Source organism: Hyperoodon ampullatus (genome assembly GCF_949752795.1).
Source record: "Hyperoodon ampullatus genome assembly, chromosome: 4".
Classification (NCBI taxonomy): Eukaryota; Metazoa; Chordata; class Mammalia; order Artiodactyla; family Ziphiidae; genus Hyperoodon; species Hyperoodon ampullatus.
In genome coordinates, this window is record NC_136917.1 from 25,489,285 (window position 1) to 25,624,423 (window position 135,139).

The 135,139-nt window shown below is 59.8% G+C and overlaps 12 protein-coding genes across 13 annotated transcripts in view; 7 read left to right on the top strand and 5 right to left on the bottom strand.

Annotated features, from left to right (window-relative positions):
- The window catches only part of PWWP3A (PWWP domain containing 3A, DNA repair factor), a gene marked incomplete at its 5' end in the record, with an annotated part of 16,806 nt that extends 13,612 nt beyond the window's left edge, over positions 1-3,194 (top strand). The window contains one exon of the mRNA XM_079702932.1: positions 2,881-3,194. Coding sequence (XP_079559058.1) covers positions 2,881-2,935 — 55 coding nt within the window. The 3' untranslated portion in view covers positions 2,936-3,194. The remainder of the gene's footprint in view (positions 1-2,880) is intronic.
- A 4,116-nt stretch (positions 3,195-7,310) lies between these two features.
- NDUFS7 (NADH:ubiquinone oxidoreductase core subunit S7) lies at positions 7,311-13,945 on the top strand. Its single transcript, XM_079703478.1, has 8 exons — positions 7,311-7,332; positions 9,036-9,069; positions 9,755-9,823; positions 10,344-10,461; positions 12,000-12,179; positions 12,284-12,330; positions 13,133-13,221; positions 13,777-13,945. The coding sequence occupies exons 1-8, from the start codon at positions 7,317-7,319 to the stop codon at positions 13,872-13,874; spliced, it is 651 nt and encodes a 216-aa protein (XP_079559604.1). The 5' UTR covers positions 7,311-7,316; the 3' UTR covers positions 13,875-13,945.
- Positions 13,946-14,565: 620 nt separating this feature from the next.
- On the bottom strand, positions 14,566-17,792 carry GAMT (guanidinoacetate N-methyltransferase; the record flags this gene model as incomplete). The annotated part of the gene is made up of 6 exons (XM_079703368.1): positions 14,566-14,958; positions 15,515-15,625; positions 15,814-15,881; positions 16,169-16,232; positions 16,443-16,588; positions 17,612-17,792. The coding sequence occupies 6 exons, from the start codon at positions 17,790-17,792 to the stop codon at positions 14,818-14,820; spliced, it is 711 nt and encodes a 236-aa protein (XP_079559494.1). The 3' UTR covers positions 14,566-14,817.
- Positions 17,793-24,135: 6,343 nt separating this feature from the next.
- On the top strand, positions 24,136-44,551 carry DAZAP1 (DAZ associated protein 1). 2 transcript variants are annotated; one of them, XM_079703598.1, is made up of 13 exons: positions 24,136-24,250; positions 31,181-31,221; positions 31,699-31,865; positions 32,136-32,201; positions 33,650-33,757; positions 34,583-34,631; positions 37,571-37,653; positions 39,942-40,095; positions 41,029-41,058; positions 41,169-41,309; positions 42,106-42,282; positions 42,872-42,960; positions 43,658-43,786. In XM_079703598.1, exons 1-12 carry the CDS (start codon positions 24,222-24,224, stop codon positions 42,958-42,960), a joined length of 1,134 nt encoding a protein of 377 aa, XP_079559724.1. In that variant the 5' UTR covers positions 24,136-24,221; the 3' UTR covers positions 43,658-43,786. The 2 variants fall into 2 exon arrangements, with proteins under 2 accessions (XP_079559724.1, XP_079559723.1); XM_079703597.1 differs by lacking the exon at positions 42,872-42,960 and having other exon boundaries at positions 43,658-44,551.
- A 3,387-nt stretch (positions 44,552-47,938) lies between these two features.
- RPS15 (ribosomal protein S15) lies at positions 47,939-49,369 on the top strand. The gene is made up of 3 exons (XM_079703980.1): positions 47,939-48,105; positions 48,903-49,137; positions 49,221-49,369. Exons 1-3 carry the CDS (start codon positions 47,957-47,959, stop codon positions 49,332-49,334), a joined length of 498 nt encoding a protein of 165 aa, XP_079560106.1. The 5' UTR covers positions 47,939-47,956; the 3' UTR covers positions 49,335-49,369.
- A 4,310-nt stretch (positions 49,370-53,679) lies between these two features.
- Positions 53,680-77,324, top strand: APC2 (APC regulator of WNT signaling pathway 2; the record flags this gene model as incomplete). Its single annotated transcript, XM_079701436.1, has 15 exons — positions 53,680-53,733; positions 59,976-60,134; positions 60,281-60,371; positions 60,500-60,680; positions 61,556-61,664; positions 61,800-61,916; positions 62,563-62,640; positions 62,793-62,891; positions 63,366-63,756; positions 64,268-64,363; positions 68,364-68,503; positions 68,869-68,946; positions 69,091-69,207; positions 69,742-69,956; positions 72,425-77,324. 15 exons carry the CDS (start codon positions 53,680-53,682, stop codon positions 77,322-77,324), a joined length of 6,825 nt encoding a protein of 2,274 aa, XP_079557562.1.
- Positions 77,325-79,659: 2,335 nt separating this feature from the next.
- Positions 79,660-85,703, bottom strand: LOC307052628 (UPF0449 protein C19orf25 homolog). Its single transcript, XM_079703659.1, has 3 exons — positions 85,673-85,703; positions 85,338-85,469; positions 79,660-81,350 (listed from the first exon to the last, which is right to left on the bottom strand). The coding sequence occupies exons 2-3, from the start codon at positions 85,465-85,467 to the stop codon at positions 81,121-81,123; spliced, it is 360 nt and encodes a 119-aa protein (XP_079559785.1). The 5' UTR covers positions 85,468-85,469; positions 85,673-85,703; the 3' UTR covers positions 79,660-81,120.
- Positions 85,704-88,291: 2,588 nt separating this feature from the next.
- Positions 88,292-94,401, bottom strand: PCSK4 (proprotein convertase subtilisin/kexin type 4; the record flags this gene model as incomplete). The annotated part of the gene is given in 18 exon segments (XM_079701842.1): positions 88,292-89,038; positions 89,182-89,304; positions 89,651-89,775; positions 89,966-90,139; positions 90,397-90,514; positions 90,582-90,685; positions 90,764-90,864; positions 91,167-91,379; positions 91,467-91,639; positions 91,814-91,902; positions 91,999-92,021; positions 92,025-92,075; positions 92,153-92,281; positions 92,355-92,360; positions 92,364-92,447; positions 93,821-93,871; positions 93,875-93,925; positions 94,207-94,401. Coding segments are annotated over 18 exon segments (2,283 nt in total). The 3' UTR covers positions 88,292-88,565.
- A 982-nt stretch (positions 94,402-95,383) lies between these two features.
- On the top strand, positions 95,384-99,562 carry REEP6 (receptor accessory protein 6; the record flags this gene model as incomplete). Its single annotated transcript, XM_079703133.1, has 5 exons — positions 95,384-95,498; positions 98,285-98,378; positions 98,461-98,599; positions 98,805-98,973; positions 99,525-99,562. 5 exons carry the CDS (start codon positions 95,384-95,386, stop codon positions 99,560-99,562), a joined length of 555 nt encoding a protein of 184 aa, XP_079559259.1.
- Positions 99,563-106,648: 7,086 nt separating this feature from the next.
- ADAMTSL5 (ADAMTS like 5) lies at positions 106,649-111,524 on the bottom strand (the record flags this gene model as incomplete). The annotated part of the gene is given in 13 exon segments (XM_079703969.1): positions 106,649-107,013; positions 107,298-107,369; positions 107,444-107,642; positions 107,812-108,029; positions 108,032-108,092; positions 108,094-108,188; positions 108,516-108,627; positions 108,938-109,065; positions 110,240-110,348; positions 110,501-110,561; positions 110,804-110,895; positions 111,005-111,077; positions 111,469-111,524. Coding segments are annotated over 13 exon segments (1,641 nt in total).
- Positions 111,525-123,519: 11,995 nt separating this feature from the next.
- PLK5 (polo like kinase 5 (inactive)) lies at positions 123,520-130,975 on the top strand (the record flags this gene model as incomplete). Its single annotated transcript, XM_079704116.1, has 15 exons — positions 123,520-123,636; positions 124,295-124,408; positions 124,562-124,678; positions 125,368-125,497; positions 125,619-125,706; positions 125,798-125,893; positions 126,535-126,733; positions 126,864-126,990; positions 127,141-127,217; positions 127,351-127,435; positions 127,685-127,762; positions 128,682-128,871; positions 129,815-129,944; positions 130,027-130,137; positions 130,790-130,975. The coding sequence occupies 15 exons, from the start codon at positions 123,520-123,522 to the stop codon at positions 130,973-130,975; spliced, it is 1,845 nt and encodes a 614-aa protein (XP_079560242.1).
- Positions 130,976-134,880: 3,905 nt separating this feature from the next.
- Positions 134,881-135,139, bottom strand: part of MEX3D (mex-3 RNA binding family member D) — a gene marked incomplete at its 5' end in the record, with an annotated part of 8,293 nt that continues 8,034 nt past the window's right edge. Inside the window, one exon of the mRNA XM_079703500.1 lies at positions 134,881-135,139. This exon is cut by the window's right edge and continues 1,594 nt beyond it.

Consider the following 135,139-nt stretch of genomic DNA (forward strand, 5'->3'; position numbering starts at 1 on the left):
TGGTTAGCGCCCTGGACTGGCGGTCTGGAGCCTCTAATCCCGTCTCCGGGCGGGCTGCCAGGCCTTGCTGGGAGCAGGCGGGGCCGCGTGGCGGTGACAGGCTGAAGACTCAACTAGGGTCTCATGGTACAGACTGTCCCCAGACTCAGCGGCTGCCCTGCACACCCGGTAAAGAGACGGTGCTCCTGGGAGAGTGAGGTCTGAGCGGCCCATCTCCAGCTGGCACCACCCTCCTGCTCAGGCTGCCGGTCGGAGGGCGTCCTGAGTTGCCCGCAGCCTCAACTGGCTGCAGGCACCCCGGATGCCTGTGGAGGGCCGTGGGCGGTGCCCCGGCCGCGCCCTGCCGCCTCAGGGACGCGGTCTGAGCGCCGAACCTGGGCAGCCAGGGGTCCCTTGGGCCGGGTGCCAGTCGGGCAGTGGGTCTGTCCCGGTGTGTCCCTCCTGCTTCTTTTCACACCACAGTTGCGTTTAGGTTCTTGTGCACAAACCATCGAGCCTCGGCACCATGACAGGGTTTGGGTCTCCTCGTGGGGTTCTTAGGCTGCTGTGTTCCATTTACCTTTGGGTCGTCCCCCTCAGGATCATATTCCTTGTTGATCCTGAGAGGGGCAGCCAGTCAACTAACTGATCATGTGATTTTTTGTTAACAGATAGCCATTTTAAAGGACAATTTGCTATTTCATCATTTTTTTCTTTGTAGTTTATTTTTCTTCACTGTGGTGAAATACCCATAACGTAAAATTCAGCATCTTAATTAATCCTTTTAAGTGCACAGCTCAGCGGCATTAAGCACATTCACACTGTCGGGCAACCGTCCCCACCATCATCTCCAGAACTTTCTCATCTTCCCAAACTGAAACTTGGTCCCCATGAAACACTCACTTCTCTGTTTATGGTTTTTTTTTTTTGTTTTTAATTGAAGTATAATTGATTTACAATATTATGTTACTTTCAGGTGTACAGCAAAGCGACTCAGTTATACGTATACATGTGTGTGTGTGTCTGTGTTCTTTTTTTTAGATTTTTTTTCACTACAGTTTGTTACAAGATACGGAGTATAGCTCCCTGTGCTTATATAGTAAATCCTTGATGTTCATCTATTTTATATATACCAGTGTGCATCTATCTGTTAATCTCAAACTCCCACTTTATCCCTTCCCACCCTTCCCCTTTGGCAACCATAAGTTTGTTTATGTTTGTGAGTCTGTGTCTGTTTTGTAAATGAGTTCATTTGTGTCATATTTTAGATTCCACATATAAGTAACATCATATGGTATTTGTCTTTTTCTGCCTGATTTACTTCACTTAGTATGGGGACTTCCCTGGCGATCCAGTGGTTAGGAGTTGGTACTTTCACTGCAGCAGCCAGGTTCCATCCCTGGTTGGGGAACTAAGATCCCGCAAGCCGTGTGGCATGGCCAAAAAAACCTACAAATAATTCACTTAGTATGATAATCTCTAGGTCCATCTGTGTTGATGCAAATGGCATTATTTCGTTCTTTTTTATGGTTAAGTAATATTCTATTGTATATGTGTATCACATCTTTATCTATTCATCGATGGACATTTAGGTTGTTTCCATGTCTTGGCTGTTGTGAAGAGTGCTGCAGTGCACGTTGGGGTGCATGTATCTGTTCTTTTTTTTAAGATTTTTTTTTTTAAGATTTTTTTGATGTGGACCATTTTTAAAGTCTTCGTTAAATTTATTACAATATTTCTTCTGTTTTGTGTTTTCGTTTTTTGGCCATGATGCATGTGCGATCTTAGCTCCCTGTCCAGGGACGGAACCCACACCCCTGCATTGGAAGGTGAAGTCCTAACCACTGGACCGCCAGGGAAGTCCCTGTCTTTTCGAATTAGAGTTTTGTCTGGGTATATGCCAGGAGTGGGATTGCTGGATCATATGGTAATTCTGTTTTTACTTTTTTGAGGCATCTCTGTACTGTTTTCCATACTGGCTGCACCAACTTAACATTCCCACCAACAGTGTAGGAGGAGGGTGGAGGGTTCCCTCTTCTCCACATCCTCTCCACCATTTGTTATTTGTAGACTTTTTTTTTTTTTTTTTTAGTATTTATTTATTTGGTTGTACCGGGTCTTAGTTGTGGCATGCATGTGGGATCTAGTTCCCTGACCAGGGATCAGGTGATACCCCCTGCATTGGGAGTACGGAATTTTTATTTATTTATTTATTTTTTTTGCGGTACGCGGGCCTCTCACTGTTGTGGCCTCTCTCATTGCGTTGCGGAGCACAGGCTCCGGATGCGCAGGCTCAGCGGCCATGGCTCACGGGCCCAGCCGCTCCGCGGCATGTGGGATCCTCCCAGACCGGGGCACAAACCTGTGTCCCCTGCATCGGCAGGCGGACTCTCAACCACTGCGCCACCAGGGAAGCCCGGGAGCACGGAATCTTAACCACTGCGCTACCAGGGAAATCCCCTGTTACTTGTAGACTTCATAACGATGGCCATTCCGACCAGTGTGAGGTGATACCTCATTGTACTTTTGGTTTTCATTTCTCTAATAATTAGTGATGTTGAGTATCTTTTCATGTGCCTGTTGGCCATCTGTATGTCTTTGGAGAAATTTGGATTTAGATCTTCCCGTTTTTCGATTGGGTTGTTTTTTTTTGTTGTTGTTACTGAGTTGTATGAGCTGTTTGTATGTTCTGGAAATCAAGCCCTCTTCAGTCACATCATTTGTAAATATTTGCTCCCAGTCCATAGGTTGATGGTTTCCTTTGCTGTGCAAGAGCTTATAAGTTTGGTTAGGATCCCATCTGTTTATTTTTCTTTGATTTCTCTTGCCTTGGGAGAGGGTTTATGTTTATTAAAACACAATTACTGACTAAAACAAAGTGATCTCCTTTTGGTTTTGCAGGGAAAAAGAAATATTTGATACGCAGCTCCTGGAAGAGAGGAGCCGGCGAAGCTGAGGCTGGTGGAGGCAAGGCCCTGCGCTCTGGAGCACAGGCGGGCCATTGGCCTCCCTGACGGCTGCCGCCTCTGTTTTCCTGGTTCTTGTGGAAGGTACAGCTCCTGAAAGGGTTTGAAAGGACAGAGGCTTTTTTTTTTTTTTTTTTAGCTTTACATCATTACCTGTGACTGTACCGTGTAGGTTCACAGAAGGTGCACGTTTGTGTTTTATGTTGAAAAGCACTGTACCCAACATTAAACAGGAGCTTTAAAGACTGATATGAACGTACGGCTCCCGCAACATCAGTGTATTTTTCCGTTTGTTTCCCTCCGGTGTGTGGCTCCTCTTAGGACGGCTCCTGAGTTTGCTGTGCCTCTGTTATGTGTTTTTGAGGCAAACCCATGTTTGTAAGAGGCAGGACCCAAGACCCGCTGCTTTCCCATGCTCTAGCCTCTGCTGGGACTCGTGCAGGAGAGGAGACGGACCGGCAGTCTTTCCAGCCTCTTTCTGCACTGCCCCCATGTGGGCTTCCCCGCCCGGCCTTGTCACCGCACAGCCAACTGCCCAGATAGCTGTGTCGATCCCACCGGGCTGCTGCACCCGCCCGGCCCGGCCAGGGTCATTGTGTGCACGGCCTGGGCCTGGGCTGTGGGGTCGCGGCCCAGCGCCCATGGAAACCAGTCCTTTGTCTGGAAGCCCGAAGCACAGATGGGTCCCCCGATGCCTGAGGGTCCCAGGCTCAGGGCCCCCCCCAACCTTTGGAGAGAGTTGTGTGAAGGCCCGGTCCTTGACGTGGTCACAGAAATTCTCTGTTTTGGTTTAAAGCCACACACGGTGGATTATTTATTCTAAGCTGACACGAGGCTGCCTGTGGAAGGAAACAGCCAAGTCCCCACCGTGATGGCTGTGCTGCGGCGTCTGAGCACAGCCAGTCCTCCCCGAAGCCGGCACCGGCCAGCGAGCGGCCGCTACAGAGGACAGCTGGGGAGAGGTTCTCGCAGGCGCCAGGGACACGGGCCCTGATCCTGACGGGAGGCTGGGTCCCCGTGGGAAGGAGGTGCAGAGATCACTGCGGGGACCTCCGTGTGGTGTCTCTGCTGGTTTTGCTGAAACCTAAGCAGAGGTGCAGACACGGCCCTGGAGGTCCCGCTGAGCTGCACCCCCAGGGCAGTCGGAGGGGCATCCCGTGTGGGCCAGGCTTGGGAGGATGGCCCTGCCAGCATCTCCACTGTGGCCTCGCTCCCTTCTAGAAAGGTCTAGACAGCAAGCCTCCTTGAAGTGGGTCAGGATGGCGAACAGGGTGCTCTTGTGGGTGAGGCATCCACGTGGAATATTCCGTTATCGTGAAGTATTTTTATATATCTGTGTTCTGAGCTCTGGTTGTGGAATTGAACTTTTCAGACTGGAATTAAATGCCGTTTTGCAGTCCTGCCTGTTCTTTCCTGGGCCCCACGCACAGCCCACCTCGGGCACTCGGGCCGGCCACGCTGTCCCTGACGGCTGCTTCTGGAGGCTCCTTCCCCAGCCTGGCTGGGGAGGCAGGTTCCACATCAGCCCAGCAGAGCCGGTGTCTGTCAGGTGTGCCGGGTGCTGACCAGAAGTGCTGGAGGCTTCCACTGCTCGGCGCCCAGCCCCATCCCAGTCCTGCGCTCCAGCAGGTGTCTTCAACTCCTGACTCCCACTGTATTATGTTTTTGTTCGTCTTGAAACTTTGTCCCAGGGCCACTGGGGCAGGCAGTGCTGGGTGGGCGTCTGTTGATGCCCCAAATTGGCGCTGGGTAGTGGTTAGGAAGGCAGAACCTGCCGACCAAGTGAGGAATGTTCCAGGAGGGGCAGTGAGATGGCCCTGGCCCCCGGGAAGCCGGCGCACGGGGCTGCTTCTGCATCAAGAAGAGAGACCCAGCACAACACAGGGTGCAGCCGGGGCCCCCACTGGCCGGCCCGTGGCCTCCTGCACCCCCGTCCACCACAGCCCCAGCTTCCCTACACCCACCCTCACCTGGCGTCCCCCCTCAGCTATCTGGGCTCCGTCCAGCTGGCATCTCAGCAGTCTGCACCTCTGCACGGCCACACTGCTCCCCACCTGTGTCCCATCCCCTCCCTGGGCGTCCACCCATGCCCCAGTCACCTCCCACCACTCACAGCCACCCTTCCTGAACCTTTTTCAACCAGACCCCTGACCCCAGACCCTGCGATGCTTGTCCTACAGTTGCTGTACCTTTCTTGCTCCAGCCCAGATGGCATGAGGGGACGATCAGACCCCCCAGTGCAAGGAGCAGTGTATCGACAAAACCACTTCCTGGCAGGGGGAGTTTTCCTTGTGTTCACTTGAGTACCTCTTTTAAGTCTGTCATTTATCTAGGAAGTTGATTAAGATGAGGTATGCACACACACACAATCTCAAATCAGGCACGTCTATGCAGTGCGGTCAGTGGCCTTCCCCCCCAATGCATGCAGCCAGGCTTTCCTGTCCCGGCTCCCCTCTCAGCCCCTGCTCCCCCCATCCTCCTGCCCCTGCTCCACCCCTTCCAGGTCCTGCTCCCCACCTCCTCCAGCCCTGGCTCCCCCTCCTCTCCCCACCACCTCCTACCCACCTACCCATCTGCCCCTCACCCCCTCACTGACCCTCAGTGTTCCTGGAATTACGGTGAACCCTCTGTTAACTCCCTGCCCTATCAGACCTGCTTCTCCGTTTCAGGGCTCTCCCTTGACGTCCCAGTTTCCTGATGCAGGCTCTTACCTCCCCTATCCACCCCCCTTCCCCATCCAATCCATCACCCTGACAGCTGATTGCCCCTCCTGTATTAGTTATCCATCCCCGCCTTAGCAGTGAACTGGCCCCTGGTGTCTGGAAGCAACATTCTCTCTTGACTGCTGTTCTGTCGTCTCAGGAGGTCGCAGTCAGATGTCTGAAGGCTCGAGTGAGGCTGGGGGCTCGGCTCCCAGGTGCCTGGCTCACAGGACAAGGAACGTTAGGAGAAGACAGGAGCCTGAATAATGCCTGGACATGAGTTGGCGATGTATACACATTGGGTCATGAATTGTTAACGTCAGTGTAAAATGTTAGCAGTAGGAGAGACTGGATGATGAGTACAGCGAACTCTGTACTAGGTTTGCAACTTTTCTCTGAATCAAACTATTTGGAATTACAAGGTTTATTTTAATTAAAAAATTCCAGCTCCACAGCCTGGCCAGCTGTGGGAACTGAGGGCAAGGAGGTGTAGGATTCCCAACAGACCCGGCCTTCGGCCAAGCCCCGCTCTTTTCTCCTGTGTGTCACCACCAGGATGGTGACACCAACCGGCGCCCCGCCTCCCCTTCCCGGGACCGCGCATTCGGGCTCCAGGACACACCTGGGGTGGTCCTCCCTCGCCAGGAGCCAGCCCTGCTCCTCACCTGTGTCCCCCCATTGGGCACGGGGGAACCTCAGTTTCCCCATATGTATTGTAAAATGGGCAGAAGAGGTACCCAGCAGGACTGTCACAGTTAAACGACATCCAAGCAGGTGTCTCTGCAAACTCCCTTTTGGCGCTTTTGGTATTCAGTAGTGTTCCTTTTGACAATTACATTCGTTCTAATCCTGCCACTTGAAAAATATTGTAAATGGGAGTGGGGAAGGGGGTCATTTGGGCTGGGATCGTAGTTTTGGGGGTGGACCGGGGTGGGTGGGGATGAGGCCTTGTTCTAAGCCCTCCCGCCGCGTTGGCATGAGCCAGCAGCCCAGCTCCTCATCTGAAGAATGGAGAGTATTCTGGGGAGGAAAGGTCAAAATCGACACATTCTGGGTAAAAGTGCTGGGAAAAGCTGGATCAACTTGGAGCAAAACAGAACGCTGTTTGCTGGGGGCGCAAAAATGTCTGCCGAAACCCGGGATCGAACCAGGGACCTTTAGATCTTCAGTCTAACGCTCTCCCAACTGAGCTATTTCGGCTACGCAGCAGGGGGTTGCCCCCGCCCCCGACTCCGCCCCACGCTGAGCCGCTCGCGTGCAGGCGCAGCTCGGGCCGCCCCTGCGGGCCGCGCATGCCTCGTAGGGTCGCGCCTGGAAGCAGGCTTCAGCACCGTCTCTGTGGCGCAATCGGTTAGCGCGTTCGGCTGTTAACCGAAAGGTTGGTGGTTCGAGCCCACCCAGGGACGGCCTTGTGCTTTTCCTTCCCCGGGTAAGAAGAGAGGGGACGGCTCGCCTTCTTTTCTTACGACCCTCCCCGCGCACTTCCGTATCCTTCTATCCCGCGTGGGGCGTCCGGCGGCGCGCGGTGGGGGGGATTCCACAGAGGCGGAACGTTCCCGCCCGAGTTCCGTTTTCCGAGCACGAGCCGAGGCACTTTGGCCGACGGCCCCGGGGACCCGGAGCTCTGAAGAGGACGGACCATAGAGGTTGTCCGAAGGCCGAGGCCAAGATGGCGGCGCTGGCGGGTGAGCAGGTCGGGGCGGCGGGGTCGGGGCGGCGGGGTCGGGGCTTGGGTCGCTCCGGGCGCCTTTCCGCCCGGCCGCTTGCAAGCGGAGGCCGAGGGCGACGCAGGCTCCCAGCCTCGGGAGGGGGCCGGGGCGGGAGCCGGAGGGACCCAGGCTCGGCCCGGTATGCTGCCCTTGAAGTTTCCGGGAGGAGGCGGAGAGGGGGCAGCAGCCCCGACATCCGAGGAAACAGAGGCCCAGAGAGCGGCTGGAACCGCTGGTGGTCACGCGGCCTGGCCGGGCAGGGACGCGACCCCGGGGCACCCTGCCACCCCGGGAAGGGGACGGTCACCCCCAGAGAAGGCGTCCAAACCCTGGCTGCTCTGGGGACCTTCCCTCCGATTAGCGATTAAACGCATAGGATGAATTCACAGGGTTGCAAAGGAAAGCGGTTATACTGACAGTTGCCAGGATACTGTTTGGGAACCGGGGCTCAGTTCGCAGTCCGGGTGCTTCATTATTCATGCCTGGAAAGCCAAGGTTTAGTGGCGGATCTGCCTACTGCTGTGACTTTGAAGGAGTGAGAAGTGGACACGTTCCTTTACACACAGTTGGCTGCAGCCTCTATGTCGGGGTTAGGAAACCACTGTCATTTCTGTTGGTGAAAAGCCTCGGTCTCGCTAATACTGCTGTGGTTTTGGCTACACTCAGGTTTTAAGGAAAGGCCAATTTTCAGTAAGACGTTGGTGACAATAAAGAGGGTATTTTTCTTTCCCGTGCAAGCTCACCAGTCTGCTGAATCCTCACCAGCGGCCCCTTGCTAAGAATGTCTGGTCCAGAGGCTGGAATCCCCTCACCTTGGAGGTGAAGGGCATTTACTGTGCTGTGAGATTACCCAAAGCCCTACATTTTCAGTTGGGGGAGCTGAGGCTCAGAGAGGGGCAGCTTGCACAAGAGTCCGGGGCTGGGCTATTAACCTGGACTCCTTGCCCAGCCTCTGAAACCCCGGAACTCCCAGCCCAGGGCTTGGAGCCTCGCTGATGTCTATGGGTTTCTTGACTTGACTCATGCCTGTCAGGCTGAGCCAAGGCCGAGACAGACACTGGGGAACCCAGGGAAGCCCTAGCATCAGGGGGAGGCAGGCGCCACAGGAGGACATGTGGCTAGAGATAGAACAGGGTGACAGGATCTAGAGGGCCTGGGGAGCTAGTGTAGACCCAGGCATTTGAGCTGAAAGCTGCCCCATGAGAGGGGTGCTCCAGGCAGAGGGGACAGCAAGTGCAAAGGCTCTGAGACAGGAGGGACACTGACATTCCTGAGGAAAGGGAAGGTGGCTCTGACGTGGAGTGTGGGGTTGGAAGCAGGGGAATGACACTGTCTGGTTCACATTCTGAAAGATCACTGTTGTGGGTTTTGTTTTTGTTTTTTTTTTTGGCTACACCTTGCGGTTTGCGGGATCTTAGCTCCCCGACCAGGGATCGAACCCAGGCTCTCTGCAGTGGAAGCGTGCAGCCCTAACCACTGGACCACCAGGGAATTCCCCTGAAAGATTGCTCTTTATCAATTGTTTGTTAAATGGAATGTAGATAGACTGAGGGTGAGAGGGTGGGCGCACCACGTGGGCGGCCTGACGGGCAAACACCTGGAGGCTGGACCCTCTGGGCCGTTTGTGGCCTCTGGTGCTGCCACAACTCACTGCCCCCACCCTGTGGTTCTTTCTGCAGCTCCCGGCCTGCTCCGTGGGATCCTTGCTCTTCGGTGAGTGCCTGCCTGCCTGCCTGCCCTCCTGCCTGCGTGTCTGCATCTCTGATCCTGACACCCCGCAGTGAGGCCCTGGCAGGGAGGGGCTCAGAGGGGACTTTCAGGGGGCCTCAGGTCCGGGCGGGCCCTCCATCAGCACCAGGCCAGGGGCCGTCTGGCATCCAGCCCCACGTCTGCCTGCCCTAGTACCCTCAGAGCCCAGTCGCTATGTGGCGCACGAAAGGCATTCAGCATGTTTGCTCTGATGGCAGCCCCGTGTAGGCCTCCTTGGGACAGGAAGGCAGGTGGCTGCCAGGCCCTCGGATTTGGGCTGAGTTTGTTTTGATAAAGCCTTTTTCCTACGAATAAAGTACACACTCACTGCAAAGCAAAGGGAAGACGGGGAAAATGAGGGAAGTATCAAATGAAAACCAGGCACTCTCTAGACCAGGGATCAGCAGATTTTTTTTCCGTAAAGGGCCAAATGGTAAACGTTTTTGGCTCTGCCTCTGTAAAAACAGTCCCAGACACCAAGGAGGTGAATAGGTGTGGTTATGTGTCAATAAAACTTTATTTACGAAAACCGGCGGTGGGCTGGGTTAGACCCCCTGGTCAGTTTCCCCATCCTGGCCCCGGGGTAACCCTGTCACAGCGTGTTGGGGCGCCCTGGGCTCCTAGTCATGGGCGGTCTGTCTCCCCGCAGCTCCGGCGTGGGCGCAGCTCTGCAGGTGCGCGGGGTCCATCCGACCTCGGCTGCTGACAGCCCGAGCAGGTGAGGTCGTCCTTCCCGGGAGCCCACACACCCTGAAGTCCCCCCATCCCCCCACCCCAGCACAGCAGCAGCCCGTGGCAACTCCGGGGCACTCCCACCACCCAGCGGGGTATGTGAGGGGGTCCCTGCCCTCAGAGTCCTGTCCAGCCTGGCCCTGTGCGCCCAGGCCAATGGCTGCACAACTCCAGACCAGGAGGGCCCTTGCTAAAGAGTATGTCAGCTGAGCCTGTTTTCCAGACGGGGAAACAGTTCCCGAGAGGACAGGGTCCTGCTGAGCCTCAGTGAGGCGGTAGAGGCCTGTCCACACCATCTTTCACTCTGGTGTTGGGCAGACATGTCCTGCCCCAGGCCAGGGCACAGGGCTACTGCAGACCTGGCCTCACGGCTACTCCCAGTGCTGCTCTGGGGACCCACTGTGACCACGGCTTTGTCCTGCCCTCTGAGAGGCTGCTCTGGGCTAGGCCAGGCCGGGGATACCTGCCTGGCTGACACCTCCCCTTGCTTTGTGTCCCATGCCCAGCACCCACCCCGCTGTGTCCCAGGCCGGAGCCGTGGTCCCCAAACCCGCCGCCCTTCCCAGCAGCCGGGGCGAGTATGTGGTGGCCAAGCTGGACGACCTCATTAACTGGGCCCGCCGGGTGAGCCCCTCCCCTTCTGCATCTGTGGGGCCCCCTCTGGCTGCTCAGCCACACTCCCATGGCTATGGAGTGGGCCGGACTCCCCCAGGGCCCCTCCGTGTGGGGACCTGTGGCTTTGATTCTGTCTCAGGACCCCTGCCCTGCCCCCAGCAGTTCCTGGCCTGACTTCCCTCGGTGCTCCCTGCCCCCCGCATTGGCCCCCAGAGAAGATGAGCCACCTCCCTCCTGTTCTTCTTCCATCTTCTGTTCATTCCTCTCTTTTCTCTCTTAACACAAAACCCACGTTTTTAACTGGAAATACATGATGGAAATAATAGCTCCTTCCCAGCAAATATCCTAATCCCCCACCCCACCCCCACATAGGCCGTGGGACAGTCTGCGTGCTCACGTGCTTGTCCGTGTCTCCCCCCGGACATGTGTCCTTTGTCCCAGGACAGTGGTTCCTTTCAGTGCTCTCGGGGCGCCCGGCTGGGTAACAGTCCCCCATTGACGGGCGGGCTGGTGCTGTCTTGGTGTCTGTGTGCGACCAGCGAGTCCACAGCGAGTGTCCCTCCAGGCCCACAGCTCCAGGGCGGCGATGGTCGCTGTGGCCGTGCGCTGTGGAGTCATGGCCCTGCTGTGTTGGGCAGCCCTTGCCTGCTGTGTGACCCGAGCCCTGTCACCTGAATTGGGACATCCACAGGGCAGCAGGGACCTTGGCCAGATCCCAGACTGGACACAGACAAGCAGAGAAAGCTCTGGTGGAGAACAGCTTTGGGGTGGGGGTGGGGGCAGGGGCGATATTGGGCACCAAAGGATGGAGGGAAGTCAGAGGGCATCCAGGAGGGCTTCCTGAAGGAATTGGCACTTTGAGTCCAGGCGGTGTTGGGAACAAGACCCTCCAGGGTGCTGAGCCCCAGGGTCTAGATCTGTGCTGTGTATGGCCACTGGGCACTCAGAGCAGCAAGTGCCCATGTTGGAGGCTGGGATTTAGGATATGCTGGGTTATATGGACTATATTATTAAAGCTAATCACACTTGGTTTTATTTATTTATTTATTTATTTTTTTGCGGTACGCGGGCCTCTCACTGCTGCTGTGGCCTCCCCTTGCGGAGCACAGGCTCCGGACGCACAGGCTTAGCGGCCATGGCTCACGGGCCTAGCCACTCCGCAGCCTGTGGGATCTTCCCAGACCGGACCGGGGCACGAACCCATGTTCCCTGCATCGGCAGGCGGACTCTCAACCACTGCGCCACCAGGGAAGCCCACACTTAGTTTTATTTTTGTCTGTTTTTCTTTTTGGTAATGTGGCTGCTGGAAGTGCAGACCCACGGGCCTAACTCAATTGGCCCTCCTGTCACACAGTCCTGGGCTGGGGCATCAGGCTCAGGCCGATGACCAGTGTCCAGGGCGGCCTTCAGGGTCTGGAGGTCACATGGTTTGCTGTGGGCAGGGCCCAGAAAAGGCTAGAAACAGATTTTTCTATGTGAAATCGTCCAATTTCTTTAAACACGGTGGGCCACTTGTCCACTCACGGGCCGACTGCCCCGCCCTGCAGAGCTCCCTGTGGCCCATGACCTTTGGCCTGGCCTGCTGCGCCGTGGAGATGATGCATATGGCAGCGCCCCGCTACGACATGGACCGCTTTGGTGTGGTCTTCCGCGCCAGCCCCCGCCAGTCCGACGTGATGATCGTGGCTGGGACGCTCACCAACAAGATGGCCCCCGCGCTCCGCAAGGTGGGCCCCACCGTCAACCCCACCCTCCCCTCCCCCTCCCCTCTCCCTCCTCCCAGCCCCCCCCCACCAGGCTCGAGCTGCACGCAGACCCCCGTCTCTTCCAGGTCTATGACCAGATGCCAGAACCTCGCTATGTCGTGTCTATGGGGAGGTGAGTGCCCAGCGGGGCGGGGACTCCAGCAACAGACACGCCGGTGACATGCTGGCTTGTCTCTTCCAGTCTCGCTTCTGTGCTGCTTTCTGATCGGGGTTGTCCAGAACGTCCCCTTCTGTCCTGTTATAGTCACTCCCCCACCCCAACAGCCTGTCCAGTTTCGTTCTGTCTCTCTGTGTTATGACCACAGGAAGGACGTCCTGCTCGGGGGGGCGTTGCAGCCTCCTCACCGTCTAGCCAGCACCTCATTTCTCCATATCATTAAAAGCCATTTAGTCACCTGACTTTTTTGGTTGAGGTAGAATTCACATACTACAAAGTTTACCCTTTCAAAACGTACAATTTTGTGGATTTTAATGCATTCTTAGTGTTGTGTAATCATCATCTCTATCTAATTCCAGAGCATTCCATCACCCCAATAGAAGCCCTGTCCCCATCAGCAGTCACTCCCCACCCCCTCCCCCAGCCCCTGACAACCAGGAACCCACTCTCTGTCTGTGGACTGGCCTGTTCTGGACGTTTCCCATCAATGGAATCACACGCTGTGTCCTTTCACGTCTGGCTTCTCTCACTGAGCGTCTGTTCACAGTCCCACTGTTTGTTTCTGTCCTGCCCGGTCCCACAGAAGGTCTCAGGTGGCCGCTGTCTTTCTTGTGACTTGTGTCCCAGTTTTGCCCTTTCCTGACCGCCTGGCACCTGCTTGAGGTTGGAAGGGGGTGCGGGTTGGGGGGCTGCGAGGAGGGACGGAGGCCGGGGTCGCTGGAGAGGCTCTCACGACTGGCGCTCCCCTCCCCACCAGCTGCGCCAACGGAGGCGGCTACTACCACTACTCCTATTCTGTGGTGCGGGGCTGCGACCGTATTGTGCCCGTGGACATCTACGTCCCAGGTGAGCCCCCAGGTGGTGCCCACGCGGCCCTCACCCGATTCACAGAATCCCCACAGCCCTGAGACAGCTCGCCCCCTTTTAAGAATAAGCAGATTTGGGTCCAAGAATAAGAGTGACACCGCAGCCTTTCTCCCCCACTGTCTCTGGAGGGTCTCCTAGTCTGAAGAGTCTGCCCCCATTCCTTTCCAAGGGTCCTCACCAGACGCTGGCGTGGCCTGGGGTTTGGCAGGCAGCCCACATTGTCCTCCCGGGTCCTGAGCCGGGTCATGTGGCGGGAGGGCCAGGGCAGCTCGGCCTGGGAGGGGTAGCCCAGGCCTCCCTCATCCTGGCTGGGAGGTCAGCCCTGGGGTCAGCAGCTGCCCACCCTGCCCCCCTCTGGCTCCTTTCCCGTGATGGGCCAAGCCCCCCAGCTCTCTTGGTGCAGACCTAACGGGCTGCTGGGGCAGAGCCCTGTCTTGAGCCTCTCCACCCTGGGAAGTGGCCTGGTTGCCTCCACCTGGAGCAGAGCGGAGGGGAGGGGGAAGGGCAGGAAGACTGAGGAGTCACCGCCCCCAGGCTGCCCGCCCACGGCCGAGGCCCTGCTCTATGGCATCCTGCAGCTGCAGAAGAAGATCAAGCGTGAGAAGAGGCTCCAGATCTGGTACCGCAGGTAGTGCCGCCACCTGGCCGCCCTGCGGCGTCTGCGCCGTTACCCCAGAGGTGGTCAATAAACCCGATAAACCTGCCTGACTGCCCCTGCTCCATGTGGTGTGGGGGCCGGGGTGGGGGCCTGGGAGGTGGGCGGAGCGAGTGCTGCTTGGCGGGGTCAGGCCTGTCTCTTGTGCATGGAGATGCCGAGACCCCTGGAGTGGACAGCCGGGCCCAGCGTGGCCCAGTGGGAGGCCCCACCCATGAAGGAGGGGAGTGGACGCATCCAAGAGCGGGTCAGAGTGAAGCAGACGACACCACGGCGACCAGCTGGGCACCAGGGTCCAGGGCGGACGGAGCCAGGGTGTCCCTGTGCTGGGGCTGGAGGGGCGTCGACTCAGAGCGAGGCATCGTGGTGCAGCCTGACGGGGTGGGACCAGAGGGTCTGGGCCTTGGGGCTGCCACCTGCTATGAGGTCCTGACCTAGTTCCACCTCCTCTGGGGACCCCAGCTGCCCACCAGGGGGAGAGCGGGAGGGGCCATGGGTGACAAATTGGCAGTGTCTTCAGTGGGCACGGCAGGGGGGTCAGAGGCAGGATCAGAAACTTCGGTATAGCCACTGTCTCAGTGGTCAATTTAACAGGTTTCTTTCCTTTCACTTTTTTTTGGAGGGGCAGGAAGAGTAAAGCAAGCACACGTTTGTGTCCTCAGGCTGATTGGCTAAACCCAGTGTTAGTGTTTATTTCATTCTCAGGACCATGGTAGGAAAGTAGTGGTCGTCCCCTTGCAGAGAAGGTTAGGGAAGCTTGCTGATGTCATGTGGCTGGTGTGGGTCTGGACCAGGGCCGAGGGGCCAGAGCCTGCACTCCTGGCCACGAAGGCGCTCAGTAGGGGTCTGGGGGTTAGGGGTTCCTGAAGCCCAGAGCCCTCAGTGTGGCGTGGGCAGCTGAGCCGGTGGGCCCAGTGGGCTCAGTGCTTGGTGACCAGAGGCGTGATCATCTGCGGGAAGGCGTAATAGCGGCAGTCGGCTGGTGGGACCAGCTCCATGACCCGTGTGTGGATGTTCTCTGGCCGGAAGCCCACTTCCAGCAGGGCTGGCACCTGTGTCTCCTGGCCAGAGGGAGGTGCCGAGTCACCTCCAGGGCCCTGGGGCCTCAGGAGACACCCTGCCAGCCACCCCTACAAGTGCCAAGGCCCTTGGGGCTGGGCGGGGCTGCTAAGAAAATGCTGAAGCCCAGGTCTGGGTGGGAATCGCCGGGTGTCCATACACAGCTTCCTGGCTGTCATGGGGTATCACCAGGCTGCTCACCCGCACGTCCTCGCAGGCAGAGGGAACCGAGTGGGCAAAGGCCCAAGACAAGGGGTGGCTAGACCCATAAAGATGCACCCTGGGTGGACGAGGGCAGAGTGAAGGGATGCTGCTGGGGACCTTGGGCTGAATCCCTGTATCCTGAGGGCACTGGGGAGCCATCTAAGGTCCTTGAGCTAGGGAGAAACCTCTCCTAATTTACAAGTGGAGGCTCAGAGTCCACCCAAGAGATGAGCCCCCAGGGCCAGAGGCAAGGGACCCTCCCCAGGTCTCAGGTGACCCCAGCTGCCTCCCCACCCAAAGTCGCTGCCGGGGGTGGGGCGTGGGGCGGGGCAGGGAGCGCCCAGGCTGCGGCACCTCGAACATGGTGGTGATGTCCGAGTACTTGGACTTCATCAGCTCCCCCCAGGAGGTGAGGTTGCAGTAAGTAAGGACGCCCCCCGGCTTCAGCAGGCGGAAGGCATGGTCCTGGCCGGGGTTGGGGGGACAGTGGTCAGGAGGGGGTGGGGATGGGCAGAGGCGTTCCCAGCGGGCCTCCCACCAGGTCAGGGGAATGGCAGAAGGAGAGGTGCCTCCTGTGTGGACGGCAGGTGCGCCCACTGGGCTGACCCCCACCTTAGGGCTGGCAGACCCCGTCCCACCACAAGCGATCCTACCCGAATGAAGTTGAACTGGTGCGTGTGCCAGGTCTCCTCAGACAGCGGGTATGTGTCATACAGGATCCCTGCTCGGGAGGACAGAAGCCACGTGGTCAGGATGCTAGCTGCAAGTTGAGGCGGCCGGGAACCCAGAGTTCGCTATGCTGCAGCTGCCCCTACGAGTTGTGTCCCATCCGGTCGTTCTTGAGGTGTCCACACACCTGAGTGCCAGGCTCCTGTATGTGTGTCCATGCCTGCCCCCCGGGCTCTGCCACCCCAGTGACACATCAAGGCATGTGTGCTTCAGAAGTGGGCAAAGGAGGGGCTGGCAATCCAGGCAGAGGCCCCCCGCCCAGTGCCCAGAGCCCCTCACCATCGAAGTGACTGTCTGGCAGGGTGGGCGCCACCTCCTCCCACAGGCCTTTCAAGGGAACCACCTTGGCACAGGGGAGAAAGAAAGAGAAGGCTGGGGGTCAAAGGGGGCCCAGGACTTCTCCACCTGTTGCAAGGGAGGGGGCAGAGGAACTCCCAAGAGAGAAGACCACCTCCCCCATGTCTGCGGCCACCCCAGGTCCCCAACCCACTCCGAGGGCAGGGCCTTCCCCCTAAGGAGCGTGAGGAGCGGGACCTCGGGCAGAGGCGGGCACCTTGTGCGGCTGCCGCGGGGCCCAGTCTTGGAGCCGCTGGAAGACGCCCTCATTGCACTCGATGATCCAGTGCTCGTCGATGGGGGCCTCCTGCACCTTCGTAGCTGCGATGGCCATGCCAAAGCCCACCTCCAACACCCGGCCCCCTGGGCAGACAGAGAGCCCACGCCTTACACACTGGGTGGGGCTGGGGAGGCTGCTTGGAGGAGGGGGTGCGGGGGCAGGGCCTTGGCAGAGAGAAACGACTGCCACTAGGAGCGACCGGTTGGCAGAGCAAAGGTGGGGGGTGGGACAGAACACAGCAGCCCTGAGAGGGAACAGCGTGGGCCCGGGGCCAGTAGCCAGAGAGGGTGGCCTGCCGGGGAGGCCATGGACGGCGGCTTCTGGGCTGGACTACGGGGCAGGGCAGACCCTGCACTTTGAGCCCTGGCCCATGCTGTTTGCACTGAGGGCGCTTATCTCCTGATTTGGGTAGCGTCCCCTGCCCCCCCAACAAACAAGTCTACACAGTAAGGGCAAGGAAGGACCAGGATTCAAGGCCCAGGCCTGGAACAGTGAGGGGCGGGGGTCGAGCCCCTTTGGGTCAAAGAGGAGGGGAGAAACGCCCTAACCGTGCAGGGACACTGGCTGTGCCCATTTGCCAGGTGGGAACACAGAGGCCCAGAGGTGGGCGCCCGGCCTCTGGGGGTCGTGGGGGGAGCCCTCGGCACCCCGCGGGCTCTGACACCAGGTGCAGGGCCACCCCCGACAGCTGTCTCCAGGCCTCAGCTTTACCAGAGCTATTCTTAGCCAGGGCAGGGCCTCCCGCGACTCCTGGGCAGGAACATTACCCACGTGGGCCTGGGCAGCACCTCGCCAGGCCGCCCCTCCCCTGTCTTCGACCTCGGGCGGGGTCCGGGCGGCTGAGTTCCGCGTCTGAGAACCCATCCCCCGACCCAGCCCGACCCCTTCCCGGGGTCGGGGCCTCGGTGTCCCCCGAAGAGAGGGCTCCCGGTACTCAGGGCGCCCGCAGCGCCCCAGGACTATCCCGCTGCCCTCGCGAGCGGCCCCGTTTTCCAGGCGAGGAAAGAGAGGAGCGCCGAGGTTCCGCCACGTCGCTGGAGAGCGGGCGGGCGCCGGGTCCCAACGGCCCCAGCCTCGGTCGACACCGCGTGCTCGGCGGGGGCTACCTCTGGAGGCGGCGGCGGCCGCCAGCGCGTGCATGTAGGGGGTCTCCCAGCGCTCCATCACCGGCTTGCCCAGGATCTGCAGGTGCGTGTCCGACGCGTCGTAAGCCGCGGGCGCCGCCTGCCACGCGGGGCTGCAGTTCTCTCCGGGTGCGAAGATAGGGGTCGCAGCGGAGGCGCTCATGCTGCGGCTGGACGGCGCGCCCCGGGAGCTGGGGAGGGAACGGCCGCGTCCCTGCAGGGCCTTCTGGGCAGGGGGCGGACGGGAGGCGGGGCGGGGGCGGGGCGCGAGCGCACTGCCCGGCGGCCCGCGCGGCCCCTAGCGGCCGCGGCGGGGAAGGCGGCCCCCCACTGTCTCCCGGACCCCCACGACGCCCCCGCCTCCCGGGCCGCCAGCGCCTGGCGGGCGGACTCGGCACCAGAGCAGCGAGCCCTCGGAGTCCTCAGCCAGTCGCTTTCCTGCCTCGGTTTCCTCGTCTGTCACCACCGCGTCAATAGCCCCCTCCTTGCCGGGGTGTGAGGGTCTAAGGATTTTCCAGACACGGTTGGAAGTGCCTTAAGTATATAAAATCACTTAGGGAATTCCCTGGCGGTCCAGTGGTTAGGACGCTGCGCTTTCACCGCCCAGGGCGCGGGTCCGGCATCTAAGATGCCACAAGCTGCATGGCGCGGCCAAAATAAATAGAATAAATAAATACAATCACTTAATCTTCAGAAGCGCTGCAGTGGTTTCTTCTATCGTCCTCATTTTACAGGTGGGGAAACTGAGGCTCCAGAGGCAAAGCGGGTAATCTCATGGCCGGGAGGGCGGGGTGTGGGAACCCCTGATAAACCCCACTCCGACTCCTGTGTGGGGCTGCCTCTCTCCTTTCCTGAGCTCACCTCACCCCCCAGGTCACCTCAGACCCCAGGGGCCTGATGAGGGGCTCAGCGCACAGGGGCCTCCAGTGCTGGGACTGAAATACCCACCCCAGTGGTCTCCGGGCCCTCCAGCCCAGGACGGCAGGCGGGGCAGCCCTGCAGCGCCCACCCCTAAAGCCTTGCCCCACAGCAGCCCTGGGGGTCACTGTGTCCTCTGCTGGCCACGCTGAGACCAGCCCCCAAGGCGAGCTGGGGTTTCCTCCAGGTTCTGAAACATGACTTCCCCTTCCCATCTATCTGCACACAGGGGGCCACCGGCTGTGAGACTGGAACACCCCATCTGGGCCAAGTGTTTTTCACATCCCAGTGAACACGTGGGGAAACTGAGGCCCCGAGAGGCTGAGGTCACAGAGTTTGAACCCAGGCAGCCCCGCCCTTCTGTTTCCACCTCTGGATGGCTGCTCACAGCCTTAACGTGGCTCCAGAGTCCTCCCCGTGGCCCTTCCCACACCCTGCAGAGCTCCAGTGTCCCTCCTGCCCCTGGGCCTTTGCACACGCTCTCCCCTCTGCCTGGACAGCTTCTCCTCTCTCCTGGCCTGGTCTCCTTCTTTTTCTGGTTCATGCCCGAGCCCACACCTCCTCTGGGAGGCCCCCCGGGTCCCCCCAGGCTGGGTATGGCCCATTTGAAGCTGTTTCATCTCTCAGTACCTCTCTTTGGTATTTCACTCACCGAAGGTATTTCTTCATGGTTATATTGTCTGTCCGACCCGCCTGGCACACAAAATGCTTGATGACTCCTGAGGGCACATTGGGTCTAATGTGGTCTGGATGGGACAGCACGGATTCCATGAGACCCTCAGGTGGAGGCAGGATGAGTAGATGTCACCAGGCACCAGGGCTGGGCTCACGCTGAATTCGTGAGCCCATGTGAATTCGTGTTGTCTAGTTTCCTTACAGCTGTCCTGGTTACTGTGGCGGGGGCTTTGCAGGCATCCTTATGCCAGCATCCTTGGGCCACCCACGTAAACAGGTGGCACTCACTACTGTCACCCAACTCAAGCAATGCCCTGGAATGCCCGGCCCGAGACAGAAGGCAGGCTGTATTCATTAGCTACTGCTATGTAACAAATTGCCCCAAATGCAGCCACTTAAAGCAGCACATGTTTATCATTTTTCGGTGGGTCAGGAATCCAGGTGCAGCTTAGCCTAGCCAGGTCCTGTGTTTCACAACCTCTGGCAAGGCGGCTGTCAAGGTGTCACCCAGAGGTGGGGAAGGCGTCCGCTTCCAGGCTTGTTCACTGGCTGTTGACTCCATTCAGTCCCTGGCCATGCGGGCCTCCCTGAAGTGACAACTTGCTTCTAGCAAGACGGAAGTCAGAACCATTTGTCATCTGATCACAGAAGGACATCCCCTCACCCTGGCCGTATCCTACAGGTTAGAAGCCAGGTACACAAGGGTAGGGAATCCCAGGAGGCTATGAATATCAAGAAGTAGGGGTCAGTCTCAGAGGCTACTGCCCATACAGACGCTAAGAGGAAGCTGAGGCGGTGGTCAACTGGGATCCTTTCCTGCAGCTTTGGTGCCCAGGAGATAAGGAACCGCCCGTGTCTGGCCAAGCTGCCACCTCCCAGTGGTTGCCTACATGCAGCCTGGACTCTATCCCCAAGAGTTGCTGAGGGCATGGCGCAATCTGGATGGCGACTCAGCCAAGGGGTCTCTGTTCCAGCCTTGGCTGGGGTCCTCTTCTCTCAATGGAGTGACCACTCTTGCCCAGCTGATGTCTTCAAATGAGTTACCGACACGTGGTTATTCATTGTGTCCATTTTTCTCAAGAGAGTCTAGCGCGCGTGTGCTGCTGCTATCTGCAGTTTGCAGACCCGGACTCAGAGAGGGAAGGTGGCTTTCTCAAGGACACACAGCAAATCAGTGGCAGAGGGGATGGGAACAGGGGTGTGCCTGACTCCAGACCATAGTCTTAAAAGATGTTTTAAAAGAAGGAAAATATTTATTTTCTGATTAGAAAAGGGACACAGTTGATCAAAACATTCTAACATTATAGAGTTGGCAAACTCTGGCCTGCAGGTCACATTCCCCTTCTGTGGTTTTGATACAGCCTGTGAGCTAAGAATGTTTTTTACATTTTAATTAATTTATTTATTTTTTGGCCATGCTGCGAGGCTTGTGGGATCTTAGTTCCCTGACCAGGGATTGAACCCATGTCTCCTGCAGGGGAAGCAGGAAGTCTTAACCACTGGGCCACCAGGGAAGTCCTGCTTTTTACATTTTTAAATGGTTGAAAAAAATCAAAAGACTATTTCGAGACATGTGAAAATTATACAACAGTCATACTGGCATGTCTGTAAATAAAGTTTATAGTCAGGACCACTTGTTTACATATGGACTCTGGCACTTTCCAATTACAACAGCACAGACTCATTGCCACAGAGACCTGAAGGCTGGCAAAGCCAAACATATTTACTGTGTGGCCCTGAGCAGAAAGCTTGCCAGCCCCCCTTACAGAGCAGCCCACAGCTCTTTCCTGGGAAGTGAAACTCACCCATTTATTCAGCACATACTGAATTCCTCACCTCAGGGGGCCCAGCCCTGAGTCCTCTGGAGCTCATAGCCTACTGAGGGGATGGACAAGAATAAGTAATAAGTACATGACATAATTACAAGTCACATGGCAGCTATGACAGAACAAGGTCCCCATGATGCCTACCCTCTGCCCAGGTCTCTCCTCTGCCAGGCAATGTCCATGTGGCTGTATGTTTTCTGCATATACAGTGTTACATGTAGTTATGTTTTAAAGTAAAAGGGACCAAATGGGCATTTATTTGTACATCCATGTTCTTAGCAGTATTATGCACAATAGCCAAAGGGTAGAAACAACCAAAGTGTCTATCAACGGATGATGAATAAACGCTATGTGGTCCCTCCACGCACGGGAGCATCACTCAGCCATGAAAAGTGGTGAAGCACTGACACTCGCTACAACGTGGATGGACCTTGAAAACACGATGCTCAGTGAAATAAGCTAGATGAAAAAGGACAAATACTGTCTGATTCCGCTCACAGGGGCTCCCTGGAGGAGTCACATCCACAGAGGCAGGAAGTAGATGGTGGGGGCCAGGGGCTGGGGGAGGGGCTGGGGAGTCAAACATCGCAAGTTTCAGTTTGGGAAGATGAGAAAGTTCTGGAGATGATGGTGGGGATGGTTGCACAGCAATGTGAATGTGCTTAATGCCACCAAGCTGTGCATTTTAAAAGGGTACAACGATAACTTGTATGTTACGTGTATTTTACCACAATGAAAAAAAGAGTCAAAACTATATTCTGGGGCTTCCCTGGTGGCGCAGTGGTTGAGAGTCCGCCTGCCAATGCAGGGGACACGGGTTCGTGCCCCGGTCTGGGAAGATCCCACATGCCGCGGAGCGGCTAGGCCCGTGAGCCATGGCCGCTGGGCCTGCGCGTCCGGAGCCTGTGCTCCGCAACGGGAGAGGCCACAACAGTGAGAGGCCCGCATACTGAAAAACAAAAAACAAAAAACAAAAAAAAACTATATTCTGTGTATTGAGTATGCCTGAACCCACGTTAGGAGTAAATTCAGAAAAGTGTGCACATACCCGTTTTTGTCCCACTGTTTGCCCTGGGGTGGGAGGAAGGAAGTGAACGGGGAGGAGGGAAAAGCAAACCGCCAAGTTCATTTTTTTAAAAAGATCTGAAGCAAATGTGACAAAAACGCTAACATGCGTTCGTTTCAGTGGCAGGTACATAGCTGCTTGTTGTTTTATCCCTGGTATGTGTCTGTATTTTTTAAAGTATTTTCTTTTTTTTTTTTTTTTTTTGCGGTACGCAGGCCTCTCACTGTTGTGGCCTCTCCCGTTGCAGAGCACAGGATCCGGATGTGCAGGCTCAGCGGCCATGGCTCACGGGCCTAGCCGCTCCGCAGCATGTGGGATCTTCCCGGACCAGGGCACGAACCCACGTACCCTGCATCGGCAGGTGGACTCTCAACCACTGCACCACCAGGGAAGCCCTAAAAGTATTTTCTTTTTAACAGTTTGTGTCTGCCTTCCTTCATTTGACCACATCCTGTGCATGTCATTCACGCCCTTCGTGGTTATTTATCCTGTCACCAGTGGATGGACATGGGGGTTGCTTCCAATTTTCTGCTCTTCTAATAGTGCACTGTGAGCAGCCTAGGGCGTGTCTGTCTGAGCACTTGGGCCGTGCTCCCCCGCCCCTCCCCCAGTGGGGAGCCAGCCTCCCCCGCCCCCCTCAAGTGTTACTGGTTTCTTCTGACCAGAAAAACTTCACAGAGCCCCCAGGGGGAAGACAGAACACCTGCCCAATGCCACCTGAGGCCACTCCTTTCCCCTCTGCTGAGTCTCTGCTTCTCACCTGCGAATGGGGACTAATGAGTTACTCTCCTCTGGTGGGACTGATGATGCCAATGTGCTTTGCAAACTGTAAAGTGGCCAAAGTGAGGTGTATTTTAAATGTTTTATGTTACACTGTTTGCCTGTGACCTGGTTCCTTGATTCCTCACATTTGTTTCATTTTATGGTGAATCAGTTATATTGTCAGGCTACCAAGAGGCTGAGAAAGTGAGTGGAAAGTCACCACGCAGCACAAAGCGCCATCTGACAACACCATTCAGGTCAGCTTTTATTATGGTCCGTGTAGACCTGGGTTTCTCCACCTTCCGTGTTGACGTGTTGGGCAGATTATTCTTTGCTGGAGGGACTGTCCTGCCCATTGTAGGATATTTAGCAGCATCCCCAGCCTCCACCCACTAGATGCCAGTAGCACCCACCTCCAGTGGTGACAACCAAAACCGTATCTCCAGACATGGCTCATTGTCCCCCGAGGGGAGAAGGAGGCTGAATCACCGTGGGTGAAAACCACCGGTGTGGACAAATGCGGGCAGGACAATCCTTGGCACATGGCAGGGACTCAATGTGTTTTCATAATCATTGCATCTACAGCCAACTGTTGGATTTGATTCCAGTTCTTTCCTTGAGTAAGTGACCTTGGGCAGGTGAATGAGCCTCTCTGACCGTCGGTATCGTCTTCTGGGGGCAGCGGGAGCAGTCTAGGCTCAGGAGCCGAACGTGGCGCCGAAGCCTCCCGCGGCCCGGTGGGATGAGGGCGTGGCCTCTTCCCACGGCTGACCCCACGCGCGCCCCCGCCCCGCACTCGAGACTGAACAAGGAAGCCGCAGCCGCGCCTGCGCCCCGCGGTGCCTAGCCCCGAGCGCCCGGCCGCGCACGCGCCCCGTGCCGCCGCGCACGCACGCACGCACGCTCGCAGCACGCGCACGCACAGGGCTCGATCCGCGCGCTCCCCTCCTCGGGCGGGGCCGGCGCCGGCGCGCGGGACTCCACTTCCCAACGTGCCCCGCGGCGACGCTTGCAGTCGCCGAGGAGTTAGGCCGACGCGCGGCGGCCAAGCGGCGGCGGCGCGGGCCCCGCCGCACGCACGCACGCACGCACACGGGCGCACCCCTGGCTCCGCCCCCGGAGGCCCCGTGCGGGAGCGCGCCCGGGCGTGCGCAGGGCGGCGGCGCGGGCGCGGGCGCGGGGGCGCGCGGTGACCGTTGGCGCTGAGGGGAGGAGGCAGCGCGGCCGCCGCCGTTGCGCAGATCCGGGCCGCGGCTGTGGGGAGGGCGCCGGGGCCAGTGACCTTCCGGAGGCGGGAGCGAGCCAGGGGGCCCGGACGCCGAGCGCCTTCGCCGCCGCCGCCGCCATGAACAACTCGGGCGCCGACGAGATCGGGTGAGGACGCGCCGGCCCGCGCCGCCGCCTCGGCCGGCCCCCGCCCAGACCCGCCCGGCCCGTCAAGGTCACGCCGCGGGGCCGTGCCGAGCCGGCGGCCGGGAGCCTGGGGGCGCGACGGGCCGGGGGCCCCTGGGGGGACCTGGGGGTCCGGACGCCCCGCCGCCTCGTGGCCGGGGACCCCGAGCGGGAACCGGGGGTCCGGGGAGTTCTGTGGGTCCGGGCGCCTCGCCGCCTCGTGGCCAGGGACCCCGACCTCAACCGGGGGATCCGGGTGTCCCACCGCCTCGTGGTCGGGGACCCCGAACCTCCATCGGGGGTTCCGGGGAGTCCTGGAGGTCCGGGCGCCCCGCCGCTTCCTGGCCAGGAACCCCGAGCCTCAACTGGGGGTTCCTGGGGTTCCTGTTGTTTCCTGCCTGGGGGAGACCCCGCCGCCGAACCGGAGTTTACCGCAGGGAGACTCTCGATCGGGAACCCGGGGTGTGTGGGGGGGTCCGGGGCACCCTGTCTGCCCCCACGCCTGGATTTCTCGCTGGGCGGGGGGGATGCGGAACCGTCCCTGTGCTCGTGCTTTTCCTCGGGGATCTCGAACAGGAACCTGTGGGGTCCAGGGAGCCCCCAGCCCGTGCACGAACTTGGCGGGTCAGCGCACGTGGCGGCCCGGTCGTGGGGGGGGGGCTTCCAGTTCTGCCGCCGCCCAGCTTCTCCCACCCGGGACTCAGCGAGTGCCCACTCCACCATCTACTCTCTTCCCAAGTGTAGTTTCGCAAACCGAAGGCCCGAGGGCCAAGGTCATGGGGGGCCGTCCCCGGTCTGCAAGCAGCGCACCCCGCAGTGTCCACCATCTCAGCGCCTCCGCGCCACCTGATGGGGTGTCTGCAACTGTTGTTTTTATGTTGCTGGAGCCCCTTCCTGCTCAGCCCCCACCTAACCCCCATGGGCGGGTTTAAGATAAAGAGAAAGAGAAACTTGGGCGGTGGACAGACAGGCTTGCTCCTGAGGTCTTTCTCCTTGGTGCAACTATTGGTGAGAGAAGGTTTGTTATAGCTAAGTTTCCCTTTTAATTATAGTCTTGCCTAATGCTAAACGAGCTGGAGAGGAGAGTGATCCCAGAGGAGCTAGGAAATCCCATTCTGCCCTAGTCTAGGGGTTTGGTCTAGTTTTCTTTGCAGAGACTGGTTTCTACAGCATCAGCGTAATTTTACAGTTAAGTTCTTTTTGCGGAGATGGCAAAACGGCCTGGGCTGGGTTTCCGTGGCCTTGTGTACATTTCTCCGTACGCTTAGCTTTGAACAGATGTGGTGTTTACAAAACGCTTGATTTGGTGAGTAAGTCATTGTTGGCTGGTGGGTGGCTGGCCTCACTGAGCCCCCGCCAGGTTCCAGCAGCACGTTACACCATAGGACATAAAGTGTGTTTTGTGGGCTCCCCCTTCCAGAACCCCACAGCGTTTAGAGGACCAGAAAGAAGGCGTGTAGCTCCTAGCCTGCTTTGTTTAGGAAAGACATACAGGCACTGGAAGCCTGAGCTGTGTGTCGGGTAAGTGAAAAGTTGCAGCGCTTCCGCTGGGAAACTAGGATGTGGGTAGAAAGAAAGTTGCGGCGAAAGGGGCAGGACCTGAGGGAGCGGCAGCAGGTCTTCCACAGCCACATGGGCCTCTTTTCCTGACAGCCAAGCCTTCCGCGGCCAAGAGGCTGACTTCTTTAGGCCTGGGCTGCCTTTCCTCTCGCCTGGGAAGGCAGGGAGCTTCCAGATCCAAGAGGCCTGCCCCTCGGTGTGCCCTCGAGGAGAGGGCCAGACAGGGGTCCCTGGTGGTTCACCCCTACAGCTTGTACCAACCCCTGGGAGAGGGTGGAGCCAGGATCCAAGGCTGGGTCTGGAGGGTCCCACCCTCTGCACCGCAGACCCATGCCAGACCCATAGGCAGCTTGGGGAGGCCGCAGAGCAAGTAGCAGAACCAGGATCGGGATCAGGGACCTGCCTGGCCGCGTTCCCCTTGCCACCCTGGTGAATGCACCCAGGTTACCTGAGTTCTAAAGTTGTAGATGTCAGGTGTCCCAGAAACTTTATTGCTTTGCCCCAAAACATTGGTCAGTTTCTGTTTTCTGTGGGAGCCTTGTTTCCGTTTGCTGTGGGAAGTCCGGGTCCACCTTGACTTCCTTAATCTGTGTGGCTGTTCTAGTTCAGTGCTTGTGACCCCATCTGGCTCCCTGGTGATGGGCCCTCTTGGAGTTTCCCGTGGGCGGGACCACCGTTGTCCACTTGGGGTGGTCACCGTGTGGGAGCTCGCGTCATGCTCAGACGAAGTGGTAGCCATGTTATGGGGATGTGACAGTCTCACTGATCGCTGACGACACCCACCCTCCCCTCAGACCTCCTTCGCTTTGATGTCTGGTCAGTCCCTCCCAAGCGGCTCCCAGGCCAGAGGGGCGGATCCACTGTCTGGACGGTACCTGCGTCCTCAGGAAGTGGGTGGATGCCTGGGGTGCCGCCCCATCGGGGATCTGCACTTTTGAGTTTGAGCCTTTGAAGGCAAAGCTTCCCCGCGTCTGGACTGTACAGGGGCTGGCGAGGCCACTGCTTTTAGTTCATGTTTTTGTCATCTTGGTTGTCACAGTGGCCCAAGTGGAGCCGGGGCGGGTCTTGAGGGCAGAGGCCCAATAGGAGCAGCAGGTGTCACGCGTGGCCTCGTGGAGCCGGGTGCCACGGGCAGATGTCCTCCCTCCTGGGCCGCCTGGCGGGACAGGCGCTCACCTTGCTGAGGGCTGGGGAGCGGTCAGGGTTGTGTCCTGGTCTCCGTGGCCTTGGAGAGTCCCCCTTAAAGAGGGGTCCCCGGACTGAGGTTCTGGGGGCTGACGTGTCATGGAGCCAGAGAGGAGTTTGAGGGGGGGTTTATCTGGCAGATGTGGTTCTGCTGGTGTTCCCCCGGGCTGGTGAGACAGGGACCCTTGGATGTGACTGAGGGGAGGGGAGGGTCCCAGGGCGAGGAGGGACCTGGGGGAGGGGAGGGAAAGCAGCACTGGGTCTCTGGAGAGAGACGTGGGCACGGCTGCTCAGGACAGAAACGCGGGAGGTGGATGATGGGGGGGGCACATGAAGGCTCAGGTGACTTAGCACCGGAGGGGTCCTGGGGTGGAGCCTGTGGGTCCCTCATGGGCGCGGCTCTTTCTGGAATGGTTACTTGCGGAGGCTTTGAACGCAGAGAGCCTTCCGTTGAGCTCTGGCTGGCCCCATGGGTGTAGACCGGGAGCACGCAGGGCCGAGCTTCCTGAGGCCTGTGGGCGTGAGCGCCCTATGGGGGGCCGCTGTGTGGTGGGGGAAGAGGTGTCTCCTGCCCTGTAGAGGTGGGAGTGGAGGGCCCTTTCTCTGGGGCTTCTCTCTTGCATTTTGGAGCTGTCTTGGGCTCTGCAGGGTGTGGAACAGCATCCCTGGCCCCCAACCCCTCTATGCCAGAAGCCACAGATGTCCCCAGACGTGGTCCAGTGTCCCCTGGGGGCAGGATTGTCCAGATGAGACCCCTGTTTGGGAGCATTTGCTCTTTGAGGCCTGGTTCCCAGTGTGTCCATGCCGCTCGCTCCCGTGGGTTAGGACGTGTGTCCCAGGGCTCTTTGGACGCCTGTACAGTTGGCTGTGATGCTGGGGGCTGCTCCACTTGACTCCCTTCTGGTTCTGGCCGTTGCAGTGGGCCCAGCACCTGAACCTGGTGGCTTGCTGCCCTCTGTGCGGGGCCCCTCCTCAGAACCCCTGCCCTGGGCTGTGCTGGACCTCTGTAGCTTCAGCTCTGACCCCTCCCTTGGCAGAGCACACTGAGGCTTAGAAGGGTAAGGGGACTCGGCCAAGGTCACTCCCAGGGTGGCCAGGCTAGAATTGGGGGCACCCCTGCAGGTGAGCGCGGCTGTGTTTCGGCGGAGGTCGCTATCTGGGGGGCTCCGGCCGGCGGGGGTCGGTGGGCTGTGGTGTCTTTAGGGAGCTGGCGCGCCTCCCACGTGCTCAGCGAAGGTCGGCCCAGGCTTTCCATGTGTTGTGCGGCCCCATAGTTTGTGAGAGGTCATCTCACCGGCCGGCGGAGGGAAGCCCGGCCGGTGGGGTGAGACCCCTGTCCCGACCACTGTCTTTTGGGTGTCCAGTCTGTCACAGCAGAAGGGCTAGAAGTGGGGTGGCTCCCTGGCTGCAGAAAGGCGTGAATGCAGGCTCTCGAGGAGAGGGCCGCCTGCCGGACCGTGTGAGGGGTCCTGGCCTTGGCCCCCTGCCCTCCTGGGCGCGGCCTGTGGTGCCTGCCGTGGGCAGCCTGGGCCGGGGAAGCCACCGGAGCCTGACTTTCTGGTGTACATACTACACAGTTGCCCTAAAGTACCCAGAGCAAGAACAGGGGAGTCATCCAGAGCATGTTTCCATTCAGCAGCCAGAAGAGGGTGAGTGTTTCCCGGACCCCAGCACCCGGTCACTTGTGCCGAACCCCTTCCTGGAGGAAGGCAGCGACCCCATCCTGGCAGTCGGGGGGCAGGCCCCGGGAGCCAGCGCTGACTGCAGACCTCCTCTCGGGTATCCAGGGATGGAGGGGTGTGACAGAGCCAGGAGGTCCCCTGGGGCGGGGTGGGGTCTGTGGGAGGGCCCCCCAGTTTCCAGCTTCAGCTGAGTGATGACTGGCACCCTTCAGAGCAGGGAAGGGCTGGAGAGAGGCTGCCACGCAGAGTCAGCTGACCCTTCATCTGCTGAGTCGTGTGTAAGCGCCCAGAAAGGCCTGAGGTCATCTGGTGCCAAGCAAGTCTGTCTGGGCCATCCCCCGATGGCGGCAGGGTGGGCAGAGCCCGGCACCCTGTGCAGGTGTGTTGGCTGCGATACCGGCGATGGCGCCAAGTCTGCCTAGAGCCCCCGAGTCCCTGCCACCGCGGGTCAGCGAGGTCTCCCTGGGCCTTCCGGAACCTTCCATCTACAGACAGGGAGCAGGAGGAAAGGAAATATATGAAGCACTCAGCACAGCGCTGGCATGGGGTCTCCGGTCACATAGAGCTCTCTCCTGTGCCAGCTGTGCTTCTGGCATCTTCTCATGGGTGAGCAGCTTTTGCCTCCTAGTTTCTCCTCACGCCGGCCCCGCTGCGTGCTTTCCGTGCCACGTTCCAGCCCTGTGCGCCTCTGGACGCTCCTGTGTGTCCTGTTTTCCAAGAACAGAAACATTTTCTAAATACAGCACAGTGATAAAATCAGGAAGCACATATCAACACCATATCATCATCTAATCCACAGGGCAGATTCCGGTTTTGTCAATTTGCACAGGTGATGGCCTTTCTCTCTCTTTTCCCCTTAACGTCTGATTTTGAAATTTAAACGAGGGCTGGAACCTGGACTGGTCAGACCAGTTCCTTCCTCCTCAGCGGCATGGGGGTTGGGTTGCTTGGAGGGACTGGCTGACAACCTTCCTGTTCTGATCACATGCAGGCTAAACAGAGGTGGGTATTCCTCTAAGTGAGTTGGCGTTTGTCTCAGGTTTTTTGAGAATGCTCCAGGTCCTTTGTTTCTTCAAGCTGCTTTTCCACAGCAAACCCGTTTGTGCTTGTGCCCAAGGCCTGGGTACAGAGGCGGTCCATTGCCGGCCTCAGGGCCCTTCGGTCATCGCCTGCCTGGGTGCCAGGCCCTGGGGCAGTGGGGCACAGCTGCGGGCTCTACTCCCTCCTCTCTGGGAGGCAGGAGGAGCCTGGCCTGATCTCGCAGGGGTGCGTAGGGGACAGGACAGGAAGGTCACAAGGGCCAGGTGTGAGCTGGCCTCCCCATCCAGAAACGCGCTCTGTGTGGGGGGACGGGGACATGTTGAGGATGGCAGGGGCCACCTGTCTGGGGCGGGGAAATTGTTTCTTCCACACTGAGTTTCTCTCCCCCAGGCAGAAAGCCGCAGTGGGAGGGACCCCGGAGTGCGGGCCACTGCCCTGCAAGGGTCTGTTCTTGCATCCCGGCTGCCGGTTCTCGGGCGCTCGGGGGCTCAGCGCGCTCAGCCTCGGGGGGCCGTTTTGTCTTCAAGCCAAGCAAGGTGGGGTTGGCTGTGGATGGGGACAGTGCCTGGGTGCCGTTCCGAGGGTGACAGTGTCATTCCTTTCCCCGGGGCAGCAGGCGGGATGGAGAGCCCCGTCCCCTGCCTACCCTATCACACCTGCCCCGGATCGGGTTGGGAGCCTGCAGCACAGGGCACCTCTCCGTTCACTTAGACCCAGCCAGCCTGAGAGTGGCAGGCAGTGGAAGGCTCCTGGGTTCTGGACCCGCCCCGGGACTATGTGGACACTAGGCAGGGAGGCCACCGGAAGTTTTCCTCTCAAACATTCTAGGGCACCTGTCCGAAAGGACAGCCCGGGCCACCCTGCCATGTCTGAGCTCCAGGGACCTCCCCAGTGATTTGTGGGTCCTTACTTGTGACCACGTGCCGCATATCCCAGCTTTGTCCTAAAGCCCTCATCCCCGCTGTCGTCCGAGTTTGTTGCGTGGCATCTCAGCTCTGGACTTGGAAACCTTTGGTGTTTGCTGAGCAGTTGGGAAGCTGCCCCGTGATCCTGCTCCCAAACTGGCACGGTAGGGGGTGCCGTCGGTCTCTCTTTTCTTACTGTGGTTGAGGTTAGCGTGTACATGCGATTTGGGACATTCTAACTCTCACTCCCGCCCTGTGGGCAGATCTTGGAGGCCTCTTTCATGCCTTTGACTGATGAGGCTGGGCCATGGCTGTGCCCCGGGTTACCGCCTTAGGGTAGGCCAGATGGTCGGCACCTTGGGCAGAACCCTCTTTTTTTGCGGGGGGCGCTGTGCCATGCAGCCTGCAGGATCTTAGTTCCCCGACTAGGGCTTGAACCCAGGCCACGGCAGTGAGCGCCGAGTCCTAACTGCTGGATCACCAGGGAGTTCCCAGGGCAGAACCCTCTTGACCCTGAATGTTTTCTCGTTGCATTGCAGGAAGCTCTTTGTGGGCGGTCTTGACTGGAGCACCACCCAAGGTAGGTGCGAATGGACCTCGGTCTTTGGATTCTGTGAATTGTCTTTAATTCCTGACTTATTTATTGTCTTGGTTTCTGGGAAGGGGCACTTGATCAGGAGTTGATGGGGGCAGAGATGAATGATCGTGGGCTTTGGAACTTGATCTCGTCCTGATGCTTCATGGTCATGGTCACAGTCGGGGAGGGTGGCCGGCTCTGAAGGCAGAGGCTGTTGGCGTGTGGAGGTGGAGCCAGGAGGGCTAGGGATCCGCTGGCTCTGCCTACTTAGCTGTGGCCTTTCTTCTTCCCGTGGAGATGGGGTGCACCTTCCCTTCCCTGGCGCCCCGTCCTTCACCCTCTCCGCTGCCCCCATGTCAGTGGATCAGCCAGTTTAAAGGTTCCTAGTTGCACACTTTACAGGTCAGGCTGACGGGCTGGGAGCGTGTGACCTGCCTAATGCCCTGCTGTGCATGTGCGTGTGTCCCGATCTCTGAGCAGAGACGCTGCGCAGCTACTTTTCCCAGTATGGAGAGGTTGTGGACTGCGTGATCATGAAAGACAAGACAACCAACCAGTCTCGAGGCTTTGGGTTCGTCAAATTCAAAGACCCAAACTGCGTGGGCACAGTGCTGGCCAGCAGACCACACACCCTCGATGGCCGAAACGTGAGTGCTGGTCCCCGAATAAAGCTTTCCGTCTTGTTGTGTGTGGCTCCTGGGCATGCCTCTGTGCCCGAGCTGTGGTGTGTGTGTGTCAAGGACTGCTTTCCTGTGGGGTTGGTTTGAAGGGGTTATGGCTCCGAGCTTAGACCGGGCGCTGGGCCAGGATGCGGCCCGGGCCACCTGATGGGCCCTGTGCCCCTGGCCCTGCTGCTCACACCTCTGTGGGGGAAACAAGCCTCCTGTTCACCACTGCTCCTTTGAAACTTCCAACAGATCGACCCAAAGCCATGTACGCCTCGGGGGATGCAGCCGGAGAGGACGCGGCCGAAGGAAGGATGGGTAAGGGCTGGGGCCTCCTGCTGGGTGTCCCGCAGCCGCTGATGCGAGGGGAGCCGTGTCTCTGACCTGGGTCCTTGTTCACTCAGACTGAGCAACAGGAGGGCTTCCGGCATGAGGTTGAGCAGCTGAGAACAGCTCGGGTCAATTCAGTGTTGGAAGTATTTTATCTTGTAGCCGAGAAGTTTCTTATTAGTCTACCTTGCGAACGACGGCTCACAGCCATCTGTCGTTAGGAACCTTCCGTTGTATCCGCGCCGACTGCTCCTGGCCGACCCCCCACCACCACCGCTCAGCGCTCTGCTGACTGCTTCCCTCCAGGGAGGAGGCCTGCTGAGTTCAGAACCCACCTTGGGACTCTGTGAGCCGCGTGTGGCCCCCGGTGCCAGGCCAGCCGTCACCTAGAGTACCCTGTCCTCGAGTAAAGCCCTGCTGGACGGGCTGGCCTGGGGGCTGTGTGGGGCTGGGGCCCGGGCACCTGCATTTCCTTCAGGGGCTCAGACCAAGGGCGTATTTTTCCCGCTTTCTGTTAGGAAATAACAAATACAGAAAAAGAGTGGTACAGTGAACACCTAAATAAAACACTGCCCAGATTCATCAGTGGTCAGCATCAGTGATCTACACAGCCGTCCCTCGGTGGGATCTGCGGGGACTGCTTCCAGGACCCCCGAGGTGACCAGAATCCACAGACGCTCAAGTCACTTACGTAAAATGGCCTGTAACCTACGCACGTTCTCCTGTGCACTTTAAACCATCTCTGGATGACTCACGATACCTGATACAGTGTAAATAGTTGGCTGGCGTGTGGCAAATTCAAGTTTTACTTTGTGGAACTTTGTGGAATTTTTTTTTCCGAATATTTTTGATCCACGGTTGGTCGAATCCAAGGACGCAGAACCTGTGGCTGCGGAGGCCGGCCGTGTGTGTACCCCCCTCTGCGCCTGCCCCTGCCGCTGGCACCCTGCCCCCACGCCCAAAAGTGCAGCCTCTGCGTCCCCAGCTGCTGGTGTCTGGGGGGTGGTAGGAGGTGGCAGCGCAGGGTGTCCACAGAGAGCGGGGTCCGGGCCAGAAGGCGAAAGAGGTGGCAACTGAGCCTCAGTTACCAGAACTTTCCACCATCCGTGCGTCACCAGCTTACACACTGCTCCTGGAAGCGAGCCTGGTCTGCCAGTTTGGTTTGTGCAGGCCACCCTGGTACTCGTTCTCCTCCCCTAAAGCCCTGGGTTCCACACCGCAGAGCTGGCAGGTGCCGTGGGTGGGCGCGCTTGGGGCGCCCCAGCCTCTGTCGGTGGGTGGACACGTTCGTTCGTACAGCGGCCGTTGTGGTTTTCTGGACTCACTGGGCTCCTGGGGTGTCTGGTCTGACCTTTAGAGGCCACACCGTGCACAACAGCGGGGAGTGTTAGGAAGTTTCCGCACGTGAACTAACCATCTTCTCCTTGAAACAGCAGAAAGGACCCAGGAGTGATAACAGTAAATCAAATAAGATATTTGTCGGTGGAATTCCTCACAATTGTGGTGAGACAGAGCTCAGGGAATACTTCAAGAAATTCGGAGTGGTGAGTTCTCCCCGCGCCAGCAGCAGGTCGGTCAGGGCGGGAGTGGCACAGCCCTGTGTCCTGGGGAAGCTGAGCCTGGCACAAAGCAGACCAAAGCCGCATCCATTCCCTGCGTGGCTAGTTATCATCCCAGGAGAGGACTTACTGTAAATGGGGCAGACTGACCTCCTGGAAGGCCCTCGGGTTGGTTGTAGCCACCGTGGTAGAAAGTGCTAGATGGTGTCAGGACGAAGGGGCTGGGCTTGGGTGAGGCTTCCGCCTCCTCCCCTAGGATGGGGGGCGGGTGGGTTTGTTTTCTGGAAGAGGCTAAAAAACTTTGGGGAGCTGAGTTCTAGCGGGGCAGACAGGACACAGGCAGGGCTTAGGGGGCCAGTGGGCGGGGAGGCTCTCCCCTCATCCGAAGCAGAGACACGAAGTCCCCGCAGGCTTCCGCCGGCCACGCATGCCCCGGCTGCAGCGTGCTTGCCTGGTGGTGCCTGTGTGTGCCCAGGGCCTGGCAGGAACTTGTGCGGAGCGGACGAGGAGGGGAGCGTGGTGGCCCAGCCAGGCCGGGGACTCTGATCCCGAGTGGGAGGTCCTGGCTCTCGTCTCCCCACTGGAGCGTGGGGCCTGGGCCCCTGGTGACCAGCCACCCACCCTGCCCCGTGAGCACCCCTCGGCCTGCTCTTGGCCCCGTGGGTCTCAGAACCCAGGAAGCCGGCCTTTTGCCTCAGGACTTCCTGCACTCGACAGCCAGTCCCAGGCAGCGGGGGCCGGGAGTGTTATAGGCAGATGTGCCCATGCCACCTGCAGACCTGGGCCCTCAGACGCCCATCTCCCTTCCAGGTCACAGAAGTGGTCATGATCTACGATGCGGAAAAGCAGAGGCCTCGAGGTAAAAGAGATGGAGTTTGTCCCTGGCCTTCCCCTCAGATGGCAAACTATCTCACAATTAGGTGGTGGTTGTAGCGAGCCTTGCCTCAGGAGAGGGTGGTTTGGAGACTGAAGTCCCTTCCCACGCAGCCCCAGCCTGTCTGCTTCCCAAGGGCAGGCGGTACAACCTTTTTTTTTTTTTTTTTTTTTTTTTTTTAGCTCGTTCTTTTGAAGTTTTTACAACTTGGCATGAATTTCAACATGGTTTCTGTTTTTAAGGGTGTCCTGAAAGATTAGTCTTTCTTTTAAATTGTGAACTTCCTCAATTACAACCGTCTCCTGTTTTAAGTTCACTCCGGCGAAGTCAAGGAGTCTCATTTCATGTCGTCAGGCTAGGTCTGCCCCAGCTCGGCTTGAACATGGAGTTCCCTTGATCCATCCCATGCTTTTTTCTTCTTTTCTTGTTCTTTTTCCCCTAAGTCGGCGGGGCGGGTGGGAGGAGGGCAAGGAGCCGCCCCAGCGTGCCCGCACCAGCCTCCCCCAGCCGCCACCTGCACGTCCACTGTGGTTTGCGGGGCTGGGGCACTGGGCGCCCAATTTCCGTGCCCTTTGTTTTTCTTTCTTTTCTTTCCTTTTTTTTTTTTTTTCCCCCCTGGCTGCTGCTATTTGTCCCTGCCTCTGTGTTTTGGTTCCTGAACCGCTTTTGGACCAGCCTTGTGAGCTAGCCCCTGCCCAGCCCCTCGAGGCATCCAAGCGTGGCCGGCGCCGCCCGCAGCATGCGCCCGCCATGCTGGAGAATAGTTTGCCATTTGAACCTCATTCTCCTCTTCCTCCATGATTAAGTAACGTATTCTCACTTCATGTCGATTAAGCTGTTAAGTCTTAGTCTTAATTTTAATGTAGACGTACATGCTTAGTGACATACTTAAGTGTTTCATAGTAAAGTACAGTAATGTTAAGTAAGTTGTTTTTCCTTTTCTCTCTGTGAATTGTTTGTGATTAACGATATCTCTTTAGATTTCTCTTCTCCAGGTGCTAAATTATATCACACAGGTACAGGCCAGTCCCGCAGTCAGAGGAGGGAGCGGGCTTTGCTCCAGTGGGGTGTAAACGAAGTTTCAGTGTGTTTCTGTTCCGCTTCCTCAGCGGTGATGTCGCCTCTTGACAGACAGACGCGTCCCTAGAAGCCCCGCCCCGGGGCTCCTTCCCCACGACTCACCGCCTCTTGCACTCTAAGGACCACGAGCCCTGTGGCTTCAGACACTCCTGCACTTGGAGAAAACGTTCACTTTTTCACATGCCGTTCATCACCCATGTTGTGTTCCACCATTTGCCTCCGATCTTGGGACGCCTCGGGACGCGGGGGTCCCGAGGCTGCTCTTAGACAACCCGTGGGCCGCCTGTGGGGCGCCAGGCGGCTTGGGCGGGGTCTGGGCAGGAGGGGCTGCGGGAGAGCACTCGGGGCTCACCCCTTGGCCCCGTTCCCGTGTGGCTCCTGCCATCCTCCTCCGCCATAGGGCTTGGCGAGTCCCCGCACGGCCCCCAGTGCTAGGCGGGTGGAGGGCGGGAGCTGTGCCAGAGCCAGCAGTTGGTCATCGAGCGGCCCGAGAGCTCGTCCCTACTTTCTCTCCTTCCTGAGTCTTCTCCGAAGCCTCCCTCCCTCCCTCCCTCCCTGTCCCTCGGTGTATCTGAGGCTCCCCGTCCCCACCCCGGGGCTCAGTCCCCACACACCCCAGCCGCTGCCTTTGCTCCCTCACACCCTCCCGCGTGCCCGCCGCTGCAGCCCGTCTCCTCCGGTCTGTTCACGGTTCCTCCCCACGCTGTGCGCAGGTTCTGTGTGCGTGTGTCACTCTCAGGCACGTGCGTGTGCAGAGAGGACGGGCCTCCCTGCGAGGCTGCCACCCACTGTTCTGAGCTGCCTTCCCTCCTCCATCCTTCTCCCACCACAATTTTGCCAGGACTCTTTCCACGCGGTTCGCACGACTGTGCTCCTGCATCCTTCTTTGCTCAGCTTGAGAGGCCTGGAGGCAGCTGCTCCTTCCTGGGCGCTCCCTCCCCTGCCGCTGGCCCCACCTCCCTCCCCATGCATCCACCTCCCGCGGTGCTCCATGCCCCTCCCCACAAACCCATCTTCCTCCCCTTCTGGGCCCTGGCCCTTCCCCTGGCCTGTCCTTTGTTGTTCGGGGTCTTCCGGCAGCTGGCTGCCGTGGGGGGTCTGTAGTGCTCAGCGCAGATGGGCCCTGGGGAGCCAGAGCAGCAGCCTGAGGGCTGGACACTCCACGCTAGCCAGGCGGCCGCGCTCACCAGACCAGCAAACTTCGTTTATACTGCACTCTCTTGTGTTTGGGAAACGCTAAATTGTTTTTCCCTTTGAAATTGTCCTTTTGATGACATGGTGCCTCTTGCTCTTGCTGCCGACAGCAGTGTTTGACCTGCTGGAACCCACTGTGGCCTGTATCTCTGTGTATTTATTTATGCAGCTACGTATAGATAGACACCTGTATACATACGTACGTTACCTTGGCAGAACTCCTCGGGCTTACCCAACAGCGTTGGGCAAGCTTGGCGAGGCTCTAACTGGTAGAGACGTACCTCTGTTAAGGCGCTAGAACAATGTACGGCTGCTGTCAGCACTAGCTGCAAAGCGACTGCCAGCCGAGGGGGAGGACCCTGGGTTTCAGAAAAGCAGAAGCACACCCACGACACACTCGGGGCTGCCCCCAGCCGGGCCCTCAACTGCCCTGCTGTCCGGGCTGCTGCTAAGATGCGCCCCGGTGGTTTCAAGGTCATCTCTGTGGAGGAAGCGGCGTTTGGGCTGAGACGTGCTCATGCCCCACAGCCTTGCACACTTGCTTCGCTGAAACCCTCGGTCGATCCCTCGGCCCGTCCCTAATACTGTTCATCATCCTGTTTTGTGTCACAACACCCTGCTACCTTGATTCACTCTTCGTCGTTGGCTAGGTTTTGGATTTATTACTTTCGAGGACGAACAATCAGTGGACCAGGCTGTCAACATGCATTTTCACGACATCATGGGCAAAAAAGTGTGTAGTTGTAGTTTTATTTTACCTTAAGACCAAACTAAGTCTTAGGCAACCTAGGGATTTCACTGGAGAGGAAATCCCTTGACAGGAGGAGGGCCGGGCTAGTCATCCCGGGACCCCCAGCTGGGGGTCGGACCGGTTCTGGGAGCCCCTGGGGGGCGGCCGGTGGGGCGGGCAGGCTGGCGTCCAGTGAAGTCACGGGTTGCCTCAGGCTTGGTTTCAGTGACCACTCCTTCAGATGTGTGTCCCCTCCCCTCCCCTCCTGTCCCACGCCGGCCCGTAAAGTGCCGGGCCGTGAACCTTTGAGAACAGGTTCCGTGTAAAACTGAAGGCAACGTAAACATCCTGAAGGATTGGTTTTCCAATTGGGTCACTTACTGTGAACTCGGTGCCGGCCACACGCTCCTGATAGTTCTTAACTCCATGCAGTCAAGTGACCTCTGGTTGTTTCATCTTCATACTGTGTTGCTGCCACGGAGGGAGCCTCTCGGGAGGTGGCCCGACCCCTCATTGTCCGGCCCTGAGCTTGCTGAGAACTTGGCTCTCACCTGAGTAGCTGGTGGGGGGCTGTGCAGCCGGCCAGGGTGCCGCCCCTCCCAGGCCCTCGGCTTGTCCTCGTCCCCTCGGCGAGCCCAGCCCTTCTGCCAGAGCCCTGCGTCGGCTGAGACGTGGAGGGGATCTGGCCCCAGGGGTACCCCCCCCGCCCCCTCGCTTTACAGATGGGCGGCTGACTCAGTTCCACTCGAACCTGACTGTGCAGGAGACACAGTCATGCTCTCAGTTTGAGACGTTCATTGATGCTCCTAGTTTAAGGTTAGCTTGCAGATTCCAAGGGTGTGCGCTGTTATGAACACACATTCAGAGGAGCCCGTGTCCCATGTTTTAAGGTCCTGTGGCGTTTACAACTGGGGAGAAGTGAGGTCCTCCTTCAGGGACAGAGAGGCCCTCTCAGTGCACGGATCTGCTCCCAGGGGCAGAGTCCAGCTCCGGCCGGGTCTCGAAGGGCTGGGGCCCACTTGTAATTAAAAGCTAAGGGCAGAATAGGAACACTAAAAGAATATGTATACTTTTTAAATCACAGGGCTGCTTTGCTTTGTAAGCAGGAACCAAATTCCCTTAAGGAAAGCGTGCAGACTCATTAACTTGAGTTCTTTGAAATGGGTCCTCTGGTCCTGCTTTCGCACCGCCCTGAGCTACTGGGGATTTTGTTGCTGTCCATGGAGCATCCTCGGGGCATCGGAAGGTGGGGTCTTTGTGCCTCTGTCGCCCGCCTGTCTGTTCTCTCCCAGGAACGCCTTTAGGCAGAATTGATGGGATTCTGAATACAGGATGCTTGGCGCACCAGGCTGTGAGGCCCCAGGGACGACTCCAAGTGAATTCATTGTCTCTCTCTCCTCGCTAAAATTTATCCTACAAACAAGAATAACTGGGGATTCTAGAATGCTAACGCAGCCCTGGAATCGGGGGTCTTTGTTGTCAGTCGGCCCACATTGGAAAGGCTGTGTAGGCGGGGCTAGGCCTGGTGGGATGGGTACCTCGGTCCCCTTGTCCCGCCCTCCACGTGCTGTGGCTCCTGGCACGTCCAAAAGCGGAAGGGTCCTGGGCTGCTGACCTAACACAGTATGAAGATTGCTTACTGATTCAAATGTCCATTTTATTGCATGTTTGTTTACTTTTTTTGTTAGATGTAATGTAAGATTCTCTTATCACATCCATTCCCTCTGACATTATTTTGAGTTAATTGAGATTCTTTAAGCGTTAGCCTGGGGAAGGTAAGTCTTTATCTTCCATTAGACATTTTAAATAAAAAACCTAAGTAAACCAACTGTGTTTCTCAGGTATGAGCTGAAGGGTGCAGGCAGGGCGGGGGCTTTGGAGAGGGCCTGCACGGCCGGCCGGGGAGGCCAAGAGGAGGGCCGTGATGGTTGGCCCGAGCCTGGCCTGCGTGACCCTGGGTTGACACTGCCCCTTAACTTGACTGAAAGGCCCCTGTTACGCACAGAACTCTCTGCGGACTCTTGGCCCTCAGCCCTGCTCTGCAGTGGGTGGGGCTTCATGTGTCTTACAGTTGGATCTGTTGTACCTGAGAAACATTTTTTAGACAAAAGAATTTTAAAAACTTTTTAAAGAAAAAAAGTTACTGGCCTAAATAAGGTTTATAGTTAAGTATTTAGTTTTAAGTCGTAATAAGATGCTAAGTGTAGTCGTAAGTTATCTGAGGGTGTGTCTGAAGGGAAGGGGGTATGAGACTCTCAGCGTCTCCCTAAACCAGAGCTCAATTTGTCTAGGTGGAAGTTAAACGGGCCGAGCCACGGGACAGCAAAAGCCAAGCACCGGGCCAGCCGGGGGCCAGCCAGTGGGGCAGCCGGGTCGTGCCCAGTGCCGCCAATGGCTGGGCAGGTCAGCCCCCACCCACATGGCAGCAGGGGTATGGCCCGCAAGGTAAGGCTGGCACCCCTCCCGAGGGGCCCATCCACAGCTGGGACGCGCCCACTGGCACACGTGCGGGCCATGGGGGCCAGAACCTGCACCAGGGCCCCTCCCTGTCCAGGGCTGGGTGGGTCTGTCCCGTCTGCCGCCCGCGGGCAATGGGAGTGCTGGGCTGGTGCCTCCGGTGGAGGTCGGAGGTGTGTCCCCAAGGGCAGGTTCCATGAGGCCAGAGTGGGAGATGGACGTGGCCTGACTGTCTCGCGAGCTCTGGTCGGAGGCTTTAGGGAGAGTGGGGTTTCCACCCAGCAGGGGGGAAGCATGGAGTCCTGCCTCTTGAGCCCTTTGGGTCTATTCTAGCTCCCCGGGCTGCGGGCCCTCCGTGTGGGGCTGGCAGAGCTTTTACGGGCAGCTTGCGGGGGAGGCTTGGGGTGGCCAGGGGCCCTGAGCCAGGGTCCAGGAGCCTCCATTCCCTTTAGAAACCCAGAGAAGGAACACTGTCCAGGGAAGGGCACCGGGCGCCCCCAAGCTCATAGACTCGTTTCTGCATGGCTCCAGGCTTTATTCCTGGTCTCTCCAGGGCTGGCTTTTAGAATGGTTTTTATTGCAAAACAAGCCACGGCTGTAGGGAACCATCTAGTGAGACCAGATGCCCTCACACCCACAAGCAGGGCAAGAAGCAGCGCTTGGCCGGAGGCCGCCCTAGCTTCCTGCCTCCCAGCCTGAGTCCCACACATGCCACTGAGTCCCTGCTCTGGGGGCATCCCCGCCCTCCTGACCAAGGGGCTGCTTGGAAGAGCTGGGGCCATGCGACCCAAGGAAGGCTCCCCTCTGACGCCTCTCCTGCACCCGTGATGCGTCAGGACACCAGGTCCCGTGGGGGGGGGGTCCCCAGTCCACGCCATATGGCGCTGACGCAACACCCACCCCTCTGTGTTTTCCCCGCAGGGATGTGGGTGCCAGCAGGACAGGCGATTGGTGAGTCCCTGTTGGGAGGAGATGGAGAGAACAGGGTGTGAAACTGGCGGGTGGGGCTGGGGGCTTCTGCCCGCCCTCAGCCTGCCCTCAGCCTGCTTGCTGTGTTCCAGGTGGCTACGGACCGCCCCCCGCGGGAAGAGGAGCCCCCCCGCCGCCCCCGCCCTTCACCTCTTACATCGTGTCCACCCCTCCTGGAGGGTTCCCCCCTCCCCAGGGCTTCCCCCAGGGCTATGGCGCGCCCCCGCAGTTCAGTAAGTAGCCGCGGGCCCTATTGGGGGGTGCCGGGGGCCTGGGAGTTGTCGGGCACAGAGACCCCCCTCCCCCCCCTCTTGCTCACCTTAATCACTCGGGACCTGCTCTCCGTACTTCACTTGAGGGGGCTTGATTCCCTTGCTGTGTGCTCAGCTGTAATTGAAGAGGCATCAGATGGTCAGCGCCCCTGGAGGGCTGGCGCGGGCCTTCCGTCCCCCAGCACCGTGCGTAGAGGGGGTGCGGCCACACGTGGTGACCATGTGTCCATTGGGAAAGAGAAGTGCCTCACCTGATCCTGTAGGGCCGACAGGCAGCCACTTGAGTGTGTTGTTCGGCTGGCCGGAAGTGTCTTCCGCCTTCCTTCCCTCGTGGTCCTTGGGGCGGCGTGCTCAGCGGCCCCCTGTGGCCAGGGACCCAGGACCGGGCAGTGCAGCCCTGTAGCCCAGACCAGGGCCTGCGGGCCACCTGATGACCGGCGTGCCCTTACAGGAGGGGCGCCTGCTCCCGGCCCAGACCCCGGCCAGTTTCATTTCTGACAAGAAAGAGCGGGGCGCCCTTCATGGACGGCTCACGACTTCCCGCTTTCCCAAGGCCACCCGGGCAGCGGACCCGCCCCGCTAGGCATGTGCTGCCAGGCTAGCGGCTGGTCGGGCTCTGCCCGGCGGGGGTTGTTTCCTTGGCTGTGGGCCCGGCCTGTGGGCGTCCTTGAGGCCTGGCTGCTGGGGTGGAGGTGGTCTGGGCGGCTCCCCGAGGGCGAACACTGCGTCTGTGTCTGTCTTTCCTGTCTGCCTGCAGGTTTTGGCTACGGGCCTCCACCTCCCCCACCGGATCAGTTCGCCCCCCCGGGGGTCCCCCCGCCACCAGCCACTCCGGGGGCTGCACCTCTGGCCTTCCCGCCGCCTCCGTCTCAGGCCGCCCCGGACATGAGCAAACCACCGTCGGCGCAGCCCGACTTCCCGTACAGCCAGTACGGTGAGTGCCTCGCTCCCCGCATCCACGCGCGGTGGGGAGAGCTCGAGAGACCCAGGCTCGAGCGGGCCTGAAGCAGGCGCTTGGTTTCTGGGGTCTCGGCCAGGGCGCTGGCGCGGAGGAGCATCCGCGGCTGGCAGACGTCCGGGACCTGTGCCTGGGGGCGCCCCGGCAGGCCCTGCCGCCTTGGGTGTCGGGGTTTATAGGGCGCAGGGCGGGTGTGAGGGCCATGCGATGTCAGCATTGTGTGTCCCCAAGGGTGCTTGCCAGGTAGATGCTGGAAGCCCAGGGTCCGCACCCATCAGAGGAGCTCCTTTGGGGACAGGGTGGGCCTGGGGCTCTGCTGGCGCTGAACAGACGCCCCCAGCACTCCTACATCGCACGCTCTTGTTCCCCTGGGGGCTTTGCCCGGCCGCGGTTCCTGAGCATGTGGGTTCTCGTCTCACCCGGAGCAGGACGTGGTGGCGGTGGCGGGTGTGGGGTCGCCGGCCCCCGGTGGGGGTGTGCGAGCGACAGCGCGTGTGCCCCTCCCCGCCCCTGCTCCTCTGCCGAGGCCGCCTGGGGCAGTCAGCCTGGTCTCGTCTCTTGCCAGGCCTGGGTACCTCTTCTCCAGAGCCGCCAGGCTTCGGCCCTCACTTTGTTTACACTCTTATGGTCAGGCTGAGCAGTGATGTGGCCTAGGTAGGTGGCGCCTCCTCCTCCACGGTCCCCACTGCCTGCGCCCGGGCCACGATGTCGCCTCCTCTGCCATCCTGGGCGGGGGTGGACTCGGCGGTGCCCTCGGGGACGGGCCCTTGCCAGGGCGAGGATCTTGGCCGGCCACCGCCCCACTGGCCCCGTGCTCTCCTTCCACGGGGCAGCACGGTGGGCGTCTGGGCCCCTGGACGGCCCCCTCTGCTGCTCATGGTGCGGGGCTGCTCCTGCTTGGAGGAGGGGCTGCCCGACCTGGACGGACTGTGTAGGCAGCACCGTCAGGGCCAAGCTCTGTACCTGTACCCCAGGCTGGCCTGTCACGTTTCCTCCCATCCTGAAATCTGTGCTGAGTCCACCCTGTGTTCCACCCGAGGACAAACTTTCTAGAAGCCTGTGGTCCACCAAGGCAGGCCAGATAATCTGTGTCTCCAGGCTCAAGGGCTTCTCCAGCCGTGAGGGCAGGGCAGTGAGTGGGGAAACGGGCTGAGAGCAGACGGGACAGACGAGGGGCCCGAGGGGTCTTGGAGCTGCTTTTCTTTCTGTGCAAGACAGCTGCCCAGGGTCCTGCCGAGGCTCCCAGGTGGGCCCTCACCCTCCGGGTCCACGCCTTGCCCCGCGCAGGGCCCTGGCTGTGGGTGCCAGTGGGAGCGGAAGTGGTCCCAACTCACTGAGCCCTTCCCTGCAGGTTACGGACAGGACTTGGCGGGCTTCGGACAGGGCTTCTCAGACCCCAGCCAGCAGCCCCCCTCCTACGGGGGCCCCTCGGTGCCCGGCTCGGGGGGTCCCCCTGCCGGCGGAAGTGGCTTTGGACGCGGTCAGAACCACAACGTACAAGGATTCCACCCCTACCGACGCTAGCCGCAGCACCTTGAGGATGTCAGGCGGCTGAGGCCAGGATTCAAACTTGTGAACTCGTGACAATCACAAACTTGGGGAAAATACCAACTGGAGCGTGGGGGGCTTCTGGCGGTGGCTGTGGGCATCTGGACCGAAGTTTTTAAACGTATTCTTTCTCTAACCCATCAGCTCAATAAAAAAGTCACTGGTTCAACAACAGGGTTAAAAAAATTCTTCAGCTTTAATTCAAAAAACTTCAGGTTTCTTTTTCTTCCTTTTTTTTGAAATTATTTTCCTGAGCCTTTATTTTACCGTATATTGTAAACTTTTATGTTAAAGAAAAAAATATACATTTACAAATTGTGAGATTTTTAAGAGAAATTTTCTACAATGTATACTCGCTTATTTTTTAATTTAAAACAGGGTTTCTGTCGGCACTGGTGGAGGTGAGGGGCGTTTTTAGTCCCTCACTCCTGGCTTTGAGGGTTGGGACTCGTTGGTCCAGAAACTCTGGGAGCTTAAAGAAGAAATCTACTGAGTGTGTTTTGTTTTTTTGTTTATTCTTTGCTTTTGTCGACTGGCGTGCCTGGCCATGTCTGCAGGTGCGCCGTGGGGCCGCACTCGCCTGCGTCTGCCCTGGCGTCAAGTACCAGGAGGCCGGGCCAGCCCATCTCCCGCGCTTGGGGCTTCAGGGCGTCCCCGCTGACCGGTTTGAATAAAGAAAGTGCGTTTGGATTAGAAACCCACGCTGTGTCCGTTATTCCCTCTGCTTGGAGGAGCCCCTTTCCGTGTGGGGAGCCCGGGCTCTCCTTGGCAGGTCTGGGGCTTTGGGGGATCTGGTCTTGGGGGGGTGCCTGGTCAGAGCTGCAGATGCAGTGAGGGACCCTGGGTCCCAGGGTTCAGAGGCCACTTGCCGGGCTCCAAGGAAGAGACGTCTGCACACAGTTGGGTGGGGCTGGCCAGGCTTCCCCCGCCCTTGCGGGAGTGACACCTGGACTGTGTGGCCTCGGGCAGGCTGCTCATCTTTCCACGAAGTTGGCCGTGGACATGGGTGGGGGGGCTGTCGACACCCCCAGTTCAGGGCCGGTGGGGTGCAGCTCAGGGAGCTGAAGGTCGTCATGGTGGGCGCTTGGTGGGGCCCAGCTGTTGTTCACAGGGTCCGAGAGGCAGGGCCAGGCCTGGGCAGTGGAGCAGCTTGAGTCCCAGCAAAGGAGGATCCCAGAGAAGCAGAGGGAACCTGGGGGCCAGGGAGGCGGGGTGGGACGAGTTCCCACCTGCAGAGTCCCCTCTGCCACGTGAAGTGGTGGGGCCGTTCTGTCGTAAAAACGACAATCAAGATTTCAGAACATAAATCCTGGATAGCTCCAGTGTGCCAGGCTTGAAAATGCGGTGAACTAGATAGCCGGTGAGCCCCAGCCCAGTGCACTTAGCGGGGGAAGGGACGCTTGGCTCAGCCCAGAAAGCCAGTGAAACGGGCATCTTCTCCCCCAGACCCAAGATGACCCTCCAAGACTGCACCCCTCCTCCACCCATCCCTTCGGTTCACAGAAGCAGCAGGGTCAGGCAGAGCTTGGGGCCTCATGCCCACACCCTCCAGTCCCCACTGCATGTCGTCGCATTGTTAAAAGTTAGCTCCTTACATCAGCAAGATGAATTCTCTGCAAAATTACAGTCTCTTGGCCAAAGGGTGCCGTGCAAACATTGAAGGGCCTTCCAGCCAGCCAGGAGCTCCCAGGACCACGTTTGCCTCTGTAAACTTGGGCAAGCCCGCTTCGCACCTTCACACCCTGATAAGACACTTCCTGCAGTCCCAAACACAGTGCTTGTACCCCACTGGGGCACGGAGGGACGTCCCCTCCTTCGCGTGAAGCCTAATTGGCTACCCCACCCCACCCCACCCCGTTATGGAAATGGCTGAGGAGGGCTCAGACTTCGTCCCCTCCAGGCCAGCCCCAGCTCCCCCCAAAGCCACTTGGCCAAGCCTAGTCGGTAGGGGGCTGGAGACAGTCACCTCGTGCCCCACATGCAAACTGAGTGAAGGCAAACTGAGTGAGGCGCGGTGGAGTCATGTGGCTGGGGGGAGGGGAGGGCATTGGCCTTTTCTCTTGTTTTATCTTCTCATTCCCACCTCAGGGCCTTTGCACATTCACTCCCTCTTCCAGGACCTCAGCCTCCCTGCAGGGCTGGTTGCATCCTTGATCCATTCATGGGGCTTACCCCTGCCAAACGTTTAACTGTTTTCTATGTATCACGTCTTTTTGTACTTGTATGCCTCTGTTACGGCTTTCTGTTGCATTCAGTGACTATTTTCTAGTGTAGCTAGAAAATTAATTCTTTTAATTTTTTTCATTGTGCTTTTTGAGTTTTTTGGGGGCTCTAGAGTTTGCCACACACATCTGTTGGGTTGCTTTTTACTGTGACAAAATATAAGATTGGTAGGGGACTTCCCTGGTGGTCCAGTGGCTAAGACCACACTTTCACTGCAGGGGGCACAGGTTTGATCCCTGGTCAGGGAACTAAGACCCACATGCCACACAGCCAAAAAAAAACAATTAAAAAAATACAAGATTGGCCATTTTAAACTATTTTTTAGTGCACAGCTCAGTGGCATTAAGTACATGCACATTGTTGTGCAACCATTCCCCCCATCCATCTCCAGAACTTTCTCTTCCCAAACTGAAACTCTTAACTCCCCATCCTCCCCTCCTAGCTCCTGACCCCTACCATCTACTTCCTGCCTCTATGGATTCGTGTCCTCTGGGGACCTCACATGGGTGGGATTATGCAGTATTTTGTCCTTCTATGTATGGATTCTCTCACTGATGCCCTCAAGGTCCATCCACATTGTAGCATGTGTCAAAATTTCCTTCCTTTTTAAGGCTCAATTATATTTCACTGTGTGGGTGGACCTCATTGTGTTTATCCCTCATTCATGGATGGACACTTGGGTTGTTTCCACCTTTTGGCTACTGTGAATCATGCTGCTGTGAACATGGGTGTTCAAATCTGTTGGAGTCCCTGCTTTCAGTTCTTCGGGGTATGCATGCAGGAGTGGGATTGCTGGGCCACAATGTACCACATACATCTTAATGTACCAGAATCGCCTTCAGATGGACACCTTGTTCCAGTGACTATTGAAAGCGTACTCCTATATAGCTCTCATCCCTCGGCCCGTCCTTGCTCTTCTTGTTAGACATATTACATGCTTATGTGTTGCAAACCTAGCACTGCAGTGTTGCAGTTGTTACTTTATATCGATATAAGTTCGTCTGTTAAAGGCTGGCTGGTCCCTATCAGGGAAGCCTTTTCTGACCATCTGTGCAAAGGCAGTGCCCCAACCCCCCGAGTTTCCTTTTGGCTCAGATATGTATGTATGACCTTGTTTCTTACGGGTCTGTCTCGCCCACTGGGTCGGGAGCTCTCTAGGGGAGGGCCAGTCCCAAACCCAGACAGCGCGCTTACTGCAAACAGGCAATCCATAAACACTTTTTTACGTGGATTTCATTATGGAGATTACAGAGCACGAATATGAGTTTCCAAAACGGGCGGCGACGCGTCCCACGTCCCCCAGTTGAGGAAGGGGCTCCCAAATACTAGGCGGCCGGCCCCAGCCTGGGGGTCTGAGCACCCAAGGTTGGCAGAGGCTCCTTTATTCCTCGCAGTCAGCGCTCTGGCCTCCGGACAGCAGAGGGCGCGCGTCCTCCGCTGGGAAAGCGGAAGCGCGCGCGCAGCCCGAGGGCGGGGCACGTGAGAGGCCTCGCGATAACTGCGCAGGCGCAGAAAGGACGATCTTTTCTGAAGAGCCGGCCAGATGGTAAGTGTCACGGTTACCGTGTCTGTTCCGGGCCCATCCGGGCCCATCCGGCGCCATCCGAGCTCTGGCCGCGCAGTGGAGGCCGGGGTCAGGCCGCGCGGCTGCGGCAGCCTCCTGCAGGCCTCCGGAACCGCCGCCGGACATGGGGCCGCGGGGCGGGCCTGCTGGGTATCGGAACGACCCGGGGCAGGGAAGGCCTGTGTCGGCCTGCTTGTCCCAGCCGAGCCCCCGTAGCCCCGGGCCGCCCCGGGACGGGCCCTAGGTGGTGCGTCCCCGTGGGCTTCCGTACCCGGGAGGGCCGCACGTTTCTCGGCGGGAGCCGCGGGCCCGGTGATGCCGCCGCCGGCTGGGAGGTGGGTCTCGGGGTCCCGCTCACCCGTATCCCGGCCCGCGCAGGCGGAAGTGGAGCAGAAGAAGAAGCGGACCTTCCGCAAGTTCACCTACCGCGGCGTGGACCTCGACCAGCTGCTGGACATGTCCTAGTAAGTGGCGGCCGGGCAGGGGATGGCGGCGGGGTGGGGGGGTGCCGAGGGCTGGGGCCGCAGCCTGACCTGCGGCCGCGGCCGTAGACCGTGTGTAAGGGAGAGGGCGGGGCTGCGTGCGGATAAAACTCCACGTGGAGACGTTGAGGATGGAATTTAAGAAGATTTCTACGTGTCCCCTTTGGACGTGTTTTCGTCCCTTCGGAAATGTAAACGCTGTCCTAGCTCGCGAGCCTCTTGAGATCGGGCAGCTGCAGGCTGGGATTTGGTACGTGGGCGGGAGTTTGCCGATCCCTGGTCTAAGGTTTGGCTGGAGGAGCTGGCAGCTTTTAGGCAGAGTGGGTGCGACTCCCTGGCCCCCAGATGGGGAGGGAGGCTTGCGGACAGGCAGGGACGCCTTTTTACCTGGAGGTGTACGCGCGTCTGGCTCGGAGGGGCCGGCTTCCTGGGGGCACAGCACAGGGTCCTCGGTGGCAGTGGGTTTCTCAGGGTGGCCCCGCTCCTGGGTTCTTGAGGCCTTCGGGGCAGAGCAGTGTGCCCGCGAAGTTCGGCGGCTCCGCCGCCTCACCTGAGCTACCTCTTTCCCTGTCTCGGCTTCCTCGTTTGTGGACAGCACGGGGTGGGGGGCGGTTCTTGAACCGGAGGGCTTTATCCCGAACATTCGGCGCAGGTGCCGTGGGCCCTGGCCGGGCTGCGAGTGTTGCTTTGGGGGCTCTGCGGGAAGCGGGAATGTCAGTGGGCGGGCGGTGGGGGTGAGCCGGGTCTCAGGCCTCCCGCTCTGTGCGCTTTGCCTGCAGTGAGCAGCTGATGCAGCTGTACAGCGCGCGGCAGCGGCGGCGGCTGAACCGCGGTCTCCGGAGGAAGCAGCACTCGCTGCTGAAGCGGCTGCGCAAGGCCAAGAAAGAGGCGCCGCCCATGGAGAAGCCCGAGGTGGTGAAGACGCACCTGCGCGACATGATCATCTTGCCCGAGATGGTGGGCAGCATGGTGGGCGTCTACAATGGCAAGACTTTCAACCAGGTGGAAATCAAGGTGCGCGTGGGCTGTGCTGCACCGGGGTGGGCGGGGCCTGGCTACCCACGCCTGCCTGACCACTCTGCTCCCTTCCTCCTCAGCCTGAGATGATCGGCCACTACCTGGGCGAGTTCTCCATCACCTACAAGCCTGTGAAGCACGGCCGGCCCGGCATTGGGGCCACCCACTCCTCCCGCTTCATCCCCCTTAAGTAGCCTGCTGGCCAATAAAGGTAGAGACTTGAGTGCGACCAGTCCTTTCCACGTGTGGTGCTTCCGGTCCACCCCGCAGGGAACGGGGCTGCACCTGGTCACAAAACCTGGAGGCTCAGGTGGGTCACGGGCCATTGTTGGACAGCGTGTGGTCCTGGGTTTCCTGCTGTGGACGCAGCCCCTCTCGGGTAGGCTGAGGCTAGGGAACGGGTGGGTTGGGCTCTGGGCTAAGTCCCGGATGTCCAGGGGCCGCGCTGCCTGCGTCGGTGCCTCTTCTTGGCTCTCCCTGCACTCCTGATCGGCTTCCAAAAACCTTCCACAGTAACCCCAGGGCCCCGAGCCTTGGATTGAGCCTTCCTGGGGTGTCCTGTGGGTGCGGTCTCCACCGTGTTCCCTAAGTCTTCCTGGTCAGATCTTGTTTCCTTCACGATGGGAAAGATGGCAGATGCCCCAGCGGATGGACAGGCACGGTGACTGTCCAAGCAGCAGTGAGGCCCTAAGGGGTCCCTGCGACTTGCTGGTGGGATATGGAAGAAAGTGGATGGGACTCCCAGGTTCTTGCCTGAGCTACTGGAAGGCTGGAGTTGCCATCAGCCAAAGTGGGGAGCAGGGGGGTGTCCTGCAGGTGGCCTTTAGGCACCCAAGTCTGCACCTCAGTTTAGAATGTGAGGGGCGGCCACAGTCCAGCCATGGAGGCGGGGAGGAGATGGTTGAAAGGAGCTTCTCCCGCTGTGACTGCTGCTCTGGGCTCTTTTTCCGGATTTTCAGTTTTAACGTAATTTGCTTGTACTGTTATATCTTGATCTGGAGTTAGATTGAACAGGAAGCACAGTTCAACGTGTGTAATCTCGAGTGGAGAAGGCAGGAGACAGATTGCGGGACAGGATTAAGCACTCAGGTTGGCCCAGTTTGGCAGAAGGACCCAAGTGCTGAGACTAGATTCTGTGCAGTCTGTCTTGTGTCCCTGATTCATGGAGGAACATTTATTCTCCTATAAACCCTTAAGGAGAAGAGAGCATCCTGTTAGGAACAGGGCTGATGTATAAACAGACGTCAAAATGCTGCAGGACCTCTAGTTCCTAACACACACGCACATGCCAGGAGCCAGAGCCCTGCAGAAACCGTGAGCTTCTGTGCACTGAGAAAGGACAGGTGGGCCTGACCTACACCTGGCAGGAGGGAAGGATGAGTGGGGAAGGCAGCCCGTGGGTCCAGCACACTAGATAGGACACCTGGGTGATGGCAAAGGTGAGAAGTGAGGGGCTGGCAGCCCATTCAGTGGATAGAACACTGACACACTTGTGGATGGCCCCCTGAACCTGATCGGGCTTCAGAAGAACCAGCTAGAAACTTGAATCCATCATGTGAGGCTTGGGTGTCAGGTGAGATTAGCTGTCTGCCTCGCAGTGAGTTTAAAGGCCTTTGTGAGGGCTGCCATGGAAGGTCTCTGGGCAACATGGACCAGATTCACTTCAGTCACAACAGGACCTGCCTGCCTGGCCCCACAACTAGAAAGGAAGTAGGTAGCCTCCCTCCACTGTGGCCTCCATTGCCTGTTTGGAAATTCCATAATTTAAAAGAGCAATTGGGCTTCCCTTGGTGGTGCAGTGTTTAAGAACCCGCCTGCCAATGCAGGGGACACGGGTTCAAGCCCTGGTCCAGGAAGATCTCACATGCCATCGAGCAGCAAAGCCCATGTACCACAACTACTGAGCCTGTGCTCTAGAGCCCATGAGCCACAACTACTGAAGCCTGTGTGCCACAACTACTGAAGCCCAGGAGTCCTAGAGCCTGTGCTCTGCAACAAGAGAAGCCACCGCAAAGAAGCCCATGAGCCGCAACTAGAGAAAGCCCGCGTGCAGCAACAAAGACCAACACGGCCATAAGTAAATCAATAAATGTATTTTAAAAACAAGGAAAGATAGAGCAATTGCTGAAGTAAACATGTTTTTTACATTGGATTGGAAGAGGAGAGAGGAATGCCCTGGGCAAATCCGACCCTTTGTGGGGAGGTGGTTTTTGACCCTGAGCACAAAAAGCTGTACAAACGTGCGTAACTTTGGAGCTGCTAGGCCTTCCTGCAGGAGCAAAATGCATGTGCCAGGGGTGTGAGCCCCTCCATCTTGTGGAGTGGAGCGGTGCTGGTGGAAGTGGGGATGGGTGCTGGCCCGGGTGTGCAAACATTGCCATCTGTTTGTAAATAAAGTTGCTGGCACACAGACATGCCTATTCATATTCGTTCCGGTGCTTTCCTGGCCTGCGGAGTCAAAATTATTAACTCCCTGGGACAGCAGCATTGGTGTAACCCCTCATCAGGCCCCCCATAACCAGGGTCACCTTTTGAGCCTTCACAGGAAGCTTCCAGCCTGGCCACCACAGGTCACCTGGGTGGGCTTAGGGCAGGAGTGGCAATGATCATCACTTTAATTTTCTGCAGTTTGTATAATAATTACGTATGATTAGGAGACGGCATATTAGTATTGTATGGAACACCTTGTCTTATCCAGACTGCGGCGCTCACTGTAGCCGCCAGGTGGCGCCCGAATCTTAGAGCACTGTCGGGGCGGTCCAGGGGGCGAGGCGGGAGTCCTTGTAAACCCGGACGTCCCCGCCCAGCCCTTCTGTCTGGTGGCGGCCCGGGCTCCGCCTTCAGGCCGCGCTACGTTCCTGCTTCTTTGTCCCGTCCCTCCTGAATCTGTCCTGGGCCCCCCATGCCTGCGCGCCATCTCCACCATCTCAGGCAACTCCCTCGCTGGGACTCGGGGCTCTACACCCCTCTCCCACCCCCGTCGGTCAGCTAGCTTCAGAACCTAACTTGGGTCTGCCGCTTCCCACCGCCCCACTGCTACCACCCTGGCCAGCCCTCCACCATCTCCCACCTGGACGTCAATTGAATGCGTGTCATCCTCCTGGGACCTCCCCAGGGTCCGCCGTGGCCCAGGAAGCCCCGCCCCCCGCTGTTCCTCGGCCTCCAACCAGTTCCCACCTCCCAGCCTTCCCACGGGCTCCGCTCTCCGCCGGACGCCCTTCCCGCTGATTCCCGGCACCTGCTTGCGGAGGCCGGCCCTCACCATCCCGGCCACAGTAGCGCCCCTTTTTCTCGCCGCTTGTTCTCTACTCCCCAGGACTTAGCAGAGCTCGTGATAACGCCCCCTCCGCCACCCCCACCGTCCCTTTCCACCCCCCTCCCCTATCCCTCCCCATCCCCCACCCCACCCCTCCCGGACGCCCTCAGTCGCCCCGGACCCCGCCTCGTCTCCCGGTACCTCCCACGGCCTGTTCTCCCCGAAGCCGCCAGAGGGCGCTTGTGAGCAGCGAGCGGGGCGCGTCCCTGCTCTGCCCGCCGCCCTGGGGGCTGGTTCCCTCGTCCCCCTACCCCGGCGCTGCACGGCCTGACCCGCCCAGTCCCCTCCTCGTCCTCACCTCCTGCCCCCTCCCTTTGCGCTAGCGGTTGATTCTGCCGGGATGCTCTTCTCTCGGGTCACCCCTCAGGTCTCCACTCAAGTGCCCTTCCCAGTAGCCCCCCACGCCCCCCACCTCCCCTGCTGTTTCCTCTTCAGCGCCCACTTCTAGCCAACATGTTCTCCTGTTGACTATCGGTCCCTCTCCCCCCATTGTCAGCTTCCCACGGGCAGGGGTTTTGACTATTCACTGCATAAGGCCCAGCACGCAGTAGGTGTTTAATAAGTGTTCGGTAAATGACTGAAAGTTGGTTTACTTGTGGTGTCGCCCACCAGTCCCCCGCGTGCCCAGCGCCCAGTTCAGAGCCCGGCAAACAGCAGGCGCGCAGCCAACGTTTGCTGAATGACTAATGAACGGAACGCGCGGCCCCGGCCACTGCGGGGACACTGTCCAAGCGGGCAGCCGACTGAGGCCGAAGGGCGGCGCCCCCCCTGTCCCTTCGAGATCTCCGTCCTCCAGGGGACCACTCCTACCCCGGGCCCACTTCCCAACACCGGATCGCCTCTCCAGCTCCCGTGAGAGCCCCTTCCTGCTCTTCCCCCGCCCCCAGGGACCCCTCCCGCGCCTCTCTAGGGTTCCCCAACCCCGTTGGACCCCCACCCCTCCCCCCTCCTCCGCTCACGCTGGTCCCCGCCCCCATCTCCCTCACTCGGTATCTCCTCACGCCGCCCCTCCCAAGTCCTCAGTCCCTCGAGACTTCCTTCCCCCGCCCGGGCGGGCCCCCCAGTTCCCCCCTCTTTCGCCCCCTTCGCGTTAGAGTCCCCGCCTGCCCCGCCGTGTGACCCCCCCTCCTTCCCTTGCTCCGCGCAGGCGCAGGCTTCCCGGCCCGTCCCTCCCACCCCCCCCGAGGGGCGGGGCGCAGACTGATTGAGGCGGCCGCGGCTCCATGGGGCTCCTGGGGCTGCTGAGCCTGCTGCACTCGGCCTTCTTCGGGGACCAGGTAGGGCGCGGGGGTCCCGGCCGCGGGGCGCGGGGTCTGGCCGTGGGCGCGGCTGGGGCGGGAGAGCCGCAGCCCGGAATGGGGTGAGGACCGTGGGAACGGTGGTCGCGGCAGCGGGAGGCGCAAGTGCACGCGCAGGGAATCGCCAAGGGTCTGGGGTCTCGCGCAGTCGCTGTGGAGACCGTTGCCAGGGAAACCGCCTCAGGATGTTCGCAGGGCTGGCAGCCCCTCCCCCGCGCCGCAGCCACAACCCCCCCACCCTCCGGGTTTGCGCAGGCGCGGCCACGCCGGGCCCAGCCTTCTGCCTCCGAGACAGACCCCCGGACCCCTCCTCATTGCGCAGACCAGAAGACTGGCTGCGGCGGGAGGGCTGCGGCGGGGGCGCTGCGGCGGGGAGTCGCTCTGCCGAGGCTCCGCCGTGCGCAGGCGGGTGGGGGACCGTGCCACGCCCTACACCTCTCCAGGCCTCAGTTTCCCCTTCTGGCCACAGAGCGTAGGGCTGACTTAGATGTTCGCCCACGCGGATGTTCATAGTAATATCCATCCCACCGGGCCCGAGCGCTTTGCTGGCCTCCGAAATCTGAATTCTGGGGCTATAATATCCCCTCTTTAAGAGAAACTGAGGCTGGGAGGGTGCAGCGGGGAGCCCAAGGTCACGCCTCGAGCTGGGCTGGAGCCTGAGGGCGGGGCGGAGGCGCCCGCAGAGGGCACAGCCCAGAGGCCGGCGGGAGCTGTCCGCGGTGCTGAAGGGGCCTCCAGCCCGCCCACTCCACGCCCGGGAAACTGAGGCCCAGAACCGTGGTCTGGCGACCCATCCCGGGTCGGGATTCGGAAACGCGGCCTGGACCAGCCGGCCCCACCCCTCCCCCACCTCCAGTGGCATTCTCTCCTCACCTGTCAGGGCCCTGCCCATTCACCCAGCCTGAGCCCGTCTCTGTGATCTCATGACCACCTGCTGCCTTCCTGCTCCCCTGTCCCCCACCCCCATCCAGCTCCGAGTCGGGGGACGCTCCTGGTTCCGCCCCCAGCCCCTGACACGGCGGAGGCTCAGTGGGGGAGCGGGGGGAATCAAGGGGGCAGAGATGCCCGGGGTCAGGCTCAGAAGGCCCAAGAATGAACCTGGCTGTGTGCCAGGCTCGGGGGGCGTTGTTTTATGGTGGGGATGGGCAGAATCGAGCCCTGTGCGGTAGAGGGAGCAGACGATACCAGGGAGGGAGACTGGGAAGAGGCCCCGCACTAGGCCTGGACACCCCGAGATTGGGCCTGGGGTCCTGGGAGGCTCTGAGGGTTCCGAAGGCTGTTGTCTTTCTAGAATTTACAGTGATGCCCCATTCTGGCTGTGGCTCCAAGATTTACAGGGTCAAGGATTTGGGGTGGTGTCAGGGACGTGATGTTCCAGAGGCTTGGGGACAAAGGGCATTTTGCCTTGGGGTCTCAGCCCTCATGTGCTCTCAACCTTCCAGGCCCCAGCCCCACCCAGAGTGGTGAGGAACGCCCAGGGAGGGCCTGGTGGGGCTTGTGCATGAACTCAAGCAACGTGCTCCCTGCCCTGAGCCTCAGTTTTCCCCTGTGTATGAGGACAAGACTGGCCATTGGACCCTCCAAGCCCCCTGCCAGCTCTAACATTCTGGCTGAGAGGCCTGGAGAGCAGTGGCATCTAAGACTGGATGGGGGAGCTGAGGCCTCGTCCCATGGGGGTTGGGGCAGGGATTCTCTAACCACCTTCCAGTGAACAAAATGGGAAACTGAGGCCATGCCCCAGGTCATGCAGGGGAGTCCAGGTGGAGCTGAAGTCGGCCCTGGGCTCTGTCCTCTCCCCGCCCCCATTCCAGCTTTGTCCAGTCTGCCCTGCTCTCCCGTGGTCAGCTCAGCCCCAGGACTCCTCCTGCTCTAAACGCCTCATCAGTTCCCTGGTCCAGCCCCACCGCTGAAGTCCATATGCATTGAGTGGGCTCTGATCTCTCCTGGTTCCAGGCATTGTATGTGTTGTTCCCTCAGCCTGGGATGCTTTTCCCCTCCTTGATCCCATGCCCAACTCTGATTCATGCTGAAGAGGCCCAGCACCGGTGTCCCCTTCTCAGTGCAGCCTTCCCAGCCTCTGGAAAGAGCCCTTCTGCCCATTGCACTCCCTCCCGGGCCCCACAGGCTGGGGGCGGCTGTGTTTGGCTCCGGAGGCTCTGGAACACGCAAGGCCCAAGTTCTTTCGGCACCCCCAGCGTTGTTGTCCCAGGGTGGGACACAAGGGGCCTCCTGCAGCCGGCCCAACAGAAGACACCATGGTGGCCATGGTCCTTGTGTCCTTGGCTGCCCCTCCTGTCCTGTCCTTCCCTGCACCAGCCCTTACAAAGGCTGCAGCCACCTCCCCATTTTACAGAGGGAGAAACTGAGGGTCTCTAGGTGAACGACTCGCCCTGGCCCCCCAGCCAAGAGAAGACAGAGGCAGGCCCCAAACCCATGTCTCCTTTGTCCTTTGGGCAGCAGGCGGCCTGAGCTGCAGCTGCAGATTCGGCCTCTGGGTGTTAAACCCTCAAGTGGCCTCCGGGGACCCACTGACGATCTGAGACTGCTGGGGACGGGTACTCCTGGGAGCCCAGCCCCCTCCCTCCTCTGGCTTCCCTTGTGCGAGGGTTAATTATGGGTCCCACATGGGACAGAGACACAGAGTCAGAGATTCAGAGAATGTAGGAAGGGCCATGGAGTCACGGAGGCACTGACACTCTGCCAGGCAGGGGGACAGGGAGAGATGTAGGGTCCCAGGTGCTCCCCAGCGTGCCTACCCATCCCCCACGCTCACCCCCCATGTCAGCCAGGACGCTCGACGGGGTGGTCCAGCTGGATCCCCAACCCTGGCCTGCCCTGACCCATCGGATCCAGGCCAGGCCGGATCCGTGGGGAGGGGCTTCCTGCCCCGCCCCTGGAGCTTCCCTCCCTCCACCCTAAGGTTCTGATGTAACACCCAAGACTGGATGGCTTACACTCAAATTATGCAGATCCAGCCACTGCAGGTTCTGAAAGGCCATTTCACCCCGGAATGGAGTGGAGGACACAAGGTCATGGTCATTGGGAGGCTCCCTTCCCTAAGGGGGATTCACCCATACACACACGCACACACACAAACACACACACACACACCCCCCGCCAAACCCGCTCGGAGGCTCGGAGGCCTGAAGCCCCGCAGCCGCCGGCGGTCCCCGCCCCGGGCCACCATTGGCTGTTGCCATGGCACCAGCCCATCTTCCCGTGCCTCCATTGGCCGCCGCGCCTGCATCCTGCATCCTCCCCCGCTCGCGGTGGTCTCGCCCAGCGCCCGGAGTGGCGGCGCCGCCTGGCGAGGCCCGGACTGGGCTTTGTCTAACGCGGAGTCCTCGTCCAACCCGCCGAAACCCCGGAGCCCTGAAGCCCGCGCCCCGCGGCCGCCCCAGCCCCGGAGGACTGGGAACTTGGGCGGGGCCGGCGTAGCTGCGCGGAGGGAGGAACCCCCAGGCCCTCGGCACCGCAGCCAGCCCAACCCCAGTGAGATCAAGTAAGCGGGCGCCTTCCCTGGGTGGAGGGCAGCGCGGGTGCGGCCTCCGCCTTGCCGGAGTCTCCGTCCTTTTCTCTCTGCCGCGCCTGTAAGCACACAGGCTGGAGCCTCCGTTTCTTCAGGGCGGAGCCAGAGGAGAAACTGTGTCCCAGGGAGGTGGGCGTCTGCGTCGCTGCAGTTGATCCCATGCAAACACCCACTCACAGGTTTCAATACCCAGACCTCCCAGAGTCTTCGGACAAGCCACTGTGTGTCTTAGGGAATGGTGCTGCACCTCTCTGGGTGGCAGCTTAACTAGAGGACGTGCGGCCCCTCACTGTCATTCAGACAAAACCCCTAGCTATTGGTGCTTTCCTATCGGTGCACACATCTCGGATGCGGTCCCCCGAGGCAGCCTGTACCCACAGGGGCAGGCAGGAGGGAGGAGGTGGCCTTGTGACGATGGCAGGAGTTAGGAGAGGTGCTCCGGGCAGGAGAACTGCATGTGGAATGGCCTGGGGGAAAGAGAGCTGCCGGTGGCAGTGATGTGGGCTGTATGCAGAGGGCTCACAGCTTATGCTGAGGGCACTGGGGAGCCGTGGAGGCATTGGCGCAGGGGAGAAATGGAATCCAACTTGCAACTTTCCCTCTGTCTGTTCATGAAAAGGGGATCGTGGGAGGCCGGGAAGAGGCTGGCGAGGCTGCCCTGGGAGGGGCCAGCTGGGTAGAGCTTGAGGGGCTGGTGGGAGTGTGGTGTTGGGGACTCAGGTTGGAACAGGAGGGAGCCTGATGCATGGCCCTGCTACCAAGTTCAGTCTGATGGGGACGCAGGAGTGACCACTGGGTCACTCCTGTTGGGGGAGTGAAAGGTCTGAGGCTCGGTCTGGGCCATTCCAGAAGAGCCCCTTGGGGGCAGCCTGGGGTGAGGGCCCCAGGAGGGGTCTGGGTTTGCCGAGTGGGAGGGGCATGCACGGGACTAGTGCTTCCCCCTGGCTGGGCATGGCATGGTGGCCTCAGCCAGGACACAGGGCCCCAGCCGGACCCCAGGGATCTTGTCGCAGCGCCAGTGGGTCCTGATCCCCAGCTGGGACCCCCGACTGAGCCTCGGGCAGGATCAGTATCAGAGTAAGAGGGGGGACTGTGGTCCTCAGGCGCCAGCCTCCCCCACCTGACACGCTGTCACCCATGGGACTGTCCTGTCTGCTCCATGACCACCATCCCACCTGGCCCTCTAGTCGGCCCATAAGACAAGCCTGGTAGACCGAGTTCTCCCCATTCCTCAGGTGTGCAAACCGAGGCCTGCAGCGGGGGCGGGGCTTGTGTGCTTCCAGCACTGCCTGGACTTGTGACCACTTCCAGGGCAGTGTGTGGGTCCCAGTCATGCCTGGTGCGTCCCCCCAGGCTCAGTTTCTCTCTCTGGGAACAGTCGAATGGTGATCCCTGAGGCTCAAGGCTCAGGACTGTGACAAGGTGTCAGATGACAAGGCCAGGCACACAGTAGGTCCTCTGAGTGGTTAGAATGGATTGACTCCTCCTTGGGGCCGAGCCCCCCCACCCCTACTCCAGGCCCAGCTGTGCCCACAGTGGGTGGGGGGCTCCTGGGGGGAGGAGAGAGAGAATGAGTGAGCGAGTGAAGGAATGGGTGTGCCCCGGTGGTGGAGGGAGAGGGAAGGGGCAGGTGCCCCCCTGTGGGTAGGGGCGGCTGACTGATTTGGGGAGGGGGCTCAGGCGGGCAGGGGGAGGGGGCTCCAGGGAGGAGGTGGCGGAGGGGATGGGCTGCCATTGGTGCATCTCAGACAAAGGCGGAGGGAGGGGGTGAGGGCTGATGGGAAGGGAACAAAGAGGAAAGGGGGGCGGGTGGTGGGACGGCTCGGTCAAGAGGGCCAAGCCAGGGAGGAGACACCGGCTAGCTGGACAGAGGGAGGAGGCTGGGCTGTAGCAAGAAGGGCAGACAGACACACAGAGAGCAAGCGGCAGTGGCAGCTCCAGGGGATGGGGGGGCAGGGGCCCCCGGAGGCTCTAGAGGTAGACAGAGGGCTGACCGGAGGGGCACCAGGGCCGAGCAGGTAGCTACTCCGGATCCAACCGCTGCTGGAGGGGGTGTCCGGGCTGCAGACCCCCAGGATGACCACGGTGGGTTTGGGTCTGGCTGGCTGGCTGGCTGTCCAGCTGCTGGGGCCACCATCAGCCCATCCATCGCTTTCTTAGAACCTTCACGGCGATCTTATTGTCCAGCATCTGGGCCAGCTGGCAGTCTGTCCACCCAGCCTCTGGGCGGCTGTGCTCATTCAGGAGAGGGCCTTGGCTGTCCGTCCATCTGTCTGTTGGTCTCTCTCTCTCTGGCTGTGTGTCTCTGAGCCTGGTGGCATTGGGCTGGTGAGTCCCCCTGCCAGTTTCAACTGTCTGGCTGTCCATCTGTCTAGCCGACTGTCTGTCTGTGTGTCTAAAAGCCCCACAGTGAGGGCCAGTGTCTGTCTGTGTCTTGTCTGTTGGTCAGTTCAACTGCCTGTCTGAACACCTCTCCGACAGTTCTGTCCCTCTGTCTCCCGTTGTCCCTGCCTATGTCCGTCACTCCACCTGCCAGGCCGTCGGTCCCCCAGATTCCCTGGGCCAGCATCATCCCGCCTGCAGCAGTCCACGCCAGCCACCCCTGCCTGAGACCCAACCCAGGGCTGGAACTTAGGTCGAGGGCCACCCCCTACCCAGACCCTCGGATGATCCCTCTCTCCCGTGGGCCCAGGCGCTGCAGGAGCTGAAGATGACAAGCTCCGTGGCACCCTACGAGCAGCTGGTGCGGCAGGTGGAGGCCTTGAAGGCCGAGAACAGTCACCTGAGGCAGGAGCTTCGGGATAACTCAAGCCACTTGTCCAAGCTGGAGACAGAAACGTCGGGCATGAAGGTGCGAGGGGAGGCTGGGCGGAGGACGTGGACCCGGGTCACAGGGACAAACACCAGGGTGCTGCGCCCAGGGATGGGCAGGCAGGACAGGGGCATCTCACAGGGGGCTGGACCACCGACCGCTCTCTTTCCGGCCTCCATGTTCAGGAGGTCCTGAAGCACTTGCAGGGCAAGCTGGAGCAGGAGGCCCGCGTGCTGGTGTCCTCGGGGCAGACCGAGGTGCTGGAGCAGCTGAAAGGTGAGGGGCTGCTCTGGGGACCCACCCCCTGCATGTTGGGGCCAACCCTGGTCCGCTTCCTGAGGGAGCTGGGAGGAGGGGGGGCAGGGGGCGTGCTGACGTCAGCCTCTCCCTCTGCACCCATCCAGCCCTGCAGATGGACATCACCAGCCTGTACAACCTCAAGTTCCAGCCCCCGGCTCTGGTCCCCGAGCCTACTGCCCGGACCCCCGAGGGAAGCCCGGTGCACAGCTCTGGGCCCTCCAAGGACAGCTTTGGGGAGCTGAGCCGGGCCACCATCCAGCTGCTGGAGGAACTGGACCGGGAACGGTGAGATGGCGGGGAACCTTGTCACAGGCAGTGGTCACAAGGCTCCACCTACCTCATGAGCCCCCCTGCCCGCTCCCTGCCCCATCCCCATGTGGTGCCTCAGCCCCCTTTCCTGGCCTAACTGACCTCAGCTGGAGGACAAGGGCAGGGGGGTGGCGTTCCTGGCAGAGGGGAAGGCTCCTGGGAGACGTCCCCAGGGGTCCTAGACACACAAGCGTCACCAGGGACAGGGCTGTGTCCAGTGCCAGGGCTCACAGTCAGGCCTGGAGCCAGAGAGACTCAAGGCAGCCTTTGTGGAGAAAGGGCTGCGGCCCAAGAAACCTGGGCCTGAGGCCAGAAGAAGGAGGCAGGGTCTGGGTGCCTAGCTCAGCTCAGCTGCGTTGTGTGGGGTCAGACAGGGAGGTTCTGGAGCAGCCTGGAGCTAAGTCCATGCTTTGCTGTCTGACCTCAAGCAAGAACCCTAGCCCCTGCCAGCCTCAGACTTCTGCTCTGTAAAATGGGAATAGCAGGGTCTCCTCACAGGGTGTGAAGAGGGAGACTCTACTGCACCTGGAGCAATCTGAGCCTGAAGTTTGCCCTGTGTAGGCTAGAGGGAGATTAGCCGGTGTTCGAGAGGTGTTAGAACAGCCTCCTCAGAGCCTTTCTCCGACGACCAAAATTTACAAAGGAGTTACCTTTTTTACTTTCAAATAATTTCTGCACTCCATCCCCACCCCAGTGCCGGGGGCACCACGGGCGAGACTTTGCCACATTACCTATCAAACTTGGCACCCAGTAAGCACCCCACAAGTGATTACAAAAATCAGGGTAAACAAACACATATGGCAACGGCTCCCGCTCTGTGAGCCCGCGTCCACCGACCGGCCCTCCTCCAGGTGTTTTCTGTTGAATGAGATCGAGAAGGAGGAGAAGGAGAAGCTCTGGTATTACTCGCAGCTGCAGGGCCTATCCAAGCGCCTGGACGAACTCCCGCACGTGGAGACGGTGAGCGCGCGGAGCTGCCCGGGGTTTTGCAGTGCCCCGCCCCGCCCCGCCCATGGCGGGGGGCGGAGCGGAGGCCCAGCCCTCGCCCGGGTATCGCCCCCCCTCAACTCACCGAGGCCCGCCCGCCCCTCCCAGCAGTTCTCGATGCAGATGGATCTGATCCGGCAGCAGCTGGAGTTCGAAGCCCAGCACATCCGCTCGCTGATGGAGGAGCGCTTCGGCACCTCGGATGAGATGGTGCAGCGGGCGCAGGTGCGGCTGGGGCGGGGCCTGGGCGGAGCCCTGCACCAGCGGGAGGATCAGAGCGCAGATATTGTGGGAGGAGCGCAGATATTAATGGGCGGGGTTATATGCCTGCGGGCGAATCAGAGGACAGAGACTCCTGCGGGTGGGGCCTGACGCTGGAAGCGAAGCCAGAGTTAGAGCTGGGTGTGAGCGGAGCCATAGGGGCCTTAGCGCAGAGCCCGGCTCAGAGGACAGAGTCCCAGAACGATAGGGACGGGGCGACCAGTGCGAGGAACCGAGTCTGAACAAGACTTGGGCGTTGACAGTCAAATGGCGGCACCAAGTCAGAAAATAGGTGGGTCCGGAGGGATGGCTTGGGGTTTCAGTTGTGGGCGGGGCCAGAGCCTGGGCTTGAGGGTTGGACCTTGGGTGGGACCAGGAAGTGATGGAGTCAGATAACTTGGGGGGGGGGGGTCGAGAGTGGGTGGGCCATATCAAGGAGGAGGCGGGGTCAGAGCCCAGGGTGGGGTTTGGGCAATGGATGGGGCCAAACCAGGGACTGGGCGGAGTCAGCGTGGAGCAGGATTTGGACTGGGGACGGGGCCGTATTGGGAGTGTGGGCGGAGTCGGAGCCGGGGTCGGATTTCCTCAGTGTGCCCTTTCTCCCACGCAGATCCGTGCTTCCCGCCTGGAGCAGATCGACAAGGAATTGCTGTCGGCGCAGGACCGGGTGCAACAGACCGAGCCCCAGGTACCAGGAGGAGCGGAGTCAGAGCCCTAGTGGGGACCCCCAGGCCCTGCCCAGGGCTCAGGAATCCGTCTGCGGCCCCCGCCACATCGTCGTCTGGGCGCTTTTTGGGGTGCCCCTGGGCGGAACCCGCAGGCCTGGCGTTCTCCCCACAGGCCTTGCTGGCAGTGAAGTCGATGCCGATGGATGAGGACCCAGAGGCCGAGGTCCCCACGCACCCTGAGGATGGTGCCCCTCAGCCGGGCAACAGCAAGGTGAGGGAAGTCCGGGGGGTGGGGGATGCTGAGAGGCGGGGTCGGGGCAGTGGCGGCCGGCTGGGTTGGGATACACAGGTAAGTGGATCCTGCATCCCTGCTGCATTTGAAGGCCCCTCCCTCTCCAGGCCTCCATAAAGCAGCCCCAGGTGAGGGTCACCCTGAGTTGGAGTGAGTCGGGAGGTTGGGTTGTGGTGCGGAGCCTGGCATGGTCATGGGCTGGGGGTATCTCTGGGGAGGGGGGGGGAGGGAGGGAGAGGGAGAGGGAGAGAGAGAGAGAGAGAGAGAGTGAGTGTGTGTGTGTGTGTGTTGCTCCCCGGGAGGATGCAGGGTGAGGGTAGTGGGGTGAGCAAGAGATTCTCCTGGGCTGAGGTCATAGGACTCCCATCCGTTTAGGGGGAGTGCAGCTGGGCCCGGCTGGGGCCAGGTGAGCCAGGCGGGGCTCCCCACCCTGACATCTCCTGCCTCTCGCAGGTGGAGGTGGTCTTCTGGCTGCTGTCCATGCTGGCGACGCGTGACCAGGAGGACACGGCACGGACGCTGCTCGCCATGTCCAGCTCACCTGAGAGCTGCGTGGCCATGCGCCGCTCGGGCTGCCTGCCGCTGCTGCTGCAGATCCTGCACGGCACCGAGGCCGGGACTGGGGGTCGCAACGGGACCCCAGGGGCACCGGGAGCCAAGGATGCGCGCATGCGCGCCAACGCAGCGCTGCACAACATAGTCTTCTCCCAGCCGGACCAGGGTCTGGCGCGCAAGGAAATGCGCGTCCTGCACGTGCTCGAGCAGATCCGTGCCTACTGTGAGACCTGCTGGGACTGGCTGCAGGCCCGGGACGGTGGGCCCGAGGGCAGCGGCGCCAGCGGCGGTGAGTGAGTGAGCAGCTTCTGTGCGCTGGGCGGCAGCCTGGGCTCCCCGGGTGCCAGGGCAGCACCGCTGGCAGTAACAGCGGCCTCTGGCCTTTGCCGGGCACCTGCTCTGTGCCACGCGCCGGCTGAGGCCTCCTGGGAACCTGTGAAGACAGACTGGCAAAGGGATAGCCACAAGGTGGATGCTCAAGAAATGGTCGTTGATTGAACGGATCGATTGTAGTTAACCCTCGACAGGCGGGGGCAGAGTTTGAGATTCCTAGCTGTTGGGGCCGCCTGCAAAGTTAGTATCAGACGCTAAGCACCAGGCTGGGTGAGGCAGGCGCCCCCCCGCCTTGTTCACTTCAGAGGGGCCGCTCTGGGGGTGACCCCGCACGCCTGGCAGGCAGCACTTTGTAAAGCTCCAAGTCTTGGCAGGTGTGCAGGGTGGAGACTGCAGGGAGGGGCGGGGACCCACCAGGCGACATTTCCTGAAGTGGAAGGGCTCTGACCCGGTCCCCTTGCCCACAGCCCCGGTCCCCATCGAGCCACAGATCTGCCAGGCCACCTGCGCCGTGATGAAGCTGTCCTTCGACGAGGAATACCGCCGCGCCATGAACGAGCTGGGTGAGTGCCCCTCGCCACCCCCGCGAGCTGGAGCTACCCCCGATCTGGCCAGCCTCCGGGCCTCACCCAGCGCAGGGCAGGTTCTCGGCACTAGTGGTCCTGGGGCTCAGAGAACGGGAGAGGCCGGGAAGCCAGGAGAAAAGGTGAATCGGAGCTACTGGGTGGTCAAGGCGGAGCGACCCTGTGAGGTTTTAGGTTTGGGAGTACTACAGCATCTTTTCTGCATAAAAGTAATCAAAACATGGGGAAAGGAAATATCAAGAGCCAAACGAGGCACTACTTCTCACCCGGCAGATGGTCAAAGCACTCAAAAGGTTCTGTAGGGTCTCACGTGGTCCGGCCACATAGACTCGGGCGCTTGAAACCCAATGGGGGGGTGGGGGGGGAGCGCCCAGGCGCAGCCTTTCCGGGGGCGCATCTGGAGTGGCCGACATTTTACAAGAGGGCACAGGTCTGGAGTCCTTCCTCCACCAGCCGGTCCAGGGACGCCTGGAGGTTACCAGGCTCCTTCCAAGAGGCCTGAACACTCACTGCTATGTTGATAATTCCACGAAGATGCGATCTGCCTTTTTCACTTTCGTGCGCATGTGTGTTCAGAGGGGTTTTCCAGGCACTCCTACTCTGAGGACCGCTGGGCTGTGCGTTCTGGGGTTAAAAGATTTCTGTTTTCATTTCTAGTGTGGTAAATATTTTTTGTTTATTGAAGTATAGTTGATTTACAATGTTGTGTTAGTTTCAGGTGTAAAGGGATGCAGTTATATATATTCTTTTTTTATATTCTTTTCCATTATGGTTTATCACAGGATACTGAATATGGCTCCCTGTGCTCTGCAGTAGGACCTTGTTGTTTATCCATCCTGTCTATAATGGCTTACATCTGCTGGCCCCAGCTTCCCACTCCATCCCTCCCCCAAACCCCTCCCCCTTGGCAACCATAAGTTTGTTCTCTGTGTCCATGAGTCTGTTTCTGTTTTATAGATAAGTTCGTGTCATATTTTAGATGCCACATGAGTGATATCATATGGTATTTGTCTTTGTCTGACTTACTTTACTTAGTATGATCATCTCTGGGTTCATCCATGTTGCTGCAAATGGCATTATTTCATTCTTTTTTAAGGCCGAGTAATATTCCATTGTATCTATATATACCACATTTTCTTTATCCATTCACCTGTCAATGGATATTTAGGTTGCTTCCATGTCTTGGCTATTGTAAATGGTGCTGCTATGAACACAGGGGTGCATATATCTTTTCAAATTATAGTTTTGTCCGGGTATATGCTCAGGAGTGGGATTGCTGGATCGTATGGTAATTCTAATTTTAATTGTTTAAGGAACCTCCATACTGTTCTCCATAATGGCTGCACCAACTTACATCCCCACCAACAGTGTAGGAGGGTTCCCTTTTCTCCACACCCTCTCCAGCATTTGTTATTTGTAGATGTTTTAACGATGGCCATTCTGACGGGTGTGAGGTGGTAGCTCACTGTAGTTTTGATTTGCAGTTCTCTAAGAATTAGTGACATCGAGCATCTTTTCACGTGCCTGTTGCCATCTGTATGTCTTCTTTGGAGAAATGTCTATTTAGGTCTTCTGCCCATTTTTCGATTGGGATGTTTGTTTTGTTGTTGGTGGCAGTATGATAAATATTGAGCTGTAATCCAAGTGAACTCTTTGGGGTCCTCGAAAAAATGTTCAGCATGTACAGGGGTCCTGAGATGAAAATGCTGGCATGTCACTGGTGTCTGTCAGTCAGGCAAGGGGTGCATGATGAGCTGAGTGGCTCATCCAGTGAAAGTGCCCCACGCAGTTCAGTTCAACCTCTTTTTCCCTATTGTAATTTTTTTCCTTTGTGTGCGTTCCCGGGAGTGGAGTTTCCAGATTAAGAAGCAAAAAGGCTTTGGAAGCTCCCCACTCCAACTTATAATTACATATTTAAACATTTTTAAAATTTATTTTAATTTTGTTTTGGGCCACGCTGCAGAGCTTACAGGACCTTAGTTCCCCAATCAGGGATTGAACCCGGGCCCTCAGCAGTGGAAGCACCGAGTCCTAACCACTGGACCGCCAGGGAATTCCCTCAACATTTTTTTAAACTGTGGTAAATTATATGTAACATAAAATTTACTGTCTTAACCATTTTTAATCTTATCTTCCCAAACTGAAACTCTGTCCCCATTAACCACTCAGCCCCCCCTCTCCCTCCCCAGCCCCTGGCAACCACGAACCCACGCTCTGTGTCTGTGGATCTGCCTGTTCTGGACATTTCCCATCAATGGAATCACACACTCTGTGTCTGGCTTCTCTCACTGAGCATCGTGTTCTCAGGGTCCATCCATGTGATAGCGAGGGTCAGGGCTTCACCCCTTTTCGTGGCTGAGGGACGTCGCCGTGTGTGGAGGGACACGGTGTGTTTCTCCATCATCTGGTGATGGACACTCAGGCTGTTTCCACCTTCTGCCTGTTGTGACTCGTGCTGCTGTGCACACACACGTACAGGTTCGCTTTGGAAGTTTGTAGGTTTGTGTTGCTAAGCCCCTTCCCCAGGGTGGTCCCCACTGGCGTGCTCTTCAGGAAAACTGCCTCATCGGTCCCGGGTCCTGAGGACGATCCTGTTGCTGAACCAGGGGGAAGGGCTGCGTGTGTTTGGGTTCCTGCAGGTTCTTTCCCTTCTGCTCCTGCTGACCATTTACTCTTTAAAAAAAAAAAAAAAAATATATATATATATATATATATATATATATATATATATATATATTTGGCTGCACCAGGTCTTAGTTGCAGCATGCAGAATCTTTTTTTTTTTTTAACTAAAAAATTTTTTTTGGCTGCGTTGTGGTCTTCGTTGCTGCGCGCGGGCTTTCTCTAGTGCAGCAAGCAGGGGGTGCTCTTCATTGTGGTGCACGGGCTTCTCATTGCGGTGGCTTCTCTTGTTGCGGAGCCCAGGCTCTAGGCGCACGGGCTTCAGTAGTTGTGGCACATGGGCTCAGTAGTTGTGGCTCGCGGGCTCTAGAGTACAGGCTCAGTAGTTGTGGCACATGGACTTAGTTGCTCCGCGGCATGTGGGATCTTCCCAGACCAGGGCTCAAACCCGTGTCCCCTGCATTGGCAGGTGGATTCTTAACCACTGCACCACCAGGTAAGTCCCCATGCAGAATCTTTTAGTTGGGGCATGCAGGCTTTTAGTTGCAGCATGTGGGATCTAGTTCCCTGACCATGAATCGAACCCCGGGCGCCCCTTGCTTTAGAAGCACGGAGTCTTAACCACTGGACCACCAGGGAAGTCCCGACCATTTACTCTTTGTAAAGTGAGAACCCAGTTGTCCTAGTGAGTAAAGAACTGTGTGTGCAGGAACCTCCCTGGCGGTACAGTGGTTAGGATTCCGAGCTTCCACTGCAGGGGCCGTGGGTTTGATCCCTGGTCGGGGAACTAAGATCCCACATGCTGCATGGCATGGCCAAAAAATTAAAAAAGAAAAAAAGGGAAAAAATCGTTGTGTGTGGGCCATCAGCAGTGGCTCCTGAGCACATGCCGTCCGGTCCGTCCTGGGGACGCAGTGGGGCGGCCACCAGCCCTGCCCTCAGCGGCTTGCTGGCTAATGGTTTGGGAGCTTCTCATCTGGGGAGTTGGGGGCTTCCCTGAGTAAGTCACTCTTGAGCAGAAGGGGACCCAGGAAACTGGGCGAACAGTGGGACAGAGCATCCCGGGCAGAGGGAACAGCATGTGCAAAGGCCCGGCAGCCGGACGAAGTGTGACTGGGGGCTGCGGACAGAAAAGAGGTGGGCGTGAAGGCGCAGGCCACCCAGGGGGCTGGGCCAGCCAGGCAGAAGGCTGCCTGGAGGAGGTGTCCTCAGAGTTGGGCTTCAAAGGTGGGCTCGAGGAGAGCAGATCGGAGGGAGGGGAGGGCGTATAGGTAGAGTGAGCTGCGCGGGCAGAGGCTGGGAGGTGGGCAGGTGAGGGGGGCGCCCACCTGCCCCCAGCCCTGCCGTGTCTGCACAGGTGGGCTGCAGGCCGTGGCGGAATTACTGCAGGTCGACTATGAGATGCACAAGATGACCCGGGACCCTCTCAACCTGGCTCTGCGCCGATACGCCGGCATGACCCTCACCAACCTAACCTTCGGGGACGTCGCCAACAAGGTGCCTGGGTGGGCCGGCGGGCGGGCCAGCATTGCCCAGGCTAAGCCCCACTGGCCTCCTCCCCACCTTGAAGCAGCACTGAGAGGTGGGGACAGGCGGGGAGACTGAGGCCTGGGGTCCAGGCCGCCATCCTCTTGACCCCTCTGCTGCTGCCTTGGAGCGGAGGCCTCGGGGCCTGGACAGGGTGTCTGCGCGTGCCTGAGCCCGTGTCCTCATCAGAGCAACAGGGCGAGTGCTCTCCCTCCCCTGTGGTGGTGAAGATACGGGGTGGGGTTCGAGCTCTAGCACATAGTAGGTGCTCAGTCAACGTGGGAGGTGCCCCCCCCCCCCCCCCGCCATGGCATGACTCCTGTGTCACCCCACAGGCTGCACTGTGCGCCCGCCGGGGCTGCATGGAGGCCATCGTGGCCCAGCTGGCGTCCGAGAGTGAGGAGCTGCACCAGGTACCCGGGGGGCTGCGGTGCTGCCGGGGGTGGGGGGCGTCCCCTGGGCTCTGCCACCTGCCGTCGTGGGGCCTGCGGGTGGGCCCTGCGAGCCACCCTGGAAGCCGGGCCCAGGTCCACACGGCCTGCCCTGCACTCGCCCAGGTGGTGTCCAGCATCCTGCGCAACCTGTCCTGGAGAGCGGACATCAACAGCAAGAAGGTGCTGAGGGAGGTGGGCAGCATGACGGCCCTGATGCAGTGCGTCCTGCGAGCCTCCAAGGTGGGCACCGGGCGGGGTGGTGGGGGCCACGGCTGCGGAGTGCCAGCCACGTGGCCGGGAGGCACTGGCAGCAGGTGGTGAGTTCGCCACCTTGGGGGGAAGTCAAGCCAGACGGACAACCCACCACCTGGCAGCGGGTCCAGGCCAGGGTCTTCCAACCCAAAAGATGTTGCTGTGGCCGGTTGTGTTACTTTTTTGTGTGTGTGTGGTACGCGGGCCTCTCACTGTTGTGGCCTCTCCCGTTGCGGAGCACAGGCTCCGGACACGCAGGCTCAGCGGCCATGGCTCACGGGCCCAGCCGCTCCGCGGCATGTGGGATCTCCTTGGACCGGGGCACGAACCTGCGTCCCCTGCATCGGCAGGAGGACTCTCAACCACTGCGCCACCAGGGAAGCCACTAGTTGTGTTACTTTTGACTTCTACTCGAAGAAGCATTTGGGTGCCTGGTGCCGGCGCCTCGAGGGAGAGGGCCCAGGGGTGGGCGGGGCTGGGGCCCCCACCGCTGACCCCCTCCTGCTCCTGCCCCGCGCCCAGGAGTCCACCCTGAAGAGTGTGCTCAGCGCCCTGTGGAACCTCTCAGCGCACAGCACGGAGAACAAGGCCGCCATCTGCCAGGTGGACGGTGCCCTGGGCTTCCTGGTCAGCACACTGACCTACAAGTGCCAGAGCAACTCGCTGGCCATCATTGAAAGTGGAGGCGGCATCCTGCGCAACGTGTCCAGCCTCATCGCCACCCGTGAGGACTACAGGTCAGCTGGGGGCGCAGGGGAGGGCGCTGGGCGGGTGGAGCCTGGGAGCAGCTGGTGTGGGGCTGGCGGCTCCCCCTCTGCACTGAACCACGGGGAGCCTCACCTCGTCCTCCTGCGAATGGGCTGGCCCGATGCATCCCTGGTCGCTGACTGTTTTTAATATAAATACATCCCCAATACTGCCTGGGATATACTCATACCACATTTTAAATTAACTTAGTAAAAATATATGTAGCATTCTAAGTCATGTATTTTTTTTTTTTTTGTGGTACGCGGGCCTCTTACTGTCGTGGCCTCTCCCGTTGCGGAGCACAGGCTCCGGACGCGCAGGCTCAGCGGCCATGGCTCACGGGCCCAACCGCTCCGCGGCATGCGGGATCTTCCCAGACCGGGGCACGAACCCGCGTCCCCTGCATCGGCAGGCGGACTCTCAACCACTGCGCCACCAGGGAAGCCCTCTAAGTCATATTAATAATGCTTGTTCTTTTTCAAACTATTATGCACTAAGTAGTAAACAATGCTTATTCTTCATTAACATAAATATTAACTTCTTACTAGGTAACGTCAACAGTAAGTAATGCTTCTAATGTATGAAAATACGTAACCGTTAAAAAGTATAAGTATAGGGGCTTCCCTGGTGGCGCAGTGGTTGAGAGTCCGCCTGCCGATGCAGGGGACGCGGGTTCGTGCCCCGGTCCGGGAAGATCCCGGAAGATCCCACATGCCGCCGAGTGGCTGGGCCCGTGAGCCATGGCCGCTGGGCCTGCGCGGCCGGAGCCTGTGCTCCGCAACAGAAGAGGCCACAACAGTGAGAGGCAGCCCGCGTACCGCAAAAAAAAAAAAAAAAAAAAAAGTATAAGTATATCCCAAATAATGCATGGGATATACTTGCACTAAAGATTTTACCAATTAAAATAAAACATTAATTTATTAATAATGCTAATAACAAACAATATTTAGATTTCTGTTTACTTTAAAAGTACTATCTTTAGTATAAATACATCCCTAACACTGCACATGATATACTTGTACTAAATTAACTTAGTAAAAATATATATAACTTTCTAAATAATATTAATAATAAATACGTGTCCTTTATTAAAATATTATTCACTAAGCAATATTAATAAATAAAACAATGCTTATTCTTCATTAACATAAATATTACCTACTAGGTAACATTAATAATAAGTAATACTTCTAATGTATGAAAATACGTAGCTATTAAAAAGTATATCCCAAATATTGCTTGGGATATACTGAATTTTAAATTAATTTATTAAAAATAAAAATGCAGAGCTTCCCTGGTGGTGCAGTGGTTGAGAGTCCGCCTGCCGATGCGGGGGATGCAGGTTCGTGCCCCAGTCTGGGAGATCCCACATGCCGCGGAGTGGCTGGGCCTGTGAGCCATGGCCGCTGAGCCTGCGCATCCAGAGCCTGTGCTCTGCAAAGGGAGAGGCCACAACAGTGAGAGGCCCGCGTGCCGCCAAAAAAAAAAAAAAAAAAAAAAAAAAAAAAGCACTATTTTATAAATAATAGTAAAAATGTATTCTTTATTAAAATAAAATTATTTAATACTACTAATAAATAATGCTTCAGATGTATGAAAACACATAACTTTTAAAAAGCATATCCTAAATACAGCATGGGATATGCTTGTGCTAAAGACTTTATCAATTAAAATAAAACATTAATTTACTAATAATGCTAATAATTAACAAACAATACTTAGATTTTTGTTTTCTTTTAAAAACACTATCCCCCAATGTTGCATGGGAGATACCTGTGCTAAAGATCTTACCATGTAAAATAAAACATTTATTTACTAGTAATGCCAGTAATTAAGAAACAATACTTAGTATTTTTAAAAGCAAACAGAAATCTGTCTTTAGTATATCCCAAATATCACAAGATTTAGGTGCCCTAAAATGAGTTATACTATACACTACTATACATAAAATAGGTAATCAACAGGACCTACTGTGTAGCACAGGGAACTCCAATCAATAGTCTGTAATAACCTAAATGGGAAAAGAATCTGAAAAAGAACGGATATATGTATATGTATAACTGAATCACTTAGCTGTACACCTGAAAGTAACACAACACTGTAAATCAGCTGTACTCCAATGTAAAATAAAAATTAAAGAAATAAAATGAGATGGTTTTAATGAAATTTCTTTTAAAAAGTAGTATTAACACATTAGTATTGTTTCATAAATAGTTTGTTGACATTAATAAATGAAAGCTTTCACACAAGTACAGTGCATTCAATATTTGGGACATGCTTTTACTAAAAATATATCCCTTCCTTTGAAATGCAAAGTTACCTGGGCACCTTCTGTTTTGACTTGCCCCACGTGGCCACGGTCCTGTCAGCGGGCACGCGGCCGGTGGGCTGGGGTCCGGGCTGGGCAGGGGGCCTGACGCACCCCTCCCGCCCCTCCTCACCCCTCGGGCCCCCGCAGGCAGGTGCTGCGGGACCACAACTGCCTGCAGACACTGCTGCAGCACCTGACGTCGCACAGCCTGACCATCGTGAGCAACGCATGCGGCACGCTCTGGAACCTGTCGGCCCGCAGCGCCGGTGACCAGGAGCTGCTGTGGGACCTGGGCGCTGTGGGCATGCTGCGCAACCTGGTGCACTCCAAGCACAAGATGATCGCCATGGGCAGCGCCGCTGCCCTGCGCAACCTGCTGGCCCACCGGCCCGCCAAGTACCAGGCGGCGGCTACCGCCGTCTCCCCCGGCGCCTGTGCGCCCAGCCTGTACGTGCGCAAGCAGCGGGCACTGGAGGCCGCGCTGGATGCGCGGCACCTGGCGCAGGCGCTCGACCACCTGGAGAAGCAGGGCCTGCCCGAGGCTGAGGCTGCCTCCAAGAAGCCGCTGCCGCCCCTGCGCCACCTGGACGGCCTGGCCCAGGACTACGCTTCCGACTCAGGCTGCTTCGATGATGACGACGCACCCTCCCTGGCCACTGCTGCTGCCGCCACTGCCGAGCCCGCCAGCCCCGCCGTGCTGCCCCTCTTCCTGGGCAGCCCCTTCCTGCAGGGCCAGGCGCTGGCCCGCGCCCCGCCCGCCCGCCGGGGCGGCCTGGAGTCCGAGAAGGAGGCCGGCGGGGAGGCAGCTGTTGCAGCCAGGGCCAAGGCCAAGCTGGCACTGGCAGTGGCACGCATCGACCGGCTGGTGGAGGACATCTCGGCCCTGCACACCTCATCCGATGACAGCTTCAGCCTCAGCTCTGGGGATCCTGGGCAGGAGGCCCCGCGGGAGGGCCGCGCGCACTCCTGCTCCCCTTGCCGGGGGCCCGAGGCGGGGCGGCGAGAGGCCAGCGGCCGGGCTCACCCGCTGCTGCGGCTCAAGGCAGCCCACGCCAGCCTCTCCAACGACAGTCTTAACAGCGGCAGCACCAGCGACGGGCACTGTCCCCGTGAGCACTCGCAGCCCTGCTCGCTGGCCGCGCTGGCCGAGCATTGCGAGGGACCCTTGTGCGGCCGGGCGCGGCCCAGCCGGCTTGACCTCAACCTGCCCAGCGGCCAGGTTGAGCCCAAGGCCCGGGACACCACGGCCACAGATGCCCGCGTGTGCACCATCAAGCTGTCACCCACCTACCAGCATGTGCCGCTGCTTGAGGGCACCGCCAGAGCGGGCGCAGGGTCCCTGGCCCCCAGAGCCCGGAAACAGGCCTGGCTGGCCGCAGAGGACCTGAGCAAGGTGCCCGAGAAGCTGGCGGCAGAGAAGGCGCCCCTCTGCCTGTCCCGCTGCAGCTCCCTGTCCTCACTGTCCTCGGCTGGCCGCCCAGGGCCCAGTGAGGCCGGGGACCTGGACGACAGCGACTTGTCCCTGGAGGGGCTGGAGGAGGCCGGCCCCAGCGAGGCCGGGCTGGACGGGGCCTGGCAGGGGCCGGGGGCCGCCTCCCTGCCCATGGCCATCCCGGTGCCTCAGCGGGGCCGGGGCCTGGGGGTGGAGGATGCCACACCGTCCAGCTCGTCTGAGAACTGCGTGCAGGAGACGCCGCTGGTGCTGAGCCGCTGCAGCTCGGTCAGCTCACTGGGCAGCTTCGAGAGTCCATCCATCGCCAGCTCTGTCGCCAGCGACCCGTGCAGCGGGCTGGGCAGTGGTACAGTCAGCCCCAGCGAGCTGCCCGACAGCCCCGGGCAGACCATGCCACCGAGCCGCAGCAAGACACCCCCGCCGGCCCCCGCGCCGCCGGGTGAGCGTGAGGTCACCCAATTCAGCCTGCAGTGGGAGAGCTACGTGAAGCGCTTCCTGGACATCGCCGACTGCCGGGAACGCTGCCGGCTGCCGTCCGAGCTGGACGCAGGCAGCGTGCGCTTCACCGTGGAGAAGCCCGACGAGAACTTCTCGTGTGCTTCCAGCCTGAGCGCGCTGGCCCTGCACGAGCTCTACGTGCAGAAGGACGTGGAGCTGCGGCTGCTGCCCCCGGCCTGCCCTGAGCGCAGCAGTGCGGGAGGCGTGGGCCCCGGGCACCGCCGGCGGGATGAGGCTGGCGGCCGCCTCGAAGGGCCAACATCCACCGACCGGGACCTGGAGCTGCTGCGCGAGTGCCTGGGTGGGTCCGTGCCCGCCCGGCTCCGCAAGGTGGCCTCGGCGCTGGTGCCTGGCCACCGCACCCTGCCCGTGCCTGTCTATATGCTGGTGCCCGCCCCGGCACGGGAGGATGAGTCCTGCACCGACTCGGCCGAGGGCACACCGGTCACCTTCTCTAGCGCCACCTCCCTCAGTGAGGAGACACTGCAGGGACCCCCCGGGGACGGCGGGCCTGCGCAGGGGCAGAAGGCTGCGGGCCGTGCCGCCCCCACCAGGCAGCCCACCGGGCACCGGCACAGGGCGGGGGGCACGGGCCGGAGCACAGAGCAGCCCCGGAGCACAGAGCAGCCCCGAGGGGCTGGCAGGAGCCGTGCAGGGCTGGAGCTGCCCCTCTGCCGGCCCCCGAGCGCCTGCAGGGACAGGGACAGCTCCCGCCCGGGCCGGGCGCGTGGGGAAGGGGCCCTGCAGTCTCTGTGCCTCACGACGCCCACCGAGGAGGCAGTGTACTGCTTCTACGGCAACGACTCAGACGAGGAGCCGTCCGCGGCAGCGGTGGTGGTACCCCCACAGCGGGCATCTGCGATCCCCCGCGCGGTGAAGAGGGAGTTCCCGGCTGGTGGCAGGAAGGAGGTGCAGGCTGTGCCCAAGGTCGCTGCGCCCAAGGTCGCTGCGCCCAAGGTCGCGCTGCCTGCCCGGACCCAGCCCAGCCTCATCGCCGATGAGACGCCACCATGCTACTCCCTGAGCTCCTCCGCCAGCTCCCTGAGCGAGCCTGAGCCCTTTGAGCGCGCGGACAGCCGGCCCCGAGCCCGCGGGCCAGGGGTCACCAAGAACCCAGGCCCCAGGGGCAGGCGGGACGGCGCCCCCCGCCCGCGGGCCGAGGCAGAGCTGCTCCGGCGCTGCACTGGCTCAGCCGTGCCCAGGCGCCGGCCCCAGGTGTCTGGCCCAGGGTGCCGCCAGTCCAGAGTGGTGCAGCAGGAGAAGAGGCCAGCAGAGGGGCCCCGGGAGCACAGTGAGGAGGCGGTGGGCTCGGACCACGCCTCAGACCTGGACAGCGTCGAATGGCGCGCCATCCAGGAGGGGGCCAACTCCATCGTCACGTGGCTACACCAGGCAGCGGCGGCGGCCACCTGCGAGGCCTCCTCTGAGTCCGACTCCGTGCTGTCCTTTGCCTCAGGGCGGTCGGTGGGCTCCACCCTGCAGCCTCCCCTGCACAGGAAGGGGCTACGGCCAAGGGCAGAGGGCCAGGCGGGCAGTGCCATGCAACCAGAGAAACGGGACAGGGCTCTGGCCCAGCGCAGCGGCGGCCTGGAGAAGCCACGTGGCACTCAGAAGGCCGCGTCCGGGGTGCCAGCCGTGCTCCGGGGACGGACGGTGATCTACATGCCCAGCCCAGCCACCCGGGCCCAGCCCAAAGGTGCCCCTGGGCCCCGCAGTGTGCCGAGAAAGACGGGAGCCCGAAGTCCAGTGCAGCCAGCAGCCCCCGCCAAAATCCCCGGCCCGGGGCAGCAGCGGTCTCGAAGCCTGCACCGACCCGGCAAGATCTCGGAGCTGGCAGCACTGAGCCCCCCTCAGAGGAGCGCCACGCCACCAGCCCGCCTCGCCAAGACCCCCTCATCAAGCTCCTCCCAGACCTCCCCAGCCTCACAGCCTCTGCCGAGGAGGTCACCCCCGGCCGCCCAGGCCGCAGGACCCCTGCCCGGCCCCGGGGCCTCCCCCGCAACCAAGACTCCCGCTCGGGCCCTGCTGGCCAAGCAGCACAAGACACAGAAGTCGCCCGTGCGGATCCCCTTCATGCAGAGGCCCACTAGGCGGGGGCCGCCACCCCTGGCCAGGGCAGCCCCGGAGCCAGGTCCAAGGGCCCGAGGGGGCCGCCCAGGGCTGGTGCGTGTGGCCTCCGCCCGCTCCAGCGGCAGCGAGGCCTCTGACCGCTCCGGTTTCCGGCGGCAGCTGACCTTCATCAAGGAGTCACCGGGCCTGCTGCGCCGCCGACGCACTGAACTGTCCGCCGACGAGGCCGCCACCCCGGCTGCCCAAGCCGGCCTGCCCCGCCGCGGCCGGCCTGCGCTACCCGCCGTCTTCCTATGCTCCTCGCGCTGTGATGAGCTGCGGGCGGCCCCCCGGCAGGCTCCCGCCCCCCAGCGGCCCCCCACGGCCCGGCCCAGCCTGGGCGAGCGGCCGCCCCGGCGCACCAGCTCTGAGAGCCCATCTCGCCTGCCGGTCCGCACGCAGGCCACCCGGCCCGAGACGGTCAAGCGCCACGCCTCCCTGCCTCACATCAGTGTGGCCCGCGGGCCCGACGCCCCCGCCCCTGGGCCTGTGGCGGACAACACGCCCCGCAGCAGCACCGGGGAGGCCGCACCGGGCACCACGTGGCGTCGCATCCGGGACGAGGACGTCCCGCACATCCTGCGGAGCACACTGCCCCCCCGCGCCCTGCCCCTGTTGGGCTCCTCACCGGAGGACGGCCCCACAGGCCCTCCGCAGCGCAAGACCAGCGACGCCGTGGTCCAGACCGAGGACTTCGCGGCTGCCAAGACCAACTCGAGCACGTCCCCGAGCCTGGAGAGCTGGGCAACCCCACAGGCCACGACCGGCGGCGCCCCCTCCCTTCTCCTCGGCAGCGACGTGGACGGGCCGGGCCCCGCCAAGGCGCCCGCCCCCGGCCCCTTCGTCCCCGCCAGCCGACACGGTTCCCCCAGCCGCTCCGCCCGCGTCCCCCCCTTCAACTACGTGCCCAGCCCCATGGTGGCAGCCACCACTGACTCTGCCGTGGAGAAAGCCCCCGCCCCTGTCCCTACCGGCCTCCTGGGATAGTGGCCGGGGCTGGCCTTCCAGAACGTCCTCTCCCGGCCCAGGGCCGTCTGGCTGCCCCGAGGGTGGTCCCAGCACCCGCCTGCCCACCCGGGCCCCCGCCCTCTGAGCCTCTGCCCTGCCCGTACGGGCCCCACCCTCACTGCATAGACGCTTGCTTCCGTGCCCAGGGGGCTCCGCAAGGAAAGTGAGCTGCAGGGTGGACCTTGCGTCCCCGCCAGGGGGCGCCCACGAGGGCGCCGTCCCAGCCTGGCCCCTACGCGGAGACCACCCTCCTGGCTGGGGCTGTCCTCGGCAGTGCCCTCCTGGGCTCCTGACCCCACCGGGCCCAGCATCAGCACCACACCCCCTCCCCTCCCCTCCGGGGAGCCGTAGGGAGGTGACAGTTCCAGCCCGCCGACGTGGGGGACGGGAGCCTGCCAGCTGGGAGCAGCGGCAGGCAACTGTGGCAGAGCAGGCGCAGCAGGAAGCCTGTAATTCCGGGCAAGGCTGAGTAATTTGTTCACCAGGGCTTAGCCGGTTCGCCTGCCTGTTCAGCCTCAGCGGGGGGCACGGGGTAGGGGCGTGGTTGAGCCCCACAGAAAGGCAGCCCCACCCGAGACGGCGAGCGTAGGGAGCCTGGAGCACCCCTGGACTGGCCGGGGGTGGTCTGGACACAGCACCCCCGCAACCCTCGTAAGGAACAAGGAGAGGCAGGCGTGCAGCGAGGGCTCTGGCCGAGGCGGGCGGGGCACCGAGGGGAGGCCGGGGCCCGGCTGACCGCCCCGCCGCTGGGCCTGGACTGCACTCTAAGGGAGGACGTCCCGCGAGGCGCCCGCCCGGCCCCCGGCCTTTCCCTTTTCGATCTCAGTCTCCTTTGCGACGCGAGAAGCCCTGGATCTGTGGGCTCCGTGCGGGCACGGCCTCCTCCCTGAGGTCCAGCACAGCTGTGGGACTCGGAGGCGGGGGGCCCTGGAGCCCACAGGTGCTTGAGGGAGCTGGTCCCAGAGGAGGCGGAGGGGGAGCCCCGGCACACCTGCACGAAGAGCCGCCCACCGCCTCCCTGCAGAACCCGGCTCTGGGCGGGGCTGCTCTCGGCCGCCCCGCGGATCTGCAGTCACAGTCGCCCTGCAGAGCTTCTCCTAGGGCCGGGGACCCTGTGCCGGCGTCCGTCCCTTCTCTGAGAGGAGGGGGATCAGGGCTGAGTCAAGAGGAGGTGCTGGAGGGGCCCCATCTCCACCCCGGGGGCCACCGACTGTCCCTCCCCTCCCTCGGACACTGTGCCGCCGCTGAGACACACAGACTCGCTGCAACCTCTCCCTCACACCCGACACACCGTCCTGCAGGACAGGCGCCAGGACTCTGCCTGAGGGCCTGGACGCAGCGCACGGGAAGGGCTGCACCATGTGCCCCTCCTGTGGAGGGCCAGCCGGCAGCAGCGGAGGAGGCCGGGGGCTGAGCAGGGTGCCAGGAACCGGGCCCCCAGGCGGATCAGGATCAGACGCGTCTCAGATACCGGCCGCCCCCGGCCCCCAGTCCCCGTCAGTAGCCAGAAGAGCGGGACTGGGGGGTCTTCCGAGCACCTTCTCAGATATGGGGGCTGAAGGATGCTGCACCCCCACCACAGGCCAGCCTCCCCTGGAAAAGGGGGACCCACCCCAGTTCGCCCAGCCATGAGGGCCGGGGTGGGAGCCCCCCGCACTGGGAGACCTGGGCGGCGCTCTGGCCACTGTGTGCCTGTCTCCCCACGTGGGCCGTGGGGCGAACTCCCAGAGCTACCTCTAGGCAAGCAGCGCGGCCACCATGACTGGGGGCAGAGGACCCTCCCCGGCCGCCCCCGCTGCCCTCTGTCTGGCCCAGGCATTCTCTCCCCAGGCCGGGGCCATCCTGTCAGGGCCACCTCTGCCTTTTCCAACCCCTGCAGCGGGGCCAGCCACACCTCATCACCCAGCCCAGCAGGCCAATGGGGGCCCAGGGCACTGAGAAGATGGGCTTCCTGGAGGAAGGCACTGGTGGTTGCTGGACAGTCATCTGAGGCAGGAACTGGAGGACCAAAGTCTGAAGCCCTCAGGATACCGCCCGGCCACCCGCTGAGGGGACACAGGGCACCCACTCCCAGACCTCGGCCCAGGGGCAGACGGACACCACGAGCTGGGTGCTGGATTTGGTGCATCACCTGACCCCTGCCACCCTGCCGGCTGCCGCCCGAGCCCAGCTGTCTAGGCTCCCCCTCTACCCTGCGTCTCCCTCCTGGGTCTGCAACGCCACCGGACATGTGTAAATACGTACAGCCCCGTCCCATCCCGTCCCCCCAACCGTAAAGCCATCATCTGGCGGAAGGAGGCCGCGGAACCAGGCGTCTCACATGCACCTTTAATAAACAGCTATTGAGTTGCGCTCCACAATGCCTGCGCCCGTTTCCAGAGGGGACAAGCCGGGGTGGGGGTCCACGTGCCGCCTGCAGAGCCTCGCTGCCCACAACCGCGAGGACGCGAGGGGACGCCCAAGGGCTGAGCCCCAGCTTGACCCGGGGGTACAGGGAGAGCGCTCAGAACAAGCGCAGGGGGAGGCACCCGGCAGGAGTCAGTGGAGTGTCTCTGCCTGATGCCGGGGGGATCCGGAGGGTGGACAGTGCCCCAAAGACGGGCGGCCCCACCCGGAGGCCAGGCCGGGCAGGGAGAGGGGAAGCAGCTCACCCCAAGGACCCGCTGTTAGCCAGCGCACCCTGGAGGAGGCAGCCTGGCGTCCACTGCTGCCACTAGAGACAAGCCCGTACTTTCTTGACACCTGAGCCTCTAAGGTCAAGTCTCCAGTTTTGGGGTCTCTGAGGGTGAAGCAGACACTCTTTCTTCCTGGGATGCGCAGGGTCTCCCTTGTCAGGGCCCTGCGTGCTGGGTCCCAGCACTGCCCTGAGCTTCTGGGGGCCTGTAAAGGAGCAGTCCATGGGGGCACCGTTCAGGCAGCTACACACGGGGATTTCATCAGAGCGACTCGGGCTCACCCACGACGGGCCTGGCTCCGGGGCCACCTCCCGCCGGCCTACTGCTTCTCTGGTCTCCATGGGATGGGTGTTTTAGGGTGATGCCCTTTTCAAGATCCTCTCCTGCCCCACCACCCACCTGTCCACAGACGAAGGTGCACGGACAGGAGGGCAGCTGGGTGATGGCCCGGGGCAGTGGACTGACCACCACGTCCTCTCATGGCGCCCCCGTGTGACAGAACCCCACAGCTGACGGACAGACAAGTGCCCTGGGGGAGCGCCCAGGCCCTGGGTCGGGGTGCCGGGGGCCCTGAGGGGTGGCACCCACCGCGAGGCCCCATCTCAGATCTGGGCCCTGGGGCGGCCACAGCTCCTCACATAACCTTAGCCACTACGCGTCAGGGAGGACACTGAACTCCCCGCCCTCTTCTGGGACCCCTGGGGCCCCCCAGTTCACACAGAGACGGCAGAAGCAGAGGGTGGGTCCCACCAGTTCAGCCTGATGGGGGCGGGGAAGTGAAGCAGGGTCGCCAGAGGAAGGAAGGGAGGATGGACGGAGGGCCCTCGGGGGCTGGGCCCCGCAGGAAGTCCAGTCGGGGCTCCTCAGGGCGAGGGGCATGCGCACAACCTGGACCCCACCCTCGGGGAGGGGCCTGTGCCTGGCTGAGGCAGCACCACCCCCTGGGCGGGCTGTGTCCCCCGGGGTCTCTGGGTGCCAGGCGTGCCTAGGCCGTGGAACAGAGAGCCTGGACCCTGGTTCCGGGACCCAGGGGCCAGGTGTCAGGTGAGGTGCGCCGGGCCAGGTGTCGAGCGGAGGCCCCGAGGCCCCGGGGAGCCGGGTCAGCCCAAGGAGGTGGCGGCCGCGGCACCCGGCAGAGCCACCTGGCCCACGTGGCTGACCTCCTGCTCCAGCTCCTCGCGCGCCCGCCACAGCTCCTCACGCCGCTGCTTCAGCTGGGCGCCCGCACGCCACAGCCGCTGGTTCGTGGCCACGTAGACCCGGCTCTGCTGGTAGAGCTGCTCCTGCTGGGCCTCAGTGTCCTCGGCCCTCCCAGAGGGGGCTGGGGGCTCTGGGGACAGGACATGGCAGCATCACTGCCTGCTGGCCACACAGGGGACTCAGTTTACCCCCCAAAGAAAGCAGTGGACCGAAGGGGACAGGTCACAGTAAAGGCCAGACTCCACCGTCCCTCGGCCCCACCTGGGAGTGGGCTCCAGCTCCTGGAAAGGGCCTTGACCCTGACCATGAGCCAGCCGGCCTCACCTGTGCTCTCAGCAATCAGGGAGGTGAGAGCCAGGAGGGCATGGACGCACATTTCCCAATGACCACGCTTCCTAAAGGGCGTGGCGGGGGGCGGGGGGACCAGGGCAGGAAAAGCACAGGTTTCAGGGCCACCTGGAGACATGTCAAGGTCCTCTCTGCTCTGCCTGGTTCCCTTGTCTACAAACAGGCCCAGAAACGCTGGCATTTAACTAAAAATCACTTTATCTGCTTTAGTAACAAGGTGGGAAAGGCCAGACAGTGCACACGGAGGCCAGGTATAGCCCTAGATGTGAACACAGGCCGGCAGGGGAAGCCCCTAGCCCTCGAGTGGCCCCAGCACTGCTCATGGGGGAACTGGGCCCAGGATCCTTAAGTTGCGGCTCAAGTGGCCTCTGAAGACCCAGCCGCGGGCCAGGGATAAATACAGCTCCTGTTCCTCGGGCTGCCCCGTCCAACACGACGTTCCAAGTGATGGAAACGCCTAGCTAAGCCACCAGGGGCTCCTGAGCCCTTGAAATGTGGCCACATGGAACAAAGAACGGAATTTTCTTTTTTTCACTATTAAGAAAAAAAAAAATTGTCCCACAGCCGCGTGTAAATCAGTGAAGTTAGAACACTCCTTCACACCATACACAAAAGAAACTCAACATGGCTCAAAGACTTAAATATAAGATATGACACGATACAACTTCGAGAAGAAAGCACAGGCAAAACATTCTCTGACATAAATGGTACCAATATTTCCTTAGGTCAGTCTCCCAAGGCAACAGAAATAAAAGCAAAACTGGGACTTCCCTGGTGGTCCAGTGGTAAAAAATCTGCCTTCCAATGCAGGGAATGAGGGTTTGATCCCTGGTGGGGGAACTAAGATCCCACATGCCGCAAACTACTGAGCTTGTGCGCCTCAACTAGAGCTCATGTGCCGCAAACTACAGAGCCCACGCACCCTGCAGCCCATGCACCACACTAGAGAGAAGCCCGCGTGCCTCAATGAAGATCCCATGTGGCACAACAAAGACCGAATGCAGACAAAAATATATAAATAAATGAATAATAGAAATAAAATAATAAATAATAAACAGATGGGGCCTCATCAAACTCACAAGCTTTTGTACAGCAAAGGAAACCATCAAAGAAAAAGTCAACCTATGGAATGGGAGAAAATATTTGCAAATGATGCGACTGACAAAGGCTTAATCTCCAAAATATACAAACAGTTCATACAACTAAATCAAAAAAACAAAACAGCCCAATCAAAAAATGGACAGAAGACCTAAATAGACATGTCTTCAAAGAAGACATACAGATGGCCAACAGGCACATAAAAAGATGCTCAACATTGTTAATTATTAGTGAAATGCAATTGAAAACCACAATGAGGTATCAAGTCACACCAGTCAGAATGGCCATCATTAAAAAGTCTACAAACGGGGCTTCCCTGGTGGCGCAGTCGTTAAGAATCCGCCTGCCAATGCAGGGGACACGGGTTTGAGCCCTGGTCCGGGAAGATCCCACATGCCGCGGAGCAACTAAGCCCGTGTGCCACAAGTACTGAGCCCGCAAGGCACAACTACTGAAGCCACGTGCCTAGAGCCCGTGCCATTGCAGTGAGAAGCCACACACTGCAACAAAGAGTAGCCCCCGCTCGCCGCAACTAGAGAAAGCCCGCGCAGAGCAATGAAGACCCAACGCAGCCAAAAAAAAAAAAGTCTACAAACAATAAATGCTGGAGAGGGTGTGGAGAAGAGGGAATCCTCCTACACTGTTGGTGAGAATGTAAGTTGGTGTAGCCACTGTGGAAAACACTATGGAGGCTCCTCAAAAAACTAAAAATAGAGCTACCATATGATCCAGCAATCCCACTCCTGGGCATATAGCCAGACATGGAAACAACCTAAATGTCCATCAACAGATGAATGGATAAAGAAGATATGGGGTGTGTGTGTGTGTGTGTGTACACACACACACACACACACACACACACACACACACACACACTGGAATACTACTCAGCCATAAAAAGGATGAAATAATGCCATTTGCAGCAACATGGATGGACCTAGAGATTATCATACTAAGTGAAGTAAGTCAGAAAAAAAAGGACAGAAACTATATATCACTTATATGTGGAATCTAAAACATGACCCAGGGCTTCCCTGGTGGCACAGTGGTTGAGAGTCCACCTGCCGATGCAGGGGACATGGGTTCGTGCCCCGGTCCGGGAGGATCCCACGTGCCGCGGAGCGGCTAGGCCCGTGAGCCATGGCCACTGAGCCTGCGCGTCTGGAGCCTGTGCTCCGCAACAGGGAGGCCACAACAGTGAGAGGCCCGCGTACCGCAAAAAAAAAAGAATCCGCCTGCCAATGCAGGGGACACGGGTTTGGGCCCTGGTCCAGGAAGATCCCACACGCCGTGGAGCGGCTGGGCCCGTGCACCACAACTACTGAGCCCGCGCTCTAGAGCTCATGCTCTGCAACAAGAGAAGCCACCTCAGCAAGAAGCCCGCGCACCACAGCGAGGAGTGGCCCCCACTTGCTGCAACTAGAGAGAGGCCTGCGTGCAGCAACGGAGATCCAGTGCAGCCAAAAATAAAATAAATAAATTTAAAAAACCCACCAAACACCATTCACTTTATAGCAGTACACCATATATACTCAATAAATATTTGTTAATCAATAAATATTTTTAAAATTTAAAAAATAGAAATAAAATATGACCCAAATTGGACTTCCCTGGTGGCCCCGTGGTTAAGACTCCACACTTCCACTGCAGGGGGCATGGGTTCGATCCCTGGTCGGGGAACTAAGATCCCACATGCCGAACAGCGCGGCCAAAAAAAAAAAGAAAAGAAAAAAAACAACCCAAATGAGCTTATCTACGAAACAGAAACAGACTCACAGACATAGAGAACAGAACTGTGCTTGCCAAAGGGGAGGCGGGGCGAGGAAGGGACGAACTGGGAGTTTGGGATTAGCAGATGTAAAGTATTATATACAAAATGTATAAACAACAAGGTCCTACTGCAGAGCACAGGGAACCATAATCAATATCCTGTGATAAACTATAATGGGAAAGAATATGAAGAAGAATGTATATGTATGTATAACTGAGTCACCTTGCTGTACATCAGGAGTTAACAAAACATTGTAAATCAACTATACTTCAACTTTAAAAAAAGACACAAAGACAAACCCAAAACAAACAAACAGCAACAAAAAAACAAAGCCCCAAAGCGTTTCTCACTTTCTATCGTCCCACAAGCCTTACATATTGAATGTTTCTACCCACTAGAATGGCCTGAGGGCAGGCACTTCCCCACCCCCTTGGCCACGCCGCGCAGCAGGAGGGATCTGAGTTCCCCGACCCGGAAGCGAACCCGTGGCGCCTGCAGTGGAAGCGCCGAGTCTTCACCATTCGACCGTCAGGGAAGTCCCAGGCACTTCCATCTTTTTTGAGCACCTATCCACCTCAGTGCTTAGACCAGAACCTGGCCCACAACAGGTTCTCAATGAAGGTTTGTTCAATGAATAAACGAACGTCACAGAGTGGAACACAAAATTCACCCTACAACTGTATGCCACTCATGTGCTTCCAACCTTCTGAACAACGGGTGGACACACGTTTTCTGCAAAAGGCCAGACCTACGTATTTTTGGCACTGTAGGGCCAGACAGTCTCCGTCCTGACTACTTAACTCTGCCAATGTGTCTTAAAGGCAGCCAGGCGCTTCCCCCGCCCCTTCCTGCTGGGGTCTCTGGGCCGCCTCTCCCCTGCCCGACCTGGGCTCCCCTTACCTTCCCGGGCCACGGCGGTGAAGACTAGGTCCTCGGCGGGCGCCCCCCGCACGTCTTCCAGGATCTGCTCCACCGTGGGGGGCGCCGGGCGGGTGGGCAGCACCACGCGCTTCTTGGCCTTGGAGCCCATCCCTGCAAGTGGGAGAAGGGAGCGTGGAACGGGCCGTTCCTGCCGCCCAGCGAAACCTACACGCACTCCGGAACCCCGCTCTCGGGGAAGCCCGTCCTGCCCCGCTCCTCCCAGGGCCGAACAGCACAGGGCCAGGGGGTTCAGCCTCCGTCTCCACCCAGGTCCCAGCTTCCCGCTGAAGCTCCCAGCGCGACCGCCACCTCACCCGGCGCCCAGCCTTCAGCCTCAACCGCGGCCCAGTGGCCATTTCCGCTTCCGGTTGGCGCGTGGACCCATCCTACAGGCCCGTGACGCGCACTTCCGGCCGGCTCCCGCCTGCCGCGAAGCCACGCCCCTCTTAAAGGGGCCGGGCACGCGAGGGTCCGGGTACCATCCGAGCAGCGAAGTTGACTGGACCAGAACTAGTAAAGACGCGACATCATCCTCCCCGCGCCGGGCCTGGAAGCCCAAGGGGTGGGCGTAGGGTCCAATCCCGGCTCTTCTCGCTGCCTAACAAGGCATCCGAAGCCCGGTTTTCTGCAAAAGGGGGACACGGCCCCCAACCCACGTGGCTGTCGCGGGAACAAAGTTACTGTGCAGCCCACGCCAGGTGGCGGGCGGACAGCGAGCGCTCCGTGAATGCCAGCTGCGCCAGCCCCAGCGAGGTGGCCAGGGGCGTAGCACGCGCGTCTGGTCCGGCCTCCCAGATCCCCGTCAGGGTCGCCTCTCCTGTCTCTAAAACCCCCTCCCCACCGGGGTGGGGGCGTAGCGCTGGACGGTGATCTTGGCCCCTCCCCTCTTGGGTAGCAGGGGAAGAATGGCTCAGAGCCCCGGGAGGTTTTTGAGTTTCTAAACAACCTTATAAAAAGTGACTTACAGGGAATTCCCTGGCGGTCCAGTGGTTAGGACTCCGCGCTCTCACTGCCGAGGGCTTGGGTTCAATCCCTGGTGGGGGAACCAAGCTCCCACATCCCAGAAGCCGCAAGGCGCGGCAAAAAAAAAAGCAATTTACACGCCATAAAGTCCACCTGTTTAAAGTGTACAAGTCAAGGGTTTGGGAATATATAGAGAGATCTGTTCTGGACGTTTCACATCAGTGGAATCACACACCGTGTGTCCTTTTATGCCTGGCTTCTCTCACTGAGCATCGTGTTCTCCGGGTCCATCCATGTCGTAAGGAGTGTCAGTGCTTCACTCCTTTTCATGGCTTAGTGATGTTCCCATGTGTGGATGGACCACACTGCATCTATTCATTCACCTGTTAATGGACATTTAGGCTGTTTCCACATTTTGGCTGCTGTGAATCATGCTGCTGTGAACATCCTTGCACAGGTTTTTGTGTGAATGTGTCTTTAGTTTTCTCGGGCACGTACCCGGCAGCAGAATCGCTGAGTCCTACAGTAACTCTATGTTTAATTGTCTGTGGAACTATTTCCCAAAGTGGCTGCCCCAAGATGGCATGTTTTGGGCACTTACTATGTGCCAGGCGGGAAAACTACCTCTTTGGATCCTTGAGAGTATTTGGTGAGGCAGGTGCCAGGCTTAATGCTGTTGCACGGGTGCAGCCACTGAAGCTCTGAGAGGGAGGCCAGGTGCCTCTGGACACACAGACTGGACCTAACTTCAGAACTAGGGGCTGAGCTTGGTGGGACTCTGGGGGGCGTGGGCAGGACTCGGAGAGCAGCTGGCTGTCTCCCCTCCCTCACTAGCCGCCTGCTTCCATTGGGTCCAGCTGCAGCCCTAGACAGAGCCTCATTCCCTTCACGGCTTGAGGCTGGCCAACCTGGGCCTGATGGCCAAGGAGATTCTCAGGGGCCCAGGGCCACTGGATACTGGGGCTCTCTCTGGGGCTCCTGAAACAAACCAGGACCGCGCCTTGGAGTTCAAGTGAAGCCCATGGTCAAGGCACAACCAGCCTCCACTTTCTTGTGGTAATTGCCTCCCCGCTCTGAAAATCAGGAGGAACATGTCCCCACCCTACCTGTGTGTGTGAGGACAGAGAAGGGACTCTTACTAACTCCATCCATGCCCTACTTCACCCCCATCCCCACACCCCTGCACCTCAGGATCCTCCTTCTGTTCCAGAGAGGTGGAGAACCCATTTTCCAGATGAGGAGGTCGAGGTCTGAAGGAGTGAGATCAATGTACCCCAGCTCATAATTCCCTCAGCCTCCCAAAGACCTCAGAAAATAGACAAAGGTGTAATTACTGGAAGCTGGTAGACAGGCTGAGTGGATGGAACGCTGGGTGAATTGTCATCTGCAAATTGCACTTCTGTTAGTTATCGGCATTAAAGAGAAACTCACGCATAAAGATGGAAGAGGAGGGCTTCCCTGGTGGCGCAGTGGTTAAGAACCCGTCTGCCAATGCAGGGGACATGGGTTCGAGCCCTGGTCCAGGAGGATCCCACATGCCATGGAGCAACTAAGCCCACGCGCCACAACTACTGAAGCCCACGCGCCGCAACAAAGAGCAGCTCCCACTTGCTGCAACTAGAGAAAACCCACACGCAGCAACGAAGAGCCAACACAGCCTAAATTAAAAAAAAAAAAAGATGGAAGAGGAGCCAGAGCCACAGGGGGCCAGGCCGTATCGTGGGGCCTCAGAGGCTTTGCAGCACATGGGCGGGTATCACTTGGGACCCTAACCCACCCCACTCCCAGAACCCCAGGTGACCCCTTCTCCAGGGACAGACGCCCAGGGGAAAGCAGATTCCACATGATACGCAGGGGACTCCCGCAATCGTGACATGGAGAAGGGGCCAGTGCCCCAAAGGAGCCCACAGACTTGCACCTCCTATTCAACCTTTATTTGCAAACTCTGAGGTTGCACGTGGTACCCGAGACTCTGGACGGTGTCATCTGCTCTCCTTCCCGCTTCCCCCATTCCGGGAAGGGAAGGGATGGTGGTCACTGCCAGGCTCTGCCCCATCCTACCCTCTCCCAACCCAAACTGTGCAACGAGACTTCTCTCTCTCTCTCCCCCTCTTTCACCTGGACCTGCCAAGTCCGGGGTGCAGGGTCCCACGGGGCGCCCGTCTGGACACGGGGCGCCCGTCTGGACACGGGGCAGCGGTGCCCACCAGGGACCTGGGTGGAGGCACATGCTGGCTGTCCTTGTCAACCAGCTCCGGGTTCCAGCTTGCAGCGGGGTCTGGAGTGGTGATGGGAGTGGCCCGCCGCTCCGGGGGGTCCCACCCATGGTGGCAGGCAGCCAACGTACGAGGAGGACGCGGCAGAGCAGGGGGCTCCTGAAGGCCACGGCCAGCAGGGCCAGCACCATGGCCTGGGCCGGGCCGCGGCGGCAGGGGCAGGCGGTCGCGGTGGGCTGGGGGGACCCTCAGGGGGGTCGGGTCCCGAGCAGGAGCCCCGCTGCGCGTCCAGCATGGACGGCGGGGGGCAAGCGGTACAGTCCAGCAGGGAGCTGCCGCGGCAGGTGTGACAGGACGAGTGGCAGCTGGAGCAGACCCGCAGGGCAGGCGCGGCCGGGCGCCCAGGTTCGGCCGTCACCGCCTGCTGGGTGTGGTTGAAGTACCTCGGTGGGCAGTAGGCGAGGCAGAGGTGGCCCAGGATGTAGGCAGGGCTCTGGCATTCTGCATGAGGGAGGGACACGTCCACCGGGCTGTGAGGCCGCGACCTGCAGCCCCGGCCCGCCCGTCCCCTGCCCCAGGCCGCACACGCATGCTGCCCGCCTGCCGCCTCCCAGCAGGTGGGCCATGTGGCACCGGGCACTCACCCTGGCACGGCCCCTCTGTGTCCCGCTGCACACATGCGTTGCTGGTCACCTGGGGGCCCGAGGGCCGCGCCGTCATGTCCTCGGCCATCCCATAGAGCAGCAGCGTGTAGCGGTACAGCGTCCCTGGGCAGGGGTCATGGTGGGCATGGGGAAAAGAGGGAACGGCTGTTGGCAGCCTCGTCCTGCCATTCTGGGCCCCCACCCTCCCCAGATCCCTGGACTCAGATGGTGCCCAGGGTCGCCCAGTACCCTCTGCGCACTGGTAACTGGACACCTCCTGCCCCTAATACCTGAACCCCTACTGTGCACTGGTAACCAAACACCTATTACATGCCAGCCCTGTGTGCTCAGTCTCTCGGAGGACACCAGCGGGAGCCCTGTGCCTTGGGCTTGAAGGCAGTAAGGAGGCCGCCAGCTCCAGAGCATGGGGCAGGTGGGGCTCGAGCCCCAGCCTGTGCCCAGCTCTCACCGGTGTTGAAATAGTAGCCCTTGTTCTCCAGGACCAGGGTCCACAAGCCGCGTGGGTCCTCATCCCAGAAGTGGGTAGACATGAAGATCCAGTTGTTGTAGCCTTGGTCACTGACGTCAAAGGGTCTGGGACAGACAGGCACGCAGGGGGAGGAGGGGGGTTTCACAACCACAGTCCTGACCGGCCGCGAGCACAGTAAGTGTCTGTGATGCCAAGGGGTGGGGTCCAGCCCGCCTGACCCCACGGGGCACTTGTCTCCTCCTCGTGGGGTCGCTCAGGAAAGAGAGTTTGTGGCCCGGTGCCCTGCCCCTGCACCTGATGGCCACAAGCGTGGAGCGGGTGCCCATGGGGCTGGTGAGCGAGATCTCCAAGTCCCCACGGCGGCTGTAGGACAGGGACAGCTGCACCTGCACGTGCTCCAGCGAGCGGATGTAGTTGGTGTGGCCAACTGACACGTTCTTCCTCACATGCGTCACCCGCAGGATGGGGCTGGGGGCTGCGGCACGTGAGGTGAGGGCCCCTCCTGCTGGCCTGCTGGGGGATGGGCGGCCAGCAGGTAGGGTCTGGGCTCAGATCCTGCCCTCTCCTTGTACAGATGGCTGAACTGAGACCTCGGGCCTGCCTCCACATGTCCACCCACCAGAGTGGTAATGACAGGGGTTGGGGGGAGAGATCTGGGGACGTGGCAGTGGGGATGTGGCTGGGGTTAGATGTGGGCGTGAAGGTGGGCAGAGGAGGGCGCTCACGTGGGGGTGTGCACGATGCGGATGATGCATTTCTTCTGGGGCTGTGTGGGCAGCCACGAGCGAGCCAAGTCCACTAGCAGCCCGGCATCCAGCAGTCCGTAGCCGTAGTGGTGGCTCACTGCGTGGAGGGGCGTGGTCATCACCCTGTGGGCGTGGCGTCCCCAACCCCGCGTGTCCTGCCGCACCTTGGCGCCCCACGCCGTTGGTCCTCCAGTCCTCAGCCTGAAGCTGCGCTGGCCTGGACGCCCGGACCACCAGATGCTGCATGTCCCTCCACGTCAAGAACGGGCTGGGGGTGGGTGAGGGAGGGTGAGCCGGGGCCACGCTGCAGAGCTCTGGCAGTAGGGGGGACCCCTCCGTCACCTACTTGGCCTCCAGAGCCAGGGCGATCATGCCCGCAGCCAGCGGGGCGGAGGCCGAGGTGCCCGTGTGCTTGTCCGTGCACCGGTGGTGCAGGTCTGTGGTGACCTGGGGGCACAGAGAGGGACTCAGGAGCCTGGTGCACAGGAAAACCCGGCCCTTGTTCAAAACGGCCCAAGCGCTCCAAGGAAGAGGCACCTCAGAGCACGACAGCAGGCCTGGGGCCCTGAACACAGCCGCCCAGCTGCCAGCCCTGCCTGGGAGACACGAGGGCATGTGAAGGGGCGCCAACCGTGGGGCCTGGTCCCTTGACCCCAGTCTGTGTACCAGACACGAACCGGGCAGCCCTGGGAAGAGACAAGGTGGAGGACAGGAGGGAAGGCAGGGCACCAGGTGGGGCGGGCGCTCACGATTCGGGGGTCGGCAGCAATGCCACGGCTGTAGGTAGTGGTGAGCGTGGAGGCGCAGGCCTCACTGTACCAGGGAACGCGGCCCTGCTGGGTGGTGCTGCCCACCGAGAGTGTGTGGATGCTATTGGTGTAGCCATCACAGTTGCAGTTGTCATAGTGCAGGCCACCGTTGCCCGACGCCCAGATGAAGAGGCTGCCCAGCCCGCCTCGGCCCTGCAGATGGAGAACCAGGCCAGAGACGGGGACGGGGTGTGGGCCTCGCATGCTGGCCCAGGCCCTCCGTGCCCCATACCAGCTCACCTTGGTCACGCTGCGCCTGAAGGCCTCTTGGGTGAGGATGCCCGGGCCGTCCACTGTGCGGCCGTCGTCCTCGGGGCCCCAGCTGGCGCTGTAGATGTGGATGTGCTGTGGCTGCAGGTTCAGCGACTGGGCCTCGATCATGTCAGTGATGGTGCCGTCCAGCATGCGCACCCCTGCACAGGCGGCCTCGGTGAACACCCCGCCTGCGCCCTGCACTCTCCCCGCCCTGGGGATGGAGGTGTCTGTGGGGGTTTCAGCTCTCCCCGACCCTGAGCCTGGGGCCCTGACACGGCCCAGTGGCTAGTGTGGGGCCGAGAGGCGCCCTGCCACCTTCCTGGCCTGAGTACCTCCGATTCGGGCATTGTAGGCGATGCCAGCACCACAGAACCTGTTGTTTGCCGTCGCTGCCACCTCCCCAGCACAGCGGGTCCCATGCCTGGCGCCAGGGCAGAGACAGGTGCCCGTCACAGCCCCTTGGCCCCTCGTAGGGTAGCGGGGGCTGCCCCCATGCCCTGTGGGATGCCGGGCTCACCGGTTCTCATCTCTGGGTGTGTATCATGGCTGGGGGTCCGGGTCATAGTCATTGAAGTCGTAGCTGGCTAGGGGGTCCTGGGGGGTGGAGACATGAGGAGCTGCGACCAGCCGTGGGACCTGGGGCAGCCCCCACCCTAGCCCCACAGGCTCACATAGTTGGCCCAGAGGTCTGGGTGGTCCTTCTCAATGCCGTCGTCCAGGACAGAAACCACGATGCCCTGGCCAGACAGCCCCTGGCTCCAGACCTGCAGGATGTTCAGGTCCGGCTGCACCTCCTTGTTCTGTGCAAGGCGGGGCCGGGGTCAGTGGGGCTCTGGTCTGGCCTGACCCCACTGCCCAGCCCAGCCAGCTCACCATGTACTACTGCTTGGAGAACCAGGGGTCCGTGGGCACCACCAAGGAGCGTTTCACCCGCCGCTGCACCGTCTGCTGCTGGAACCACTGCACCTGGGGGCAGGGAGACCACACCATGGGAGGGGCTGGACCCACGAGCAGCCCACCCTCCTCCCAGCTTCCTGCCCTCACACCAGGCTGCTTTGGAGGGCCCTGTCCCTCAGCCCTTCCACCAATTCCTGGTCAAAGGGCCCAAATCTGCTTCCAGGGTCTGGCGTCGGCCTCTTCCCTGGATCTGCCAAGGGGCAGCGGTGTGAGGCTGAGGCTTAGTGTGTCTGGGCTGTCACCTACTTGGCCTGGGGCCCACGTGGTGTACGATGGGGCCAGGGACCCCGTGTTTGCTGGGGCTGCTCTTGGGGGTCCCCGTGTGCCTGGGGCTCTGCCTCCGGAGGGGACTGAAGCCCTCAGAGCACCCATCCCCTGTGGCCCACAGACATGTGGTGGCTGCTATTCAGGGTGGCTGCTGCTCCTGGGGTCCCAACCCTGCTCCCGTCCCCATCCCTGTTCTAGAATCCCTCTCTCTAAGACATGCCCATATCCCCTTGCAGTATTTACTTCTCTCGACCACACCCTCCCTGGTGCAGGACACCCCTGTATGGCTACACCCACCTCCTCCCTGGTCCTCCAGCAGCCCTGCCCTGCTGCCTCTCTACAACCCATTCTTGGCACACTGCAGCATTACTCTGTGTGGAACCCTCTCTGTGAAACCCGTGCCTGTCCACCACCTCTCCAAAGTCCAGAAGGCCCCCTGCCTGTCTGGCCCCCAGCAACCTTCCTCTGCTGCAGCCACAGTGGCTGCCTCACCCCAGGGCCTTTGCACATGCCCTTCTGCCTGCCCCAGGCCGCCCTTTCTCAGATCTTTGCCCTTTCCCCCTTTTCCTTGTTCTGCTCCCAGTACCCCCCCAACCTGGTTGATGTTCCCCCGTCCCCATCTCAGCAATCAGGGCCATCTTCTCCCCGTTTGCTCAGCTCCAGATCCTGATTTCTCTTTGTCCCACACATCCAATCCATCAGCAAGCCCTGGCCTCCGTCCTGCAAACCACGTCTCGAACCAACCACTTCTCTCTGTCCCCGTGCTCCTGGTGGGGTTTCCTGCTGTCATGCTTCTTGCCTCCTTGCCAATCAGCCCCCCCTCCCCCAGCCCAGCCTCTTTATGGGGTACCTGGGAGCTTTGATGTTTCAGGGTGAGATAGAGGAGGGAAAGGGAGGTGGCAAGAAATTGTTGACAGCGCACCTGCCCTGGGATGAGTGCCCTGCACAGATCTTCCCCATTTGGCTCCCCACTGTATAGACTAGGGGGCCAAATGGACACCAAGACTCAGAGAGAGCTGGTGACTTGCCGAAGGTCACACAGTCATTTATTACAATTACAAGAATAACGAGAGGTGCGGACATCCCTCAGGGGGCAGCCTCAAGGCCAGGCTCACCTTGGGGTCTTTCTTCAGACGCAGGCGGTGGCCCCAGTGTGGGGTCAGGGACTACTGGACCATGCCCCGGTGCCGCAGATGGAAATACTGCCCATCAGGGAAGATCTGGGAATAAAGGGGAGCAGCTGCATGGCTGAGACCTGGTTCCCCTGATGGAGTCCCTCCCAGGACAGGGGCCAGCCCCCCTTCCTTACGTTTCCCCCAACCAGGTGCCCAGGTGGGAGCTTCAGATGCCCTCTGAGGGTCCCAGGATCTGGAGATGGTCTAGGCAGTAGTGAGCTGGGGGGTCCTTGATATCTGGGGAACCTAGCGAGGGACCCTCTTATCTGCCGGGGTCTGGGGTCGTCCAGCCCCCGCCCCCTCCTCTCAGTCCGGGTCCCACCCACCGGCCCCAGGTTGACGAAGCCGAATTTGCGCGCCAGGCGCTCGATTTCCTGGTAACCCTGGGACACCCGCACGGCCCAGCTGCTGACATAGATGGGAGCCCGGGGTGAGGCCCAACCCACAGCCATGGGGCCAACGAGTGCCAGGCCCAAGGCCAAGGTCAGGCGCAGCCAAAGATCACTCCGGGCGGGCCTCATGCCGGCGGGGGCGGGGCCTCAGGAAGCCCCACCTCCTGGCCAAACCGCCGAGATGGCCCAAGCGCCCGCCCCGCCCCCGGCGCCATAGCAATCCCTAAAAGCCTTCAACTCCCAGGGGGCCTTGCAGCTCCCCAACTTGATGGGCGCGAAGATCTGACAGCAGGGTGGGGGAGAGACATGCCCACCCTGTTCTTCCGCAGACTCGAACCCTCTGGAGCCTCAGTTTCCCCATTTGTACAATGATTCCCCAATTCTTCTGACCCAGAGGTGCGTGTTCACTGTTGCTATAATTGACCCCGCCCCTTATTTTGCCCCGTCCACTTTCCTATACACCCCCTCCCCCTAGAATAAGCCTTGCCTCCTCCCCGGGCCAACCAGAATTGCTCTTTCGAATAAGTCCCACCTCCTCAGTTTAGCTCCGCCCCTCCCTGCCTTTCAGATTCCGTCCCTCCTCCTTTACGTTCAGCCCCGCCCCTTCTCTGTTTTTGCTAATGAATCTCTTTTCGTTTCTCCAATCAGCTCTGGCCTTTCTCCAGCCCCTCCCACCAGCTCCGCCTCCCGAGCACTCTTCTCTCCTCACCCAGCTCCGCCCACAACGGCTCAGTCAATAATCCCCGGCCATGACCCCGCCCCTCCAATCAGCTACGTCCCGCTCCCGCTGGGCCAATCGGCGCCCTCAGCCCCCGCGCCCCGCCCCCTTCCTCCAAAGTCGCGGCTGCGACAGCCTCGGCCGGCCCTGGGGCAATGCGGCGGAGGAGACGGGGCAGGCCCCACCTCCTTTGTCCTCCCTGCCCTCCCATTGGCCAGAGCGGGGGGCAGGAGGCGGAGACCAGCCTGGGGGCGGAGACCAGCCGGAGGGCGGAGAGTGGCTCCGGGGTCCGGCGGTGCGGCTCGCGTGGAGGGAAGGCAGCGCGCACGCTCTACGGCAGGTTCGCGGGGTGGCGGTCAAGTTCAAGCTGCCAGCCCCGGGCCCGCCGGTGCCATGGATGGCCTGCGCCAGCGCTTCGAGCGCTTTCTGGAACAGAGGAATTTGGCCACCGAAGCGCTAGGGGCGCTCGAAGCCAAGACCGGTGTCGACAAGCGGTACTTGGCCGCGGGTGAGCCGTCGGGGGGCTCTCGGGGCCGCCGCCCCATTTCGCCGACGGGCACACTGAGGCCCTGGGCCACCGGGGCCTCAGACCTGCACCCTCCGGCCAGCTCTGGCTGCGGGGTCCAGCTCAGGCGGCGGGGCGCGCCCACAGTTCAGGGAGGAGACTGAGATCCTGGGGAGGGGTCGTGGACCGGGACCTTGGGTCTACCCGCAGCCCCTCCCCGCCCCCGCTGTGCGACCTCGGTCGAGGACCACCCCCTCTCTCGGCCCCGCAGCCGTCCTCTGCCCCCTCCCTCCGGGCCCTGGGTGCCCGCCAGGCAAAAGTCCGGTTCTTCCAGTTGTCCTGCTGGCCCCGGGGGAGGACGGGGCAGGTAGGCAGCCAGTGCCCCGCCAGTCTTGCCACCCTCTTCCCGGATGGACTCCAGCATGGAAGCAAGTGTAGAGATCTTCCCGTTTTCCCAGGGGATGCTCCAGACGTGGAGGGGAAGGGTCACTTCCACCTCCCCTCAGGTTGTTTTCCTGCTATCACCCCCTACCCCCGCCCTTGGCCTGCCCTCTCCCCTCCCCCGTCCGGAGTTGGGTTGTTTGACTCCTGTGGAAGAAGAAAGGTTGGATGGGGGCCACGGAGAGGGAGGTCCAGCCACCCCGATTGTCACTTCCATTCCAGTCCCTCCTCTGCCTCTCTCCTCAGTGACCTTGGGTGGCCCCTGCCACACTCTGAAACTGTCCAGTAAGTGTCCCTTAAGTGCCTCCCCTCTTTTTTGGTGCTTCAGACCCGACTGCCCTCTGCCACCTCTTCCAGGAAGCCCCCCTGGAATGAACCACAGGACACTTTGTTCGGACACTGGGGGGCAGCTCTGGCAGAGGACATGCCACGTGTTTTGAGCACCTGTGTACAGATCCTTGGAATCCCCTTTCCTCCCATTTCCCTGCCAGCTGGGGGATTCCCATGCCAGACAGCCCAAGGAAGGTCCAAAACCTGTCCCCCCAGGTTCCTGGTGCCCAATCTGTGTCGGGTCAGCCAGGGACCTGCCCCTGGGAGCAAGCCCTTGACCTCCTGCCTGGTTTTCAACATCCCCGATACCAGTGGGCGGGGAATTTAGGTCATAGAACACAGGGGAGGGGCCTGTTGGGAGGGGCCTGTTGGGAGGGGCCTGCTGGGTAGGCTGGGGGGTCACAGGGAGGAAACTGAGGCCTGGAGTGGGAGGCTGCCCCTGCTGTCTGCCCTGTCTGGAGCATCCACCCCCACCCCACCCCCACCCCATCTGCTGCTGATTGGACTGTCCCCGCCCATGTCCAAGGTCATCCTCCCTTTGCTGAGGCTGCAGGAATAGGGATTGAGCGGAGAGAGGCCCTGGGAGAGCTGCTTCTCCCCAACTAGCAGCAATCGCCAGGGAAGGGGTGCCATTTCCCCCATCCCCTCTCCCAGATGTCGGAACCCTTGGGCCCCACCGGCCTGAGTCGGCCAAAATACCCCTTCCCAGGTAACCGAGGAGGAAACCCAGAAGAGGCAGTGACCAGGCCTCCTAGGGCCAGCTGGGGATTCCCTTCCCTCTCCTGACCCCAGACCCCCGGGATAAAGGCTAATGCAGGTGAAGGGGAGGGTGGAGGGGACTCTGCCCTTTGGTCCACTAGTGGCCTCTGTCTCTCTCTCTGCAGATAACAGCCTGGAGGTGGGGGAAGAGGCTGTAAATGCTCCCAGGAGCCAGAGGCTCCCCGAGTGACCAAGCATGAGCCTCTTCCGCCACCCCCACCCCCAGCTTCTGTTTCATCCTGGCTGTTGAATGAGACAGCAGGGAGGGACAGAGACCTGCACACAAGAAGTGCTTCATAAATGCAGCAGCGACCATTATGATTTCAGAGTGGCTAACACTCCTGGCCCCCATCCCCCACACCGTTCTCCTCTGAGCCCTCATTGCTGGGAGTGTGCTTGGGCCGCCAGAAGGGGTTCCCTAGACGTGTAGGGCGGGGTCCCTTCTACTGAGTCTTGTTTAGCTAACTTCACAGCAGCCCTAGGAGACAGGGCCACTACCCGCCCCACTGACAGTTGGGGAAACTGAGGCTGCAAGCAGAGAGACACTTGCTAGGTGTCTCATAGTGGGTGAGAGCTCCCCTCAGTCAGGGGGACTCTCACTACTGTGCTTTGCATCCTCCCGCTAAGACAAGGGCTCTCAGAGGGGGCCGTGCAGCCCCCAGGAGACACCAGGCGATGTCTGGGGACATCTGATGGTCACGACTGTGGGGGGCTCCTGGCATCAAGTGGGTGGGGACCAGGGATGCTGCTCCACACCCCAGATGCAGTGCCCAGGGTGGTTCCCCCCGCCCCAGAGTCAGCAGTGGTGAGGGGAAGAGACCCTGGACTAAGAAAAAAGTTAGAAATTGTTGCCTTTCCCCGCTCTCCAGGAATCGTGTTTTGGTCTTTCTCCCATTTACTTGTATTCAAACTCTAGCCTCTTGTGCTCAGCCCCTCCTATAGGACCCAGAGTGAGGCGGTTATAATTGCAGAGATCACATATTCATTCAACAAACACGGGGCAGCCACTCGGTACAGACCAGTCCTGAGGTGCCGTCCTGCCCTTGGGAAGCTCACAGTCCCGTGGTGGAGACTGACATGTTAGTGGGGTTCAGGGCCACGATGAGGGTTGCCCAGGCGCTGCAGGGCAATAACTCCTCCTAGAGGGGCCGCTGAGGCTTCTGGGAGGAGTGATGGATGCAGGCTGCATGGGCCAGGCCAAGGGGGCTCTGGAGACTGGGCTCAGCACGTGCAACCCACACCCAGCCCCCTCTCCGCAGGAGCCGCCACTCTGCTAAGCCTGTATCTTCTGTTCGGGTATGGGGCATCTCTGCTGTGCAATCTCATCGGCTTTGCATACCCCGCATATGCTTCGTGAGTGCCCGCTGGTTTGGGGGTGCGGAGGGGGCGCGTCTGGGGCTCTGAGCAGCCCCTGACCCTGCCTTGCCTCCCCCAGGATCAAAGCTATCGAGACCCCAAGCAAAGAGGACGACACTGTGTGGCTTACCTACTGGGTGGTGTATGGCCTGTTTGGGCTGGCCGAGTTCTTCAGCGATATACTCCTGTCCTGGTTCCCTTTCTACTACGCGGGCAAGGTGGGCAGCACCCGGGACACACCGTGGCGGCTGGGGTTCCCAGGCCCATCCCCAGGGGTGTCTGACGGGGGAGGCCAGGCCCATCCCCAGGGGTGTCTGATGAGTGTGGCCAGGTCCACCCCAGCCCAGCGTCTGATGGGGGAGACCCCCCCCAACCCAAGGCACAGAGTGGGGGCTGAGTGTAACTCCTGCCCTATGTCCGCAGTGCGCCTTCCTGTTGTTCTGCATGGTTCCTGGCCCCTGGAACGGGGCTCATATGCTGTATCACCGCGTCATACGTCCACTGTTTCTAAAGCATCACGAGGCCGTGGACAGCTTCGTGAGCGACCTCAGCGGGCGGGCCCTGGACGTGGCAGCCGGAGTAACGAGGGACAGTGCGTGCTCACAGGGCGTGGGGTGTCTGTCAATCTGGTCTGTGTCTGTCTGTCTGTCTCCCAGCTCCCCCTGCCCCACTCACCTTCATTCCTGTCTGCTGTCCTCCTGACTCTGACTGGCCTCTGTCTGGCATCTGGGCCGCCTCCGCTGGGTGCTCGCTAAATCTTCCCCTCTCACTGTCCACCTCTGTCTCCTACGCTCTCCGGAACCAGTCCTGCAGGCCCTGGCCCGCAGCCGGGCTCTCATCACCCCGGCGGCTGCGGCAGTGGGCCCCTCACTGCCCTCAGAGCCGACTGTACGTAATGCCCGCCCCTGGGAGGTAGGGTGGGCCCACACGTGTGTGCGCGCGTGCGTGTGTGCATGCGTGTGTGTGTGAGTGCCTGCACCTGCCTCTCTCCCTGCCAAGGCCAGCTGCTGGCCGCTCAAGTGAAGCTGGCCCCCAGCAGTCCCCAGCAGCCTCTGTCCCAGTCTCCACTGGCTTAGCACAGCCCTTGGGCCCCTGGACACAGCCAGACCCGCCTCACTCACCCCCAGGGTGCTCTCTCCACAGCCAAAGCAAGCGTGACTCAGCTCCGGAAGAACAGGTGAAGTCCTTGCCCAGCCCCTGTGCAGAAAAGCTGGCCGGCCAGCTGGAAGACGCGTTACACTCCAAGTCCTCCATGGATTCCCCAGCCGACTCCCCAGTGGAGTCCACCACCAGCCCCTTGTCACCAAGCAAGCCAGCCCTCAGGAGCTCCACCAACTTGGGCCACTCCCAGCCTCAATCCCCCGCCACTGGCTCTGCTAATGGCACCCAGCTGTCCGGCAAGCTCCAGAATGGGCTTCGGTCTCGAGCCAACTCCTGCAGCCAGCCCCAGGCCCTAGGGCAGCCCCAGGCTCCTGGGCAGTCCCAATCCCCCCGACAGCCCCAGGTCCACAGCCAGCAGCGCGCCCGGCCCTCCATCACTTCCTCAGGCCCTTCCCAGACGGCCCACTGGTCCTCAGGCTTCGCGCAGCGTCCCAGCACCTCCTCCAGCCAGGGACCCCCCCTTATGCAGTCTCCCAGTGGCATCACCATCCTTCCTCAGCCCCCCAACAAGACCCCCGATGGACCAGGGGCCTCAGCCCCCAAGTCCAGCAGACGGCATCAGAAACGGCCCGTAACTAAAGCCACCAGCAGCACCTCGGTGCCCAAGCTCCCCGTCTCCTGCCAATCCGAGTCCACCACTGAGGTCACCTGCATCTGGCCCCACCACACACACGGGTTCCACTACCTGCAGCACTGCTGGCGGCTGAAACACCTGGCCTGCTAGGGAGGGCTCAGTAAAGCTCATCTGGACCAGCCTTATCTCACCGTCTGTCTGCTGGGCTCCAGGGGGCGGGGCTTCTTGGGTACAGGGTCTCCTCCAACCGGGGCAGGTGCTGGGCAGCCCCACTTTACAGATGAGAAAACCGAGGCTCAGACTGGAGGTCTCACCAAGTGGCTGAGAAGGACACGAGCCCGGGCAATCCTTGTCCTCACACTTTCTCCCGTCCTGGGGTAGCTCTCAGGCCCACTCACCACAATCCCCTTCTTTTCTTTTTGGCTGTGCCGTGCGGCATGCGGGATCTTAGTTCCCTGCCCAGGGATCGAACCCATGCCCCCTGCAGTAAAAGCACGGAGCCTTAACCACGGGACCGACCGCCAGGGAAGTCCCCACAATCCCCTTGTTGTGAAAACTTCCAGACAAGTAAGCTAGAGGCAATAGCCCCACCTCACTTGCGTTCCCTCTAGAAGCAGATGGTGGGGCAAGAATTTGAGTACAAGTCCTTTACGTGGGATGGACCCCAGGAAGAGCCAAAAGGGAGAAGATTGAGGTGGGAGGGGAAAGAAGCCAATAAAGCAGGTGTGGCTAAACCCAGCACACCTGCCAGCATGTGGCTCTCCCTCCGATGTTGAATGCACACCTGAGACTTATCCTGTCCAGGTGCTGAGGTGCTGGATCCACCACCCTGCCGGTCACTGAGGGGAGCGGTGGCCCTTCACTCCACCCAGCGCCCCCGCAGGCAGCGCAGGGGCCAGGGCCAGGCAGCCTTCAGCAAAGAGGACCCGGGAGGCTGGCCGTGGAAGTCAGCCTGGCCTTCATGGAAACTGGGAGGCGGGAGCTGGGTGGGCATGGGCAGGACCTCCTAGGACCTGCCGTTGCTTTCCTTTGTGAGGCCAGCACAACCCTGATTGTAAAAACAGGCAGATGGCTTCCCTGGTGGCACAGTGGTTGACAGTCCACCTGCCGATGCAGGGGACACGGGTTTGTGCCCCGGTCTGGGAAGATCCCACATGCCGTGGAGCGGCTGGGCCCGTAAGCCATGGCCGCTGAGCCTGCGCGTCCGGAGCCTGTGCTCCGCAACGGGAGAGGCCACAGTGAGAGGCCCGCGTACCGCAAAAAAAAAAATAAAAATAAAAGGCAGAGACAGAACAAGTAAGGAATGTGATGCACCTGTCATGTGGATATAGACACAAAAACATCTAAGCAAAAAATAGCAAATCCAACCCAACAGGATATGAAAAACCAGAACACTCTCCCCCCACTGCCCCGTTCAACTTCATGTCCCCGGAAGCACAGCCTGAGTTGGAGGCCGAGGGGTGGGGGGAGCTGAGTGAAGCAGTGGTGGTGGTGGGGGTCTGGAGCTGGTACTGCACCTGGAATCGGCCCCCCTGGAGCCCAGGGGCCCGTGTTTTGCGCCTCCAGATCTGTCAGTCACTGGTTTCAGCCCACCCCCGGGGAGGGAGCCTTAACCCCACGGGCATCTCCTAGTGGCAGCTACTGTGGCCCAGAGACAAATTTCCCGCGAGGCATTTGCAGCCACAGTCGGGAGGACACTATAGCGCCCATCACAGTCTGCTCCCCCACCCGAGCTCTGCTTCTCCCAGGTTCTGGTTGGTTACAACTTCTGGTGCCAACACAAGGGGAGGGTTAGGAGGAGAAACCACGAACCCCGATAGGGCAGTGGTTCTCAAGGCCATAAGTCAGTGGTTCTCAACCGGGGGTGATTCTGTCCCAGGGCTATTGGGCCATATCTGGAGACACTTTTGATTCCTGCCCGAACACATCAGCCAAGTACTGCAATCCTTTGACATGTCATCCCTCTCTCCACTGAGCGGCCCAGCTTGTCCCCAGCTGGTGGTGATCCCATCCATCACAGACAGTTTTCCTGAAAAGGAGGCAGCTCTGTGCAGCTGCCAACCTGGCAGCCCTGTGTCCTCATCCTTGAGAACTCCAGCGAGGGAGGAAGAAGCATGGAGCGAGTACTACTGGTGAGCAGTGGGTCCAGTTCATTCAATCAGTCACTGCAAAGGCCCTGAGGCAGGACCGTGCCTGGTGGGTTAGAAGAAGAGCAGGCAGGCTGGTGTGGCTGGAGCCACATAAGCCAGGGTGAGAGAGGAGGTGGGTCTGGGCGGGTGGACCACACAGGTGCCTGCCTGGAAGGTGTGGTGAGGACTTTGGCTTTTACTTGAGGATGTTGGATTTGTTGGGAGGAAAGGATTGAGGGTAATTATTAATGAGCCCCCACCCTGCTGAGAAGTCCACTTGGGCTCTGGGGACAGTGATCCCTTAATCTGCTTATTGCTGGCCCAGGTGTTTGACGTAGGTGGTGTGGCCTGGGTCCAGGGCAGGAGACGGGGCCTTGCCCCACCCCCTGTGCCCCATGAAGATTGTCCTTGGGCCCCGCCCCCCCAGGTCAGGTCACCTGGGAGCACAGGTGAGCAGACACACACCTGTCTCCCTAGGTGGAAGCAGTGACATTTACTTAGCCCCTCAGATTTGTTTTGGTTTTAATTTAAATGTACAGAAAAGTGTAACCCGCGACTCAGGGGCAAGTATCACAACGGGGCCGGCCCCTCCCACTCACTTCCCCCCAAGGTAACCCCCATCCTGCCTCCATTGCCTCTGGCCTTGAAGGTCACTTGTGTCGTGCCCACGGTACGGTGTCTTCTGTCCCCTCCTGTCTGGCTCAGACTCACCACGCTGCTGTGGGAATGATTGGTGCATCATTCTTTTTCGTTGGCAGAGCGCGTGTCATTCTGTGAGGGCCAGAGAATGATTCAGTCCACTGCTGATGGGTGTTAGAGTTGTTTCCAGTGGGGGACTATTGTGACTAAAGCTTCTAGGAACATTCTAGAAGCAGCCTTTGGTGAGCGGAGCTCTCATTTATCTTGGGCGTATACCTGTCAGAGGCTGCAGGGTGTAGGGTGAGCCTCTGAGTCTCCTGGGGCTGCTGTAACCAGTCACCACCAACTGGGTAGCTTGGGACAACAGGAATTTTTCCTTTCACCATCCAGAGACCGGAAGTTCAAGATCAAGGTGTCACAGGGCTGTGCTCCCTCTGGAGGCTCCAGGAGAGGGTCCTTCCTGCCTCTTCCAGCTTCTGGGAGCCCCAGGCATCCCTGGGCTTGTGGCCGCATCCCTCCGATCCCTGCCTCTGTCTTCACACGGTGTCTCCTCTCTGTCTCTCCTCTGTGTGTCTCTTACAAGGCACTTGTCACTGGATTTAGCATCCATCTGGATACTCCAGAATGATCTTCTTGAGACTCTTAATTACATCCTCAAAAATCCGTTTTCCAAATAAAGTTCTGTTCACAGGTTCCAGGGGTTAGGGCGTGGACATGATTATTCAAACTTGTACACGAGTGTGCGTTCAGCTGTAGCAGAAACAGCCAAACTGTTTTCCCAGGTGGTCAAGCCATTGTAACTCTCAACTAACCCTCAGGGTGTGAGACAGTCCAGGAGTTTTCAGCAGCCCTTCAACCGGACTCATGTCCTCCTGTGGGTGAGCCAGCTGGTACAGGGTCGGTGAGAGAGAAGCGCAGACAACAGAGGGGTGCTGTCTGCAGAGAATTCAAAACAGTAAGAAAAGCATCACACCCCCCAGAGCTGGTACTCCACAAGTGTGTTGAATACAATATTTTGTGGGGTTGATGAAAGAACTGTCGTGATTTCTATTGTTTTATTAACATAGACACAAGTTTCAAGCTTGCCCGTTTTCATTCTTTATCCTTTAATAAACATCGCTTCCTGCGGGAAGTCCATTTGGAGAATTCCCAGTTCTGGACACTTGAGGACTCAGCTGTGAGTGTTTCCCTCGAGAGGCAATTCCGTCTGTAATCACCTGCGGTCTCTTCGGGCAGCAATCCAGTCTCTAAACCAAATGGGCCCTGCGTGTTCCTACAGGGACACAGTAAATAATAAAACCCGAGAGCCAGGGATTGTAAAGACACAAAGATACAGATCTTGAGTCTCTCCGTTTCCGTTGTTGCACCTGGAGTTTTTATTCGTTTTTAAAAGTAAAGCATCAAAGCAGCGTGGAATTTTTGATGGGCAAGTAAGTGCAAATGCTAGTTCCACCTTCAACTGGGTTGCTGATTTTGAGTATCTTTAAAATTGCAACGTTTTCTTCTCTCTTTAAATGGTTCCATTGATTGTTTGTTACATGACCATTACCGGAAACAATGTTGCCGCTCGGAGGATGGCATGCGGGAAATCGTGGCTCCTGTGGCCCCAGGCCATCCTGTCTGCTAGAGTGGGCCCTGCATTGGCCTCTGCCCCAGCAGGAACCTCACCCCTGCAAACCGGTCCCGCTGGTTGGGGAGTAGATGGCAGGGTTGTCCCACAGAGCTCCGGGGAGGAAGAGGCCGGAGGCTCCCATTTCCAGACACTGAACACACTCCCACACTGCAGTGAGGCAGAGGGGACCATCTGGGGCCATCGGGGACCTGAAGCCCTTGGGGGCTGCAGGTAACACCCGAAACGCTGAATTCCTTCTCCCCCCCCACCGGCCTGCCACTAGGGGGCGCCCAGACCCCACGCCTCCCTCCAGAACCGCGCCCCACTCTGCCCTGCGGGAGGGGGGCGTTCGGGAGATCCTCCGGCTTCAGCACTTGTTACAAAAGACAGGGCCAGGTCGGGGCTGCCCCAGGCGCTGCTGGGTCCCAGGCATACAGTAGGTGCTCAATAAATACTCTTTGGAGGAACGCACGAATGAATAGAAGGGCTAGGGAAGGAGTCTGGAAGAGTGAGGTTCCCAAGGTCAGGGCCGGGAGGGGCTGAAAGGGTATACACAGATGGGGAAACTGAGGCCCAGAGAGGGGCAGGGCTTGGCCTGAGGTCACCCCCAAGATCAGGGGCCGAGTCCATTGAGACCCACATGTCCAGCACCCCTTGCACACTCCCACCATCCCGCGCCCCAGAGGAAGACACAACCACGGATGGTATAGACGAGCAGGTTGTCCCAGAGGACGGTGTGAGTCACCCCACTCAGGATGGGGAGGCAGAAGGGGAGGTTTGCTGGGTGACTATGTGACACCCCACCGACACTTCCAATCCACACATGATGTAGGCCTGCCCTCCTGGCTCTAGAATCTATGAGGAGACTACACCCAGGACACATGAGGACAGGGCACACGCTGAGGGTGGGGGCTCTGACCTGCCTGCTCTGCTCGGGGGTGGGGAGGGGACCCCCTGAACGGCCTGAGAGGAATATGTGGCCCCAAGGGGCATCGGGAGGGGGCTTGGAACCTCAGAAAGTCCCGCCTTCCCTCATCCTCTTATATTCCCCGTCCTCACGGTCGCCCCAGGGTCAGACACGCTGGAGGGAGGTGGGGGCTGGACCAGGAGGAGGGGGTGAGGTGCACGTGATCACGTGTGTACAGGTGGTGACACGTGGCTGTGAATCTGACTAAGGGCATCCTGAAGCGTCTGCAGCCAAGTATGTGAAACTGGGGTGCCCTTGTTAAAAAAAAAAGTGCTTGTAAAAATTAAATAGGAATGGGGCTTCCTTGGTGGCGCAGTGGTTGAGAGTCCGCCTGCTGATGCAGGGGACATGGGTTCGTGCCCCGGTCCGGGAAGATACCACATGCCGCGGAGTGGCTGGGCCCGTGAGCCATGGCCGCTGAGCCTGCGCGTCCGGAGCCTGTGCTCCGCAACGGGAGAGGCCACAACAGTGAGAGGCCCGCATACCGCAAAAAAAAATAAAATAAAATAAATAGGAATAAAGATGGGGTGAACAGCAGTGTTGCCTGGAGGGAACCCTCCCGCCTCCCCCTGAATTGTGGAAGCTGTTAAGATTATCTCTAAACTTCCTGGTAGCCAGGGCAAAAGGGGAAATTGGTACGTTACAGTGCCTGGGTAGGCATGTTTTCTAGGGGGTCATGCCTGTCTTTAACAGTGTCTCTGAATATGTGAGGGTGCGTGTGTTAAGTGGCAATGAGAAGGGAGAGACAGAGTGTCAGGGGGTTAAACAGTGGTGAGCTTCCTGGTAGCCAGGGCAAGAGGGGAAATGGATACATTACAAGGTCTCCTTAGGCATGTCTTCGTCGGGGTCATGCTTGTGTGTGACAGTGTCTCCCAGCAAATGAGTGTGAGGCAAGGGGAATAAAAGCAGACACAGAGTCTCTGAGAGTGAAATAACTATGAGTTTCCTGGCAGTCAGGGTGAGAGAGGAAATCAGAGCTAAAGAGTCCATTTAGTGTATCCTCACCAGTGCGTGCCTGCTTCCGACAGTGGATCTGAGTGCAGGGGTGTCTGAGTGTGTGTGGAGGGGAGTCACAGAGCTGCAGGTGGGAGATAGTTCTAAGCCCCCTGGAAGCTATGGCAAGAGGGGAAATATGCTGACTTTGAGCCTGGTGAGCCGTGTGTGGCCGAGGTCTGGTCCAGGGGCTCAGAGGGGGCAGTGTCTGGCGGCCAGGCGCACGCGGCTGTCCTCGGCGGGGCTCCAGGGACGGGCGTAGCCAGCACGGGGGAGCAGCAGCCAGTCCTGAGTGCCATCGGGGCTGATGAGGCGCTGGGCTGCCAGCAGGTAGTCCCGATGGAGGGCCAGCGGTGGGCAGGGGCAGTGGCTCGGTGCCCACACATACTCGAGGGCCCGCAGTGGCGAGCGGTTCTTGTAGATGAGCTGCACGCGCACCTCATATCGGGTCTCCTGGGCCTGCCGGATGCGGCCCAGCACGCGGGCCCGGAACACTGCGGGCAGGGTGGTGCTGAGCCCGGCTGGACGCTCCGCCCCGGGGCCCATCCACACACCCCTTTCCAGACGAGGGAACTGGGGGTCAGGTGGGGCATCGGGGGCCCTTGGGGACTGTGGTCAGCTGAGGCCTGGGGTAAGGGTCAGCTCAAGTATCAGTGAGGGGTTAGGAGTCAGATTAGGGCAAAGGATTAGATCAGGGAGTCAAATGAAGGTCAGGAGGGGTCAAGCTGGAGTCAGGTCAAGGAGTGAAAGGCAGTCAGACCAGGGTCAAAGGTCAGCTGGATAGGGGTCAAGTTCAGGTCAATTAGGGGCCAGGTGAGGGATGGGGTCAAGGGCCTCTCACCAAAGTCGCTGCCGCAATAGTGGAGCAGCCGGTGGGCACGACCGCGGGTGTCAGGGCAGCGTGGGCAGGGGTCTGCAGGGGCAGTGCAGTCAGGGGCACAGGTCTTGCCTCCCTGCTCGCCCCCGCCCAGGCTGTCCCCAGCTCACCTGGGGTGGGGCCTGGGGTCCGTGGGGGGATAACAGTGGGGGCAGCGGGAGACTCAGGGGACTGAGGATCTACCTCCCGAGGCTGCGGCTGCCGCAGGGACCAGCCCTGGGCCTGAGCCTGCGCCTGGAAGGGGCCATAGCGCTCCCGGGGGAGCCAGAACTCGAACTCAACGCCGGGGTTGGGCTCCTGCAGGAGGACCTGGGCGGCGGGGGTGGTGGGGTGTCACATACTACGGAGCTGCCCTCGGACCTGATGGCCCAGCGTCTCCCAACACACACTCTACCCAGCCCCCCCGCCCCGCCCCCTGCTTCCCAACGAATTCTTTAACCCCACACGCCCAGACGCCCTCTCAGAGGCCCGCCCCCACCTGCAGGAGCAGGTCTTCCGAGGTGGGCCCGGCGGCGCGCAGCGTCTCCTCTGACCCTGTGACGCGGGTGTAGACCACGCGGGTGCCCGCTGCCTCGTAGGTCCCGGGAGGGCTGACCGCCCAGTTCCCGTTGAACACGTAGCGCCCGTCGCCCCCCATCAGCGCTGCAAGGGAAGGGTCAGCCCGGGCTCCCCGGAAGCGGCCCCGCCCGCCTCCCGACCCTGTCGCCCCCCTCCCCGCTGGATTCGGGCGGCCAGCAGGGCGCCTCCTCCCTCGGACCCCTGCGATACCCAGGTGGTTCCGGCTCCGGTGGGCGGCGCGGATGTGCCTGGCGCCCTCAGGGATCAGGGTCACGTTCCAGTACCCAGCGAAGGCACCTGGGCGGGAGGGAAGGACGGCGTCGGGGAGCAGGTGGGGTGTATTTGAAGGATGAATTGAGGATTAAGTGGGATACCGCGGTAAGAAGGTTAGCCAAGGCCCTGGTACTCCGAAAACGTTTCCTAAAGGATTGGAGTTACGATGATTATCACTTAAGTGCGGCAGCAAAAGAGTTAAACCCCGTCTGTTCTGGGAAGGGCGGAACAATCTGGCAATGACCAATCAGAATGATGAGCGAGGGGGGCTGGGCCGCAGACTGCCCAATCAGCGCGGGACGTCTTAAAGGGCCCGCTCTGGGAGAGCGCGAGGACGGGGAGGGCGGTCACCGGCATCCCGGAACACGCGCTGCACGAAGAGGCACGAGTCGTTGGCGCCGCCGCAGCGGCCGCAGTGGTCTTCGCGGGCATCCGAACCCAGCAAACCGTCACAGCCGGCGCTCTAAAGGGGGGGGAGGGCACGCGCGCCGTCAGACGGCCCCTGCCGTCGAGGGGGCGGAGCCCATGGAAGAAAGCAGGACCAAGAACTAAAAGGATGGAACCTGGGGGGCGGGCCCTAGTGGGAGGAGGCTGGGGATGAGGCTTAGTGATAGGTGGGGCAGGGGAGGTCGGGGACTCGGTAGGGGGCGGGGCCTAGGGAAGAGGGCGAGACCAGGAACTTAGCGAATGGGATCTGGGGGCGGGGCCTGGAGGGAATAGGCCGGGTGGAACCTAGAAGGGGCGGGGATGGGGGCGGGGCCTGGAGTTCTTACGAGGCAGCGGCCAGCCACGCAGAGTCCCTGGGTGCCCGGGCTGCAGGGGGTACCATCCAGCACGCGGCCGAAGCTGTGATAGAAGTCGTGCCCCTCCGCCAGGCAGTTGAGGTTGCACTGGTTGGGTGCTGGGGATGGGAGGAGTCGGTGGGAGTGGGGGACATATCTGAGTTCCAGCCCCCTTCCTGCCAGTCTCCCCTCAGGCAGCCATCCTCTTGGGCAGATGAGGCCCAGAGACTCAGCCAAAGCCACACATGGAGGCTGAGGCAGAGCCAGGACTGGAACTTAGGCATTCTGCTTCCCGTTCGCTGGGACTGTCCCAGGCAAGTATCCTGGGCCTGCACTCATTCGTTCATTCATTCATTCATGTTAAGTCCTAATATTAGGGGCCCACTATTAACATCATCACCCATTCTTTACTCATTCTTCCATACGTTCATTCCACAAACACTCATCGAGCACCCACTATTTTCCAGACAATGTTCTAGGCTCTGGGGTACAGAGGTGGGCAGAACTCACTCGGCACTTGGGCTCTGCACCCAGCAGGTGCCCCCCAAAAAGTATTTGTCCAGTTCTGACTGAGCCTGCATAGCCTGGGTATGTTGCTGGCCCTCCCCGGGACTCAGTTTTCCCCTGTGCCTGGCAGTGGGGCATAATGGACAATCTGACCACACCCCAGGCCCACAGACCTGATCCCTGCTCCTCCTGCTCAGGCTCCCTCTGGCTCCCGACTCCCTGAGGCTGGCTGGCAGACCCAGCCTGGAATAGACCCTGAGCTGGCCCTGGCGGGCCTCTGTGGGGGTGAAATCATGGCAAGTTTCCGCCAATTCTTAGGGTGAAGGAAAAAAAAATCTGTAAGGTTGATGGTTGGAACTTTCTCCATTCTAGGATTTTCTTATCTGTGTCTACCCCCACCGTGGCGTCTGAAGCTGCCTGTTTCCCTTAAATCTGGAGGCGCACTGCCCCAGGCACACAATTATATAACTCGCTATTTTCAGCTCAGTGCGGCAATATTTCCTGCTACTGGTGTAAGTTTGAGAAATGTTGGCCTCTGGATACAGCACCCAGTAAATCCTCAGCTTCGTGTTCGACCCTGTGCAGAATAGACCCTGCCTCCTTCTGCCCCTCTTCACAATTCACACTTGCTATCCACCCTTCACTTCACCAACTCCTACATATCCCTGAAAGCCCCAGTGCCAATGCCCCCTTCTTGCACCCCTCCAAGTCCCCCTTCCTTCTTAGCAGCCACTTTTCCCTGCCAGCTCTGAGAGAGCTGGACTAACAGGAGCATAGGCTACTCACCACCGTAGAAGGGCACCCATTGGTAGGTCTTCTGGGTGCCCAGGACAGGGTGGCCATTGTAGAGGGCGCATTGGAGGTCTCGGAAGGGCACGGCCCCTGGGGGACACTCCTGGGGACAGAGATCGGTGGAGCAGAGGCTGGGACAGCCCCGGGGATGCCCAGAGAATCTGGCATGGTGGCAAGGATATTTGGGGGCATGAGTGGGGAAGCAGGAGGGCTTCAGGGAGAACTCAGTCTGGGGGGTGGTTGGATAGAACTTACGGGCAGCTGGCAGAGGCGGTACTCGTGGGTGTCCCCCCAGCACAGCTCTTCCCTGGGAAACCTTCGAGGAGCAGGGTGGCCAGACTGCGGTCGGCACCTCCAGAAACCCTTCCCCAGAGCCAGCCTGCCCACCCATCCACCCCCGCTAACCCCACCCACATTCCAGCTGGATTAGCGGGATTAAAAGGCACAGCATGTGTGGGCAGGTCGAGGGTGCGGCCAGGGGCTGGGCCAGCCTGACAGAAGAGGAGGGGCAGGGACCCCCTCCCATCCCACCCAGCCGGGTCCCAGGAGCCTCCTCACCGGATGCATTGCCGGCTGCGCACGGAGAGCCCTCGCCCGCAAGAGCTAGAACAGCGGCTCCAGGAACCCCATTGAGTCCACTCACCCGGACCCTACTTGGGGAGACAGAGGCAGAGTCAGCCTGGAAGGGAGGCTGGTGACCCCCACACTGCCAGCCGGGTTCCCATGCCCGCTGCCCCCTGGGCTCATGTCCCCCTTTACCTGAGCGTTGCCCCCCAAACCACAGTTCAGGAGGGTCCACAGCAGGAGCAGGAGGTTCCGGAGGGGGCGGGGTCTGGGGGACAGGAGGGGGCGCAGCAGTGGGGGGGGAGCCAGCAGGCCAGGGGTTGCACCCCAGCTCTTCCCTCTCTGGCTGTGTGATTTTGGACAGTAACTCAACCTCTCTGAGCCTCCCTTCTCATCTCTGAAAAATGAAGTCATAATAGAGCCCACCTAATAGGAGAGTTTTGAGGGGTTCGTCAAATTAGGTGAGGAAAACGGGGGCCACAGAGCCCAGTCTGGAGAGAGAAAACTCAAGTAATTATTATTGGTTGTTTACTGTCTATGATGCACGTAGTAGGTGCTTATTCAGCGTCCGATGATGGAAGGAATCATTCCAGGAGCGTGCACAGGTGTCTCCAGGGTCCTAGGGCCCTCCCCACCCTCCCCACCATCCTTGCTCCTACCTTCCAGTGTGGCCAGGGGCCAGGTGCTCCTCTTCCCCCCGCCTCAGTTTCCCCATCTGTGCAGTGGGGACCAGCTGGGCACAGTCCAGGATTCTATGGGACCTTGCAGAGGGTGTGGCTGGTGGTGGCTGGGTCTGGTGCCTGGCAGAGCTCCCCCCACCCCACCCCCGGGGGCGGGCCCCAGCCTCCAGGGCCCCCTCAGCTCCCAGACCTGCAGCAGCCAGGAGCTCCTGGATGGGGGGCGGGACGGGGCAGGGTGACCTGGCCCTGGTCCAGTGGGTGCCTCATGGCCTCATGTGAAGAGGGTGTGGGATGGAGCCCCAGAGCCGCCTGCAGAGGGAAAGGGGCTGCCAATGAGGATGACGCAGGGAAGAGGGAGGCAGCTGTGTGGGGGCGGGGGAGAGGGTGGATGGGAGGCTTTTCCTCCCTGGGCCTCAGTTTCCCCATCTGTCAGGGGAAGAATGAAGTCACTTGCCATCCCCAACCTCCCCATGACCCTGGCATTGGTGGAGAAAGTGGCGGGCTAGGGCCAGGGAACCTAGCAGTCAGCAGTGCCCAAAGGACACGCAGGCCATGCCGGAGGGCTCCAGTCCTGGAGGTCCCGGGCAGCGGATGGGGGAAGGCAGGGCCCCACTGGATGTTCTCGAGCAGCAGTGTCCCTGGTTATCAGGCTCTCCTGGCTCTGACATTCAAACCCGGGGCACCAAGGGTCTGGGGCCAAGGTGACTCCAGATGCTGAGAACCTGGGGGACCACGGGGTGGGTCCCCCCGGGTGGGTCCCCCCCTCTGACCAGAGCTGTGAGGCTGGCTGCATCTCTGAACCCCAGCCCTGGCTGGCCCAGGAAGCAGGAAGAAGTCCGGATTGGAGAGCAGAGGTAGGGGGAGGGGGCTTGACCCTCGGACACCCGCTCCCCTCTTAGCACTGGCTTGTGGGGTGGGGGTCTAGGTGATGCAAAATGAGGGGCTTGAGGGATCACCATTCCCACTCTCCAGAGCCCCCTGCCCGAGGAGCAGGACACACCCCCAGTTTAGGCTGCAGTCCTGACCCTCGGTGTGATCTCAGGGCAAGCCACGCCTCTGGACCTCAGTTTCCCAAGGAGGAAGTGGGGATGAGCTTTCCCCCACCCTGGGGATTGCTGCCTCGCCACCCCCCAGCTTAGGGACTGGGAGAAGACTCCGGCCGGGATAGTGGGGGGATAGGAAGAGGGACTTACCGGCTACGTAGAGACCAGGCGGCGCGTCCAGGGTCCCCGGGCGGCCCGTGGGCGAGCGGAAGCGGCGGGGCCCGCGAGGAGGGGCGGGGGGAGCCCGGGGCGGCCCCTCCCACCCGGCCTCCCAGGGCGCGCCCCGGCCGGGGTCCAGAGGGGCGGCGGCGCCGTGCGCCCCCGCGCGGCCGTTGCGCGCCTGGGCGCCGATCTGCGGCAGGGGACTGCTCCGCACGCGCCGCGGCCCCCCAGAACTGCGGCCTGGTGTCCGACCGTCCGCGCCCCGGTGACCTTGGGAAGCCCAGGGCGGGGCAGCCACGCGGGGACTGACCGCCCTTACCCCCACCTCGGGGCTGCTATTCCGGGCGCCGCGCTCAGGGCCCGGGAATGTGAGCGAACCGAGGTCGCCCTGTTGAGGCTCCAGGAGGGCGCTGCCCTCTCCCCACCGACGCCCAGATGCCGTCCCCACGAAGGTTCCCTTTCCTGGCCACTACCCCTCCCCAAATCCCTCTCCCTACCCCTCCCTCAAAGTCACCCTACTCAGGAACCCGCGCGCCTGGGTTCCCGCCCCAGGTTCCGACCACCCCCAGCGCGGGGCCCCAGAGCACCGGGGAGAAGCTCAGTCCCAGGGGCCTGGCGTGGGGGGCGGAGAGCCCCCTCCCAGCCCGGTGCATTCCCGGGCGCTGCTGTCACCAGAGGACGCGCCCCACCCTGCCTCCCGCCCTCCCTGCCCGGCCCCAGGCTGCAAGCCGTGGCTTCGCAGCTAGACCCCGGTCCAGAAGGTCCCCCTCCCACGCGACTGTGGCCCCACCCTCCCCGACCTCAATTTCCCCATCCGGGCAATGGGGCCGGCGGGGGTCTCCACAGCGACAGTTCCAGGTGGATCTCAGCTCTTTGCGCGGATGGGCAAGGACAGGGTTACCCCAGGGCTCCCCACCACCAGACCTTTCCCCCGTTTAGCATCTGCGCACCCCCCCCCCTCATCCCCCACCCAAGCAGGGACGCAGCAGGCACCCTCTGCTCGCCCCCTCCCCCTGGCTCCTCGCTGTGGCCCCAGGATGCTGCCTGGCGAGCGGGTTGAGGAGATGGGGGCACCAAGGGGGGCGATGGGTGGACAGCTCTTATGCTCCCTGGGCTCGGCCCAGGCTCAGCTTGAGTGCCCCCTTCTCCCAGGAGCCAGCAGTGGGGTGTTCCAGCCCCGACCACAGGGAGGGGGTACCGCCGGTCCAGCTCTGTCTGTCCTCCAGCCTGGAGCAGCTCAAGGCAGGGCCATCCAATGCCATTCATTCATCCAACACTTACTGAGCATTTACTTTGTGCCGCTACAGCTGTGAATCCGGCTAGTGAGGGGAGACAGTGCCCTACGAGGGCACCATGCTACCTTCCCATCAGGACGTTCTGCAGAAATAGCCCAAGCCCACTGCAGATGGGGTGGGGGGCCAGGAAGGCCCTCACGCAGGAGGTCATTGCCTCAGGGAGGTGGGGGAAGGGCAGCCCAGTCTGCCTGGAACAGCACATGCAAAGGCCCTGAGGCTGGAAAAGGGAATAAGGGACAGTGGGAAGGTTGGGGTGGGTGGAGCCAGTAGCCAGCCTGGGGGTGGGGATGTGGTCAGAGAGGGGCCAGGGGGATGGCAGCCATGGGAGGTGGGAGGGGGTGCTCTGGTTTGGGAACAGCTGCCTCTGGCTGTCATGGGGGCAGGACAGGGGACCTGGAAAGCAGTGGGGAGGCAGTGGCAGGCATGCTGGGGTCAGGGGCTGGGCTGGGGGCGTGGGGGGTGGGGAGGGCACTGGGGGGCTCCCAGCTCTTTGGAGTGGAGTCTGCAGGCCTTGGGACAGATCACATGGCGGAGGAACTGGGAGGAGGCAGGTGGGAGCTTGGGCTGAGCAGCCAGTGAGGGGAGGTGCCCCATTCCCTGCGAGGGGGGTGGGGAGGCACAAGTCCGGAGGTCACCTGAGGATGGGTCTAGGGTGAGGCAAGGAGAGGCTGGGAGTCCAGAGGCCGCGTCTGGCTGGGGATGGACATGTGGGCATCCTTTGCACACAGGGGTGTTTAGAGTCATCGATGAGGTCATGGGGTGAGAGTGTGGACAGAACGGAGACTGGGGCCTGAGTGTCAGAAGCCGAGGTGGGCATGGGGTCCCCCAAGGTCGCAAGAGGATGGGCTTCCGGGAGTAGGAGGGGCAGCCTGAGTGGGTAAGATGAGGATAGAGCATGGACCAGTGGCCAGCAGATCAGCATCAATGAAGGCAGTGACCTTGACAAGGTTTAGCCTGGGGGAACAGGGCTCGAGAGAGGATGGAAGGAGAGAGAGGGGCATGGTGAGGGCAGGCACCCTCTGCAGAGCAGCTACTGTGTGCTGAGCTGGGGCCTCGGGCCTGGGCGGCATCAGAAAGAAATCAGGCTTGGCCAGGAGCGCCACCAAGTGGACAATCTCATCCCCCACCCCCTCACCCCCATGTGCTTTAGGCCCCAAGCCCCAGTCCACCGCGCTATGCAGGGTGTGCATACAGCAGGCAGTGTGCCCTGCAGGAAGGTATACAGAAGGCACTGTACCCTGCAAGGAGTGTATATACCAGGCATTGTGCTCTGCAAAGAATGCATACAGCAGGCGCTGTGTCTTGCATGGAGCATATACAGCAGGCATTAAGCTTTGCAGGCAATGTATGCAGCAGTCACTGCACCCTAGACATGCATACAGTAGACACTTGGCCCTGCAGGGAGTGTATACAGTAGGTACTGCACCCTGCAAGGAATGCATTTAGTAGACACTGAACCTCCCAAGGAGTGTATACAACAGTCAATGTAGCCTTTAGAAAGTGTATACAGAAGTCACTGCACCCTGCAGGGAGGGTATACAGAAAGCACTATGTCCCACAAGGAGTGCATACAGCAGGCACCATGCTCTACAGAGAATGTCTACAGCAGGCATTGTACTCTGCAGTGAGTGTATACAGCAAGCACTGAGTCCTGTAGAAAGTGCATACAGCAGTCCCTGTGCCCTGCAGGGACAACATACAGCAGGCACTGGGTCCTGCAGGGAGTGCATACAGTCGGCACTGCGCCCCGCATGGGGGCCCTAACGCTTATGGGATGGCCAGATGGGGCTGGGGTGAAGGTGTGGAGTCCTGTACCCACCCATGCCCCCTCTCCCCAGTCTTTGTCCCCCTGCAGGTCTCCAGCCTCCCACCCCCATGCAGGAGGTAGCTCAGCTGGATTCAGCAGATCCCCAGAGGAGGCGGAGAGCTCAGCTCGAAATACCTGCTGCAGGTGGAGGGGTGGTTGTGAGGTTTGGAGGCTCCAGGTGCGGTGGCATCTCACCACCCCCCAACTCATGCCCTGGTCTGAACTCAGGCCCAGGGGTCGGCAGGGTCCCGCTACGCTGAGCTCCGGCCTGGACCGCATCCCTGACGCTGGGCCTGGACAGGATCAGGCCAAGTGGACACAAGTCCTCATGGATGTGGGTCAGCCTAGGCTCCCTCTGTGGTCTCACACCCTTGAGCCTCCCCCTGCCCCCCTCCCCAACTCCCTATGGCCTCCCACGATCCCTCAGGCCTGAGCACGTGGTCCACAGGATACTCCAGTCTCCTGTGTAGATGGGGTGGGAGGGGTCCTGCAACCCCAGAACCCGGGTCTCTAGAGCTGCCCATCTGTCCCTGGGCATGAGCATGAATAGAGCAGGATCGGGGACCCACCATGGCCAGGGTCACCCATGTGAGCTGGGATGGTAGTTTTCTCCACCCCAGGGAGAAGCCAACAGAAGCAGGAAGCGGAAAGGGCGAGATCTCTGAGACAGTTGTTTCAGTCCCTGGATCAAGCTGCACCTGAAGACATCCATCCATTATTTTTCACTTTAGCAATTTGGAGTTTCTGTGACTTGTTATCAGGAGGTCCTCTCTAATAGGGAACAGCATCTTTTTCATCACCCTCACCCCCCCGCAACAGGTCCTGTTTCTTAGGCCACTAATCCTGTGATGGAGTATTTCACCTCTACATAACACCACCACCTTGGAGGCCTCCATATCTGATGTGACACCCCCAGCTGCCCCCGTGAGAGGAATCCTCACCCCCACCTCATGGGTCGGAATGCTGGGGGGCAGAGGGGCAGAGTCACACGCAGTGAGACTTGGAGGGCCTGGGATAGCTTCACAGTCACATCCGAATGGGTGTCCTGAGCTCCTTTTGAGGCAGGGTGTTGGGGGGACTTGCCTGAGTGGTGAGATGCTTGAGGCAGGACCTGGAGAATGAAGGGGAACCGGACGGAAGAGGGTGTGAGGGAGAGGGTGTTCCTGGCAGACAGAACAGCACGTGCAAAGGCCAGGGGGCCAGAGGAGCAGGGTGAGGACCAGCTCAGTGAGGAGGCCTGTGTATCTGGAAAGCAGTGAACATGAGGCCAGAGTGGGCAGGGGCCTCGCATAGTGTGGGGACCGGGAGCATGGGAAGGTTATTCAGAAACGGCAAGAAGTGTTAGGTGAGAAGGAAAAGTTATGCATGATCTGATGCCATTTATATAAAAGGAAAAGTACCTATGTTAGCATAAACTCAGACAGGAAGTGGACAGGAATAAACCCTCACGGTCGAGCACGATGATCTCGGCGGCGGGGGGTAGGGTGGGGTTGGGGTGAGTTTGAATTATTGCCTTTTAGGTTTTAATTTATTGTAGTCTTTTAATTCTCTTTTTTAAAGAGAATTTTTATTTTGGAATAATTTTAGATTTACAGAAAGCTGCAAAGATATTACAGCAAGTTTCTGTCTATCCTTTGTCATCAGTAGTATAATGTCACCCCCACACACACACACAGGATGTCCATGTCCTGGTCCTGGGACCTGTGATGTGTCACTTCACGGGGCAGAGGGGACTTTGCAGGTGGGATTAAGGCCCCTGGGATGGGGAGGTCCCTGGATTCCCCGGGGGCCTCAGCATCATCACAGGGCCCTTATAAGAGGGAGGCGGGAGGGTCAGAGGCAGAGAGAGACGGGAGATGCTGCGCTGCTGGCTGTGAGGATGCAGGAGGGGCCGCGAGCCAGGGATGCGGCGCCTCTAGAAGCTGGAAAAGGCGGGAACCGATGCTCCCCTGGAGCCTCCAGAAGGACCGGCCCTGCCCACGCCTGGATTTTAGGACTTCTGACCTCCAGAATGTGAGGTGATAAATATATGTTTGTTTGTTTTTTTTGCGGTACGCGGGCCTCTCACTGCTGTGGTCTCTCCCGTTGCGGAGCACAGGCTCCGGATGCGCAGGCTCAGCGGCCATGGCTCACGGGCCCAGCCGCTCCATGGCATATGGGATCCTCCCAGACCGGGGCACGAACCCGTATCCCCTGCATCGGCAGGCGGACTCTCAACCACTGCGCCACCAGGGAGGCCCAAATATATGTTTTTTTAAGCCACCAAGTTTGTGTTAATTTGTTACAACAGCCATAGGAAACAATGACTATTTGTCACATCTAAGGAACTCACGTTGGTATATTATGATTACTAATTGATAACATTAGTAATTACCATCACTACTGACCAAACTCCAAATGTTATTTGGATTCCACCAGTTGCTGTTTTTTTTTTTTTTCCCCAACTAATTTCCTTTTTCTGCTCCAGGATCTCATCCAGGAGCCCACATGACATTGAGCTGCTTCTCTCATAATTGGTCAAAAGACCCAAGCAGATGAAATACAGATTATTCCTGTGGAAATCTGGCTGGTTCTGATGGCACCCAGTACTTTGCATGCAGCGGAGTCAATCAATGTCCCCAAACAGAGGTTGAGAAGGCATCCAACTGAGGACACTGGGGGAAGAGTGTCCACCCGGAGGGGCAGCACCCACTCAGGACCCTGAGGATGCCGATCCAGCAGGCAGGGTCTGAGGCAGCTGGGAGAGGGTTTGGACTTTCCCAAGGCCCACCAGCGAGTGGGTCAGCACCTACATGGGACATAGCAAGGAAATGCACAACCTGTCTCTGCCATGGAGCCCCCAGTCCTGTAGGAGAGAAGTCAGGGAACTAGCAAGGAAATGGCATGATTGCAGGTTGTGAGGGTACCGCAGAGGGACTCATAGGGTGTGGGGGCCCTTGCCTGGGTCCCAGAAGATGAGAAGGAGCTCCTGGACGAAGACTGGGGGGGTGGGGAGCCCTTTGGGCAGCGAGAATGGCATGTGCAAAGGCCCTGAGGTTGGGATGAGCTTGGTATGGGATCTCAGACCAACAGAGAGGCCAGGGTGGCTGGGCCAGGGTGAGCGAGTGGGTGTGTGGGAAGGCCATGGGGGCCCACTAGCAGGCTTTGGATGTGATCTGATTTGGTTCTGGAAGGCTTCTTGCTGTCAGGAAGAGGCTGGACTGTCCCTGAGCCCCACAGCATCCCCTGAGTCCAGCTCTCAGCCAGCCCCTGGTTCTGTGAGCCTCTGAGGGCCCAAACACATCGTGGCCCCCGACCTGGCCATAGCTGTCCTTAAAACTCCTGACCCAGGGCCCTGGCTGGTCCTGAGCATTGTGCCAGGGAGGCCCCACATGGTGTCGTCAGTCCCATCTCCTCCTCTGGATCATCCTTGGGCTCCTCTGCTAGGCATCTTGAAGGCAATGTCCCCAAAACTGCACTCTGGACCTCCCCTCCCTGACCCTGTCTGCCACCCCACACCTTGGCTGTGGACATGTATCCTAGTGTCACGGGCCAAAGGGGAGAAGTTGGAGTGGTTGAGCCGAGGCTCTGCTCCGCTCTGGGGGGGTATCAAGCCCCTCAGAGCTCCCCACCCACATACCTTCCTGTCCCACATTTCACTCCATCGCTCCCCGAGCTGCAGTTGGACCATGTATGGGAGCCATTCCAAGCTGGGTGTACAAGACAATTAATGTCCAAGGTGGAGACCCCGGCCAACGGGGGCCGGGTACCAGGGGTCCATGCGCCCCTCGTCCTCCCTTCCCATCCTCCCCGGCCCCTCAGTCCTGCTCTTCAGATCAACTCACGGCACTAAACCCTTGCTTCAGGGTCTGCTTTTGGCAGAGGCTGGACTAAGACAGGGGAGGAGAGACAAGCCGCCCACGTCAGTCTCCTGCTGGCCTGGACCACATCAGCGAGAGGAAGTGGACAAAGGGGATGCGGGGGGCTCTGAACTGAGTCCTGGGCACCGGGAGGAGGAGCCTCAAAGGAGAACCGAAAAGATGTAACAGGAAAGGTGGGAGGGGCTTCCCTGGTGGCGCAGTGGTTGAGAGTCCGCCTGCCGATGCAGGGGACACGGGTTCGTGCCCCGGTCTGGGAAGATCCCACATGCCGCGGAGCGGCCGGGCCCGTGCGCCATGGCCGCTGAGCCTGCGGGTCCGGAGCCTGTGCTCTGCAATGGGAGAGGCCACAACAGTGAGAGGCCCGCTTACCGCAAAAAAAGAAAAAAAAAAAAGGTGGGAGAATAGCCTACAAAGAGGTGTCCCAGAGGACACGAGGGGACAGAGCTTCTAGAAGGAGCCAGTGACAGTGGGTGCTGAGAGGCGGGAGAGGCAAGGGCAAGGTTTGTTCCCGGAAGATGGAAGCTCAGGGAATGTGGCACCCAGGTCCCCACAGCCCCAGCTGGGCCAGTCTTGAGGCAGTGGGCACTGCAGTCATGAGGTGGCCTCCCGCCCGCTCTGCTCACGGGGCCCGTCCCTGGGGACCTGCAAGGTCTGGCCGAGGGCTCCCGAGTACAGTCAGGCAGCAGGGAGTCCACTGCGTTTCAAAGTCCAGGAGGCAGGAGGCAAGAGAGGGACCTAGGAGCCGGGCTGAGTCACGCCTGCCCGCCTGCTCCTGTCCCAGTTCTGGAAGGAGGGGGCTGCACCACCGCGGACCCCGCACCCAGCCCGCCCACCAGCCTCCTGAGGGAGGCCTCCCAGGGTCCCGCCCGGGTGCTGTCTCAGCAGACACCCCCTCCACCTGCGGCAGGTATTTTGAGCGAGGCTCCCCAGCACTTCTCCTGGGAAATCTGCTGAGTCTGGGGAGTTATCTCAGGTCAGGGAAAGAACAGACTGGAGACAAATCAAGCCTCTGGCCTGGAGCACGGGGGCTCAGGGGACTGCGCGGCCAGGCTGGGGCTCCAGCCCATGACCACCCCGGCCTCCTGAGCCCTGGCAGGGGTTGGCATGGGAGGGTCAGGCAGCCCCACTGAGTTCCCCCCTCAACGCCTCCCCCTTTGCAAAACTGCGATCCTGTGCTTGCTATACACACTAGGCTTCAGTTTGCTCATCTGTAAAATGGGGGTATTAGCTCCCTAAGCCTGTGTTTTTTGGGGGGGTAGGGAAGCTAAAATGGTTTTCACTTTCCGATTGTGGCAAAATATACAATCACACAAAATTCACCATCTTCACCATTTTTAAGTGCACAGCTCGGTGGCATTAAGCACATTCACATTGTTGGGCAACCATCTTCACCATCATCTCCAGAACTTTCTCATCTTCCCAAACTGAAACTCTGTCCCCATGAAACACTGACTCCCCACCCCTCCCCCAGCCCCTGGCCCCCACCATCTACTTCCTGTCTCTCTGGATGTCACTCCTCTAGGACCTTCTGTGAGTGGAATGACACACAGTGTGTCCTCCTGTGTCTGGCTTATTTCACTGGGCATCACGTCCTCAAGGTCCATCCACATTGTATCAAGTGTCAGAACCTCCTTCCTTTTTAAGGCTGAATAATATTCCACTGTGTGGGTGGAGCACGTTTTGTTTATCCCTCATCAGTCGATGGACACCCGGACTGTTTCCACCTTTTGGCTGTTGTGAATAAAGCTGCTATGAACATCTAAGGTTTTCCTTTTATTATAAAGTTTTCCATTTAGAGTGCTGGGGGAGGGCATCCCTGCTCGAGGGGGTGCAGGCTGGGAATGGGATGGCTCCCCAGCCCCGTGGAGGAGGTTCAGCCAGGAAAACAGCGGGCTGCCAGGAGATGGGGGCAGAGCTGGTGTCTGCAGAGGGTGTCAGCTGACAGCCCTGCTGTGAGGCACTGGGCCAGGAGCTTTGGATTTCTTTCCCCCAGGAGGCTTCTGGGGGTCCAGTGGGCTCAGCTGCCTACTGCAGCGTGAGGGCTCTTCCTATGCTCCCGTAGCCCCCGGAGGAGAGGCCTGGGGGGCAGTATTGGGGGGGCAGGGGGTCCAGACGCACCAACCTGCACTGCAGGCCAGGTTCAGCCACAGTCTGGTGACTCTGGCTTGCATGTCCCTTCCTGAGCCTCAGTTTCCTCATCTATAACATGGGGCTAAGAAGAGCACCGACCTCTGGGATAAGCCACTTCCTGGAAGGGGTCTGGCTTTCTGACGTTGGCCTCCAGAACCCGCCCAGACCCCCGGCTTTGGTTAATTCCGGGTGATCTCCTCTCCACCGTTTCCTGAGGGCCGGGTGGGTCTGTCTTGGGCACAAGTGCTGAACAAATATCTGAATTAGCAGGCAGCAGAAGCGTGCCACTGAGAAGGACCTGGATTCCTGCCTGCCAATGTGGATTCCAGGGCGACAATGATGTGACAGCTCAGACCCCCGGGCCCCCCAGCTGCCTTCCTTCTGTCACACCGCACCTGGTTCTCATTAGCAGAGGACTCGGGCTCCCCCGGCCGCAGCCAGCTGGCCCCCTGCACTGGCCTGGAATCCTTGGCCCTGGAGCTGAGGCCGGCCCCCCGCAAAGGTACCAGAGGATGGCTCCATCCAATGCACATGGGCCCCCGCAGAGTCCCCCATGCCCTGGGTTCCCCCATTTGACATGCCAGGCAGACATGTGACAACGCAGAAGGTGTTTCCTATCCCTGGTGGCTTGGCTGGGCCGAACTCCGAAATCTGGTCTCTGGAAAATTCCAAGGCCTGATTCCAGCCCCACGGAGCCCTGCTAACCCCTCCCCATTCATTGTGTTATGTAACTTTTGGGGATTAATACCGAGGCATCCAGAGGCAGCTGTCTGGATTCACATCCATCACTGTCCCTTCCTGGCTGGGTAAATGACTTAACCTCCCTGGGCCTCAGTGTGTTCATCTGTAAAATGGGGACAAGGCCAGTTCCTGCATCTCAGAATCGGTGAAAGGGTGACTTGAGACAATACAAGGAAAGAGCTGGGAACTGAGTCTGGGGAACAGCTCAGAGATGCTCCCATGGTTCCCGGGGGGCCCAAGCCTGCCCACTTGTTTTCCATCCCCCTGCCTCTCTTTGGCTGCCCAAGCCAGGAGTCACAACCCCCAGTGTCTGTCCATCAGTACCCAAATCCTGCTCCTTCTCACCACTGAGTGTCCATCATATACGCCAGCCTCCAACCCCAGCAGTGCCCCTCTGGGCTTCACTCCCCTCCCCACCTCCTTGAATCCTGCTGTGGGTCCCTAGTGCCAAGATGATCAAGCCTCGTGCATTGTCATATGGGGCCCGGGGACCCACCTGCCAGGAGGACCCACAGTCACACGTATTCAGGACAACTAGACTCAGACCTCAAGCGTACTCTGGGGAGAGCCCTGCCAAGCCCTCCCTCCCCCCACCCTTCCCCTCGAGGACTCGAGAGAATGAGACAATCCCTCTGACCTCAGTCTCCTGCTCTGAGAAATGGGCGTGTTGACAGTTCACAGCTTGGCGGGAGGCGCAGGATTGGAGGAGCAAGCGAGCTGAGCGCGCGCGGGACTGGCGCTGGGCTGGTGTGCCGGGTGCCAGCGCCGCTCTAGTCCCTGAAACTCCCGCCTGCCCCGCGTCCCAGCACGCCCAAGCGCCCCCACGCGCCCGCCCCCTCCCGCGCTGGCCGCCCCGAGCGTCTGGACTCCACCCCTCCCCCCTCGGCCAATAAGACGCGTCCAGGCAGCGCGCGGCCCCCAGAGCAGCGCTGCGCGCGGTGGTCCCGGCCGAGGCTGCGCCAGTGCGCCCGCCCGTCAGGCTCCCTGGAAGGATGGAGCCCGAGCCGCGGCGGCGGCGGCGGCGGCGCAGTTGCCGCCCGCTGGTCTCCGTCTTCCTGCGCGACCCGAGCTCGGGGCGCGTGTACAGGCGCGGGAAGCTGATCGGCAAGGTGGGGATCCCGGCACCCCCAGTCCGCTGGCGAGGGGGCCGGGCCGGGCAGGGGTCCCGGCGGGGCGGGGCGCGTTCGCGCGATCGCTACCGCAAACAAGCCAGCGTGCGCCCCGGCTTTTGTCTCTGCGTGTGTCGCGTGTCCACGCGAGTTTGGGGCTGGCGTGGGTGGACGCCCGGGTTTGCGATGTACCCGCTGCTCTGCGTGCATCGTGTGGCGGGAACCGGTGTTGGGCACGTTGTGTTGTGTTGTGGGTTGTGTGTCTAGGGTGTGGGTGTGCGCCCGAGTGTTCTGCGACTTGGAGCCTTGGTGCGGACCCAGACTCTGTTATGCTGTCCCTGTGCGTGTGTGTCTGAATGTGTCATAGGTCTCTGCTTTCTGTGTTCGGGCGTTGTACCGTGTGTCCGGGTACTGTATTAGGGTCCGTGGGCTCTATATATCCAGGTGTGGATGTGTCTGTGTGTCTGAGTGTATGTGTCCCTGTGCCTTCGTGTACTTCTGTGTGTTGTGTTGCCTTGGGTATCCAGGTATGAGGATGTGAGCTATGCATCCATGCGTCTCAGGGGTGTGTGTGTGTGCGTGTGTCTGTGTGTGAAGAGGCCTGGCCATCTGTCCCCGCACCTGTGTGCCCTGAGCTCGTGAATCGCCTGCCCCGCAGGGCGCCTTCAGCCGCTGCTACAAGCTGACCGACATGTCCACCAGCTCCGTGTTTGCGCTCAAAGTGGTGCCTCATGGTGGTGGCGGGGCTGGACGGCTGTGCCCCGGAGACAAGGTACGCTCTGCGCATCAGTGCCCAGGAGCCCTGTGACCAAATCGGGTCCGCAGAGACGTCCCTGCCCTGGGGGTGGGGAGCACGCCCGTGGGGGCATGGGTACCTCGGGTTTGGGCACCTGCCGGGTGTGTACACGTGGGACCCCGCCTGCAGGTGGAGCGCGAGATCGCCCTGCACAGCCGCCTGCGACATCGCAACATCGTGGCCTTCCACGGACACTTTGCTGACCGTGACCACGTGTACATGGTGTTGGAATACTGCAGCCGCCAGGTGCCCAGGGGGCGGGGCCTAGAGGGAGCCATGCCCCTCCCCGCCCCCAGTCCGCTGTGCTCATCTGTGTCCCCCCCATGTCTGTCTCTCCTTACCTGTTTCTACCTGTGACCACACTAGGCCCACCTGTGCTCACCTTTAATGCTCTTGTGCCCACCTGCCCACCCAGAGGCTCTCTTGACTCACCTCGGCACACCTATGCCCGCCTGTGCCCCTCCTGCACTCAGCTAGGCCCCACCTGCCCACACCTGGCCTCACCTGGGCAGTCCTGCCCCCCTTCCCCAGGTCCGGGGCCCTTGGCCACTCACATGGTGCAGCCCAGAGCCCAGATGTCCGACAGGCAGGAATGCGTGTTCCTGAACCCACTTGGACTTAGTTGCACCTTCATAGACCCCTTGAACTCCTTGAGCCCACTTAAATACACCTGAGCTCTCCTTTGCCCAGAATGTACCCACCTTGGGTTCATCTCTTGCCGAAAAGCTCACTGTGGCCCCCTCGGCCCATGTGAACGCCTATGTTCCTCCTGGGGCTCAGAGCTCACCTCTGCCTGTCCCACAATCAGCCACAGCCACCTGGGCCCAGCTGAATTTACCTTTGCCTTCTTGGGTCCCTGGAACTCACTGTACCGCCTAACCTGAGCTCACCTGTGTCTCCTCGGCGCTGGCGCTGAACCTGCCGGTCCCCTGCAGTCACTGGCCCACGTGCTGGAGGCGCGGCAGACGCTGACAGAGCCTGAGGTGCGTTACTACCTGCGGGGCCTGGTCAGCGGCCTGCGCTACCTGCACCAGAGGCGCATCGTCCACCGGGACCTGAAGCTCAGTGAGGGAGGGGAAGGGGCCGCGGGGGCGGGGCTGGGGCGGGGCGAGGGCGGGGATTTCACCCTCACGCCATGCTCCTCCCCCTCCCATCCCCACCTCCCCCCGCCCCCCGCCCCGGGCAGGTAACTTCTTTCTGAACAAGAACATGGAGGTGAAGATCGGAGACCTGGGGCTGGCCACCAGGGTGGGCCCAGGAGGCCGCTGCCACAGGTGACCGGGAGGCTCTGAGCGGGCTCTCTGGGTGGGTGAGGGTGGGCCGGCTCTGGCCCCAGCCTTCCTGAGCCCCCGTTATGCCCCCCAGAGTGCTCTGTGGGACCCCAAACTTCCTGGCCCCGGAGGTCGTGTCCAGAAACGGGCACTCCTGCCAGTCGGACATCTGGGCTCTGGGCTGTGTCATGTGAGTTGCCCCAGAAGCCCCAGGCCTGGGGAAGGGGGGCAAGACTGCCCAGCTGGGGCCAGGTGTGGGCAGGTGGGAGCGGGCACCAGCAGGTAAGGACAGGTGTAGGCATGTACAGGGGAGGTTGAGTGGGGGCACAGGCAGGTATGAGCAAACACAGGACCAGTGTGTGCAGCTGGGGGGCAGGTGGGAGCACACACCTGCCATCACCTGAGCGTGCAGGTATGAATGGGGCATATGGCGGGATGATAGCTTTGAGTGTGTACAGAGGTGTGGACAGGTGTGTGCAGGTGGCAGATACACAGGCAGATGAGGGCATATGTACAGGTATGAGGCATATGCAAGAGTTGAACAGGTGTGAGCGTGCATAAACTAAAACTGGAAAGGTATATGCAGGTGTGTCCAGGTATAACCCAGGAGCAGGCAGGTGTACAGACAGATGCTGGTGTCTCCTGAGCAGACAGGAATGGCCAGGTGGGAGCAGATGTAGGGCAGCTATGAGAAAGTGGATGTGACGTGGGTACGGAGTCAGGAAGTGTGGGAAGGTGTGGCCAGGTGTGTACAGGTAGGTGTGAGCCAACCCTGGATGCCCAGGACAGACACAAACAGGCACCCAGGTTCCTGCCCCCGACCCGGCCCAGGTACATGGTGCTGACTGGCGCCCCTCCCTTCGTGGCGGCACCCTTGTCGGAGATGTACCAGAACATCCGAGACGGCCGCTACCCCGAGCCTGCACATCTGTCCCCCAATGCACGCCGCCTCATCGCCCGCCTGCTGGCACCCAACCCAGCCGAGCGGCCCAGCCTGGACCACCTGCTGCAGGATGACTTTTTCACGCAGGTGTGGGGTGTCAGCGGGTTGGGGCTGCCCTCCTCTGGGGCGTCTCAGCAGACCCAGGTGTGGGTCAGGACCCCCAGCTAGCCCAGGTACTCAGGAGCGGTGTACTGACGCCCAGCTCTCTGCTCCGAAGGGCTTCACCCCGGACCGGCTGCCGCCCCACTCCTGCCACAGCCTGCCCATCTTCTCCATCCCCCAGCCTCTGGGCAGGCTCTTCCAGAAGGTGGGCCGGCTGCTGCTGCCCCAGAGCCGGAGGCCTTGTGAGTACCGCCCTGCATCTCACACACCTGTCCTCCTCCCTACCTGTTCTGAAATGTCACCGCCACGCCAGAGGCGGATGTCGGTGGCAGAGGTCCCGCCCTGCACGGGGTCAGGCTCTGCCCCCCCTCCAATCCTCGTGCCTCCTGCAGGCTCCTTCCCTCCTAAGGAGGCCTCAGGTCCAGGAGAAGACGGCCCTGACCCTGACTCCATGGAGTGCGGTAGTGAGGTGAGGGCGTGGGGAGGGGGGCGTGGTGGGGAATGTGGAGGGCGTCCTCACAGGGAGGCTGGGCAGAGGGAGAAGCCAGGGGGTCTTCAGGGGGGGAGGCCAGAGCCCCCAACCCCTGCTGCTCCCTCCCCAGGCCTCCCTGTCAGAGGGAGGGGCTCCGTGCCCCGAGCGCCCCGTCCACCTGCTCAGCCAGGGGACCCTCGGGAGTGACCCGGCGGGTGAGCAGACTCTCCATCGTAGGTGGAAGCTGTGGGCAGGAGTTAGGGTCGAGAAGTTGGGGGCAAAGATCCTGCCTTGCCAGGATCACGTCCCCTCTCGCGGCCTCAATTTTCCCACCTGTAAAATGACAATGATGTCTGGAATCCTTCTGGGGTGAAAATAAGACTTTCCCAGATGTGGGAGTTTGGGGCGGGGCTGGTTGGAGGGGCCCTGGCCTGTCTGTCCCCCACAGAGATCTGTCTCCCCAGGGCCCCAGGGGAGCCCGAGGCAGGAGGTAGAGGCAGCCATCAGGAACCTGCAGCTTTGCCTGGACTCTGGCGCCCCAGGTAGGAGCAGCACAAATAGCTGCAGATTGTGTTACAGAGTTCCAGCTTCTCCTGAGGCCCAGCTTCCTGGGCCACTGGATTTTCCCAGGGTTCCCATTATTGCCCTTTTTCTCTTCTGCAATCCAATCTAGGATCCCACATGGCCTTGAGCAATTTTTTTTTCTTTTTTTCTTTTTTTTCTTTTTTGCTTTATAACAAATTTAATCAGTTATACATATACATATGTTCCCATATCCCCTCCCTTTTGCGTCTCCCTCCCACCCTCCCTATCCCACCCCTCCAGGCGGTCACAAAGCACCGAGCTGATCTCCCTGTGCTATGCGGCTGCTTCCCACTAGCTATCTACCTTACGTTTGGTAGTGTATGTATGTCCATGCCGCTCTTTCACTTTGTCACAGCTTACCCTTCCCCCTCCCCATATCCTCAAGTCCATTCTCTAGTAGGTCTGTGTCTTTATTCCTGTCTTACCCCTATGTTCTTCACGACATTTTTTTTTCTTAAATTCCATATATATGTGTCAGCATACAGTATTTGTCTTTCTCTTTCTGACTTACTTCACTCTGTATGACAGAAATTTTTATTTTTTAATACAAAAAATGTTTAATGAAATAAAGCAAAGCCCTACAGTATTTTGGACCTTACAAGCATTTCAGATTTACTCATTTCCAGAGGCAGCTGTGATCCCAGGGTCCCCCAGTCCTCCCCCCTCAAGGCAAGAGTTGGTTGTTGTTGTTTTTTTTTTTGGCCGCGTGTGAGATCTTAGTTCCCCAACCACGGATTGAACCCGTGCCCCCTGCAGTGGAAGCACGGAGTCTTACCCACTGGATCGCCAGGGAAGTCCCAAGAGTTGGTTTTCTATTCCTTGGACTTTACTCTCCATCTCCTGTGCCTCTGCCGTCCTTCCGCCCGCCCCTTCCAGGACCCCTGCTCACTTCATTTCATCCTGTGCCAGCCATGCAGGACCCCCCAGGAGAGCAGCGGCCCATCCTCTGGGCCCCCAAGTGGGTGGATTATTCCAGCAAGTACGGCTTTGGCTACCAATTGTCAGATGGGGGCAGTGGTGTCCTGCTTCGGGATGGCACCCACATGGCCCTGCGTCCCGCAGGGGGGTAAGTTGTGGAGTTCCTATCCCCCTGGGAGGCCAGGCCCTCCTCCCTGCCTTTCTTCATTCACTCCTCACAGATTTATTAAACATCTACTGTGCACACCTACAGGTGCCTACTGCCTGGTGGGGGAGAACAATGCTAAACAAATGAATTACTAAGTTGATTTCAGGTGGCAGTTTTCTGAAGGAAATGAAGCGGGTGAGGTGACATTGGGGAAGTGGAGATGAGTCTCAACAGAGTGGTTGTGGAAGGAGGGGCTTTCTGAAGAAGTGATGCTCAGGCGAGACAGGAATGATGAGAAAGAGTCCGTCAGGAACAGCATCTGAGGCCTAGGGAACAGCATGTGCAAAGCCCCTGAGATGGGACTGAGCAGGGTGGGTCTGAGGAATGGCAGGCAGAGGGGGAGGACATGAAGTCACAGAGCCTCACAGGCCACTGTTGGGGTTGGGGTGGGAAAGAGGGGTCAGACTCACACTTTTTTTTTTTTTTAATTAATTTATTTATTTTTGGCTGCATTGGGCCTTCGTTGCTGCGCATGGGCTTTCTCGACTTGCTGCGAGCGGGGGCTACTCTTCGTTGCGGTGCATGGGCTTCTCATGGTGGTGGCTTCTCTTGTTGCGGAACACGGGCTCTAGGCAGGTGGGCTTCAGTACCTGTGGCGCACAGGCTCAGTAGTTGTGGTTCGTGGGCTCTAGAGCGCAGGCTCAGTAGGTGTGGCGGCCCATCAGGATCTCAGCGTGGACAGGCCGAGTCTGTGGCTCCAGGGATCTGGAGTTCAGGGGAGGGGCCGGGGCTGGATGGACAGAGAGGGCTGGTCCGTGCAGAGCTGGTTTCACATCATGGTCCAAGAGACACGGCTGCGTGAGAAGGTGTCCTCGGGTGTGAGGCTCCCAGGACGGAGTCCTGACAGTTGGCACCGCCCTGTGCAACCCCCCACCCCCATCAGCCAAGTCATCTACATGCCCGACCGGGGAAAGCTGGAGACGTTCGCCCTGAGGGATGTGCCCAGCCTGCTGGGCGCCAAGCTGGCCGTCCTTCGGCTCTTTGCCCGATACATGCAGCGGCGGCTGCGAGAGGTGAGGGCTGGGTGGGGCTGGGGGGTGTGCCAGGTGGTGGGAGCCCTCGGCCCTGAGGCCCCGTGGCTGGGTCTGTCCACAGGAGGGGGGCCTGTCCACAGCCCCCTGGCCGGCAGCCCCCAGCCTCTGCCTGCTGCGCTTCCTGGTGTCCGAGCGGGCCGTGCTCCTGCTGTTCAGTGATGGGACGGTGCAGGTGCGTGAGGGTCCCCCTGCAACAGGGCTGTTACATTGCACGCTTCTAGGGGGAGCCCCAGGAAAATCGGAAATAAAATGTGTCTGAATGACAGCAAAATGTCCCTTAGGGTCATCCTCCTGTATGGTTACCTGTAGCAGCTGTCGAAATGTCATTTTGTTGCAGAATCATTTTTAGGTTTTCCTGCGCAGTCCTGGCAATCCCTGGGACATCATAGCCACTCCTAAAACAGATTTCAAATGCACTAGTATACAATACTTATTATTTTAAAAAATTAGTATGCTTTTATTTTATAGTAAAAATCCCCTCTCTGTTCAGACCAGAGTACCCTGGCCTGGGCCGGGTCTTAGAGGATTGTCTTCAAATGGTCCTGCCCAGCAGCTGTGGAAGCTGGTATCCATGAGGACCTGCTGTTCCCCAGGGCACAGGCTTAAGAGTAGGAGGTCTCACTGGGTGGCTCTGGGCGGGGGAGTCCCATCTGAGCCTCAGTTTCCCTGTCTGTGTGGTAGAGCCCTGGGCACCTGACCCTGAGTTCCTATGGGTGGGGCAGCCACTGAGACTCAGATCAGGGGGACCTCAGTCTCCTATCCACTTGTCCTCCGAGGGCCAGGGCCCCTTCTCCCCTTGGACCCAGTTCCTCCCGCCTTGGTAGGTCAGCTGCAGTGGAGACCAGGCTCAACTCGTGCTGAGTGGTGGGTGTGAAGAGCTGCGGCTCACGGTCTGGGAACAGGGCCAGCCTGGCACCTCCTACCCGCTGGGCGTCCTGCGGAGCCACGGCTGTGCTCCGGCTGCCCGCAAGCACCTTCAGCATGCGATTCACATGCTTCAGAGCATCTAGCTTCCCTGAGGGTCAAGGTGGACCTCTGCATGTTGATGCCCAGGACCCAAGCTCCATTTCTGTCCCTCTTGCTTCCCCAGAGGGGACGTCCTTGGGGACAGCTGGGGGAGCATGCAGGGGGTATAGGAGGTGGGGGTCCTTGCCTCATGGCGTGACTGTTCAACCCAGACTTGTGTTTGGATTTGTTCTTTTTTCATTAAAGTAAACTTGACTCTGCAGCCTGCCGTCGGCCTCTCTTTGGGGGAATTTGAGGAGCTTTGGCAAGGGGACACCATGATCTGAGCCCACTGCTCTTTGTGGCAGAGACAGGCCAGATTTTCACCTACACAGAAATTCTTACTAGAGTGGGGTTCTGCCATGACCAAAACTCTAAAATATGGAACATTCGCTCAACTGCTGGGCAGTGAGGACAGAGATGTTGGAGGCTGGGGAGATGGTGACCCATGTCATGCCGGGACAAGACACTGGACCAGGGTCACCCTGATGTGCTGGACCTGTGAACCAAGAGAGCCAATTGCCAAGGGGGACGAGAGCTTGCACTCAGGACACTGGCCAGTCCTCGGCATGAGGGAGCTGGGCGCCCAGGACCCTTGACTTGCTTCCCCTCCTCCCCACCCCCTGGAAATGCTTTCCAGCTCCCTGACTGAGAATGTGGTCCCTGTGGGTGGTTGTGAGTTTCAGTTATTCCAGCTCACAGTGGCTGAAACAAAGAAGAGCTTATTGGTGCCTATAACTGAGAGGTTGGGACACATGACCCTCAGGCAGGGCTGCATCCAGGGCCTCAAACGGCAAGGTAAGGAATTCACCCTGGCCTGGCCATCTCTCTCCCCGAGGGTTGCAGTGTCTCTGGCCTCACACTTACAATATTCACAACCCTGTACCCAGCAGTAAGCAGACTCCTCAGGTGTTTCTGGAAAGCCCTGGGACAACACTTCCTCAGACCAGCATAGGTGACAGCCCTGCCCATGGTTGGGGGACCACCCTGTTAACCATTGCGTCTTCAGAAACCCCTCCAGGGGTCTGGCTTTGGCTGGTCTGGATTTGGGCTTCTGCCCTGGGCCTGACCCTCCCTTGGTGGGTCCTTCAGCCACCCAATCTCCATGATCCCCTGCCAAGCTCCTGGGCACCTGGGCCCTTCGGGGCCCTTCTCTCCTCTTATTTCAGGAGCAAACTGACAAGCCCACTCCCTGCAGCTCCCCAGAGGCCCCTCAATTCCTTACAGACACCAGGCCAACACCCCTTCTGCCCACCCCTGTCGGGACCCTCGCTCAGGCTCCAGGTCCCACCTCCTTCCTGAGGACGCACGCCCACCACCATAGACCCCTTGGCCGGGGGTGGGGGGCGGCCACAGCTCTTCCTCTTGCTCTTGGGGCAAAACTGCAGGGGGGTGGTCTCCATGCCCCAAGTCCCTGCTGCCTCCGTAACCCTCTATGGCCTGACTTCGTTCCAGGTCAGCTGGGGCCACTGGCGCCACAACTACTCCGCCGCTGAAGTGTGGGCCGGCCCCGGGTTAAGCATCACCCTCCCACACACCCATACTGGCTTCCCGAAGCACTGTAACAAATTACCACAAAGTAACAGGTTTTTGTTCTCCACGTTCTGGAGACCAGAAGCCGGAGACCAAGGTGTGGCAGGGTCGCGATCCCTCTGAAGGCTGCAGGGCAGGCAGGGGTGGGGTGGGGAGGGATTCTTCCCGCCTCTTCCAGCTTGTGGGGGCCTCAGGCATCCCTGGGCTTAAGGCTGCATCACCCTAGCCTCTGCCTCCGTCTTCACACAGCTTCACCCACTGTGTCTGAGTCTCCTCCTCCGTCTCTTATAAGGACATTAGATTTAGGGCCACCCTAATTCAGGATGATCTCATCTCAAGATTCTTAATTATATCTGCAAAGACCCTTTTAAAAATATATATTTATTTATTTTTGGCTGTGTTGGGTCTTCATTGCTGCATGCGGGCTTTCTCTAGTTGTGGCAAGTGGGAGCTGCTCTTCGTTGCAGTGCGCGGGCTTCTCATTGCAGTAGCTTCTCTTGCTGCAGAGCACGGGCTCTAGGCACACGGGCTTCAGTAGCTGTGGCACGTGGGCTCAGTAGTTGTGGCTCACAGGCTCTAGAGCACAGGCTCAGTAGTTGTGGTGCACGGGCTTAGTTGCTCCGCGGCATGTGGGATCTTCCCAGACCAGGGCTCGAACCCGTGTCCCCTGCATTGGCAGGCGGATTCTTAACCACTGCACCACCAGGGAAGTCCCTGCAAATACCCTTTTGTAAGCTCCCATCCACAGGTTCCAGGGGTGTATTTTTGGGGGCCACGAATCAATGCACTCCACCCCCTGAGCCTCAACAGAGCTGGTTGCTTGTACCTAGGTGTATCCCCATTTTTCTTTTTGTTTTTGAGCCACACTGTGCGGCATGTGGGATCTTAGTTCCCCGACCAGGGATCAAACCCGCCCACCTGCAGTGGAAGCATGGAGTCGCAACCACGGGGCCGCCAGGGAAGTCTCAGGTGTATGGCCATTTTACAGATAGGGAAATTCCAGCAGGGCTGGGCTGGAACCCTGCGTGTATGTGGCCCTTTCTGAGACCCACCTGTGGCCCTGCAGCCTGGGGCTACTACTCTCAGTTGGAGGATCTGATGTGGCCGTCACTCGCTCGTGGGGTGCCCTGTCCACCTCTGGCTACTTCCTCTCCATCCCTGTTGCCCCATCAGACGCTCCTGTCGTCCCAAGTCCCTGGCCTCCTCCTGGAAGCCCTCCAGGCTGCTCTGCTATGCCTTCCTGGCTTTCCTAGCGGGCTGTGCCCCCAGACCCCTCATTGCCCATTCCTCAAGCCAGCAGCCTGTGGTCACCTGGCCCCTGGGTTTGTCCCTGGAGCAGTCCTGGGCCCCTCCCTGTCACCACACCCCATCCTCCACACACTCCAGCGCTTCCTTCCCCGCCTTTGGAACTTTTGTGGCAACTGCCAGCTGACCACGGTCCAACCCATGGTCCCCCAGTCCTCGACTCCAGGCCAATCCCAATCCTGAAGAAATGTGTTCAGCAGCCCCATGGGCCATGGTCCTCTGCTCTCAACTAGGTGACAGGGGGACACCTGTGGCTCATCACTCAGATGTCCTTCGGGGACTGGGAGGTGTTAGGAGTCATCCTGGGAGGAAGGTTTGCAGACCTCAGTTTCCCCGTGTGTACAATGTCAGGTGGACCCCATCCTACTGGAGATGGGGGTCCCACACACACCACGGAGGCGGGCCGATGCCCTAGGAAGCGACCACCTGGCACCATCCCCTCCACATGGGTCATAGCCATCCCCATGGCTGGTTGTCCCCTGGGATGTCAGGTCCTGAGCCTCAGGAAAAGGGGACCTGGCTGGACCACCTTTCGGGGTAGCCGCGATGCCGACAGCACCTGGCTTGTGGAAAAGCCTGGAACTGAGGTATCCTGAACCCTAACTCTTGTATCTGGAAGACTAGGGGGGGAGGGGCTGGATCTGAGCCCTCCACCCCCACCCCTCCCCCATGCCCACCAACCCCACACCAGGCCAAGGGCTCACGTGTAGTAAAAAGACTTTATTAAGAAGGCTTTGAAGTCAAAAAATAAAACTCTTGATACAATTTTCTGAACCCTTAGGTCAGCTCAGCAAATATATAATCAGTAATTTAGCTGTGTAAGATTAAAGGTCCATTACTTTATTTAAAATAAAATATATTTTAGTTTTCTTAAAATTTATTCCATAAAGTACATATTTCCCTATAAATTCCCTACATATACACAAGAGGTAAAAAGTAAAAGTTTAAAAAAACAAAAAAATTAAAAAACGGTCAACAGAAACCACAGCAGAAAGGGATTAATAATTAAAAAAAAAAAAAAAAAGAAAGTTCTGGACGCCCCCTCCCCCCGCCCCCCTCCAGCCTGCGCGCGGCTTACATACTAAAGGGTAACCAGTTGGCCCCAAAACGGGAGCCGTCCTCCTGGAAGTTTCTGCAGAGGTTGAGGCCGTGGGAAAACAAACACTGTCAAATCGATATCAGCTACGTACAAAAGGACAACCGGGAGAGTTGTAAAAATCGTTTTTTTTTTTTTTTTCCTTAAAAAGATCACCCTGGGGAGGGGGGGGTGTCTTAAATAAAAAGTGCAAGCAGGCCTTTTCTCTCTGGTTTATTTTAACCTGTCGACTCAA

Coding starts and splice junctions, on each gene's coding strand:
- NDUFS7 (XM_079703478.1), top strand. Junction 12,180..12,283: donor TGGCCCCCGCGCTCCGCAAG/GTGGGCCCCACC, acceptor CGTCTCTTCCAG/GTCTATGACCAGATGCCAGA. Junction 12,331..13,132: donor TATGTCGTGTCTATGGGGAG/GTGAGTGCCCAG, acceptor CCTCCCCACCAG/CTGCGCCAACGGAGGCGGCT.
- DAZAP1 (XM_079703597.1), top strand. CDS start 24,222: ATGAACAACTCGGGCGCCGACGAGATCGG. Junction 41,059..41,168: donor GCCAGCAGGACAGGCGATTG/GTGAGTCCCTGT, acceptor GCTGTGTTCCAG/GTGGCTACGGACCGCCCCCC. Junction 41,310..42,105: donor TGGCGCGCCCCCGCAGTTCA/GTAAGTAGCCGC, acceptor GTCTGCCTGCAG/GTTTTGGCTACGGGCCTCCA.
- RPS15 (XM_079703980.1), top strand. CDS start 47,957: ATGCCGCCGCCGGCTGGGAGGTGGGTCTCGGGGTCCCGCTCACCCGTA. Junction 48,106..48,902: donor CAGCTGCTGGACATGTCCTA/GTAAGTGGCGGC, acceptor CTTTGCCTGCAG/TGAGCAGCTGATGCAGCTGT. Junction 49,138..49,220: donor TCAACCAGGTGGAAATCAAG/GTGCGCGTGGGC, acceptor CTTCCTCCTCAG/CCTGAGATGATCGGCCACTA.
- LOC307052628 (XM_079703659.1), bottom strand. CDS start 85,467: ATGGGCTCCAAGGCCAAGAAGCGCGTGGTGCTGCCCACCCGCCCGGCG. Junction 81,351..85,337: donor CACCGCCGTGGCCCGGGAAG/GTAAGGGGAGCC, acceptor TCCTGTCCCCAG/AGCCCCCAGCCCCCTCTGGG.